This window comes from Gavia stellata, chromosome 26 (genome assembly GCF_030936135.1).
Source record: "Gavia stellata isolate bGavSte3 chromosome 26, bGavSte3.hap2, whole genome shotgun sequence".
Taxonomy (NCBI): Eukaryota; Metazoa; Chordata; class Aves; order Gaviiformes; family Gaviidae; genus Gavia; species Gavia stellata.
In genome coordinates this window covers 7044628-7178831 of record NC_082619.1, presented here as the reverse complement: position 1 = coordinate 7178831, position 134204 = coordinate 7044628, and the positions used below count along the sequence as shown (strand labels likewise).

The window sequence follows — 134204 nt, the reverse complement described above, 5'->3', positions numbered from 1 at the left end:
CTTCCCAGAGAAATCAAATGTGCAAAACTGTAGAGTCCATAGGCATAAAGGACTCCCCTGTTCTTCACCCCCCAGCCCAGGAGATTGCTCAAATGCACATAGTGACAAATAACAAAAAAACCCCAATATTTATGCACATAAAACTATTAACAGGTCCTTCGAGGATTTTCTCAAGCTCCTAAGAAAGGATCTCCACTTTAGCCATTGCCTTAACTTGGAAACACACAGCTACAGGTGGCCCGAATATACGTTACCTGTTGAACTTGCAGCCGTAAGGCACGGATGGCTCTTGTAGCTATTTTAACGCAGGAAATTATTTACAGGGTTCCCATCTTCTCAGGAAGGTTTCCAGCCTCCTGGGCTTTGGTACAAAGGCTCGGTCACGTCTGAGCGCCAAAGGAGTGGAATGCATCCAGCAATCAATTTTTATCTGGGCAACTCTTCCCAAGGCTGTAGGATAACCCCGCTGGCAGCTGCAAACAAGATGTCTTTCCCTGGGCTGGATGCTTTGCTCTGCAGCAGACGGTTCTTCCGATACAGTAATCTATATATTAATAGCCTCTGTATTATGGCTGTCCAATCGACTGTGTGTCTGCAAAATGGAGAGGCTTCTGGTTTCGGCTGTTTCTTGCAAGGCAGCACGATGTCTGCTGCATGCAGATCACCTCGCTCGGCTTGCATGTGGTCGCCTGGTTTCGGGGTCACTGCTGCCACATCAGCTGCCAGTTGCTTCAGCTCGCAACAAAAAGTTGGGTTAAATTTCGGGTAGCTCATGGAATTTATCATAAAGCCATTGTGCATTGAGAAGTACTTTCTATTCCAGATGGTTTGGATTTTCTTTGTACTCGTAAAAAAATAAAATGATTCCTTAATGTTTAACTGAAGTACTTATTAATGTTTTTACTGAATCTGAGATGTCTCATGGATGTTTCACAGGTTGTGCACTGGTAGGCTGCTTAAATTTAGGGGCACACGGGCACACAGGCTGCTTCTGGAAGGTGCTGGACATAGGTGTCAGCAGAAACAGCTCCTTTCCCAATAACCTAAGAAATCCTTACAACCATTTTGCAGCTAGAGGAACGGATGGAAAATGAGAGTAGCATCCTACTGAAGGTGGCTTTGACTGGACAGGGTCACGGTTTGTATCCTGGGGAGTGAACATGGATCACCTGGGCAAAATTCATCACAGCCAGAGAGCTCTGAGCTTCACTGACTGTCACCTACCACAACTCACCCCCTTGCAGCCCCCGGATTACTTTCCAGGGAGATTTCCTGCAGACTTGTGGTCCTGCTTGAGGATCATAAGCCACTAAGGGTGAGAAGCTGCATGTAATAAACTTCCACATCCCTTTATAGATCTGTAAGTATCATCATTTCCATATTACACTGGAAAAACAGAGCAGGAACTGATAAAATGACCCTGAGCACCTGAGTCTGCTTTCATTTGGTGTTGCATGCTGGCCCCGGTACACGGGAGCAAAGAAAGGGGATTTTGGAGGGTTACCTTCCCAGCAACTGTTTGCCCTGGGAGAAGGTGATACAGCCAGATCACGGAGCCGCCTGTGCTTGTAAATATTGCGGCAGGTTTGCCCAGGCTGCAGCAGCATTCCCTCCTGCCCCTCCTCAAAAGCGAGGCAATGACACACAGCCTGTGCCCCAGATGCTTCAGCAGTGGTCCACCAAGAGCTCTGCACATCTGGTCTCCAGGCGCTGAGGCTTTCCATCGCTGGCTGGCCTCGAAAGCAAACCAGAGGCACCACCAGAGCTCATCCCTTCTGCCCAGCGGGCCAGGGACAAACACCCAATTAATTGTCTCCTTGTATGGAGCCCAAGGATGCTGCATGCCCTGTCCAAGTCGTGGGGAAATATCTGTCCTCAAAAGCAGGAGAATAGGGTTTTTCCACCCCGGGGTCAGGCAGGAGCTCACATCCATCATCTCCAACGCAATGTGATGGATACAGGCTATACCCTAAAAGAGAAGCAGTTCAGGGTGTACGGGAGCATCCTGAATGCTTAAAACTGGTCCACAGGTGACTCAGGTGAGGCTATATTAGGTTAGAATCTGCTACAGTTAAATCTCCTTCAGACGGATTGAGTTAATTGCTACAAACTTGCTCATAGGTGGTTTGTCTCACTTCTATAAGGGGTACGAGAACTATGCAGAAGCAGAAATGGGTTCTAAATAATGTTGGCGTCTGAAGACTGGCTCGGGTGTGATACAATGTGCAGAAAGAAATGCTTCCTTCAACTTTGAGTTTTCATTTTTAGTCTATACATGTAACTATAAATACATATATCTGTATATATATGATAAACCCCAAAATAACACCAAGTCCCATCCATATTTTCATTCTGGAAGAGGAAGTGAGAAATTTCCACTCAGCTCTAGCTCTGATGTTAAGCAACATCTCTAGGGAAGTTCTAGCCGTAACATTGCCAGTCTGAGCCCTTAAGATGCAAATGTGCGAATTTTGATTGTAAGCACAAAAAATTATCACTTTTCTAAAAGCCAACGTAAATATTATCATTGTCATCGCCTTTCTGCAAGTGCCTGCCCTGCTCACACCGTTAACAAGGCAGGGGAAGGATGCACAGGAACTCCTGAAAGCTGTAAAAAAAAGGTAAATCCATTATCATTTATGAGAATGTTAACAGAAAAATCAGTCACCATTTACCAGTTCTCTCATTTCAAGAAAAATGAGGCCTGTTGGTTGGGAGGGGGATCTTTTATTAGACTATCTGATACACTCAGAAAAAAAAACCAGATAGGATTTCATCACACATACCCTCTTCAAATCTGTAAATCAAAATCCTCATCCAAAATCATTTAATCTAGGACTATAAAGCCAGATTTCAGAAGTGCTCTTTTCCCAGGCAAGCATATAAATAAAGATCAGATTTACAAAAATGCTATCAACTAACAATTCCTGCTCGAACACATCTGGCCAGATTTCAAAACGAATTCAGCAGCCAGTTAATCACTTGCTCTTTATTACTTAACTTACTATTAGAATGGGGGTAAAAAAAGAGAGATATTTTTATTTTCTTTTATCTGTTAAAATATTCCCCGCATCTCGCTGTAGTGAGATTCAAAACAGTGATAAAAATGTTGACATTTTTAAAAAGTCAACTGCTTCTCAAGCCAGTATAAAAATACAGAAAATGAATTGAGATCATTTAACTGCTTCCCTCTGCATCTTCTTTTAAAAAAATAAGATTAGCACCGCAGTGAAAATGTCACATAAAACCCATTCTGACAATAATAAGCAGCTTATTATGGTTCAACTATGACGATAACGAATGGGAACCTGTAATTATCATTACTGCTGTTGCTGTTGTCTGAGGACACCAGCCAAAATCCGACAGCGGGGTCCCCTCGTGCCTGCTCTCTCTTACGTACTGGTTTCTGTAGTGAGGTGGCCTTGCCTGGAGAGAAGGGTGCGGTGGCATTGGTGTCCTGGGCTTGGAAGACCTCCCTCCCGGCAAGCAGTGCCTCCAAAAATGTTGGGGAAGGGTGGAGTGGTGAAAAAGCTCCTGCTCTGCCCCTAAGGATGGTCAGTGGGGCTGAAGCAGCATCTGGAGAACGGGCTGCAAAGGGAGAGCCCAGCTTTTCTGTTTGGCTTCACTCAAGGCGGTCCTGGAGACCTGGGGAGGTCTGGTTTCCCCCCGAGAGAGGACACCTCAGCAGCACAGCGTCTCAGCTGCATCCATAAATCAGCTCGTGGTCCTCATGCATGATCCCAGGCCTGGAGAAAGGAGCAGTTAGCTTTGCATCACCGCCGTTTCGTGACTCATCACTTGACTCAGACCCAACACAGCACGTCCTTTGAAGGCGCTGGGCTTCTCTTTTCATGGCTCATATCTTTTCAGTGTCAGAAATGCCACTGTGCTGGGGGTGAGGAGGAGAAAAATCTCCAATGACGTAAGAATTAAGAGATTTCATTGCATTTGGGTTATATGGCTAGCTGATAAACCTGGGAAACTCTCTTTTCCTTGAGGCCTTTTTCCAATATCAAATGGACCTTTTTGTTCTCCATCAGCTGACAGACACACAACAGAGGACAACAAGGGTTGGGTGGTTTTTACAATAGTCTCAGAGGTCTGAGCTGAAATCTGTGCCCTCCTGGGTACCACCGTCCAGCCAGAAATGTGAGTTACATGCTCAGCAAAGAAAATATTATTATCCTGTGTTTCTGTATGAGGAACCATAGGGCAGGGAAGTTGTGTGATGTGCCCGGCAGCTGAACGTAGGCTGGAGACATTTCTATGCTCTAATTGCACGTCTAAACCAATGCAAAATGTATGTATCTTACAAAATACTTTCTGTTATGAGAGCGAGCAGGAGGGGAAAAAAAATCCAGTAGCAGAAAAGTGAGGCTTGGTTTTGTGGAAATGAGTTATTAACATGTCCTTTACCTCTCTGTTTATTTTCCACATGGTTCCAGGTCAAGGAAAGTTTGTCTGTGACAAAGATTAGGCTTTTAGAACAGCTGTGTCTTTTCATATTTAATTCCTGAGCTCCACCAAGCCCATTTGGACAGATTCTCTTTTGTATCCTCCATCAATTACCAGGGGAGCTCAGGCGGGATAACGGCACACAGGTGACATCCCCCAAGAGGGGTGATGTTCCCCTCCGTGAAGAACGCCAAGAGCTCCAGGAGGAAGAACGAGGAAAAATAATGCTTGCACCGGCAAGCTTAATACATGCTGTCACCATGACTGCCTGGTGGTGGAGGGGTTATTTATGGCCAGGCTGGGGATCACAGTGCTGGGTCCCACATGTGAAGTGAAAGTGGAAGTGTGTGGGTGGGAGGGGAAGCAGCAGCATCTCATTTATCAGCGCTCCCGGGGCCAAGCAGGTTTCCACCCGGACCCAGGCTGCGTTAAGGAGAGCTTCACTCTCCCATGCAGCACTACACGACCCCAAGTGCATGACCACGTCCCAGCATCCATCCTCAGAGGATGGTTGAGGCAGACACACCTACCCAGGAGAGGGGGGACCCTCACTGGTGTCCTACAACCTGCTGTAGGTGCTTCATTAACTTGCCCATCCTTGTTGCAGCTCTACAGCTCTCCAAAAAAGATGCCCCAGCCTGCCTTCCCCCTTCCCAGCACTCGCAGAAGTCTGCAGGAGCCAGCATGGGCCCGCGGGTTTTAAGCAGGGCAAGGGGGGATGGAGGGGAGGGGAGGTCATGGCGGGGTTAGCTGATGAACAGCAAACAATCCTAATTTATGCAAAAAGCAGTCTGGAAAAAATTACATTCCTGGTTGTCTGCATATATAATATACAGAAATCCTAAATAAAGGAGCCAAAGATGTTTCTATGAATTAGACCTTTATCCGTCCAGCATCCCAGAGCTGAGCCCATGAATTTGGGTGAGTTTGCCTTTTTAATTGCTCTGTCTTTCTAATGCAGGCTATTTCGAAACTGCACGAACAATGCCCTATTGGAAATCAAACAGGTCATTTGGGCTACAGCTTTTATCTGGTTTTCCACCGTCTTAGACAACAAACAAGCCATTAATGTCTGGAAACACAGCTTTGATTTCAACTTCGAATTCACAGCCCGGATCACTGCCAGTGATGCCCAGTGTCACATTTAAGGACAGCCCATATCACAGCTCTGATTTAATCCTCCCGGCACTTACACCTGGGTGCTCACGTGCACTTCCCATCTCAGGGGAGATACTCTGGATTTACAGCCCTGGAAATAAGACCACAGCACGGCGTTTTCTGATTGAAAACTTCCAATAGTAAGCAAGTATGTGCTTTACTTTTGGTCCTAGATTTGGCTCTCCATTAGGATAAGAAGGTTCGCAAAGGATCTCTGGGCTAGTTGCTGGATCAGCTGCAGCAAACAAGCTGTATCTTCATTAACATGAATCTTCTGTGCCCTTGAATAACACCTGGTTTCTTCTGCTGATGATTATCCATCTCTTACTATCTACAAGGTCTCTGCCTGGTCTTGTCCCGCTGCAGATGCTCCTTAGGAGACCCAGCAAGAAGTCCTGGTATCCGCTCCCTTCATAACCTGCAAACCCATGAGTTTTCAGCACAAAGTCCAGAAGAAACTGCATCCCAAAGGTACCTCTGAGCCGCTTGCTCCCGCTCCCATCGCTGGGCGCCCAAATGAGGCCACCTGCATGCATATCCGGAGTGCCAGCCTATGGGAACCTGCATCCCAGCAGGTTTTCCCTAAGGTTTTCCTTCGGCGTCCCCAGGGCATGGCTGGCAGCTCCAGCCGGACACCCTGCAGTGGGATACGGAAATTTTGGCTCAGGCTGAGAGTGGGCAAGAAGGGGAGCATGGCTCGCAGGAAGGGCTGATGGAGAGCACTGAGGCAGAGCATCACCAGGCTGTCACTCCTGCTCCAGATACTTTTCCCAGATGGGGAACGCCTCAACCTTCACCAAGCAGTGATAATACGGCGTTGACTTCCTCTTGGGCAAGTTCCAAGCCTCGATTTTCCACCGGCTAACCTCTCCTCGGTCTGCCTTGTTGAGTGGCACTGCAAGCATTTGGGACCAGGGTACACATAGCGATGGGGGGCAGATGTCACAGAAGGTGAGATGCCATCGTTGCCCAGCCTTTCCCAGACCTGCAGGTAGCAGATGGCTTTTTTATTTCCCACCCACAGTATAATCTCATGGTGCAAAGATGAGGTTCCTCCTGTTGCTTCTGGTCAAGGGAGGAACACACACGGCTGGCGACATTAACCCTTGTCCTTATCCAGAAGGTCTCGCTCAGCTGGTACCGAGTCCTTGGGTTTTTGAAGTCAGCAGGAGTTTGGCCTGGGGAAGGTTTACAGGATGAGTTTTGGCTGTCCTGATTGAAGCTGTTTCCAAAAATCAGCAAATGCCATTTTCAGCACATCACAAGGAACCGAGGCTCACCGCGTCGGTTCATTCAGTGCCTATAAATCTCCCTCTGAGACTTTATAAATCTCAGCCAGGAGTTTTGTTTTATTTTGGCCACCCTGGGCATGAGCACAGGACACTGCCGTGAGCACGGACACAGCCTTGCTTATCCTAATGCAAATAGGATGAGAAATTGTTTTTTTCCAATCCCGCCCTGAGCATCTGTGGGCTGAAAGGGACCTTGCCGAAACACAGAGCAAGCTGAATTTACCTCCCTGAATGAGCTTCATTAGCTCGTGCAGTCAGCTCCAGATTTTAATGGATGCAGCAAATGGGAGAAATAAAATAAATACTACAACCAAAGTGCTTAAACCTACGCCTCGTCTATGCCAACACAAACCCTGAATCGGAGGAAGCATTAGGCTAAATATAGATCCTCAAGCAAAATCGGAGAGCTTTTATTTTTTTTTTCCTAGGTTCATACTGTAAAACATCTGCTGAACAGTTTCCTATAACTGTTTTTGGCTTTTAAATCAAAGAAAGAAGAAACAATGTCCCATTTTTGTAGAGAGAAAAGGAGGGGGGGAATAATAGACCTTCCTCTCAAAGCAGGATGACAATAAGGATAGAAATAGAAAGGGGAGAGCTTTGAAACATCTTGAGACCAGACAAGAAGTGGGTGGATGGCAGGTTCAGGTATCTCTGCTTGCTTTGGACGCTTCCCATTTCGAAAGAGCTGGCAAAACTGCTCACAGCTGGAAGGGAAAACCCAGAGGCAGAGCTGGATCACCCGGCAGCTGATGGGCTGCAGGTGAAGAGGGAGCTGAAAAGGGGGTGCAATGGTGCTGGGGGTGTAGAGGAAGGTGCATGGGGCTGGTAGTTTGCCGGGAGGAAAAAGACTTTATTTAGCAGGAGAAAGAAGGGGAGGACCTGTGCTTCTAATGGCTTTTCCCCCAGCCCAGGAGAAAATCCCCTGCTCCTTTCAGCATCTCATGGCCCCGGCTGAGCTCCTTGGGGCACCCCGCAGCTGCAGCCACCTCCACCCACCTGCAGTGGCCAGAAGGGTCCCCTGCAGCCAGGGTGGGTGGCCCTGAGCTGACACATCTGTGTTCGGTCCCCTTGGCACAGCCGTCGCGTCGCAGGCAATCCACTGCCTGGAGCCACCCGCTTTTCCCTGCCACCTCCACCGAGCCCACCGAGCCCCTTCCCCGATGCCCAGAGTAGGGGCACGGGGGGACGTGCAGCCCACGCTGTCACACCTCTTGGGCTTCTTGGCAGCGGTGCCTGCGCAAAAGCCTTTCCTGCCAAGTCACAGGATGCGATGACGGTGCGGCTGGGAAAACTTCAAAACAGCCCAAACAATCAGAGATTGTCTGCGGAGAGCAGGCTCTAAAATTGGCTCCTTGGATTAGCACCAGGGTCCCCCCTGGGGCCTTTGTCAGGAGAGCTGGGCTCAGCAGCGATGACGGAGAAGGACCTAATCTCGTTTCCTATCTGTGATACGGGTCGAATTTAGCCCGGCTTTGCCGGCTGTTCTCGTCCCTCTGTGACCTGCTGGCATCCAGGTACCCAGACAGCAGCCAGCCACGACGGCGGGGCCGGGACCGACTTCCCTCTGTCAGAAACCCTGCAGCGCCTGTAGGACCTATATGACTCAGGAGTCAGCAGTCCCTTTTTATTTATTTCCCCCCCAAAGTTGCTTAGGAACCTGCTTCCCCTCCGTAGCCCGATTCCCGGGGAATCTCTGGAGGGTGAGGGTACAATAATTTCTCTTTTCTGCAGCATTAGCACATGTTGGGCTGGATTTGCTCTTTTTAGGTAAATCCCAGTTAGGCAGTGGTAGGGACCCTCCTATTCGTAGGGGTTTCTTAGCACCTTTGGTCCTCAGCATGAGGGTTTTCTGCCACAAAGCCCCTGCCATGAGCACCAGAGACTGGGGCCGGGATCGTAACACGTCCCCATCCAGCCGTGAACCTCTTTCTCCATCTTTTATCCCATGGTTTGGCCCCAGCATCCTCCTGATCCCAGCACCCTCACAACACCTGTGTGCTCCAGAGCTGCTCCCGGGGATGTATTACACATGGTCAGTGTGTGTCTAACGGCTCATACAGATCTATGGGCTCCCCCCCGGCTGGTGCAGACTCTCTTCTCCCTGCCCCATGCAGCAGCATCCCTCCAGCATCCCTCTCCCCGCCCAACCCCTCGGAGAAAATCTTGTACAAAAGAAACTCGGAACAAAAGCCAGGAGCGGGGAAGTGGCAGGCAAGGGCCTGTGTCAGATCAGCCGGATCCCCAGGAGGAAATAATTGAAACAAGGCTCCAGCATGTGCTGGGAGATGGGATGTGTTGGGGAGATCTCTCCCTGCCAGCCCTCTCTGGGCGCTGCGGGCAGGGACCAGCAGCTCGCCGGCTCAACTCCGCGTGTTCAGAGCTGCTGGCCAAGATGGTGAGGGAGGGGAGGCATCAGAAAATGGCATTTTGGTCGAAAAACCTCTCTGCAATTGCACTCCTGCAGTCTGCACAAAAGGGGCTTTGCTTTCTGCAGGAGGTTCCCCTCAGTCCTGCCAAAGCCGGAGAGAAAACGTTGCTGCAGGCGCTTCCCAAGCACCCAGAGCCAATTCTTATAATCCTGCTCTGGAATACACCTTCTATCCAGGGTGGAGAGGGTGTGCAAAGCTTAAAGACCTGTCTAAGGCCATCTCTCCACCCTGGCTTTGCAGGAGAGGAGCTGTAGAGGATGGGGGACAGGGAGCATCCTTTCCTCTGTGCTGGTGCAGCGCCCAGTTCCAAGGGGGCTGCGGGTGAAAACTCAGCGCTGTGATAAACGTGTAAAACATATTTCAGCTCCAAGGGGCCATTTGCGATACAAGGGGGCTACAAAGGGGGGCAAAATCATTTGTCTTTTCAGGAGAATGAGCTCTTGTGTGTGTGCAGGTGCCTGGGGCTCAGAGAGGGGGAAGGCAGTAACTCCCAGCAACTGGCTCATTAAAAAAAAACACCGCGAAAGGATGGAGAAACAGGGTCTGGGGGAGCGGTGGGGCTCCCCAAAGTCACTCCGCACTGGCAGGGACGCACGCCGAGGACAGAAGCACATCCCTCCTTCCAGGAGAGACTACGTACAGCGTGTGCGTCCATGGGACAACTTGGGTCTGCCCCAAGCAGGCAGGACGCCCTCCTTTGCGGACGGTGCTGCGGCATGGGTGGCATGGGGGAAGCCCCGCGGTGTCCCCAGGGGATGCAGCCCCTCCGGAGCGGGGTGTCCTGCCCTCCCGCTCCCAGGGGGTGATGCCAGGAGGGTTGTTTGCAAAGATAAATTCACGGGACGGGTTTATATTCTTGCAAGCACGCCTTTGCCAGAGCGTTGATTGCAAGCTAAGGTTTGCAGCTTGGAAACTTGGAAGGGTCCGGCTATTTTCACTCTCTCTCTCCCAGGCTCTTTCATTCATGCTTCCTCTCTCTTTTCCCCAGTGCATTTCTCACTCACGCTCTCATTCATGCTCGCTCGCTCATTCTCATTTTCCTGGCTGTATTTTTAGCTCCCTCGCCGTTCGGAGGATGTGAACATTATCCCTGAGTCATGACTTTGTGAGGAAACAGGCAGCCAGGGCTCCCATTACAACCCGTGAGGGCTCTTATCAGCTGCAGTGCAGGCTGGCTGGGGAGGGGGCTTTATCTCCCCCGTCCTCTCCTCTTCCTTTTTCTCCAGCTGCTACAGCCCCAGCTCCTCCGCCGAGGTCTCGAGGCTCATCGCCCTGGCCGTGTCGTGATGCAGAGCTCAATGAGTTAAATGAAGATTGGCAGTCAGGAAATGGGAGTAAACCGTAAGGGCCAAAGAGCATCCTCGGTGCTGGGGTGGCTGCCGCAAGAATTACATCAAGCAAAAAGGTGTCTGGCAGGGCTTTGACACCAAATGCTGCTGGTGTTATTCCCAGCCTGTGCAAACAAACATGAGGTAATGGCACCTGGGGGCTTAGTCGTAAGCTTGCTCTGCATTTGGAAAACACAAAGCCCCCGAGTATTTCGGTCTGGCTCACGATAAGGTTGAAGCAGCAGTGAAGTGTTACACTGACTCTGTTCCCACACGTGGATGAGCCATTGAAATAAAAACCATCCCACGTTAGAAATGATGGGAGCCGATCATTTATTTGGGCTTCGTTCCCAAATGCCAGATGACAAAATCCCAAATGCCAAATCCCAAATGCCAGTGACATACTGCACACTACAAAACAGCGGACCGTCTTCTGGAGAGAATAAAAAAATAACCCCCGAGGGAGAGGGTTATAACCCATCGGCTGCTGCCGGCACAGGCAGTGCCGCTGCCTGCATGCTGCCCTCGGGAGCCCACGCGTGACGGTATGGATGGTTTCCAAGTGATCCCCTGGGTGGATGCCAGAGGGAGGAGGATGCAGGGGGGCAGCTTGCGGTGTATCTCGACGCAGCCTTGTGCATCACGACACGGCTTTGCTAAGCTCAGTGCTCTGTGCCGGTCGTGAGGCTCAGCTTCACCTTTTCGTGACATTCAGGCTGTTTTCAGCTCACTTCCTCCAACTTTCCTCTTTAACCTTTATGTTATCTCCTTAATACTCTCTCCTCCCTTTTCCACCCATCTGCTTATTTTAGCTGCCTCTTCCTGCCTGCACGTGTGGCTGCTGCCCTGCCCTGGGCCGGTCCCCTCCCGTGCCCCCTCTGTGGCAGAAAAGGGGTCACTCCCCTGCCCTTAGCTCACGGGCAGAATTTTGCCCCATTTTCACGCTTTCCAAACGATCGAGGCGAATCCCCATCCTGCCACCCCGCTGCACACTCATCCTCCCCAAACGTGGCTTCACCTTCCTGTCCCCGCTCAAGAGAGGGGACCTCATGCCCCTTTTCCATGCAGGCTGCAGGGCACGGGGAGTCCCTGCAGCCTTTTGCTCCAGCAGGGACTGGTTTGTGGTTATTCCCCACCATTTCCCAAAAAAACCCTGTCTGCAATGAGCTGCTTCTGCATGCCAGACACCTACGCCCGCTAGTGCCCGCTACGCTGGCGCTCAGCATCGGGGTGCTCTTTCCAAGCGGTTAAAATTGATCCTTGTGGTCCTCTGTCCTCGCAGGTCTCCCTGTGGAGATGGTCCCACTCCTTCATCTCCTGCATCTGCGGAGGTGCTGTGCCAGGAGCCAGGAGCCGAGTCCTGCTGCATCCCACCTTCGAGCCCGTTCGTCCACCGCAGGAGGACAACGAAACGGATGCTATCAGAAACTGCCAGAAGAGATGAAAGGCTGACACGGGGTCAAGAACCAGCTCAAGAAATTCAAGGAAGAAAAATCCATTGAGGGCTACTAAAGAAACCACTTTTGGGTCAGGAAATCCCAGCGCTGCAGCTATCAGCGCTCAGAGAGGATACTGGAGAAGGATCAGGCCCTTTTCTTCTACTTCCCCCTCTGGCTCCCAGTATGAGCCGGTAGTGGGGCCACTGGTTTGGCTTAATGCAACCATTTCATCACACACCTCCGAGCTGGTGGCTTTCTTCCCTGGGACAGACACAGCCCCCGAGGGGACACGGGGGAAAAAGGGACCCGGGGAGGGAAGGAGGGACATTTTTCCATCCCAGGCCGTGCTAAGACACAATGTGGCAGAGGGGATGCTGATGGTGCAGGGTATCTTCCCGTGACGCCCAGGGCCCTTGGGCGTACGTGATGGGTGGGAGAGGACCAGCAGGAGCTTGGGGACCTTCATGGTCATGTTTGTCCAAGAAATGAGGCCGTTTGCAGTGCCAGAGTTGAAACACTCTAACAGTGGAAGCCAGGACTTCCTGGGCTGAGCCTCCTTGCTAAATAAAAGACAAAAGAAAGAGTAATTAGATGCCATTAATTGTTGTTAAGAGGATTTTTGCTGGCGGCCAGCACTCCTCTCGGGAGGACGCAGCCCTGGCCTTACGGGGCAGCTACAAGAACACTCATGTGAGCATTGGGTTTATTTTAAGCACTCCGCTCCCCGCTTTTCTTCCAGCCCCAGCAACTGCCAACCCTCCCGTCCTTTCCGTCTCCTCCGGCCATGCTCACACAGAGACCAGACGTTCTTGGGGATGGGGAGGTGAGGGCAGTCGGGGACCACAGTGGGATGTAGCCTGCTCCGGGCTAACAGGGACAGCAAATCCTCCAAGCGTCGCAGCCCTGGAAATCTCAGCTACTGTGTTTGTGGAAGGACACAATGCAAGTTATAAGCCAAGAATGTGTAAATGATTGGAAAATACTTGAAGCGCATTCAGCATTGAGGGAAGCGGGAAGAGTTAGTCCTGTAGACATTAAAAGGATTCTTTGCCCCTGTCATTTACCTGCGCTCTGGCTTCTGTGTTTTCCCATTAGAGTTTATTAATTATGATGGCTATTATTTTGTTGTATGATGAACACAGCCCTTTCGGCAGGCCTTGGGACATTGCCTAGAATTACAAGCAATTTAATAACAAGGAGCCGAACGCTGAGGCCCTGCTTTCACTCCTGCCTTATTGGTGAAAAACCCCACTGGCTTTCATCAAGAGGAGAGTCTCAACAAGCAACCACGTCCACCCCAGCTTTATCTGGGTGCTTCCACGATGATCCTGCTCAGAAATACCATGGAGCTGCAAGGCTTGAGCAGGGAGCAAGCGCTGCCGGACCTGTTTCCTAAGCTGGAGAAGGGGATGCAAAGTAGGGATGCAACCCCAGGGGAAGGAATAAGGGGATTTGGGGCTGAGACTTTATCTTTCTCCAAATTACTTTTATTTTTCCTCCAGTCCTGCTCAGAAACTCCCAATTCCCCCACCCTCCGCTCAGACCACTGTATTTCTCCCCGGCGGAGGTCACGGTACAGGTTAGGACAGGGCAGCCACTTCTGGGGCACACACAGCATGACTAAGAGCTTTGGCAAACCACCCGACACGGGACGTGGAGGTGACTGCAGCCTCCACCCAAATGAGAAAGGAGAACCCTTTTAAGGACACCTTCCCACCTAAGAGCCGCATTGGGGTTTGGAGTATCTCCACATTTCACAGGCAATGAGCTCTGCTCTTCTTCGATGCAATTATTTGTAACACTGAAGCACATAGTTTGCTCCCATTCCGGCATCCTAGAAGTTGTTTTTGCTTCTTCAAAACCCCAAACCTTTGTAGTTCACCATTAAAAGAACTTTTTTTTTTCATTCACAGCAGTGGCGGACAGCACCTTCCCAGAAAGCTGTATCTCCTGCAGCGAAGGCGCTGTGTTTTCGAGAGACAGTTTGCTATAAACAGGAGGGATTGCATCTCTGCTTCGCCTCTCCTTTCTAGGGCGGCAAGCGCCTAAGAAAGCACAAGCACGCCTCCTGAAGGCAATCCTCACCCAGGGGTCCCCCCCCGGGCCCCGCAAGCTCCCTGGGGGGCAAAGCAAGGGGGTCCACGGTCCTCTGATAAAAGAGGGCTATTATGCACAAGCAAATCCTTGCTTTGGCAAAAAAATCACTGTGCTGTCGTGAGGTTTGTGCTCATGGGGATCAGGTCTGGAGCACCCAGATGGGGTGTTATCCTGCTTTTCTGGGTTATTTCTGCCTCCAGTTGCCCCCATCACGGCATCTGGAGAAGCTCACAGGCTTCAGGCTGTTTATCTTTGCTGCACATCTGTAGGGCAGGGAAGTGCTGTCACCTACACCATAGGAAAGGAGCGTATTTACTTTCGAAACGGTCGGGAGCTGAGCTATAGCAAGAGGTCAAGTGACTTGGCTCCGAAAACAGCAGTGCCGGTGCAGGCACCTCCGCGAAGCAATGTCGGAGCGTTGCAGTACATCAAGGGATCCTACCCTGCAGCAGGATTAACTAACTTGGTAAGATCCACGGAAGGCATCCACAGAGAGCAGAAGGTATGTCCGTGAGGCCACCACGGTACCTACAGGACAAAGCCCCATTTCTCCTGCGGTGCTCGTCCTCAGCACATTTCAGTGCTCCTTACAGAGGAGGAAGATTTTGTAATCCTCATTACACAGCTGGAAACTGAAGCACAAGGAAAGGGAGGATTTGCCCACCATCGCCGAGCAGAAACCCATTCCTTGGCACAGCTGCTGCTGAGCTCCTCAGGCTCAACAAACCTACCCGGGCTCAGTGCGATAGGCTTCCAGTGCTCCCACTTCAGCAAACACACACACATTTCTGATATTTATTTTAGTTGCATTAAAGGCACATTTTCCAACTCAAAGCAAGAGCAAATAAAATCCTCACTGGTGTTACAGAGAAGCCCTTCCATTCTGACAATGAAAAAATAATAATACATTAGTTTCTTTCTTTCTTTCTTTCTTTCTTTCTTTCTTTCTTTCTTTCTTTCTTTCTTTCTTCCTTCCTTCCTTCCTTCCTTCCTTTCTTCCTTTCTTTCTTCCTTTCTTCCTTTCTTCCTTTCTTTCTTTTTTTCTTTCTTTCTTTCTTTCTTTCTTTCTTTCTTTCTGCTTGGGTAATGACAGAAAACATTTTAACCAGTTTCACTTCCTTTTACTATCAGCAGAGAGTCAATGCCACTTACAATTTCGCATCTATTAGCACAGTGCTTGGGTTGCAACATTATAATATTTTCATTTAAATTAAAAAGAGGGGGGAATGTAGAGGCATTTCTCCAGTAATGAAGAACCTTTTTTTTAAGGTTAACGTGGATCTGAACTCTTAAATAGAGTTTCTAAGCTGTCGACTTCACTTAAAAGACTTAACACTACATGAAACAGCATCTGAGCTGCAGCAAAGGCCGTGTGCGCTCTGGGTGCATCTCACCACTGAAGACTTGCACACGTTTCCTGGCACCTTTCATTATTTTTTGGTTGGTTTTTTTTTTTTTTCTGCAAGACTAAACGTATGCATATACTTTACATTTTGCTTTTCTCTGAAGTGACACTCTCCACTTCCCTGTGTTTCTGGAATTGTTTTAACCCTGAAACAAGCTGTGGCCCGAAAAGCATCACTGGGAGCCGCCTGCCGCCGTCTGTCCGGCACTGCAAGCCCTGGGCTGGAGCCAGCAAACACTCCGAGAAGGGTCAGAGATGAGTGAGCCCCAGCGAAGTGTAGCGCAAACCCGCCTTCCTCTAGACCGAGGTCACAAGATCTGGCAGGTGCAGACAGGCTCGTAGCTGAAGAAAGACTCCTTTTCTGTCCCCTTTTCTCCTTCAGGGAGGCAAAAGTCATAGGCAACACGCTCTTTTCTTATTAGATTAGCTGGAAAATGTGCACGAGGGTTATAAACTCATAAATTCGTCTTTGGTCTCCTTTCTTTTCGGTTCACCTTTGTAAGATCCGAAGCGCAACGTTGCTGTTAACAGATCTGGATCGTGCTTTTCTTCTTAATTTTGCACCCAGTGGATTCATTCACTACTGGCTTTTCCGGCTTGCTTTCCACATTCGTCTCCTGAGCGCTGAAAAGAGGAGATGGAGCCAAAAATATATTCTCCGAGCTCCACTTGTTTTGGCCGCTCAGCTTGCAGGGGCAGGGAGTGTGCACCAGCTTTCCCTGCTGAAATTATTGTGAGATGAGTTCGCTTGGGATGACAGGACAAAAAAGGGGCACCCCCAAATGCTGGAGAATTGGGAAGGGGATGGATGGTGGAGAAGATGCATTTGCAATCATGGCTTGAGTGCCCAACCATTCCTGGGAGCCAAAAGCCACGATCGTTTGGAGGTTTTTTGGCGGGTAGCATGAAACGAGCTTGGCGGAGGCTCAGTCCGCTTCCAGCTCAAACCACCACAACCACCACCTGGGCTAAAGAGGCAGGTGTGGGGCAACGAAAGTGGCGGGGAGGGGGGTCCCAGAGGGTGAGACGAAGCCTGCCCGCGCGGTGACATACCCGACTGCACGCCGTAGGCACCAGCCAGCGTGCATGGCTCGCGGTGCGTGGGCCGGGGGGAACCTAGCTTGCACTGACTCATTCCTGAACTCCGAACCTGCCTGTCTACCCTCCTTTTTCTGATTGATTATGCCTTGGTTTACTTATTATTTTACTGCCTCAGACTGAGCAGCCATGTCTTTCATTTTCTCCTGGGGAAGAGGTCCCCTCGAGGTAGGGATTGCTTCACGGCAAGCCAGTAAGTGCGAAGGAGCTAAGCCTGACACAAGTCAACACTTGAGGCAATGCCCAAAATCCTCCCCAGCCCCTCTTTCACTCTCCACGGGGTTATCCCATAGCAGCAGAGCTGGGCAGCCAAACTCAGCAGCCGGGACCAGCCATGCCAGAGCATTTCTTCATGCTGGCATCTCTGCGTGGTACATGGAGATGGTCCCTCCAGGAGCAGTTACCTCCCCAAGCAGGGGTGCAACCCAAATCCTACACTGTCCTGCCTGCCTCCCAGGTCCCCATCTGGCCCTCTGAGCTCTCCTTCCCATCTAAAGTCTAGAGAAGAGATAATTTACTGGGAAACAGCATTGCTTCAGGTACCAGTGAAAATAAATCCATAGGTACTGGTAGCTTTCCAAGCAGTTCAGAGGCTTTCCCATACCCTGGGGTGCTTTTGTTTTAAAGACACGTGAAGAGTCCCATACTTTGGCTGCAGATCTGAACTTTCATAGATCTTAAAGCCAGAAAGGACCATAGATTATCCAGACTGACTTCCTGTCTAACGCAGGCCATATGAGTCCATCCCCTTATTCATACAGTGAGCCCAATAATTTCTGTTTGGCTATACATCTCTTCCAAAAAGGCATCCGGTCTTGATTTAAAGACTTCAAGAGATGGAGAATCCATCACTTCCCGTGGCAGCTTGTGCCAATGGTTATTTCTAATAAAGGAGGAAGCTCTTTAGAGCTGGGCTTACATGTCAGAAGCCTCTCCGGGTAAAGAAACACTCACAGGCTCTCTCACCAGTAAAACAAAAGCACAAAGCAATCACTGAAGAACGATCTTGTGCCCAAAAGTGTGTCTGTTCTTTCCCACTGTTGCAGTTGATCTGTCTTAAGTTGGTCTTTTCTCTACAAGCGTCATCTTCCATAGCCCACCACAGCTGTAAAACCATTGCTTCAGCAAGTCTACACATTCATTGTAAGTTGGTTATCTTTCTCAGAAGCAACCCAGCACATTTTGCAAACGTACGCGTTTCACAAGAAGTCCTCCCTGGAAGCATGTAGCCACCCTGGTCCTTCCAGCCTCCTCCTGTGAGACAAGCAGATGCTCTGCAGAAAACACCTCCATGGCTCCCCCGATCTCCATGACACCTTCCCTGCCTCTAAGCTAAGGCATGAAGCCATGGGGAGCAGGGAAGAGATCTCTGCTCGCAGCACCGCCAGGTTATCAGGACAGCTATATGGACACCTGGGTCTACGTCATCCTTTCCGGGTTTTTTGAGTTCACGTCTCCCAGCGCCTGAGCGAGGCGGCCCTTGGCCACGGGCCAGCTGGCTGAGCCCCAACCCGGACAGGACAGTAAACACGGGTAAGCAGGAGGAAGTATTTGGGAGAGCTGATGACAAGTAGGACTGTGCCTTGGAGGTAGGACATATGTCCACTCACTGTGCTACTGACTTGGACTCATCCTTAATCCTGAATTCCCGTCATAGCTGACAGCAGACTTGTTCTTGGGCGGATTTGGATGACCAAGGCATGGCCCTGCTGCCATCCAGAAGTCTCTTGCTATGGGCAAAAATTGTGAGTTATCTCTCTGTTTCTCTCCCAGTGCCATCAGACTGTATGGGAGTGTGCAAAACCAGATGTTCTTGCAACCCGTTTTTACCGAGTTATTTATATCCATGTAATATTTGATGTTTCCTGTTCTATTAAAGGGCTCCAGGTCCCCAAGACAGTTTCAAAGCTGTAAAGCAGCGATGGTCATAGGAGCTCCTGGAGCATCTCAGACAGTGTCTCCACACCAGGAGCAGCGTGCGTGGAAAAGCAGCGCTGGGAGAGCAGCACAGGAGTGGGAGGGAGGGATGGGAGTTGCTCTGCAGTATCTTGACAATTTAATGCACTGAAATAAAAATTTGTGCTTCTATAGGAGGGCTGTCCAGACTCTTAGTGAAGAGATTTGGCACCCGCTGAGCACCTGTGTGAATCAACCTTAAACTGCGCCTGTGGGAACTCACTTATTCACATGGTTTAAATAACCCTTCCTTTGCCGGATAAGGATTACAACTGAGCTCAGCTTATAGTCCATCTGGCAAAAAGAGTTGGACCAAATCTGAGCCAAACCCACAGATATTTTTTACCCCTACAATATATCTAGCGCTGCTGGCCAGTGGGGACAGAACTGCCATCAAATCCCAGGTCTCTTAGATCTTCCAAAATCAGATGAGAGAGATCTCCAGGATGAGGGAAAATGTCTCATGTGGTCTCAGTTCCTCAGCTGATTGACACAGACTCCCAGCCCAGATACCACAGGGAGGGCAAATTATGGCATGGAGGAAGAATTAGGATCAAAATGCATCTGGGAATTTCGTTGTTTGAAAGACCACATCCTATGAAAGGCTCGCGCAGCCGGGACAGGGCTGCTGCAGAAATAACGCAGTGGGAGGAGCAGAACTTCCACATCCCTTCTTGGCAGCCTCATCCCTTCTCCCCAAACAAATGTGCCCAATTCCTCTCCCTCTGCTTATCAGAATTTCCTCCCCATCCAACCGGATCTGAAATAGCGAAGGATTTCAAAGAGCAGGTTTGGTCTCGGTATAAATGCTATTTTTCCAAGCTGCCACAAGGTGCCAGCATTTCAGTGTTACCGTGCTGGGAGCCAGGCTGGGGAAGGACCTGCAGCATGGGGTCTTCTGCTCCACCAGCTCCCCTCCAGCCCTGCCCAGGCTCTCACGAAGCCCCTCTATCTCCCCATGGGTTACGTTTGTTAGAGGGCAAAGATGGGGAAGGTGGAAGAAAGCATCTTCACGGGGAGGTGGAAATCGTCGCTGTCTAGGCTGCAGGCAACGGTTGGTTCACCGGCTTTGGGGCTGCATGGTGGAGATCGACCCATCGCTACCCTGTTATGAGGCACCTCCTGGTGTCCACTGATGCAAGAAAGGGCACCCTGTGCCCGTGAGGACCACGGCTTCTCTGGCTGGGCTGAGGGCTGCCTCTTTCCACACTCAAAGGAAGCATCATCCTTCTCTGGGACTGTGCAAATGCTGCTGCTCAACCTCTTCATCAGCATCTGCAGACACTTTGCAGTAGGAGATTTCCCTCTCACTTCCCCAAACTGAGAGAGAGAAAGACGAGGCAGTTCTCCATTTTCTTGTATCAGTTATCGCTGCTGCCAGTGGACGTTCCCCAGGCCAGCCCTGGGGAGCTCACAGCTCTCTTTCAGTTCTGTTCGTGCCCCATCTGACCGACCGCCCTCCACCCTGTGCCCTCCATCGGGTCCCACCACAAGAAGAATGACTTTGCGGACCCAGTCCTCCTTCAGGAGTCACTGCCCTGGGGCACATGGGGCCTCTTTCATGTCCCCTAAATCTTAGATGATAGTGCCACCGAGAAGGAGCAGTTGATGGGGCTTTTCCAACTCAGCTGAGGTTTTTTCCTCTCGTGGAAAGACATACAAGAAATATAGCTTCTCCATCATGCTGATAATCTTCTGACCCCCTGCTAGCTTGCTGGCAGTCCGCTGCAAGCCTTTGATAATCCCTCTAATCCTCAATACATCCCAATCCCCAGATAGGCACTAACATAGTCCATCCCTTATGCACAGAGCTGAGACACCTGGGAGATGGGATGCAGCAACCTGCCACGGCAGCTGAAACCCTCGGTGGCTCCATGTTTCTTCTGTAACTCCTTAAAAGCACCATCCACAGCGGCCGATGAGCAGCAAAGCATCCGCTCAGCATCCCTCGAAAGCTCTCTCTAAAATAAGGTTCAGCAGTCCTGATTCACAGCCCCCCCTTCTCTAACCATTCCCCTGGAGATGGGCGGATGGGAGAATTAACACATTTGTTTCTATTAAAATGTATTTCTTTCCCTTCTGGCTCTTTTCATGGATCTTCTTTCCCACACAGAGGGAAAAAGAAGATAATTGAAGTTGATGGGTAATATGGTAAAAACACAAATCCCCTTTTGGTTTCAGGTAAGACGGAGCAGCCAGCTGGTTTGGAGCTTTATTATTAAGACCACAACACGGGAGGACAATTTTGCTTGGGAATATGCCTTTGCAATCATGAAATTCCTCACCTCGCTGCAGCAAATCTGTATTGATGTCAGCAGAGCAACCTCAATTTTCACAACCCAAAGCTCAGGCCAAGGACTTCTGTACCTTGAAATAATTTTTACACTTTCCAGTCTTCCAGCATTCTGCTTTCTGCGGCTCCGCAGAGGTGTTGGATAAATTTCCTGTTTTACTTCTGGAGCAGCGAGCCGCAGCTTTATCAGTGAATATTTAGTGAGACAGACCCTGCTTCCAGACAATACTGTCTCCATAAAAGAGAGCTGTGAAAACGGCGCTATAGAGTAATTACTTTCCTGCTCACCACAGGCCGGCAGTTCAAAACCACAGCTGGAGAGCTGACAGTGTGTGCTCTCTTGCGACAGACGGGGATGCTCATAAATGGAGCTTGTCCAGAACGCGTGCACAGCTTTTTTCCCCACACACATATAAAATGGACTTTCTCAGCTCAAAAGTGGAAAAACAAATGTTTTACCTTATGCCCCCAATTTATTTTTGTTAAAGAACAGATTACCTCTTTTCTTTAAATAACTAAAAATTATTGATTTGTAGTTTCCTAATAATATTTCCGTTCTACACTTGAGGCAAGTCTGTGAAATCTTTTCACTTAGAAAATAAAATAGTATTTTATCATTACCTTTCTTCAGGGAAAAATTCCAGCCAGAACTTTACGTGTGACTTATTAGGTGGCGCTTAAAGCCTGTTAGAGAGGTATTTTCCCCAGGTCACGAACAGACCCCTACCAAAGCCAAACCTCAGACCTAGCCCCGTTGATTATTCATCTCCATCCATACCAAGCCTCAAAACAAGGCTTCCTGGCACTGGGAAATACTGGGGGTCACCCAGTTTGACTGGGGCCACGGCAGGAGAGCCAGGGGACTGCGTGTGGCCAGCCACCTTCCAGCCACAGGGTGCCACTGGGCACCAGCGGACCAGCAGCAAAGGTGCCGAAACATCTGAGGCACCCTGCAAAAGATGTGACAGAGACATTCCTGCTCCTTTTTCTGCTGCTATGTCACTAACATAACGCAGAAGAGCCTAAAAAATAAACATGCCGTCGCCAGATGTTTAGAACATCTGGTCAGACCAATAAAGCAAAAACAACAACAAAAAATTACTGCGGAAAAAAAAAGGCAAAGAAGGCGTATTCATGAAGCCTGCAGGTTGCAGCTTTTTTTTTTGACATGACGTGATGGGACTTGCCACGAAATCCTCACGGCACATCGACCACGCAGGTGTGAGCAACATCTCTGCTCCCAGTGAAAAGCACTCACATCCCCGGTCACCATGCCATGAAAGCTGGGGGGGTTTGGACACCCGCCTCCCAGGGGCAACCCCATGGAGATCTGTAGCCCTCCTGCTGTATGGGTGTCTCTGATGGACATTTATGGCCTGTTTCATCTGCACATGACATAATCTTCACTGTATTTATAGCATCCCTGGGTGGTAAGGAAGTGTTCTCATCCCCCTTCTGCAAACTCATCCCAAAGTGCAAACAGGCACCACGACGGGCTGTGGTCAGGACTCCGCAGCTCCGCGGAGATGAAATTTGGGAAGTCAACAGGAGTGAGGTGCCGCAGGGCGTTCATGGCTGACAGTACAGCACCTTGCCCATGATCACCCACAAAGAGCACGCGGGAATGGAAACCCAAGTCTTTCAAGCCAAGACTTGAGTCTTTGCTCAGATGATCTTCGCTTGGCGGTCTGAGCTTAAGTCAATGTCGTGGGGTGTCCTTGCATCTGCAGGCAGCCCGGCCCGGAAACGCTGCTGCATTAGCATACCTAAAAAGGACAAATGTCCATTTCGGAGGGCAGGAGGCCACGTCCCTGCAGAAAGGGAAGCTCGTTGGGTTACACCAGTGCCCCTAGGCTGGTGCAATCCTGCGTGGGGACATCCTGATCTGCTTTTCTGCTCCAGTTAACCTCAGCCACACCAAAGTGGGCCAGTTCTCAGCTTACACCTGGTGCCCCAGCCCACCTTCTGCGTTGCTTTAATGTCATTGATTTAAGCTCAGACAGTGAGCGTTCCGGATGCAAACCCATTCAGAAATACCCTTCTTTTCCCTAGCCTGACTTTGCAAGTCAATGACAGGTCCAAGGACATCAGACCCCAACCTGGCCCATGCCTCCAAGCGCTCACAGCAGGCCTGGCCACCCGATGGGCCTGATTCTGCGTACAATTTTCATGTCAGGGCATGTGGTTGCTTAAAGAAAGCCCAGTAATCACAGCTGAAAGGTTGTGACTGGGTCTGGATTATCTTGCGTGATGTTCGTACCTTGGTCGAGCTTTTAGATCTACTCATCTGTGCACCGTGCCGTGATGCTGGAGGCAGACAGCGGGATATTTTGTCTTGCTTGGTCTGAGCCTTGTTGCAGCTGGGAGTTGAACCCAATCCTGCAACCCTGCTCAAAGTGGCTGCCCCTGCTGCGTCCCACCAAGAGCGTGACCCCCATCCCACTCCTCCTGGCTGGGGACAGGGATCCCTGGGAGCAAAGCCAGGGGACAGCATGCCACAAGAGGGCACTTCCACCTCCCAGACACCGCTGCGGTAGGTTTTACATATGTAAATATATACGTGTGTATATGTTTATATAAAAAGTCTGGAGCCAGGAGAAATGAATCATTTGGCAGAGGTGGAGCTCTGGTTTGGTGACAGGCGCTGGCTCACGAGCAGGTCTCCCGGCGAGACCGGGAACCGGTGGTGCAAATAAAACACCTCTGACGGTGGCCGGCTGTTGGATAGAGAAGCCGGCGGGTCTCCGACGGCGTGTCCCAGCAGCCAGGAGCCAGCAAGCACGATGGGCTGCAGCGGTGACCTCAGTAGGCAATAGAAAGGCAATAGCAGTGTTGTTTCCAAGTTAAATAAAGACAGATATTCCACTCAGTGCCTTTCAGCCACCCTTTCTGGAGCCTGCCTATGCTCATTCCTCCACAGTCATTTAAAAAAGGCCCAGGCAGAAATGCAGAGAGATTTCTCTACACTGGCAAACCTGATTCACTCGCCACTCTGCCCAGGTTTGTGCTCTACCTTCTGCATCATTTAATTCCCCTGGAGCAAAGGGTTAAGTAAAATAAATAAGGAAAATAAGATCTCTAAAGCTCAGGGAGCAGAAACTGGCTTCTTTGCACAAATAACATTTCTTTCTCTGGGTGGTGCTGTCCTGTCTCCGGCCAGCATGGGAAGCTTCAGCATCCTTCTCCTTGTCTGCCAAGGTTGCTTGCCTCCAACTGGGTCCATCTCGTGTTGCCCAGCCAAGTGGAAAATACCATGATGTATATCTTTCCTTGGCAATTTTGAGATGCATCAGGGCAGTGAATAATCTCAAGCCTTGAAAACTGGAAATCTTTCTGCGCCTTGTGAAACTACCATGAGTGAAAGAAGGATTCTGACTAAAGCAGAGAACAGCGAGGTCCTGGCCTCGGTGAAAATATTTGCTGGTATTTCCACATGCCACCAAGGGCAGAGGCTTTCTCTAGGGGACATTGTATTTTCTTCATTATGAAGAAAAATGCAACTAATTACAGAGGAACTGGCTGTGCCCTTGTGCAAGAGCATGACCATCCGTGGAGCTGGGATGATCATTGTGACCTTGGCAGGTTATCTGAATTTAGCAGATAAAAAGTGCGTGCATGGGGTGGGGAAACTTGAAAACAAAAGAGCTGTGATCCCAGTTACACTTGTACACTGGGAAATCTGGGATTTTGAAATATTTCAGGTAGCTCCAGATTTGGGGGAAGGGATACTTTTTTCCTAAGTACTGCTGTTTCAACAGTTACAATCATTCAAGCCAGCTCAGCTGGAAGCTATGGCCATTTTTCTGATGCAGATGGGGAGCGAGAACATCCAGGCTCCACGAGCTTGTGGGATAGCCAAAATTATCACTTTCTGAATCGACCAGCAATCACAACAACTAACACAAGGGACTTTTTAGTGTCAGGAGCCACTTCACGGGCACACATACCACTCGTGGTATGCAAGTCACTTCACAGTGGTCTACCCGTGGTGGGTGGTGGCACCCACTCCTGACTCAACTTGTGCCCAGACTCTTACAGGAGCTCCGGGGTAAGTGGTCTGGCTGTTACTTTCGTAGTATGTTAAGAAATAGGAATAATTCACCATCCTCCAACTAGTCAGCTTGTGACATGGCCGTCTGCCCGGAGACGTTTCTGCTGGGTGAGGAGGTGTTTTGAATGGCGAGCTTTCTAGGGTAAGGCTCGAAAGCTCGTCTTGCTCAGGTGTTTAGGAAACACACAGAGCACGCTGGAAACTTTAATAAGCACCACAGTAAATCCTCAGAGGATCTGATTTTATTCCAGGACAAAATCTGGGGCACGGCTTTGAAGATGAATGGAAAGAATTCCCCCCTTGGAGGCAAAGCTGCGGTGTTTCGCGGTGTCACCCTCTCCTGAGGCAAAACAGCAGCTTTAGACTTGCCGGAGAGGTACGAGGCGGAAGGCACGAGGGCGATGGTTTCCTTTGCAGACCCATTAATCTGCATGCATGCTGCAGAGGGATGATCGCTGCGTTGCTTTACAGGCAGCTCATGCGAAATTTCATGCTGGTGAATGTAAATCTCCACCCTGGGTGACATCACGGCTGTCTCTATAATTACCAGGCAGATATAGCCTGGGCAGGAAGCCTATACGCTCCGCTCTGCCCTGCCTACAGCTCAGCCACAGCCTGTGTGGCTCAGCCATGGGGTTGCGGCGATCCTCATCTTTCATCCCAACACTTGCCAAGCGCACTGATACTGAAGGTGCACTGGGAACAAGCCTACATTTGGCAAATCGTTTTTGGTAGCAGTGTAAGCACCTTTTAGCTTTCAGACATAAAACCAGACTAAGTTTCCCATTGCCTGACAGCCGGTTGTATCTTGGTCCCGTTGAAGTCAACAGCAACATCACAGTGAGAGCAGGACGAGGAACAGCCAGCGATGAGCCAGGTCCCCCAGGACAAGAGACTCCACCAAGCAGCACAAAAATGCACTTTCTGGTTCATTGGTGATTTTGAAGATTTGACTATTCCAGCTAAAATATGTTAAAAAAAAAAAAGGGAGAAAGGAATCATGAAAATAGGAATATTTGGTTTTGAAAGAATCAAGACACCTAAATATTGAGCTTTCATGCTATTTGAAATAGAATCAAAGGGCTCTCTCCAACCAAATGTTTCTCAGGATGGAAAAAAAATATAAGCATTTGACAACTACCAAACCAGGGCACTTCAAATTTGAAAACACTCGGAAGAAATTCTCAATTCAAGAGACATTTGTGAAGCATTTCAGTGCTGCTGAACCTGCGCAGCAGGGAGGGCTAACCGGGCTCTTAACGAAAGGAAGCTTGAGCAATCTCCCCCCTCGCACATCTGCTTTAACTCCACTCTCCTCTCTTCCTCCTTGACCAACTCCAACCAAACAGCCTCTAAAAGGCTAGATGTCCCAATCAGAATTAAATTTCTACAGATTTTGCAAAAATCAGCAGCTGGGTGGAGGGGAGAGACCCAGATTAGCCCCCCACCAAGGAAGAGGCGGGCAGGGCTCTGATGTTATGCCTTCTGCTCGGCGGCCAGCACTAATCAGCACCAGCCCAGCCCTGGCCTAATCTTCGCCTGTCGGAGAGGACACAGTGGGAGGAATGTGATGAGTTAGGGGACAAGGAACATGAGCCCATGGGAAACAAGGCTTTATTAATTTTGCTGTCCACAGAACATCTTGTAATGCAGAGAGGTAAATAAAATAGCCATCGCCATGCAATGCTGTTGCATCCTTCCCCGGGACACTCCTTGCACCCTCTGCTGAAGCATTTGCCGCTGGGTGCCGGGGCAGACGAGGACCAGGGCAAAGATGCAGCCACGAGCCGGACTCCCCCGCTGGGGCGGGTGCCTCTTTGATCCTCCCTCCGGGGCTGGCCCCCTCCTGCTCCCATGTCCTGGTGCTCTGCGCTCGCTTACGTTCTGCTCTTCTGTTTCTGTTTATTTGTCCTCGATTGTGTCATTGTCTTAACCAGAAACTTGGAAAGCTTGCTGGCTTGTGTTGCCTTGCCATCTGGCGGCTAGCTGATGATTACAGTAGCAAACAAAACCCAAACATTTTAAAATAGGCCTGATGAAAGTTCATTTTTATGAAGAGGATAATGGGATGGGAAATGGGAGAGAGAAACGTGTCTGAATTCCTGTCTCCTCCCAAGCTGATGAGGAACTGTCACCAGGGCTCTTCAGACAGGGAGCTGTCAACAGGGCTTTTCAAACAAGTGGAGATGCCCGATGGTTTTGTATCTCAAAAGTCCTGATGAACAGGGATGGGGAAACTGAGGCACGGGCTAATTTAGTGTGCCTGTGCCAGAGCTACATGTCCTGATTCCCAGGAAATGTCTGCATTGTGCAGGAGGGGAACCAGCTTTGGCTCTGAGGACAAAGAATCCTCTTCCAGATAGTTTAGGTCTTGACTCTACTGAAGACAGTGGCAGCCATGCCAGTCCTTCTGGAGGGATCACACTGGCAAGAATTGGCCAGTGAAAAATGGATTCTGGCTTAAATGAAGCGATCTTATCTTTGGCCTCTTCTCCTCCCCCTGAGGGGAAAAATGAATGACCATAGCTGCCTGGCTTAGCTTCTATTTCCCTGGGTGGTTACGGGTGGTTGGGCCCTATGAATCAAAGTGTCGCAGCAGGAGCCAGGAAATGGGGAATGACGGAGAACAGGAGCTGAAACCACTCTACCACGAAGGGTCCAGGCAAGGGAAAGCCCAAAAAGACCTTACCTGACTTCAGCTAGGGACTCAGGGATGGTATTTTAGCAGCTCCCCAGGCCCTCAGATTTCCACCCCATATTTTTTGAGGCCATTTTTTGAGGGCTCAGCCATAAAAGCTAGGGTTTTGCAGCTGCCATCTGCTTTCATTGCCCTTCTACTTCAGTGGCAATGTGTAAACACGAGCAAGATGAAGGACTTTGCTGAGGGACGTCAGAGACAGTGGTGTGGGGAGGTGAGAGGATGTGATGGAGTAGAGAATCCGCATGGATTGAGACTGTGCTTCCTTCCTAAAATAAACTCATCTGATGCTTCAGCCACCCCCCACGTGGGAGATCTGCACACAGTTTCTCTGGGAAAGGACCGATGAAGGGAGGGTCTGCTGGTTTGCTCCATCCTTTCCCAGCAGAAGGCCACGCTTGACACAAGCCAGCTCTCCACCCTTAGCATCCCTTGCTATCTTCAATATTACACAGCTCTTGTTGCCATAGCATCTGAGCATAGTTATCTCCGCAATGACTTTGTGTAATGGAGCCATGCTATTATCTCTATTTTGCAGATGGGGAACCAAAACACAGAGAAAATGAAAGACAGGTCCACGAAGTACTGAGACTCTTAAAACTGCACATGACAGAGGACCTTAGTACTTAATTCCCACTGCCATTTCCTGGGGCCAGAGAGTTTTGTAAGTCCCACTAGGACCCATTTACATCTATAGGCACAGACATTTTTTTTGCGGTTGACTTGCTGCAAGTGGAGGAGCTGCCTCTACAGAGCACTTGGTCACCAGCTGAATCAGTGGCTCATATTCCTCTTTCAGCTCCTGGAGCTTCATCAGAGCCTCTCTGATCCCAGGAAATGAGTCGAGTTTTCCAAATGAGACATGCCTGGTCCACTGATAAAGAAGGCACCAATGGCCAGTCCAATTTCTTCTTTACTTTCTTATGCCTCATAATTTCTCCCTGTTTCTGGTTGTTTCCGATATGCTTGTTCTCAAAGACAGTTCTTGAGAGGTAGCTGGTCTGAAAGCTGTTGTAAAAATGTGGGTGCTTCCTGCACATGCACCTTAAAGCTGCCTGGATCTTAAGTGTGCACAGAGGGGAGGATTAGCCCCTCAAATTTCCCTGCGTTGGTTGTATCCATGCTGCATCCCAGCTTCTCAAAGAACACGTACCACGGACTCCAAATTTATCACAAAAGAAGGTCTGAATCTTGCACCCAGGGGAGTCAACAGCAGGTTTTATTGACTTCAGCACCATCAGGAGATCAATTCATAAATTTACATAGCACTTTCCATGCAGGGATCACAAACTCTTTATCATTCCCTTCAGACCTGGGCTGCCTCGGGCCCTGAGTCATTATCTGATCCATGGAAGTCGCGATATCTTGGTACCTCAAAGATCAAAAGGAAATTTTGCACGGTTCAGAGAGAAGCGTTCTGGGGCTGCTGGATGTGCTTACTTTGAGCAGATTTGTCTTCCTGCAGGAGTCAGTGGGAGCTTTGTCACTGTGATCAAAATCTGTGCTAGAAAGCTTTGCTGCGTTAACTGTAGTGATACAGCTAAAAGGGACCATCCCTGCCTTGGACAGAAACAGTTGTATAAAAGTGTTTATAGCCATGTAGCTCCAGAGTTTTCCTTCACCCTGAGCGTTTTACCAGCACAGGAATATCCCCGTACCCCACAACACCCCTAGCACAGACGGAGCTGCTCTGGCTATGCATTGTAGCTGTACAATAAAACCACCACAGGAGCAAAGTCAGCTGCACCTGTAAAAGTACATTTTTTGTCACTATAACCATCCCAGCACTGTAAGGCCACCAGCAGAACACTGTCAGGCAGGAATCACGCTGCTTCACAGGCATCAACAGAGCTGTGCTTACCAAAGCCTGCAGTTAGACCTGACCTCTTCTTGATCTGAGAAGTGAAATAAGTTGTTTCTGCTGATGTGAGCAGTAGCTGATATGGACAATATGCCATCCTGCGCTGCTGGGACAAGAAATGTATAGCACTTTTCATGCATGCAGGAGAGGGGAGATAGAGATTTCCTACTGTTCTGCTGTTCCAGTTTGAGCACTGGGTATAAGTATGTTCACACTGGGATTTTTTACCAGTTTAGTGATTAAGTCACACCATTATCAAGGTAGTTCAGCAGAACTTCTCTCATGTGGACACAGCCCGGAGCCCTTCCCCATGGCTCGAGCAACTTCCCACTGGGTGTCACTCCAGCAAAACTTGGCCTCGGAGTGCCTGGAGAGTGATGGTCATCCAAGGGCTCTGCTGCGGAAACGCCACCTCCCCTTTGGGAATGGTCTGATGTTTAGGAACGAGGCAGGATAACAGGAGCACAGGGTTTACAAGTGCCTGTTGCACCAGGACCTTCACTGAACTTCCTTCATCAATCTCCATCAATCCTCCCTTTCGTATGACCCAATTTGGTCTCTAAAACAGCTCCCTTCCTCTTTTTCCCTCTCTTCTCTCGCTGCCCCCCAACGCACACATGCACATTTCCTTTTCCTTAAGCAAACAATTTTCAGATTTAAAAGTGAATTCTCAGTGCAGGCTGGAAAAAGACAATGTGGCCTCGTTCCTTATCTCCTGCTATCTGCTGCTGCTTGTACTCACAACAAGCTGTGAGCCTAGATTGGGTTTACAGTAGATTTCAAGTGTTTATGAGCCACAGGAGGGAGAGAGAGGAGGGGAAATCTGGTCGATGAGATAAGTCCAGGAAATAGGGCTAGTGACTGGAGCAGAGTCAACAAGTTGAGCGAGCAACCGGACACCTCTAAAGACCCAAGGATGTGTGACTCAGTGTCACGACTTCAGTTCCCGCAGCAAACAGGAGTGCTTAGAGGGGATTCACTTGTAATTGTTTGGGGGGGGTGGGGGGTGTGTGTCTGGGATGGAAAAGGGAAACATCTTGATCTCTTTATAGACTTGGAATATTTTCCAATTAGAAGCCCAAATTTAAGCTCCTCAATCCATGGGCAGGCTCCTAAAATAAACTGCCTGATTTTCAAGGATTGCAGAGCACATGCTGGCTTCAACAGCAGCTCACGGGTCAGTCTATCACACTACAGGGTTTTATAATGTGTTGTGTAAATGTAGAAGCTCTCTGGGGCCCGGAGCATCATCTGGTCTTTGTTCATATGCCACCTAGAGCAATGTGGCTTAGTACCAACAGGACGAGGTAGTAGCTGTTCACATGGTCACTAGGATATTTTTATAATCACCTTTTATCCCCATGTGGACAAGGTTTGTGATAGTAACTGGAAAAGTGTGTAGGCTTCATCTGTAATGTATTTCAAAGACAAAAATATCTGGGCTAGTTATATCAGAGAACAGTAATTCACATTGTTCTAGACAGCTCAAAAAACTGTCTCTAAGCATGGCTGTGGAATGAAAAAGTGAGGGTGTATATTCTTTCTTGGAAAGCCCAACTGGAAGAAGTCTTCATGCTCTGAGGGTTCTTTCTAAACTGGAACAATTTTGCGAACCATGTCCTTCAGGAGAGATGGTCTGGTTTTACCTTAAAACCTGTAATTTATGACATACCTTTCATATCTTAGCTACTGAGCGGAAAGAAAGCCTTATGGAGACCATAGTGGCATCGATTTCTGACAGCCATCAGCTGCAGAAGCCTGGACCACCACAGATTTTGTAACGGTTTAGCTAACTGAGTTAACATTATTCTTTTTTGTCTGTTTGTTTGTTTGTTTGTTTTATCAGGTACTGCTACAGCCTTTCATTTGGATGCAGTTATTCTGTAGTTAACTTGCTCCAGCATCCTCAGTATCCCTCTACTTGTTGTCACAGTCCTAGCACACATCCAGCTTCAGTAGCGAGCTCCAACGTTGCAAGGTTCATGTGCTCAGGCCACTAGCGATTAACCAATACTCCAGGCAGTGCCCCTCATCCAGGCACCTCTGAGCATATTCCTCAATCGCTCTCCATCATTCATACCAAAGGAAACTGAGCCTTCCCTTCTCCTTCACACAGATTCCCCTTTCACCCACACACTTCCCTGTGAATCTCCTTCAAATCCCTGTTTCATCCCCTCCACACTTTTGTTGTCTGAGGCAAATCTGCACTCCTCTCATCTCCTTTCCTTGCATAGGGAACATTTCTTTCTTCTTGTCCAAGACAATCTCTTCGGCCCATAAAACGCTGGTCAAAATAAAGTCTGTTGAGCTCAGTACTTTCTGTTGTCTCTATCCTGGTAGATATGTCCCGGAGGCCCCGTCAGCGAACAGGAATATGCCCTGACATTGAGCTGTTTCATGATACAGCAAACGCTCACAGCAAGCACTTCATAATATTAACCAGAGAGATTTCCCAAATCATCGCTCCTTTCCATATGGGAATAGTTATTCTCGCATAAAGCACCTTTATACAGAAAAGGCTGCAGCCTCGCTTGGGAGGAGCGGGCACTGAAATGCTTTAATTTGACTGGTATAGTCCAAGCTGTCTGATGATAGTGCGTAGACAAGGCCCGAGGTATAAGAGCTCTTCAAGGGAAAGCCTTTTGTGGAAAGGGCTGTAAAACACCATTTTACAGTGTTGTTCTAAATTTCCTTTTTATTTTATGGTTCGTCTAATTCGAAGAGAAACGTTCTCTGCAGAAAAGTGGAATGGGAAACATGCTTCCATGTCAAAACACTTGGAATCGCATCAAGCTCCTGTTTTAGCCATTTATTTTTCTTTAATTCACCTCGGGGTTGTTTCTTTTTTTTCCTTTCCATGCATTCAGCTGTTTATGTTGCCTTTTGGTGGAGCCGACTTCCTTCTCGCTCTCTTCCCCCCCCCTCCGCTCACCTCCTTTACCATCCACCCTGGCTCAAATACAAGGTGAGATGTTTTCAAGAAATTAACCTCTGGAAAGAAATAATAGATGTGTTTGCTTGGTCGTTTGTTTTTCTGGGGACACCAGAGCAGATGGAGCCCCTTTAGAGCTCCAGATGTGCCTTCACAGGTTGCCTGGTCTCTCCTGAGCAACAGCTACTCCAGGAGCTCAAGCCAAAAATGGCCAGGGAGGCTCTAAGGGAGCTGCAGATTCCCATCAGCGCAGTGCAAGACCTTCGGGTTTTGCATAAAGAAAGCAAAGAAAAAAACCCCAGAGGGAGAAGAGGCAAAGGGATCAAGCTGTGGAGCTGGACTATGCAAGGAGGGGAGCTATGCAGGAGACAAAGGCATCCTCAAGTTTTATATTTCAAAAAAAGATTTTGATCTTCTCTTCTAGAAGAGGTGCCTCATGGAAAATCGATGACGAGAAAGCAAAGTAACAGCGAATCTTGCAGTGAACTTGGGGTCAGTGCTACTTCTCTATTCTTAAGAGGCAAAACTCTACCGGAGGAAGAGGCTTGCTTTTAATTTCTTTTACTTTTTTCTTCTATTTTTCTAGTTAGCGTCAGCTAGGCAGGTGTTTATGCTGGTGTGTGAAAGCGAAAGAGAGTGGTAGGGGCTCGTTCGGGATGATAAATATTGGTATTGTTTTCTTAAAGGGGTGCAATAGACATACAGGGCAAAATAGGGTGCAGGAGAGGGATCCTCTTGCGAAAAAGGGGGGCAAGAGAGGGAGAAAGACAGAGGTGGGAGCACAGGGATTTTGGGGAGGAACGTGCCGAGTGCCATGGCCACTGTGGTGGCTGAGGGGAGCGGCACGACGGCCATTTCACTGCCCCTGTGGAGAGGTGTGAGGTGCCCCACGCTTCCCATTGGCTGCCCGTGGCCCTTCACCCACCCTCTGGGGGAGAACAGCCAATCGCAAGAGGCTGCTCTCCCCTGACCGGCTGAGACTGACAGGGAGGGGTGCTCCTCACGACACCTCCCGCCATTTTGTCTGGCGTCAAGAGGGCTGCAGGGCCCCCCCTCACAGCCCCATTCCCTCTCTCCTTGCCCCCCCAAAGGGCTGCAGGGTCCCCCACAGCACAGAACCCTCTCCCCTCAAGGGCTGTGCCCCCCCAGCAGGTCTCCTCGCCCCTCAGCAAGTTTGAAGACCCCCCAGGCTCATGAAGGAAAGGAGGCCCCAGGCACTGCCCAGGGGTGAGGTACTCGCCTCCGGCATGCCTGCCACGGAGGGGACCTCAGCGTGACCCATCTTCATTCAGGGACCTTGGAGTGGGTGGCAGTCCTGTCACCGGTGGCCATGGCTGCTCAGGTAAGCCTCTGCAGATGCAGCTGCAAGGTGTGGCAAGGCCGACAGGCATTTTGTCACCAAATAAACATTGAAGGGGCCGAACATAAAAATCCCGGTAAAAAATGCATCACCAGGGTCACATCTACAGTAGTGAGGTCCCAGGAGAGCGGAGGCTCCATGCAAAGGCTGCTGGGGACCACTCAGGAGGATCAGAGCTTGCATGGTGTAAAGGGTTTGCAATGAGTTCTGTCCCGCTTCTGCCACCAAGATGCTCTCATGGGGCCTAAGGTCTTACCACCCTGTCCTTTAACTTTCCTTCCTGCCCTTTTGTCTGTTAAATTGTATTTGGGTCAGGAAATGTCTTTCATTATAACATTTATATTCTGCCTAACCTACCCTGCAGGAGGATATCTCTAAAGTCTCGTAAGAAAACTAAAGAAAAACAAAACACATGAATTGAGAAACACATGAGTCCATTCACAAACCAAAACTGGTTTAACAGGAGAGTTACAAGACATTCTATGAACAGTAAATAATTTCCTCAGATGTTTATAAACAACGGGGAGTGGAAACTCCAATGTTTTGTAAATGATCGTGTCTTCACAAACAAAAACAAAACCCACACTTTTTCTAACTTCACAATAAACACTATTCAAAATAAATAGTCTGATAGTTACACGTCCTCAAATCAAGACAGTTCAGCAAAAGTGAAAGATTCTTGTTCCCTTTAAGCAGAATTTATCATTCCTGGGACATACATGAACATTCACCTAACGTTCCTTTTCCAAGAACAATATAAAATCTAACAATTATGGCAATTCCTTTTCTCCTATCCCCTCATTTTATCTCTGTAACTAAAGTTTTTGTTGTGACAATGATTTTATCAATAATTTATGATTATTTATTTTAATATACTAATCACATTCATCATTAATATTAGACCAGGGTGAAACACATTCTATTTCAAAGGTGTTTTTTATGGTAGAGAGTGATTTAGCAAAGCTGAAATGTTTTTCCCAAAACCGTTTATAGCGGTTTTGCTGATTTTCAGCAGAATTTGCCAAAGTGCTTTTAGTGAAAATGAAACAGCCCGTCTTCACTGAAATGGGTCTTTCTGACTTCTCTGAATGAAACCTGTTTGAGATGATCGCTTCAGTTTTCCTTGGAGTAAACGTTACAGAAATTTCTTTTCATGCTAAAATTCTAAATTTGCCCTTCTTGTCGATTCTAAATGAAAATAAATTTGAACAGGTAGGAGTTTCCTATAGAATTAGTATTTTAATTTCAGCAGTATGGTACTATTATGACTAATGCTAATTAAATTCAACTGCTCCTTAGAGTTCCAGCCATGCACAAGTACCTATTGTATTAGATGTTGCTTAAAGATATCACAGCCACAGAGGGGTTCTTATCCAAAAAACTCCCCAGCACTACACCAGATGAAAAAATCAGATAAACACCTCTCTGTGGTAGTTCTCTGTTTCACCCTTTCTTTCTTGAGGGGGAAATTTATGAGGCTATTTTCATTCAATTTCTTGGACCGATCTGTGAGATATGTTTGCACCAGCTAAAGCAAGTCCCTGCTTTGGGAACAGAAAGTGGGAAGGTGTGTTGAAGTCCTTAATGCCTGTGAGATTTTGCACCTCGATCACAGATGGGTCTTCAAGCTTTCTCCCTCCCAAACACACAGATTTGACAGTTGTGGTGGCTGATTTCACTGGGCTACTCAGGCAGAGTCATCGCCCCAGGCTTTGGCTGGTCTTCTTGACCATGGGCCCAGGCTACAAAATGCCTTCAAATTTTGGACCAAGACTGTGAGAGGAGCAGGGGGGAAAAAAGTTGTTGTCAGGATTTTCCCATAGCATGTGGAAACGATGATGGCCTGTTAAAAATCACCACATTTTCCTCCTAGGAAAGAGAAACTGAAGCACAGAAGTGTGTGTGTGGTTACATGTCAAGCACTGGAACTCCTTTTGACTTCACATACTTTCCCCTGATTTCTAATTAACATGTTGAGGAATTTTAAAATGCAATAAACATTATTTCTAAACAACCAGAAAGTAAAGCTTGCTTATTTCTGGTTTGATGTAAACATTTATAGCACAGCTCCATCCTTAAACAGTTAATCTTATAGTGACCTATTAAAATAAAATGAATTGTGTTATAATTCATCCTAAAGCAACCTCAGGGTTAGTGTATCAGGTAACTCCTGCTTTTGCAGTCCTCATGACGTTTTTAATCAAATTCAGCTGTAATTGCTGGAGCATACACATGCCTCTTTTAATACTCTGCCTACATTTGGGACTCATATGAGTCTGTTTTCTCTTAACGTATCTAATAAATAGAAAACATGAAAAGAGCACATTTTGCAGGACTCCGAGCTTTTCCACCGTTTCATTTGTTCTAGCAATTGTCCGACAGGCTTATGAGAATCAAGTACTTGTCAGGTCCCCCCCCCCACCTTGGATAAAATTCTTTGTGGGTTTTAAGTCACTGTTTGTGTTGCTAGCACCCTGTTAAAGGGGGCATAGGCACAGGCAAGAGCAGCTGCCACAAGAGCCAACTGGAAGCGCCTATGTGCAAGAGGGAGAGATTTCAGAGGCATCTTTTAAAAATCACTGCCGGTGATGAATGTTGAAATGTTGCTTACATACAAGTCACCTAGGGTTTGTTGATGAAAACTTGAAATGTCATGTCTGCGTTGGAGCTATTTGTGTAAACAAAACTTCTGTAACTTTCTCTGCTCAGGAGTGGGGGGGTGATTTTTTTTTTTTTTTTTTGTCTCCAATGCTACAGCTGTTTCCAATTTGCCAGCAATTTTCTTTTGGGCTAGTAAAGCTCCCAAGATGACTGCAACTAGCCACATGGGTTTCTCGACTCGACTGGGGGGTTTGATTACAAGGGGTAGCAAACCCAGCTCAGGATTTAGGGCAAGCATTTCCCCTGAACTTGTAAGTGCTTTACATCCTAAGTTTTTGTTAACGCCAACCTTTAAAGTTTATTTCATTGCAGCTTATTAGGTGCGTGTGCTCTGTGGTCCCTGTCAGAGTAAGGCTGAGATTTTGGGCACGTTTGCTTAAAAATCAAGGAATCTCGCAGGGAAAACGTACAGGGGAGAGGTGCAAACGCCTGTTAGCTGTCCCTCAACAAAAATAAGAGGAAGAGGGTTTTGTTAACACAATAGTAAGCCCTCGGGGTTCCTCTTCAGCTACGTGTTTTGTGTAATTCACACGTGGAAACGTGAGAAAAGAATGAAAAATGACTTTGAAATGTGATCTGATTCGGTCACTAGCTAGCTCGGTTGTGAGTGTGCAGAAAGAGTTGTTCACATCCCCACAGAATAATGAGATTAAGGCTTGCAAAAGGCACTTTTAACCCCGATGCACGCGATTTTTTTTAAAGCCCTTTAAAAATGACAACGCTGGTTTGTTTGTTTGTTTTTAAATCCCCTTTCTCTCCTACACACCTCCAAGTCCCTCCTGTCGCTTTGATTTTTTTCCTTCCATCGGAAGTTATCTTCCCGACATCTTCCTCCTAAAATCCCTGTCTCTTTACCTTGCCTAGGAAACTGTCTCTCTTAACACAAACAACAACAACAATAATAATAACTAAGAATCCGAAGAATTTCTATATTAAAAAGTGGCTCTGGCGAGGTCCCTGCTCACTGGGTACAGGTCTGAGTCTGTTTTCCTTGGAAATTGGGAGGAATGCTAAACGCCTCGTCTACCAGAGAGTAAATTGTGTGCGGAGCTCTAGGCACGGCTCCCAAGTTGCCCTTTCACCCCTTCACTTTATATGTTCCTCTTATTAAGGAGAAAAATGTTTCAATATGTTGGAATTTGGGGCAAAGCCGGGAAGGAGAGAAAGAGAATAGAGAGTGGAAGGACATTTTCCAAATAGTTTTGGTAACCCTTCTGAGGGTTACATTGAAAATTGATGTCGTACTAAAATCCCTGGAAGTTTCTTCCCCAGGTTAGTGCAAAATATTATCTGCGAACCCTTCTGAGATGACAATACACGCCAGAAACGTGACCCCGTTGGGGAAAAAAAAATATCCCTGAATTGAAGATGTGTTTCCTTTCCCTCCCTAAACGCGTTACTATTTGATAAGGTATTATTAAACAGCTAAAAGGATGCGGAGGTTGCGGCTTGCAGAGAGAAAGGCTGAATTCTTGATCTGATAGAGAGAATAGTTCCGAGACGATTTCACCTCCCTTTTTCCAGCCGTGTGCATCTGCAGCGTCGTGTGTCATATTTTCAGTTCTGCTTCAGGGGGAAATGGGTTAACTATTTTCAAGGTAAGAGTCAGGAAAAAAAGCTCAAAGTAAGGAACGATGATTTAAAAACGGATATTTGAAACTTCCTTATTTAAAAAGGGGATTTAAAGTAGCACTTGAGCTCCACTCAGCGTCTCTTTTCGGCTTGACTCCTCAGCAATATTTTTTTAAGAAAGTTGTGAATTTTTTTCTTTTCTTTTTTTTTTTTTTTTTTTTTCTTTAAAGTTGCGAGCAGCGCCAGGCGGGCTCATTGGGCGAAGATGCCACATAGCCGTGATTAATCAGAGGGAGCAGCTGAAAAATTGATAAGGGGGAAAACGGAAATCAAATGAAAAGTAGAGGGCATAGAAGAGAGGGAAAGGAAAGCACGTCCCGGAGCTGCGAGCACTACAGAAGCCCCCTGAGGAAATGCCTGGTTGATGCAGCCTGTCTGGATGGGCTGGGAATTTTAACTTCAGCGCTGCTTTGGATCTAACAAGTTTAATCTCTCCTCTTTGCAAAACTGCAGCGGCAGGGTAGTAATCCAGAACTGGTGGGGAGCTTTATTTTTGGTCTCAACCTGGATCTTTACAAACTGGTCTGCCACTGGTTGAGGGGAAAGGGTATAAAAGGTGAGTCATTTAAATAATAGTAACAAGAATAAGCAAGAAGCGAATCTAAAAGTAGTTTAAGAGGCCCTTTTATATTGCGACTGATGCTGGCAGGGCAATGCGATTGATAAATAATCCACAGCAGATTTCTTAAGACTGGCTCCAAATATGCAGATGTATTTATTTATATGAACATGCGTAATTATAAGAGGGAGGTAATCGGGGGTAGGGGGGGAGCTCTAATCAGGGGTAAAGAGGGGAGCAGGCGAAAACGATATGTGAATCCTTGACCCTAGAAAATTTACTGGCTAAGCAAAATTACCTTGTCCCTCAACCCTGTCTACCCCCACCCCGTTGCAAGTTCAGAAGCAAAAGAAACTGGAATGTGTTAGGAGGGAGGACGACAGAAAAAAGAATTGTACTTATCAGAAACACATTGTCGATTTTATAATCGGTTGCCCTTCTGTGCCAGCTGGCCGCGTAATAAATGCTTTAAAAATCAATAAAAGGGGTGGGGGGGGTTACGTGCAGATAGCGAACTTTCTTTTCCAGAGTTGTTGGGCTGTGGGTTTTTTTTTTTCTTTCTTTCTCTATTTTTTTTTTTTTTTTAAATCAGCAGATGTTTCGAGGCAAGCCAGTGGCGCTGGTTTTGGGGGCACGGAGGTGTTCCCCCGGCGCTCTGCCATTGCTGGGGGCGAGGAAGGGCGCTGAGCGCGGGTGCGGACCCCATCACCGGGGCTTTCCCCGGCGGGGTGGCACCTTAGGGTGGCGGCTCAGGGAGCAGACAGCTCCAGCGCGGCGCGGGCTTCTTCATTAATCAAACGAAGGCTATTTCGTGATTAACCAGCGGCGTCTGGGTTGTATTAGATCTGGGCAAACTGAGCCAGCTGCAAAAGTTAGGACCCCACAGCTTTTCCTGAAGAGCTTGCAAAAAAAAAAAAAAAAAAAAAAAAAAAAACCAAAAAACACCATCCCAGGAGTCTCGTCCGCTTGTGCGCAACTCTTTATGCATATTCCTGATTCTGTAGTATAATTGTTTTGTAGTAAATTCTGGGTGAATTCCTGACTTCTCCCTTCCCACTCCGGGAAAACGGGACCGTCAGAATAGCAGGCACTTAGTAGCCGCATGCTAAGGGCGGGGCGGGGGGGCTCGTGCTTCTTAACGATGCACTAATTACAGTAAGCTAATCGTTTTCTGGCGCTTTCCAAGGGGACTAAAGATCCTGAGAAGAACGGGTAGAAAAAATAGTAAAAAAAAATAATAATTCTAGTGACTGTGGATTTATTTTCCCACACACAGTTACATTTTTCACGATCGTTGTTCATCTCTGTAATGATGACCTGGGGGGGAGGCAAAAAACCCTGTTCATCAGGAGATCGTCAGGTCTTAGAAGTACAGAAAAACAGATGCACTGCGTTGATGCAAACCTGAGATAAAGCACCGCTACCTTTGACTGAGCAACGGCGCTATCCGAAATAGAAGGGCTGAGATTGACAACCCTGGGGTGTTTTATTGCTGTTTGGAATGATGCTTCCGCTCGCTATTTTTTTATTTATTCATTATTTAATTATTATCGGTGAGAAAGGTTCTTTAAATCACTAGAGGCCGGCAGGCTAATAGCTCGGAATGGTTTCAATGAGTCACGAAAGGCAACTGCCCTTCATTTAGCCAAGTGAAACCCTTGGCTACAAGTCAATAGGGTTAACTAGTCTCGACATGAAAACATGAGTATTTCAGCTGGCTTTTAATTGTTGGCTAAGAAATTCAGTTAATCAAATGTCAAACATTTCCCTCTGCTCTGGTCAAAAATGAAGAAGGCTCTTTTGCAGGAGGGGGGAGAGTGGAATCCAAAAGCAAAACCAAACTGTTGTTAAAATACAGAAATAAAACCCTGCTTTATGAAGTCTTACCTATTACTTGACTTTTAGTTACAGTGGTGGACGCTTTTCTGTGTCCCTTCTTTAAAGGATATACTTAAATGATTGATCACTTCTCTTTTTAAAATTTTATTACTAATCTTACTTTTTAAACAATGCTTTGTTTCTTTACTCTTCTATATACATATATGTGATTTTTTTATTATTATTTCAGGTCAATTTTAGGACCTTTAAATATATCTATTAAACAAGCAAGGATGTTTCAGACTGTACCAGACACTTCGTCTTACGTCAAGGTAAGACATGACAGCATCTTTAAACAGGTAATGTCAAAAATTACAATCCTCAAAAATTCACAGTCATTTGTATTAGCTGAAAATCTCGTTCCCATTCTCACTAAATTTAGCAGGGGAAAAAAAAAATCCCTCTACCTTTGGTGGGAGAGGGGTTAGAATCTCAAGTATCACAGTTATCATTCTGGAAATACGCAGGGTTGAGTTGAAAGTTGTATCCTCAGGGGCCAACAATACGTTCAAGTGGTCTTGCCTTTTATAATGCATTGATGCTTGGTTTGGTGGGTTATACTATAACTAGTATTCTAGTGAGGGTGTCCTGAATTACATTGTAGTAGTGGTTTGTTGCTCTGAAACTAATATGATAGTGGTGGTGGGCTACCAGTGTTGTATCATAGTGGTTTCTTAAATTGGCTCCCAATTTTCTGATTTCCTAGATACCATTTAGTCTTGAACCAGAGCTAAATTTCATTTAATATCGCTCTACTTCTCTGCTGCGCCAACTACTGAATTCAATATGCAAGATGATATGTGAAGTTATGTTTTTTGAAAGGTACATTTCAAAATGGATTTAGAGGGGGGAAAATATTTAATGAGTTAAACCAAAACATCTCTTTCAGTTACTGAAGAAATGGATAGTCACACCGGGCAACGCTATATAATACTGGGATTTCTTTCACAGTGTTACTTATGATTTTCTTTGAGCAATGTTTCCATACAATTCAGTAGGCAAACTTACGTCAGTTGGTTTTATTGGTAATGGCTAATACCAGATCTTGCATTCTGAAGAGTTGTTTGTATATCTTCTTAAGTAAAAAAAAAAAAAAAAAAAAAAAAAAAAAAGGATCTTAAAATGTATTTTGATGGACCACTTCTGCCTCTTTCATAAGATTAAAACAAATACCAAAGAAGGGTTGGCACAGCCTTGTCCCTTTATAACTCAGTTGAGTACTATATTATATTTGACATCATATAGGTTTTTTTCCACAACAGTTCCCAAGAATGTAAATAAACCAAGCCTGGGACATCTGGGTTACACGTTTAAGGCAAACCCTGCATGCAACAGCACTTAGGGAAATCTAAAACACAAGCCTCATCTCTCCCAGGCTGAAGAAACACAGAAGGGTGTTAACTAGAGCTGGGTGGATAATTTGTAATGAATAATTTATCACAGGAATTTCATCCCTTTTTTTTTTCCCCTCAGCCAATGATCCATGTGCCAATTGTGATTTTCATGTACATACCCATTATTGGAAATGATTCACTGAATGATTTCTGTATATAATCCCTAGGCTACAGCTCATTTTGTGGGCAGTTTGTTAGGACTATTAGTATTTGAAATGCAAGCTTGGTGGGATGACTCCCAGGTCACGTGGCATTACTTGTATTCCCTGATTGGGTGAACCTGTGCAGCTCTCTGGACCGGGTTTCTAGGGCAAATCTGACTGGGAATGGTCAAGATTCCACATTCAGTTGATATACCCCAAAATCACACTCGTAGCTCAACATTTCAGGGAATGTCAGTGATTTAATTTTGCATACTAAATTCATATAGCTTTGGGCCAGATTCTGGAAGAATAGAAACTCTGTGGAACAAATGAAATTCAAGTCTTATGAAAGCAAATTCACTCAAAGTTCAAGTAAAGAAACATGTTACACAGTCTGTGCCCTGCTTTAGCATTCATTTCTCTTTGGAGTTTCTGTATGTGAGAAATGATCTGAGATGTGTTCTGTTTACAATGAAGAGATGAAGGTCCTTTGACATCCTATATTATGGTATCATTGCCTTTTGTTGTGAGGCTAGATCCAGCTGCCGCTCCAGTTAGTAGCAAAATTCCTTTTGAATTAAGTGGAACCAAGATCCAGGCCTAAATAATTTAACATTCCAGCAGGATTGAGTGAGTCTGTCCGTAACTGTGTCGGGATAGCTTTCTCATTAAGTACAATCCTGCGGGCAAAGTGCTTGGACAAAGTTCTGTTCACATAAGTATGTGTTTTATCCACTGGGAAGAACTCCTCAGGCTGGACTTACATCCAGTATTTCAGCAGTGGAGGGATAAGTGAGCTGTGTGATGCTGAACTCTCTGCCTTTTATTGCAACCCTTCATCATCAGCTGCCGTTATTTTGGGCAAGGACCTTGTCTTTGGTATTTTGTCTGTAAAGCTTCATTCACACCAATGTCATTGGGGAAATGGCTTGTTCCTGTGCTTAAAAAACTCACCAGGGTTTTGGCAGAAGTCTCTTAGGACTGATCCAAAGTCCTCTGAAGATAAAGGAAATATCTCCCATTGACTCTTAAGTTGGGCAGCTCAGTACCAGTGGTGCAAAAAAGTACTTGGGTAGCTCCTTCAGATCAGTGAGGCTGCTCTTAGAAGTAGGAACATGCTTAAATCCAGGAGAATCAGAGCCTTAAACACAGAGATTAGGTCAATCTCTGGCCCCTCTGAGTTTGGTGACAGTTTCTGCCGACTCGAATGCATCCAGGGCCAACACAGAGATTCTGAGAGTGACTGGTTTATTCGTAGAAGAGGTGGGATTGACTAATAATCTAGGCAGATAAGTTGGGAAACATGGGTACGAATCCAAGCCCTGCTGGGGTGGGCTTGGTGCTCCTGAGCAGGACACTTCAACTCTCTGTTCCTCCATTTCTCCATCTTTATAGTGCGGAGGAAAGTGCTGTGTAAGAACAAGGTGCTGTTCAGGTTTAGGCAGCACCTGCCTTCTCTTTCCTGCTTCCCCACACCAATCTTTGAGGAACTCCCAAGTTGTGGTGAGCAAGAAGTTTGAAAAGCAGGAGGCTGAGTTCTAATTCCTTTCTCTTTCAAGGTATTTTTTTTTTTCTTATTTTCTTTCATGTCATTCCTTCTCCAGAAGAACTTACTCGCTTGTCTTGTGGGAGGGAGAAGTATTTTACTTATTACTTTTGTGGGATCTCAGCTGATGATGTGTACGCTACCCCCATTACACAGCAGAAAAAGCAAGATTGGGATCAATGCCTTCTGTAAATCCTCTTCAACAAATGCATCATGTATATAAACTTTGTTTATTCTGTACCTTGTACAGAAAAATGCCTCATCTCTATACGTGGTAACTGAGAGGGGGTTGCTGGCAGGCTGTTCCGCAGGAGCTGCCAGGAGGAACAAATTCGCTGTCGTACCCCTGGGGTACAAAATAGCCTATGACCACCTTCCAGCCACACTGGTTTTCTTGCCATGGCTTTCAAAGTGCAAAAGGGAGGGGTGGGACTAGGTAGCTGGAGGAGGAAGAGGATGAGGATTTAATTTTTTTAAATGGTTTGTTTTAAGAAGGATGGTTTATGTTGAGTCATACTGGCAAAGTTCAGCTTCTCCCTCGTGTAACCTTGATTTACATCACAACCACATAGGATGTATGGATCTATAGCCAAAGCAGCGTTAAAAGATCCTATATAACCTCATGACAGGACTACCCATTCTTCTTTCTTGTACGGACTTTTCATTCAGGCCTTAACGTGATAGAGGGGTAGGAAATCATAAATATAAAAAATAATTTTGATCCTTACTGATTGATTCTACATAACTGATAAAGTATTTCTGTTCCTTATACTATTATGGGACTTACTGATCTGCAAGTACTTAATGATTTACAGTGTATCAGAGGGTGCTAATCTCATCTAAACATGAGTATTTGACTTTAGAGAATGAAACATGTAATATAATTGGGAAATTAAATTTTAAAAGACAGCACTGGAATCCTGACTGCAGGGGTATGGAAAGAATTAGGGCTATAAGCAAAGCAACATGACCTCTGAATACTGAATTTTTAATTATTACCATTGCCACAAGCTACTCCAGGCCACAGCAGCCTTCGCTCCCCTTCTGCACTGCCAGTTTGTGGTTTAATATGTCTGTAAAGGCGGTACAAGAATAATTTTGGGGGTGTGTTATTCACCCGCGCTTTTCTTATGCCCTTCGGCAACATCCAAATGTTTATCTCCTCTTGTATCGCTCCCCTCCTCACACAGAGAAAGTCATTGCTTCTGCTTTCGGTTCCCCAGCTTGTAAACACAGCTCCTGACCCTCCCGGGGCCGGGGTGACCCTCCCGGGGCCGGGGTGACCCTCCCTCCTCCTGGAGCCCCTCTTCCAGGTCCCAGCCCTGCCAGCTTGAGGCAAGACCCCCTGGGTAAAGTCCCTCGGCCTGTGCAGGAGAAGTCAAGGAGAGGGCGGCAATGCTCCCCATCACACAGGAGCCGGTGTCCCGGCGTCACCCCTGCTTTTCCCCTCCTCTCCTCTGCCGTGCCTGCGGATGATGTTTCAAATAGTCTCCCGAGGGGGGATCTTTCGGGCAGCTCCCCCGAAGCCGCTCAGGTAGCGCGCTGGGACGCCTTGGACCCGCGCAGAGCCGGAGCTCCTGGGGCAGGCAGCGTGCTCGCTCCCCGCTCCCACCCCCGCTCGGGGCAGTCTTGGGGAACAGCCGCAAAGCAACTGCCTGCTCCCCTTTGTGAGCTTGTGCGGAAAAGGGTCTCCAGCCCGGACCTTTGAACGGGCAGGAAGATGGACTTTCCTCCGGGGAGGAACCACCGTGCAAGCTTTAAAGCGACTTCTCCCTTTAAAAATGGATTTCATGCAGCCATAACGTTTGTGGTACCGTACAAAGAAGCATATTCATAGAGGCAAAATCGTCTGGGTGGCTGGAAACAATATTTGGTTTGTTCTTGCTTTCACTCTGCCTGGAAAGTTTACAGAAGCCCTAGAGAGAGAGGGTTTTTAATTTTTTTTAAAGGACAAAACAGTGAGATTTTCTTTGCAGAGGGCAATACGAAGGCTACTGACAAACCCTGACACGGACATGTTATCTACCCCGCTGAACAGTAGCAGCCAGAGGCTGCTCGGGGACAGGTTGCAAGGAAAGAAGATCCCGTTATTTCATTTTTTTTTTTTTACACCAGCAATCTCGCAGCGGAGATGGTGCCTGATGAATCACCCGAGGGAAGGCGCTGCAGAGGGACCTGGGCACGGGTCAGCCCGCAGGTGCTCGGGGACGGGCGAGTGCTGGGAATGCGGCTGTGGGGAGCAGCCAAACCCGCCCCACGCTCTTCGGAACAGCTAGAGAGCCTTAGCCTGGCAGAAAAGGGAAAAGCAAAGCCTTCATGGGCTGGTTTTTCCCCAGTTCAGGTAGTATTATTCCTACTGAGAGCATCCTCTAGCGCATTATCCTTTTCTGCCTTCTCTCTTTTTTTTTTTTTTTCTTTTTTTTTTTTTTTTTTTTTCCAATTCCTGGTGGCCCACAGAATTCAAGTTCCTCCCAGCCGGGCTCGGGAGGACGGGACCAGGCACCTCCAGAGAAGGTGGGAATTGCAGTAGCTTTGTCGGCAGAGGTAGAGTGGGCAGAAGCTGCCCTGAGCTCTTACGTCATTCTCACACTTCGTGATGATTGATCTACATATACACAGAACCGTTCTCCTTTTTTTGACGCTCATTTCTTGAGCCAGAAACGCTGCAAAGTTGTTAGACTTTAGCAAGTCGCTGATTAATGCCTTATGACAACTTGGTGCTTAAGGATTTAGTTCTTGTTTGCACCTACCTCTCTATTTTCAATAGAAAAATCCCCTTCCACTTCCCGGTGTCCAGCGGATCCCGCTGACTTTCTCCCGTGCTCAACCTCAGCACTGCGTGGGGAAGGGCTGACATTGTTTCTTCCCCCCCCCTTTACCTTCAAGACACGGTTTGAATTTAGGTGGAGAAGGTGGGAGAAACGTTCTCTCCTGGAAACATAGCATGGTGGAGCTTTCTAAAATAAACCAGGCGCTCGGGCACAAGGGACAAGCTTTTACAGTGACTCCCGCCTTCAGACAGCAACATTCAAGCAGCCACCCCCCCTCCCCAACTCTGCGACCTTCTAATGGCTCCATTCTTTCACCATTTACAGAAAAACTCCCCCCCTCAATACGCTGGATCCAGGGAATTTTGTATTCCAGCCTCTCCTATGCTCTCCCAGCCCTGTGTTTAGAAAGAGAGGAGGTGTGGAGTTGAAGGGGAGCAAAAAGGGAAGAAAAAGAAAGTGAATGCTAAGGGGGAAAAATGCTTTAAATCTTTCCTGCAAATCTCCAAATATATGAAGTCTGAGGGAACAAATTCAAAGCAGGCACGGACGCCTGAAGAGAAGTTAGAGAGAAATATTCTGTTCCATTCAAGCGCATCAAGGGTCTAGCTGAAGTCTTGTTTGGCTAAGGTCAGACGAGACTGGGTTCTCCAATAAAAATAAATCTCAAATTAATTATGGCCTCAAGCGAGGGGCCAGACGTTTGGAGCTAGTGCACTGCAGTCTGTTTTTTTGGCCTTCAGTATTTTTGTTTTTTTGTGCCTTAGCTTTTCAATAATTGCGGGATGGGGGAGGAAGGGAGGGCGGGGGCTGTTTTATTGGGACATGGAGCTCAAATAAAACTAGCCAGGACACTGCTTACCCCACTCTTCGCCTAATTGCGGTGCGGCTTCAAAGCTACTGCATCTTCTCCACACCACTTTTAAGACATTATGTTTTATTTAGTACCGATTAGCAGTGAATAACTTTCCGGCTTCAAGTTCCCAAATCCCATGGGCTGTTCCTGTAGACCAAGAGGTAGGAGGGTCCCGATCCTTCAGTTGTGGGGCTGGAAAACTCTACTGATTCCTTTTTATTGCTGTAGCTGAAAAGCAGAGGTTTGCCCAATTAGTTTAGTTTAGAACTGGGATTCGTTTCTGGAGATCAAATCCCAGGGCTGTAGTTTGGGCTTTTTGCTTGTAAGAATGTGGGTTTAGAAAATAAACAAAACACGTTGCGTTTTTCATTCTGCAACCGAGTCGGTGCCAGAGGAAACTCAGACCCGGAAATTTTAAACATTCACTGAAGTTGGTGGAGATTTTCCCTCTAGTAAAGACTGGAGCAGAATAGACCCCGGCCTTCTGCAAATACAGCTCCGGGCAAAGAATGATGGTAAATATTGTAAATACGTTTACAGGGGATAGTCTATATAGGAAGTTTTATGTATATATCATATATACACTGGGCAAGGTATGTAAATACATGTATAGAGAAAGCTAGTTAAAAAAAAGAGGACACTTTGTCACAGTTAGTGGGAAATGAGCTACTTTCTAGCGACAAAGTCAAGGCGTGGCCGTTGGTTTCTGGGGTCCCCTCCCCTATTTACCGTGCTAGTCGAAAGCGACAGTCCCAGGCTGGAGGTTGACGAGAGCTCAGCTGATGCTGTTCGGGCGAGAGAGGGTGAAATAAGCCAAACCCCTCTCCCATCCTCCCTAAAGAATATTTCTAACCTGCAACTGAGGCCCGGGAAGGTTTTCATTATGTTTATTCTTATAGAATAACTAGACGGTTTTAATTATGAAGTGATGACCACTAATCCCGCGTGAATTAGAGACAGAAAATCCATATCTTGGAGGTTATGCAGTCCCGCCAAGGACTGGCATTGAACTACACCGAGGGGTTAACTCCTTTGATACTGGAAATAGTCCTGGGCCAAATTCCACCGCCCCCCGCCCCCCCCTCCCCCCCCCCCCCCCCCCCAGCGTGTCCTTCTTAATTTCAATCGGATCACACCCAAAACGGCGTTTTCGCCTCCTCTGTGTGAGGCTGCCGTCGGTGTAATCCATTATAAGGACCAGGAGAGGAGATGGGGACATGCCAGGCGCTTGAGATAAACATCAAACTAATTAAAAACTTGGGTCGAGAATTTCGTTTCATTCATAAGCGGAGTGAAAAAAAATAATAATAATTGGGGAGTGACCGATTTCTACCAGCCTGTCCCAGTGTAAGCATTTGAAATCTTCCGTGGTTGCCAAGATCAAATGGTTTTCCAGATGTCTGGTGGTAACCACATTAAACAGATCACAATTCCTTTACTGTATATACATATGCATCCGAAAGTCGAGCATCAGCCTGGAAGTTGCACACATTGATGAGCACCGTGCCCGGCGGTGGCTTTGCTTTCCCCTGCCTGTCTTTGCTCCCTTCCTCTCAAACAGTTAAATACCCAAAGTCGTTGAACAATCACCTAGGATGATTCAGAGCTTGGCGCACGGAGTTTATGAATATTCCAGCCTTTTCCAAAAAGTTTGAGATAACTTCAAGGCTGTTGTGTTTGGTGGTTTTTTTTTTAGGGGGGGAGAGAAAAAAGAAAAGATGAAGCAAAGGGTCTATTGTTACACTATTTGGGAGGAAAAGAGTAGATTGTTCGGCTTGTCTGTTATAATGTTTAACAACTTCGCTCATTACCTTATCTCTCGGACTTTTTGCAAATCTTATTTTAGACCAAACACAAGAGGTAAAGCCGGGAGCATCCCCGACGGACCCGAGCTAACAAGTGACCCGACCGAGCTTATTTTCGAGTCATCCTCAGACATGCAAAATAAGCCCCTGGGGGTCACGGTGCCCGTCTGGCAATAAAATGCAGAGCTGAGCTGTTAAAATATCTCTAGGTGGGATGGAGGGGGGGTTTCTTTGACATCTTCCAGCCTTTGGGACCCTTTGGGGATCCGCTGCGGGTGCCGGACTTGTTTGTCGCTTCAGCCCGGAGCTGGGGAAAGGCTGTTTTGCAAATGTTGGGCTCCTCTCCCAAAAGCTGGGCAGGTTTTCAGGTGGTTTCTCCCTGCCTCTCCCAGCTCCCCGGCTCTCCCCCACCGCCAGCCCGCCCAGGACCTGTCGGTCACGCAGCCTAAAACCAAAATGCTCTGTGAGGTCCGTGGATGACAGAGGCTCCTTCCAGGGTATTTTTTTTCCCCCTTCCTTTCGCGGTTACGATCCTCAGCCTGTCCTCTCCCTCACCCCCCACCCCCGTTGTTTTTCGGGGCTGGTAGAGAGTGTTGTCTAGAGAGGAAACCATTTGGGTTTTGAAAGGATGCGTTTCACTCTTCCCTTTAACCTCTTGCTTTTCTGGTTGCTGCAGCCTGCCATGTGGTAACGCTGAAGGGGGAGTGGAGAAGAGAATATTTGCCGGGGGCGGGGGGGGGGGGGGGGGGAAGAGAGGGCAGGGAAAAAGAAAGAATAATGAGGAAAGCAAAGGGTTAACCGTGATTTCTTTTAATTGAACTCCAGTTCTTGTGGCCCTAGGCAAGGGGGGACCTGACCCCGCTAGCAGCATCCAGATGTGTTGCTCTCCGGGGACCCCAGCGCAGACCCCTGGATTGTAAAGCAGACGGGAGGACGGGGGTGGGGGGAGAGGGAAGGCGGTCGGGCTGTCCCCTCTGCCCCCCCCCCCTCCGCTCCCCGCTTCACCTCCTGGCTGCAGACGGCCTCAATCGCTGGCAAGCAGCAAGCCCAAACCTCCAGGTCTGGTCACGTTCAGCCCCGTGTCTGCATCTGAACTACAAACTTGTAGCTGAATTGATGAGGCTAATTTCGGAGGAGGGGGGCGGGAGGGGAGGGAGGGGCGAGGGGGATCTACAGCTCTCTCCTGCCAGCTTCGGTCTTGGAGAAATAAAGTATTAATAAGGCACCTCTGCCGCAGCCGAGTAGAAACACTAGTGGCATTATTGCATTTCCCTTTTGGAAGGGGCGGGTGCAGAATAACGTTGGATATAATTTTGATTCCCCCCCCTCCCCTCCCCGTGGTTGGACTAAAGACAGGGGGAAACAAAAAGACTGGACACAACTGGCACTGGACAAGGTAATCCTCTCCACCGAGAGATCTGACGTGCAGGAGTGTCTTCCTGCCTTGACACTTTTCTTTCTTGGCTTCACCCTCCTTTTATTCCACCCTCTGCTCTTTTCCTCGGGCTGCAGCAGTTTGCAGAAGTGGGGAATAAAGGACGCCCAGAGTGTTGCATGATGTGTTCCGCTGCTAGCTGCTTGTTATTTTTGCTGGGGGGGTGGGGGGGAAGCGGGTGAGCTGGACAGGCGGGTATTGTCTCCTTTCCTCGGGTCCTTCGGAGGGTTTCAGCCTTTCCCGGAAAAAGGAAAGCGCGTTTCTTTTCTGGTGACCGCTCCCGTTTGAATGAAAGAGAGAATGGCACGTCAGGGGCTCGCCAGGTCTAAAGTGAGATTTAAAGGCTGGTGGGTGGGTTTTTGCAGTGCCCGTTCTGACACGGCATCCGGGAAGGGAAAATGCAGCTGATCTGACAGTTATTGTAATTTTTTGTCATTTTTAGCTTATGAGGTGTTTTGGTTCCCCCCTCCCCTCCGAGTGGGGTTTTAACAGCTTAGCGAGAAACTTGCACTCTGAGAGGAGGTGAAATGGATGAACTTCCATCCACCTCAGTATCCCTGATTCGGAGCCCGATATCCCAACCCTCGGGATGACTGGGGGTGAGGGGAAGGGGTGAAAGTGGAAAAGAGCCTCCGCTTTCCTGCAGCCCCATTTCCAGCCTGTGTTTAATTGCTGGGGTCGTTTGTCTTGCATTATTGCACTTACCGCTCATTTCTGGCAGGGACTGGACCCTCGTCTCATGCTCCTTGCTGGGAGGCGTGAAGGAGAGGGGCCGAAGTATGTTTTAAATACCTTTTAATCGCCAGACTTTTAATAATTTCTGTCTGCCTGCCACGACCGAATTGTATTTACGGTTTTCTCCCCTTAATTTTTCCCTGTGACTGGAAAACGCATTAATAAAAAAATCTGTGGGAAGAGACGGAAATTCAGTGAGTCAGGCTAAAGCCGCTCCAGCCAAAAGAAAAAAAAAAAAATTGCAAAAAACATGTTAAACTAAACTGTGGGATGACACACGGCGCTCGCTAGCACGGGCTGGGTGCAAGGCAAGGTCTGCCTTGGACCGGCTGCCCTAGCGACAAACAAGAGCTGGCAGAGGTAGCTATTGTTCTGCCCCTTCTTATCTAAATGGAGCAAATATCCTGTATGTAAAATATATATATTTTCATCAAGAAGGCAGGACCAGTGGAGAGACGAAAGTTTCCTCCTCGAGTGACTTCACTTCCCAAAATTAGCAGAAAAAAACGTTTCATCCGGTTAACTGTCTCTTTTTCGCTCTGCTGCAACAACCAAAGTTAAAAAAAGAGAGAGACGGAGAGAGAGAGAGGGAGGGAGGGAGAGAGGAGGAGAGGGGATACAGAGAGAAAAGCAAAACCGCTGGAAGGGCAGGGAGAAAAGCGAAAAGAGAGAGAAGGATAAAAAACTTCAGGAGGCTTCGGTTGCAGGCTAAACCGGGTCAATGTGTGGAATATTGCTGGTACCGGCTGGAAGTTATTCTAGATGGACGGCACTATTAAGGTAAGGGGGGCAGGAGGGGCTGGGGGACCCCTTCAGCCGGGGGGGCACTGGGAAGGGGCGCGGGGGCTGGGGTCCGGCTCCGTCCCTCCGCCCCGGAGCGGCCGGTCTCTCCTCCTCCTCCTCCTCCGCCGCCGCCGCCGCAGCCTGTCGGGGCTCTCCCCTTCCCCTCCCCGGTGCCCGGGGGGCTTCGCAGCCGGCAGGGAGCCGGCCGACCCGCTCGCAGCCCGCTTGACGGGGCGCTGCGGGGCCAGTCGCCTTCCTGCCCGGCGGAGGGAGGCCGAGGAGGGGCCCCGGGGACCTGCCCGGCTCGGCGGGCTGCGGCGGAAAGGCAGTGACAGCTCCTGCCCCCGGGGCTCTGCGCCGCCCGGGGCTGCGAGGCGCCGGGGAGAGCGGGCGGGGGGGCGGCTCGGGCCGGCGGCGAGCGGAGCTCGGAGGCGGCAGGGGCGAGAGGGGCTCCGAGCTGGCCCCAGATGTGTGCCCCTGGCTCTGATTTCCTCGCCCGGCCCTGCTTGAAATGCACTGCTGGTTCTGGTGGTCACCCCGTGCGTTTCCTCCAGCAGTTTTTTTGGGGGAGAAAGCGAGGGACGGGGCGGTTTGGAGGAGAAACATCACCCTAGCTTGGGGCGAGGCAGGGGGAAGGGGAAGCAAAGAGTGTGGCAAAAAACCACGAACATAACCAACCTCTGGTGGCCTTGAGCAACCGAGGACGCTGCTGGGACTTGGAGAGTGGTTCCCCCTCCTTTCCCCCATCCAACCGGCTGGTCCTTCAGCCTCTGCAAAGATAAACCAAGCCTTTCCCCAGCCCCTTGAGGTGGCTCGCACTGTTTCTCAGAGCCTAGGCAGCACAGGGTTGGATTTCTCGCTTTGGGGGAGCCTTATGCAATTCTTACGGGCTCTTCTTGAGGGAGCGCTATAGTACAGAAGCAGCTCGAACAGAAGAGCCTTGAAGCGAGAGACGCTGTGGGTGTGTTTGGGTTGGAGGATTTCGAAAGATGCCTATCGCCTGGGTGGGGTGTTGATCTCTTCTTTAAAAGGTTTTTTTTTTTTTTCTTTTTTTTTTTTCTTTTTTGCTGACCTGGGGAGAAAGAAGCTGCAAACTGGCAGGAACTGAAACTTTCTCCCTTAGATTGCAGCTTGTGACAAGTGCACTGTTTGGAAGGGTCTCAAAAGAAGGGGGAGGGAAGGAGATGAGCAGGAAGAGAAAATGAAAAGAGGAAAGAAAGAGGGAATGAAAGGGTGAATGTCAGAAAGGAGGAGAGAAAGCAGGAGCATTGAAAGCACAAAATTTGGGAAGTATGGCAGGAATAAGACATGTTTCCCCCCTCACCTCCTCAGATCTGTAGCAAAAGTAACCCGGGCCTCAATCAGGATACATTTAGTGCACCACAACCTTCTTTGATTTGTGGACCCCTAAATATTGTGCCGTGGAAGTGCAGAAATTTCCCATCTGTACTTTTGCTGTGGTGCACACATGGATTTGCTTTTCTGCACGGGTCACGAGCCCCCCGCACCATCCTCTGAAAGGTGCTGAAGTGTTCCCATGACCCACGTAGCTCATGGTGCCTACAGGGAGCTCCTCCTCTCCCCAGTCACCCCGTGATGCAAAGTATTATTGCTACCCCCCCCCCCCCCCCCAGCCCCCCTGGTTTGGAGATGAGGAACTGTGACACTTAGCAGCTAGGCCTACAGTCACGCTGGGGAGGCTGTGGCGAAAGGAGGAACTCAGCCGCATCCCAGGTCACTGCCCTGGCTCCTGGATCTGCCCGCTGGCTGCTCTGCAGCCTTGTCTTATATTGTCCTGCTTCACTTGTAGTCCAGAAATAATTTGGCTGTTTGAGCTAAGAGAGATAGGATCCAGATACACCGGAGTCTCCTCTTGGGTTCCTTTACTGAGCAATTCCAGGATCACCATCAAGTTGCTGCAGGTCCCCATGTCCTGTTTGCCTCCTATAATTTACCCCTTTTCTGTACTGTGCACTTAGATCAGTGCTCCTGTATTGCCCTCAGGATTATCTGAGATTTCTTGCACATTTTCTTACAGGGGAGAAAAAGAGGGGGTTCCCAAGGAATATCAGAGCCACACATTGACAGATCTGCTGCAGTTTACCGCTAAAAGGAAGGGGTTAGGCCACCTTGTCTCAGGTGAAGGGCAATGGGAGAGGATGTGGCTTGAGATGCTTAAATGTTTCTAGTGTGCTGAGCTCTATATATAACTTGCGCTTCAGGGTAAATTTTCTAAATTCTAGGACATAGTAAAGCAAACCTGTACTGTATCCAGAGGAAAGCAATTTAAAAGCAATCGTATCCTTAGGTCTGCTCTCCTGTAAGTTGTACGCATTGATTTCTCTCAAAGCTGTGCGGTTGGGTTGGGAAATAATAGGGCAGGAAGATTCATGTAAGTGACTAGAGAGCAAGAAAAACACGGAAAAAGGCTCTTTCATTATCTAGAGCAAGAACATGGTGAGGGACCAGATGAAATCTGTGTACCAGCGTGGTTAAGAAGCGCTTCCCTCAGTAAACTCAGAAATACACTTGTCTGTGTAGAAGTGCTATGCAGCACAGAATAGATACAGGAGAGGGCTACGCATTCCAGGTGACTGTCTTCAATTTAAGCAATACAAGTGACTGTAATTTTCAAGTCTATGCAAAACTATTCCATGGACTAGTTGTTTTAATTGAGCCAAAGACTTTTAACTGCACACTTGACAGACGCAGAAGGTGTCTGAGTCCGGTCTATTATAAAAATCTCTCCCTTCACCCCGCAATCCCCAATATTGGGCCTGTACGTTCCTCTTAATCTTTTTATGCCATTCAGAAAGACTTTCGACAACAGACTCTCTGACAGCTGGTTTTGCCTACATGAAATAATTTAACTGCAAACCTGCCCAACTGCAGGGTAACTTTGCAGTAAAGAGGTAAATCTGCTGTAGCCTTGAGCTGTCCTGAGGGCTCACAATTGCATGCTCCTGGGGAAACAGAGTGTGGTGAGAGAATAGATGTGGTCAGGATGATCCTGGGCTACCTTTGGACCCTTTGTGGACATTGTGTGCAAATGTGTATTGAAGTTGTTTTCCGAGTTTTTTAACCCAAAGCTCAGGGAATGCCATGCGTATAAACATACATTATGGGATCAGCTCAGGACTGTAAATCATCTTTCCCCATCATGCATTGACTTATGTCACATGTGATATTGCTGAGCCAATGCACTGGGTCTAGAATGCATCTTTCTTTCTGCATAAATTATTATTTATCTTGAAGGGAATTAGATCACTTACTTACTGAGGCAGTGGGAGGCAGTTTTTGCTGCATTCTTCAAATAAACTGTTTAATACCTGACATGGGAGGTGGACTGGCTGGCTTGAAAAGTGACCTCTAGAGCAATGCTCTAGGGTCTTTTATGGAGAAAGAAGTGCAGCAAATCTTTATCTTTATTAGTTCGTTTCCATATTCAGTTCATATTCTGTGAACAACACTTACAGAAGATGATCGGGAGCCAGTGAAACTGATGATAGCTTATGTATGCACTAATTTTAAATAGTCGATAACATTTTTATTGTATACCTCCAGATACTTCAAATCACATCTTCTTTGGGTTAACATCCTGCTTTGACTTAATTGACATTGTGTTTGGGGTGTTTGGTTTTTATTGCCTCAAATTAAATCAAAAAAGGGTACAGGTAATCTCAGCAAGATGCCCATGGATGGACTTCCTCACAATAACAAATGGTATGGTTTCAAACTGGTCTAATTGTTTCAGTTCCACTTTACATGTAGACAATAATTAAAGTAAATACACTTGCCAAAGCCTGACTATTAATAAAAAAAGCACATTTTGTGTAACTGCTGCCTTAATTCTGTGAGAACGTGTTTATCCTTATGTTCTAGACATAAGAGAGAGACCATCTGAAGGACATTCAATGAAAATTTTGTCTTACTCAAGTAGATGACAACCATACTTGTCTCCTTCCACAAGAAGACAACTTGTATGTTGGTGTTGCTATAGCAAAGGGTGGGGTAGGGTTTCTATTGCAAGCACTGTTGCTTGTCATTTGTGAACTGTAGGCGTTCGCTCTCATCCTGAAACTTGGCCATCAAGATCTCAAACTAAGAACATGGTTCCTTTCTGAGCAAATTTAAATATCTGTTTTGCCAATTCTAAGTTGCCCTGGCTTTGGCCCTTCAGAGGTGGCCTTTCCTGGCAAAAAGGCATTGACTCCTAGGGCAAGACTCTTAATCTGGGGAAAAAAAATAATCACAAAGGTGTTTGCTTACTGGAGACTTTCCACGTTGCTGTCCTTCAAAAGCGATTTTGAACAAAACCATCTGAAATTTCCAAGGCATAAGCGATGATATTCCCTGATACCCTAGTCCCTATTCAGGTGACATTTGTATTGCATAATGGATTTCTAATATATAACAGCAAGAACCTGTTACAAATGTTTTGTAATTGGGATATTTTTATAATGCTACTTCATTTTCCCTCCAAGATCTATATGCAAATGCACACCTTTTGCCATAGTAGGAACTTACAATCACGCTGTAGTGCTGGGTGCTGTTGACTCGAGGTGTTCAGTACTAACTCCTGTTTGCTACGCGAGTAAAACACTGGGAAAGTTATTTCAGAGCTGGTAAACTGAGTAGCTCTGCTGCTCTGTAGCAGAATTGTTCCTGCTATGGGAAGGAAGATTAGTCTGAAGCAAACCTAATACACAACAAAACAGCACCAACTGCTTAGATTTTAGGCCCTTGGGGTTTCACTCAGAGGCTTTAAAGAGGTGCTGAGAGCCTTGTATAGTTTTTCTCTACCACTGTGGATTTTACCCTGCCAGGATGTGGTCACTTGAAGTAGTAGCATGCATGTCTTCAGGATTTTGTGCTTTTATTTTAGTTATTTATTTTAATTTTGTGATACTCCTGCTGTAAGAAGTGGGGGAGGCCTGGCTTCTGTCATTCCTTGCAGCATTTCTTCTAAGGAGAGTTTTGCTGGGAGTCTTGGTGTGTAAGAATATTCATTGGAGTATTATGAGAAAGGGAGAGAAATCAAAAGAAGCAAAGGGTAAGGCTGCACCTCGAAGTGAGGTCTTAGATGACATGCTGATAAGGTGAGATGTGCTGGGGGGAGGGCATTTATAGCAATTTTTGCAGGAAACAGAGTTTATTTTTTTCAGGTCTCTCCTTCCTGGTCTTACAGAAGGCTTTCCTCTTGATTTCAGTTCACATCTTCTCAGAAGGATCAGGCCTAGAACTTATGAATGTATAACCGGAGCATCTCCCATTCTTTTTCTCCCCGTAAAACATCAGCGTGTGAAGTTCTTTTACAGCACCCCATAAGCTGCCTTTGAAAAATGAAAGTTTCTCATTCCGCTTGAGTTTACTGGACCACTTAAAGAAAGACCTTATGTCCCATCCCAGTGCAAACATGCACAAGCAGGAAAATTAAAGGAGCCAAGAGAGCCTTAACTTCAGATTTTCAGATATTTGTGGGTTTGCTAAACACCTAATGCTGCAGAAACATGGTGTTAGTACTAGAGCGTGCAGGAATGTGTGCATGGCTTGCCTAGAAAAAACGGGTTTAATACATTAAACTTAGCTCTATAGCTTGGTTTGAAGCCAACTTTCCCCCAAATGTAAAATTCTCTTTAGATCTTTTGTTCTGAATTGAACAACGGTTCTATTTCCAGTGTCTGTGCCTCTCATGTGCTCTCATGCACATGTGAACGTGAGTGCAAAATGCATATGTGGCACTGGCATGTAAAAAGATCTGCCTGCAGTGCACTTCTCAGTTATACAAAGCCCTGCCACACTTCCACAGGTGACACCTAAGAACGCTTTCTGAGTGAACAAATGTTTTCTTACAAGGCCATGAGTGCATATTTATAGCTGTTTTTGAAAATACAGACTAAAATATCACCACGCAAATGTGGTTTTCTGCCTCCTTCTGGAAATAATTTGCCTGATGGCAGACCCAAGTCTTTGCTAACCTGCATACTGCATCATCACGGACACCCAGGCAGTCAGGGTGCCCATCAAGTAACTTATCACCAACCTAAATTGTACAGACAGCAACGTATGGTACAGGACAATGTATAATCTACTCTACTGAGTCCCAAATATCAAAGCCTTCAAAATGTTAATGCATCTACTGCTTATTTTCTCTCTTCCTCTCATTACCCAGGCCACATAATTACTGATGCGTATCTACACAGCTAGTAACACTGATCTAGAAACCTGTCTCTTGTAGTAAAGCCACAAACGTTACCTCCCTCCTCCCCCACCTCCGCTACCAAAAGCTTTTCCTTTAGCTGTAAGACAGAGACCTAAACAAAAGAGATGTATGTTACTGCTGAAGACATTTAAGTATGTCCTGATATACCTTCTGTTTCTCTAGCAACAAATACTACCAAAGGCAAAACTTTGAAATAATGACCTGGCAGAGACCATCAGTATTTGATACCAGAGACACTTTAATGTATCTAATTCTGTTTTGCTTTCATGTTTTGAAGCCAGAGTCCTAAAAATAGGTATGTAAGTGCATATTTATGTATCTAAGCAAGCAGCTTAATTTGTAAAGGCACTGGCAGCCTGTAACTCTCATCAGCTTTTGAAGGTAACTGTTCCCTCTGAAAACCAGGCTGCTTTCTAGGTGCCTAACAAAGTATTTTGATTCTGTATGTAAACATGTTGATTAAGCTTTGTGAAACTGGCTAAGGGGCATTGAATATTCAACTCTCACTGGAAATAGATGGGAGAAGTAAGGCTAAATCCCACAGCGGCTTGCAAAATCTCAACCTTTGCTTCTCTTCAGCATTGGTATGATGCTGTAAAGAAAATTACCCTGGCTCTTCATTGTATCAAGCATCCTTTCTTTTCCTGATTTTTTTCTAAAATACAGTCAGAAACACAGCTCAGTAGAGGTTCCTGCAGTAAATGCCATGGATATAGTAAGCTTACTGGTTTATTTGCATATACCTGTTCTTCCAGCATAGACTAACCCAGAGCTCAACTGACCACAGGGCCGTAAAGGAGCAAGAAACAATAAAAAAACAATACATAACCCCCCCAACACCCCAGCCTAACAAAGCTGCACACCTAGGAATTGAACGTTAGCGTACTGAACCACGCTTGTCAATCATGCAGAGGGAGTGAAAATAACAACGGGCAGGACAGCCTTTAATTAGTCATTTGCCTATTTCTCACTCAGCAAAAAACCTGCCCTTCTTAACTAGTGCTGGTTTTGATCTGAGGGGAGGAGATAAATCAGCAAGAATACAGTTTTTTAAGTTGGTTGATGAGTGAAAAAAAGAAAGTGGAGTAAGGTATGGTGGGGTCAGTGGAAGGTGTGGTGAGTTCAGGAAACCGATTTTTGTACGATGAGAAAATTCTTATTTGAGCGTTTTTTCTAGCAGCTTTCTTTTAAAAAAGAAGATAAGAAAAAGATTAGGAGAGGTTAAAATACCCTTTTTACAGCTAAAAGCAGAATTTGGCTCTCTGGTTTCTTCTGAATAGCTCTTCTTGTTGTTCCAAGCTTGATTGACTTATAACTGCATCTGAACCAACCTCACATCAGTTCCTTTTTATCAGCCAAAGTGAGACTTCCTGTGCTCCACAGTCTGGTTTCCTGATGTGTTTCCTTTTTCCTTTTAACAGAACAAAGGAAACTGTAACTCCTCCACTGCTCCTGTTCCAAATCTCCTTGGGACTTCATATAATGTTAGCATCGAGCATTTGTCTTTTATGTTTTTTTTCTGCCCAGTCTCTGCATCAAGCTGCCTAGAGTGATAGTGCCCTCTTCATATCTAATTGAGTTTTGCATTGCCAACCGTGGAGGGGCAAGAACTGTGGTGGTGTTAAACAAAGCCACTTCCAGAGCACTGGGCAACCACCATGCTGTAGTCTACCAAAATATAGCAGAAAAGGAAAATCTTGGCCAAAGACTCTGCATGTTACTGGAGATAAAGGATTTTTAATGTTCTGCTAAAGCAAATAATCAGGTTTCGAGATCTCATTGATTTACACAAGCTTGTATGTGTAAACTTATTTGGTATTTGAACTTGGGGCTGGAATTTTGTGTCCTGAAATACGCAGGCCACTGGCACAAATGCTCCCCAAAATGGTTACACATATACAGTACAAATGGCATTGCCCAGTACATGCTGGAACTGGCAGCCCTATACATTTTAACAGGAATGATTCTCTTAAACCACCACAGTGAATGGCAGTTACTCTCTTCTTACAACTATTTTTGCCTTAGCTGTTATGGGGCTGCAGTTCTATTTCAGTCCTGCCAAGCACATCAGGAATACACTACGGATGTGAAAGATTCAATGCAAAATCCAAATTATGCCACGCAGTAAGGGACCTGTCCCTTGGGAAAGCACGGCTTTTCCCCAGCTACTGCCCCCCACCCAGCTGACAAGTGCACTGTTTTGCTGAGATGCACCGTCCCTTCATAATCTCCACATGTCAGAGCTGATGCTTTTTCTTTATAAGAATCACAAGTTCTTGTTCACTTGAATGACAAGAATCACTTGTCTTCTTGTTCAGATAGAGTAACGTGTTCTCAGATTAGGACTGAGTAGATGCTTATGAAAGTGCTTCTGAACACAACTAAAAGCAACTACGGAAGTATGGAGTCATATGTTAGCGCAGACATAAGTGCAAACATGGGCCTGATTCTGAGAAATATACACTGGGTATCTGCAAATTCCCACTGAAGTCAGTGCAATTTGTTCATGCTTAGAGTTTACCCATTTATCCAAAACACCAGAGCTCAGCAGGATGAGAAAGGAGAGGGGAAACTGCATGCTGCGTTGCCGATTGGCCATCTGCATATGGAGGCAAAGTGAATTTGCAAGTTCAGCCTCTCCAGAATACGTAGCTTGTATCCAAGGTTCATTTATCCAAACTATCAAAATTCAGGAATGGCAGAATATGGAATAGGATAAAAGATTCTAGACTTGGTCTGTTTTCTATATGTGCCTTAATGCATGTGGTGTGTAAACTTGAAAGGGTGGCCAGAGATAGGCAGTGGTTAAAAACGACTGAAGCAGCAGAGAATTACTGTACCACATCAGCTAACAAGAAGACAGAGTTTCCAGGGAGCCCTGCTCACCCAAGCCTAAGGGAGGAGCAGGAGCTATGTCACTTTAAGCAAGGAAAAGGATTGACATCATTGCCCTCCTACAGAATTGCCTTTCTGCAGGTATCAGTGTACTGATTTGAGGTTTTCTCATCTCATAACAAAATCCTATGCCTTTATGTTGAAAAGTGTCATTTTTTTATCAAAGAACTTTGGATTACTTAGGGAAAGGTATCAGAAAATTATACCCCTTCTGTAAAATCCAGGGGAAAATCAAGGAAGTTTCGCCTTTGCTGCTGTGTTCTGTTTATGGAACAATTTCTATACAGCATAATTCAATTTCCATAAAAACTCCATTGATTTAATCCCTATTAAATTCTGAGGATTTGTCCATGAGGGTCGTGTTGCAGATCAACCTTTAGGACTGACTCCTGATTAGAACCAGAAGTCGTGACTCATATGATTAATTCCTCGTATTATGGTATTTGTCCCTAGAGGCTCCCACTAAGATGAAGCATGGCACGTAGATGGAATAAAACCCCATAATCTAAGCAGGCAAAGAAAAAAAAAAACTAGGAGGTGAAATGCAGGAAGCAACTGGTCACTCAGCAAGTCACCATCAGAGATGCAAAGAGTCCTGGTGGCTCTTCACAAGTCCCTGGCTTTAGAATTGCCCAGGGATTTGCAGCAGAGGGTGGACCTTAAACACCCTTACATGAGTTTTACCACTGATACACAGAAAAATCACTAGAGCCAGAAATTATTGATACATGTAGAAGCTCAAAACTCAGATAGATCACCACTTATAAATTGATCCCAAAAGACTGAAAGTTACTTTGAGTAGGTATCACAGTTGCTGTGGGTGTCTGAGGCATACTGAGAATCTAGACTACAGCCTGTGTAACTCGTGGTCCTTCACAGAAGGTTTGCTGCAGCAAGAATAATTTTTCTGATGGTGACACTCCTAATCCGAACTTGCTCACAAAATTCATGACATGCATGGTAACAACCTTCCTTAATTAGATCTAATATGGACATGTATGTCTTTCCACAGCACAAATATTTATATTTTGGTGGTATTTCTAAAAGCCATAAACTAATACATATGACTTCATTAGAACAAACCAGGCTTTAAAATAAGCACGCACTGAAGTGATTTGTTAGACAAGAACTCTCAGTATCACCCTGCAAATACTACCAAAATTGTCTGTAACAGCTCCACTGTGAGAAGAGAAAGAACAATCTTACGTTAAGTGAGGAACTGACACGCAGAGAAAACCAGTGTGTCTTATCAGGATTGGGGTGTTTTTAATGGCACGTATTTCTTCTGAATCCCATTTTCTACCAGACAAGTGTGCGTGCAAATATTGCGTGTGCTACATTTTATCTGAATGATCGTGAATTCCCTTTGTGACACTAAGATTGTACTTGAAATCTGAGACGTCTCTAATAAGCCGAAGGGAAACTGCTACCATTCCAATGGCATGTGGCCCAAACTCCAGCCCCTCACGGTCCTGCTGCAGATCGAGCGTCTGTGCAGAATCTCACAGCACGTTGCTTTTGTGCTGCAATCTGCCTTCTGCATTGCATAAAGTGGGAGAAGGAGCACGGACAGGTCCAGACTGAAAAGTGTTACTTCTTACCCAGGCAGAAATTCTACAGAGGAAGATCTGGAACAGGGCTTTGCCATGGTACCTTCTAGTCCTTTTCTTCTGAAAAGCAGCTCTGTCCTCCCCTTGACAATGACACTGGATCCTCTGGATTTTGAGTAATGCTATATGGAAGGCTGCATAAAAAATACACCCAACATATGTCACTACATAACACTTTTTTAGTGGGAAAAGGGTATATCCACTTTTACCTCCGAGCCCCAACATATTTGTGCCTGGGACACATGGTTTCTGCAAGTCGGTATTAAAGATGACACTGGTCTCTCTGTCCGTTTTGCTGGTTTCTGTGGGGCATCCAAAACCCTGCTTTAGAGCTATAGGAATCCTTTGCCTTCACAGCACTTCCAGAGCAGTGGACAAAGGTTTTAACAAATGGATAGGGCTCATCCCCTTTAGAAAGAGAAAGCAACGCACTGGAGTTCAAGCTTGCTTGCAATGAAACCTCTGGATTTGCACCACTGTATCTGAGAGCAGATGTTTTCTCATTCTCACAGAATATGGGGTGGTCAGTAATGGACGGAATAAGCTTGCAGTTAGTTCCCTGCTCTTCATTTTTGGTATGCTCATATGTCATCTCTACTTCAGGAAGGATGTAATTATGGTTGATCATTAGTGTTATGAATTATTTGTGCTACAGTAGTGCCTAGAGACCAGAGTGGTCTCTGTTGTGCTAAGCACCATATGTAACAAGAGAGTCGTCTTCTAAATTCCTTAGGAGTGAAGAAAAGTTAAGGCGCTTAATTTGAACTCCAGAGTGGAAGCAATTCTTGAGCTCCACTCCCTGCTGTCAGACACGAGCATGCTCTGTCACTCCTTTCCCAAACTCTTCAAGGTTTCTGTAAAGGACGGATGGATTTTCTTTCCACTACAACTGCTCCCCATTGAAAAGAACTTCTGTAATTTCTTCATTCTGATGCTTGAATACTTTCTTCCAATTTTGGACTGACATTTGCTCATGACTGATTTATACGTCTCTCATGCCAGCACTACTAGCTTAAACAGCACTTTCCCTTCCCTGATGTTTTGTGCCCAGTGTATTTACAGACCACTGCCATACCTCTCTCTGTCTTTGTTTTGCCAGGATAAATAAAAATCTTCTCATCTCTTTCATAGTCTCCCTTCTCCTGATTATTCCTTCGCCCTCAGCTGCACCTGTTCCCCTTTGAATTTGTGTTTTCTCAGCATGAGTCACTGGAGTGGCACATGCTGTTCCCAGTGCTTGGCATTAACACACGCTGGAAGAAGCCTCCCTGATGCAATTCTGGGATTGCAATGCTTTTTCTTGGTTTTTTTTTTTTTTTTAACTTCTGGTGAGTCAGAAAAATCTGTGAGCAATTAATTCACTCCAGTCTCTGTCCTCAGCAGTGCCCAACCTGGTTCAGTTAGTTGTTCTGCCACAGGTTTCCTGTGTGAATTCAGGCATTTCACTTCATCTCTCTGTATCTCAGTTTCTCATCTGTAGAAGTAAGCAAAAGCTTCCTTTCCCTTCTGCCTTGTCTGGTCGATTTGAAGTAGATGCTCTTATGAGGTGGGACTGACTTCATTTCTATTCACGAGCAGCAGCTACAGTGATCTCACTGCAGGCATGTCCTGCGATGCAGTGTACTGAACAGAAAGAAACCCAGTGGTTCTTGCCATTATGTTCTTTATTAACATTCAACAACCTTCTGCCGTGTTCCTGAGATATGGGTATAGCTAGCAATCTTTTGGGTCATGCACTTATTTGTAATGTGGGTTTGTGGCATTGCAGCTGTGACGGGCAGGTATGTTTTCCCTTAGATCAAAGACCATTTTGAGCAGTCTAGAAGGAGTAAGAAGGGTGTGAAGTCCAATAGGTTTTCCAGATTTTTGCAGCAAGTGCCCTGGACTGCCTGGTGAAGGAGTCCAGGAGAGTACGTGTATGTGCCTGTGAAGCGGCTCCATTGATTCATACACAGAGCACACGCACACAGCTAAAATTTCCACTAGGCCTAAATACCAGATGGTTTCTTATATAAGCCAAACTTTTATGTGTTTGAAAAAATAGCAGCCAGTACACGGTCAGGACCCCACTCCGATTGTCTATTTCTTCCATTGATTTCTTGCCCTTTCTTTCATACTTTTGCAGCTCTAGGATTGGTCGTTTCAAAACTAGCAGCTGCAGACTTCCAAAAATAAAAAAAAAAAAGAATTAATTAATTAACATAACCCTAAACCACAGAAACCCTATCTTGTGAGCAGCACTTCTCTCACCACGCACTGCTCTGTGCCAGCCTGAAGGAGGTTAGCTGACACGCCATGCATGCAAACATGTTTGGAAATGTCTGATGTGGAAGGTGTGTGTACACCAGCAGAGAGGTGAAACATGTATGTAACAGGTCTGTGTAGCAAAGGAGCAGAAAGCGAGTGGGCTATGGAAAGAAATCCCTTTGAGTCCTGACAGACCATTCTCCCAAATGCTGCCCAGGTCTTTCTTTACCCAGGTCTTGCCCAGGTAGTGAGATGAGTGAGACCAGCTATTTTCAGGTCCCGAGGGCTCAGCTCTGCAGGGACAGCCCTCCCTTGCTGAGATGAACCTCCATAGTAGGAAGGTGCATGCTCTTTCCACAGCCTCTTCTACCATACAAGAACCACCCTCTGGTTCCCTCACATTTACATCACTGCTTCAAGATGCTTCTCTCCAAGCCCTCCTCTACCTTGCACATGCACGCGTTCACAAATACACGAGTGCTCATAGACACTCTTCTCTACCTCTGTGAACTTAAGTCTTTAATAGCAATTCCAAGTGTGTGCATGTGATTTTTTTAACAGAGATTACCAGGCCTGCCATAGTTTTAATTCAGGTAGCAGGCCCAAAAGCTGTAAGGACATTGAACTGCGTAGAACGGGCTGTACCTGAGTGTTAGGTGTATCTGCACATAAGCTTTGTCCATGAAGCAATATTTGATACAGATGGTGTCAGCACATGCAGTGTTTATTGATACAAGGCTCAATGAATGTACAATATACTAAGTAAACAAAGTGCTTTTGAGTATCATCAGCTACAGTGGACAAAAGGAGCACGATTCTTACGAGTATAGATTGCAGGTTAAACTGGTGGAGTTAAGCAAACAGTTGAAAAATGGATCTGTCTCAGGCAACGCTTATTTTTTATATATATATATGTATATATGTAAATATGCACCTTTTACACCTTTGCTGTTCCACTGACTCCATCAAAACTGACCTGGATTCAAACTAGGGTCAGGAGGGTAAGCAGGTCTAAATGACTATCATTGTTGATTTCTGTAGCATTGCACACATAAAATGCTTAAAAAGTAATTTTGCGGGACAAGTCCTTGTCTCTAGTCTTTCACCTGAATCTCTGTTACTAAACCCAGTACTGCAGTGATACAGATTCATGCAGCTGCATACCTGCTTATGTGCAGAATATTTCATCTGGAGCTGATAAGGCATTGAAGCGGGGGATGATGGCCAGCTCCCACACCCTGGGGGTATCCTACAAAGGAGCTCTGAAAGATAGTTTTGCTGTAAGAGTAACAAATATGTTAGGAAAAAAAAAAAAACCACAATGTTTTGTACTTAAAACATGAGATTATGATCCAGGACACTTGACTTCCATTCTCGGCTCTGCCAGGGACTTTCTCTATAACCACAGGAAGCCACTGAACTGCCAGGCGGGACTGATCATTCCCTCTTTTTCTATCTTGCCTACCCAGACCTTGAGCTCTTTGGAACAGGAGCTATCCTCCAGAGTGCATTCGCCCGGCGCTAGCGCAGGGGCAACTTGAGGTTTACTCATCCTGAGTCAGGTGGTGGAATATTTCACCAGGAGTTGTGTCCAAGACATGTACTTGGTTATTCACTCTTTGTTATGACTAACTTAATGGGTTATATAGATAAGAATACTTCTAGAAGAGAAACATGTTCAGAAACCTGAAATTATCTGTAACAAAGTTTTCTTAGCATCTAAGATCATAATCAGTCATCTATTATTTACTAAAAAGATAAAGAGGAAAGATCTCTCATCTGGTGTCTACTCTGCTGAGCAGATAGCAATCATGTTCACATGTCCCTTCTTTCAAAAAAGCTAGACTTTTTGAAGAATGCTGTTCAGTCATTAGAGCAAAAGCCTGAAAGTGGAGTCTCCTTGGCTTTATTCCTCTTTCTTACCCAGAGACCCTGAGCAAAACATTAGAGCTTTCTGTGCCTTGATTTTCTTAATTGTAAAATAATAATGGGTAATGCTTTTCTGAGGTAAGGCTGAAAACTGACAAATCTTCACAAAGAGCTTTGTAAGCACTGGATAAAGAATGCTGTAGGTGCCTAAAATGTCAATAGAAAATTCTCTCTGAAATAAAGTTCAAAGCAGCTGGATGCAAGAGATGGGGTCGTTGCAACTAGGAAAGGAAAGACACTATTTATAGGACCTAAAATGTTCTAGTCACTTATGAAACACAGAAAAAAAGAGTCTCTGCTCTGAAGCCTGTATAACCTAAAACAATTGTATTAACAGAAATCTTATGGGACACACGTTGTATTGAGCTTGTATAGGTGCAGCCCCTCAGCATGAGCAGGAAGGGTGGTAGCTGCACCCCACCACTGCATTTCTAGAAGCTTGTGGGACAGCAGTGGCTATTGTCTGCTCAGTACTACACACTCTCATGGACACTTTCTTCTTTCCAGCCCCGATCGTCAAAGATGCAAAGGTCACATTAGCTGTGGGTTGCTTTTCCTCAGCAGAAAGGTGTATAACGTGCATGTGAAGCATAAAAACTCCTTGCTCTGATGTGATTAAAAGAATGTGATGAATGGTAGCAGAGCAGAGGTGTACCAAGGGGGCTCTCACCCACTCACTTTGCCCTTGCTGCTTGCTAACCAACTTGCTCTCTCAGCGCTGTTATTGTTTGATTTTTGGCCTGCTGAGACAGGTGCAAATCTGCTTCCAGATCACACTTGGATACGGGGCAGGCAAATTTTCATTAGAGGCTGCAATAACAAGTAACAGCTCTTGTGTCTCAATGCCCTATAGAACTGGGAACCTCTTCTGCATGCACCTGACAGCGGCTGCGAGCAGGGGCGCAGCGCCTGGCTTGCTGAGGACAAGTGCTTTCCAGCTGAGGGGGGGCACGCTGGGAGGTTTGCACCATTTTGTCTTGTTAGACAGTCATTTAGCAAGTGCCATTTGTTGCAAGCTGATTCTTAAAAAACAAAAGGGGGAGAAAATGCAGTTAAAATGAGTTTTGCCTTTTGAGCAAGCTCAGAGCCTTCCCCCGCTTCATGGAACTCTAGAGTGCGGTTGGGTGCGGGGGCGTTGCAGGAGTGGAAACCCTGGTTGCAGATGCGAACGTTTCCCTTAGAGAGGCTGGTTCTTTACTCATCCTAATAAAAAAGATGCACAAGGTAAATAAAAAGGTGCACAAGGTAAGCCAGACAGGCAACCTGAGGCATATAAGGCCTGGTCTCCTGAGATGGTCATTCACCTGCTCTTCTGAGCACAAGCGTTAGCCTGTTTTAGATGAGTGCTCCTTATCTTACTTGGTCAAAGCACACAGGACTTTAGTGCAGGAGCTGAGAAATGTACCATGAAGTCCAGGTTTTCTCTCTCTAGTCGTACCTTAGCGGAATGAGGCAGGGTTGAATGCATTTCTATAAATATTAGGAAATTCAGATATATTCCTTGCACACAAATAGCTGGAGCTTCAATTGTTGTAAACCCATTCTAGTGAAGGTAATGAGGAAAACCTGGGTTTTGCCTCCTGTAGTTTTAGATCGACAATTATATTGCAGATTAGATGAGCAATGGAGAGCAGAGATCTGATATAACTAAATGCAGAGAAAGAGGCATATGACTTGAGTAACACAAAGAAACAAGTGAGATGCCCCTGCAGAAGGCGAGAGGGAAGCTTCTGCACCCACCCAAAGGCTAAGAGAGCAGCCCTGGTATTAGGCTTAAATGCATTTCCTCTTTGCCAGAAAAGCCCTGAGCAATCTGAGGAGCAATTCATTTGACAGGAGTTATCACGCAGGTGAAAACAGCAAACAAGGCCAGTGCAGTCGTGAGCTGCCTCTTCATTAATACTCTCATGTCACCAAGCTGGGCTCATAATAAACACTCTGTACGATACGAGTGCACATGTCAGAAGGCATTTGGTTCTGGATACCACATGGCCAGAGGGGCTTTGAGCAATAAGAGTGTACGAAAGAGAAGCAAGAAACAGGACAGTGTGGGTCTAATTGACTTCTATAGAAGGACTGAAAGAGAAATGCTGGATGACATGGCAATGCTGTTGCCAGCCCTTCTGGTATTTAGTTTTCATCTGGAAAGCCGGAATTGCATTCTAATTACATAAGACTCTCAGCATTTATTTAATAAAAGTGAATTTCTTAGGATCACGGGGAAGAGCTAGAAATTATGTCCTAAAAAGATAAAAACCCCAGTTATAAATACAATTAAACTTTTAATGAAGATTATGTGCAATTAAAAGGCCCTTGGTGCATGTCTACACGGGCGCTTGCAGCTGCTCTGAACCGGCAGAGTGTGAAGCATGATGCAGAGACACTTGTGCTGGGTCTATTACAGAGCAGGAAAACTGGACGAACAGGGATTGTGCTGCTTACAGACCTAAGGCAGTAAGTTGGGATGGCATGACTGTGAAGCATGTGGTTGTAAAACAAAGCCCTTCATTGCTTGCTGCATACATCCTCCTAACGATCCTCATAATCTTTAAAAGAAGAAAAAGTTTTAAAGAAAAAGATGGCTTTAGGGGTCTAATTTTAGGCTGTAAGTGATGAATTGGCAAGGAAGGAGACAGGTACAATCTGCAGATGCTGACAGGGTCTAAATGCCAAGGATGCACAACAACGACTTTAAGGGCTACAGGAAGATCCAAGTAGGTTTATACCTTAAAGCAGGGCTGTCCAAATCAGAACCAGTTGGGGGCTGGCTTGTGCTCTATCAGTTTACTTGATGGAAAAAGAAATTTTAATATGGCGCACTGTGCAAACTTGTCCTGGGGGCAGCCCTGCCTAAAGGTTAAGTCTCAAGCCAGTGAGGGGAGGGCAGGGAAGTAATTTGACAGGCAGGTGATGCAGAGGAAGTGGTGTGTAAGGTCGTCATTTTAAAATTAAACTTGGCAAAACCCCAGGAAAGGCCTTTTTGGGAGATGAAGTCAGATAAGTTGGTTCCCCCCCCCTACCCCCCCACCCCCGGCCCATTCCATTTCTATTATTCCCTCTATCACACAAATGATAAAAGGAGGAGGGGGTTGAATCATGTTTATTAATTCAGAATGACAATAGGACACCTGGACTAGCACCTGTCAGAATATGATGCAAATTAGCCCAGGAAATCTGGTCTTGATCAGTGCAACCATAATGAAGCGCTAATAGAACTGATAATGATTTGAACAGTATTCATAGGAACAAGCTTTGCTCGGATATTGGCTCAATTGCATTAATTAATGCGGTACATACAGAAATGCAGCATTGCTCCCATTCATAGGGACTTCCTGATGCTTTTCTGTTGCTGTTTGTTTTTTAAACAGACAAAACCAGGACTTATTATATTTGCAAACAATGGCATCATGGAGATGCTCTGATTTACTGCAGAGATAGAGAGGGATGATGTTTGAAAGCTTAAATTAAAGCAGGATTTCCTTCTGTTTTCTCAAAGGAAAGGTTAACATTTGCTAATAACTGTCACAGGCTGTAAATGGCCTAAGTGTCATATGATGGATTTTTCTGATTGCTTTTAATCGAGGTTTTTAGAGATCATGGGGTGTAAACAAAGAAATGAGCTGAACGTTCATGAGCCGTTCATGAGTTGAACAAACCTCAGGAGATGTGACTAAGATAAGAAAAAACTGTTCTGACAATGAAGCAATAACAGGTTCTTTGCTTCCTGAGTTACACTATTTTTTATCATTATTATTTTAATGTTCCTTATTCTATATCTCTCATTGAGATAAACTGGTCTGCATAGATGGATATATGCTTGCATAGGTTTTGTGAGTGGGTGGAGGGGTTTTTACCCTACAGAGATATTAAGTTGTTATACTATCTATCTATTTCATCTCCCATATGTGTTTTTTTTTTCCCTCTATCAAACTTCAGGCCAAATTTAGATGATGGGAATGAATTAGAAAAAGTCTCTTTACAATGTTCAAATCAGCAGAAAGATGGCGAGGCTGAGGCTGGGAATATGCAGATGATCTTTCCATGAAAATTATTACTTTTTGCTGAATGCCTCCCCAGGAGAAAGGGATAAATGGGAAGGCATTTCATTATCCCACCTGAAAATAAAGGACACGGAAATGATTCTCCAAACAAAGAGAATCCCAGGAGAGGACTAATCTGTCCTGAAGAGTGAGCCCTGGGTTCTGATAAAAGGTTTTTGGTGTCATCAATTTCTTTGTTAATAGGACCCAAAATACACAGAAGAATTTTTGTCTCGGTGTAGCGTGGACTGCATTTTTCAGAAGTTCAGTACCACTGACATGTGTGCGTTTTGTTTTTTTCTCATGACATCTCACTGTGGATTTGTAAATCAGGTGAAGCAAATAAGTTTAGGCCAAACATACTGGTTACCAGGGTTTGTGTTTGCACTGCGGGGGGGTGGCCCATCGTGTCAGCTGCCGAGATGTGTACAGCAAACCTTTAAAAAGCAAAGAAAGGTAGAGAGGGCAACGTGCAAGTTTAGCAGAGAGCATATTGGGTGAAGTGCATGCAAATCTCCAGCTGACTCAAGCTGTATCCTCTCCCATGAAAAACTTCATAATAATCTGTGCAGAACATCACTTCAGGATAAACACAATAATGCTATAAATACCCCAGGCCATTTCCTGTTGTTCTTACTGCAGCTTGCACAGGGTTTGTGTCTGGGTGAGGGTGTGACTATAATCCACATACTAACACATACATTAACCTTCTTCTCTGCTTCGCTTGCTGATTGTGTTACGGGCTTGAGAAAAATGTGTTTTTCTTTCTAAACAAATGCATTATTTGTCAGTTAACCTGTGGCTTGTTCCACTGAGCATAGCATTCATCGTTAATGAATAAAGCAATATTCTTTTCTGTACGTAAAGAATTTATGGCAGCAAAATGGTAAACTCTTGTGCTAGTGAATTGATGAGTTGACCTGAATATAATGAGTCATGGTCATATGTATTTCTCATCCCAGGTTATTTCAATTTATGCACATTTTTAATTTTGATTGTCATACTTAAAGAAAATTAAACACACCTTAAAACATGAATTGAGATAAGCAAAAATGCATACTCCTTCCGGAATGTTTTATGCTTGATATTTACTAAATTGTATATTTTCTGTAAGTGGATTTGTTACTTTAGTGAAAACAGAAGCAAAAGTTACACTTACATCTGCTTGTTTACATAAATACAATGAAAAGAAAGCAAACAAACTGCAGAGGGAGGCCTCTGGCTTCTAATGTATGAATTAAGTCTTTAGGGGGCTAGACTGAAAGTTCCTGTAACTATATCATTTTTAACTCAGCAATTTCATTCAAACCGATAATTTTTTTAAATAGCGTTGGCAATGTGCTTTTTACTACACAGAACAAACTAAAAGCCTGGATTATGAACACTTGCCAAATGGCTTAGACTTTCCATCTAAATTAAGCCAAAATCTTAGAGCCATATATGAAAAAGAATGTCAGATCCAAAGAAGATACTGTACCGCTTAAGTCTTCAAAAGTTCCCTCCTAAAGCGAAAGGCAAACCCAGATTTACATTACCTAGAGTTACTAAGCTTGGATCTGACTTTTAAGTATGTGGTCAGTTTCAATCAGATAGTCAATCCCATCTTCATTCAGCAAAAACAACTATAAATTGTTCCTTCAGTTTATATGAGAAAATGGTTAAAGAAGAGAATTTGGCCAAGATAGCATGAGATGGACAAACTGAAGAGAAACTGCCCTGTTTGTGAAAGGAGCCAGGACCCAATAGCTAATCCATTTGCTGCTATCCATGAGAAAAGAAAAAAATGCTCAGAAGCAGCGTATTTTTTAAAAAGATCATTGTAAAACAATTTGCCTGTGAATGTGAACAAATGAGGTGGAGTGGGTGTGTGCAATGGATATATGTTTCATGTGAAAGGCAAAGAAGGAAATGGGAATAGCAGGCAAGTGTGGGGGAAAAAAGGCCTGATGAACGAAACAGAGACAGAATGCTCTGTTCCTGCTCCTGCTTATTGAGATTTTACCTCTATGCAATTTTGATATTAACTGAGTTAAGGCTGAGTGTGAGATTTTCAAAAGCTTTATGTGAGGGATAAAATGTATTTTGCTTGCCTGATTCATATTTATGCCTTTGAAGATGTCCCTAAAGAAAACACCTTACTTATATGTCACACTATGGCTCAGCATCTAAGACAGCGTGGTGAGAATCCAAATAATTGGGCTCTCAGCCTGATTTTACTACATTGTGCTGTTTGACCTTCAGTGAATGATGTCTTTGTGTCTTGTTTGATTACATGTTAAAGAAAAGTTCTTCATGGATGAGAAAAATGGCATGAAATCTACCCCTAAACACGACCTTTAGTATGTGAGATAAAGCAAGGCAGTATTTTGACATGTTTAACAACACCCACCTAACATTTTTCTTTGATGATACTGAAAAAATTGCTTCCCTGGTGATTAACCCTGAGGTCCTCTGGCATTCCTAAACATGTTACGTCTACTGTGACGTGAAAAAGTAGCAGGGGAGAGTAGAGCATCTATAATTACATCAGTGTAAGACATGTAAAACGTATCTTGCTGTGATCTCTAGGGGTCCTTTCCAACCTAGATACCTGTGGCAGTGAAGCTATGGGCCACGCTCCAGGCACGCCACTCTAGGAGGGTGAGACAGACCATTTGGGCACCAAGTGCTGGGAAAGGACAACCGAAGAGGGAGCTTAAACCATTGTAATTTTGTTTTTTAATCTGCTTCCCCTACAGTTCATTGTTTTCATAAAGTCAGGGAGATGGCCTGATGTGGTCTGTAGCCCTTGGAAGCTAATTGAGACTACCGAGCTCTCCTGCGAAAACAGAAGAGAGGGTGCTCCATGGTCTCTGCTTCCCCACACCTACATTTATCTGTACCATTAGCACCTTACCACATATAAGCTTTTGCCCTACCAGCTCTTGTTGGGAGATGACTCATATTTCCACGTAGGCCAATCTATTCTCACACCTGCAGGTAGGGGTTTGGCAACATTAATGTTTATTTTTGATCCCTCATTAGCTGTTTTGCTTGATGCATGCCAGACTTCCAATCATGTAGTCTTTTGTAGTTTATTATCAGGTACCTCTGAAGCAAAAGTTTTTCCTGACAGCTTTTATGGTGTAGCCAAATAGTGGGTGCCCTTGTCTTCTGTCAGTGAATATTGCAAGCCAGCCTCTGGGTTTTCCACCTGTGTTACCTTCTCATTCCCAACGAAAAGGAGTGAGTTTTGGGGAAGAGTTGAATGTGTACAGCCCCAAGGCACAAGAGAGGCCCTAATATCTCTCAAAATCTCTTGAAGTGCTGCTGTAATACCACCATCTCCACTTTATAGCTTTCTTCTGAGAACTGCAATTGCTGTGTGAGTAAGTGTGCGGCATGCTAATATGAACTTTCTTCCTGTGTTCTCTGGATTGTTCATACCTACCTGTCATGCAGTGTTTTGCATCCATTAATTTTGAAGTTCTTTACCCAAAAGGTCGCTTTCACTAGTATACCGATTTTGTAGCAGCTCTGCAAGTTGTTTTGTCACCAAGTCACCCAACAGACCCCAGGTCCCCTCAAAGCTACATTGTGTGTGAGAAGCTGATTTTCTGTCTTACTGTTCATCCTATAAACATCATCTGAAGTGATGATGTTTCAAATCTCTTTGTTGTCCCCACTGAAGAGAAATTGTCTTAATCATCATCACAAACTAACAAGAACAGACAGGGCAGCTAACAAAGAGGCACTGCTGAATTACTGAGTACTGGCCAGCAAAAATCTTGCTCTTAAGAGGACGCTGATGAGGAAAGTGACTGTTAGACCTGACATGAGGAAGACATGCTTCATGTGGTACCTTTCCAAACCAGTAAGAACCTGTCCCTTATGAGGATCACCACTCTGTCTGCACTCCCTGAGTGCTGAGGACTGGGAGGAGAATCAGACCCCCCGAGGATGCAGCTCAGGCTTGCGAGAGCTGGTCAGCCCAGTCTGTGTCAGGTATCCCAGAGGGGGCTGCAGCTTTTATTTCGTCCTTACATGTGTCTCTTGGAGACCTCCACTTCCCTCCAGCATAGAAATCTGGTGTAGTTTTAGTCACCATGATATCGAAATGCCAAATCTTAAAAGTATTGAGGTACCTGCACAGGCAAACAAAATCAGCCAGAGCTAAGGACTACATAGGTTTTCTTAAAATATGTCTAAGCATCTAATTACTTTCTTACGTGCCTGTATAAAGTCTTAAAAATATCATTAGAAGTCTACAGGCTATAACGGCTTAGATATTGAAATTTTGCCAGAACAGATAGTGCATACTTAGTGCGTTTGAGTCGGAGTCATGCGTGCATTCGCATTTAAGTGCACGAATATGTAAAGAGCTACATAGAAGATTCGATCATATATCACCCCAAAGACAAAGGCAAAACTTGCACTGGCTTTGCTGGCATGGTAGCAAGCCTACAAAGGCTTGATTTGGCCCTGCCTCCAAAAACTCTAACAGTATTCACTCTGTGTTTGTAGCGGGGACGTCTACTAGACTATTCATGTTAGATACAGTCTGACCTTTTTCAACTTAGTGTCTTTTCGTCAGAAAGATGCAAATTTATCAAAGCCCTACCTATTCACTGGAAAGGTTTGCTGAAAGTCCTACTTGATGCTTTCTCAAGTTTTCCAGGTTTTGTTTTGAAACTACTCTTCGTTTAGAAACATAAGCCAATTGCAATATTTTGAGAAAACTGAAAAGGTTAAAACTGCAATGAAACATTCAGTATATCTGAAACAAAATATTCTGTTAACTTAAGGTGGACTTCTCTGGATAATCACTTTGACTTTCTGTCCAACATCAGGATTGGAAAATTTCTCACAGCCTCCATAATTTTCCCAGGATATGAAAACAGTATCGCACCACATTCTAGGTTTATCCATCTCTTACCCTGTGGCCTTGACACCCACTTTTGCCCCTCAGAGAACTTTCACTTGAGTTGAACAAACGATATTGCTGCCTAGATGGTAAATGAGCCCACATCTCCCAAATACCACTCTGGTATTGAAACCACAGGACCGCCTTTTCTGTGCTTCCTGTACACTTCCTGCTCACTTGAAAGCTGAGGAAATGAGGTGTGTTGAGGTGTGAACATTATTAGTGTATTTGTTTGTATTGTGAAAGCACTAAGACGGCAGAGATACAGACCATGACCAAATATGGACCAGTGTACCAAGGTGCTGGGCTCAGAAAAGAGAAAAAAAACCCTAGCAGCCCATTCCTCCAAGGCATTTACAAGCAAAATGCTAAACAAGCAGTAATATATTCCTTGCACTGCCCTGTCTGGATATACATGCAGGTATTGCCTGAAACTCTTAGTCAGGGCAAAACATAATGTTGGTATTGGTTTGGGACTATGCCAACATGTGCCTCAATTTGTTTTCTTTTTTTAAGCCCTCAATTTCACTAACAAATCAGAAATGGGTCTTTGAAGGGTAGTTGGTTGTTGGCTTTTTTTTTTTCTGCAATGCTCTCATTTTCTTCAGAAAGAACTGAGCATAGACAAGAGCAGAACCGTACCTGGCTTTGAGCCAGCTAGAGACAGTGGTAAAACGTGTACCCACTGACTAGCACAGCTGAGGCCACAGAGATGACACCCAAATTCCTTGGGCCAGGAATAACTCCTTCTCTTAAGCTGCTTGAAAAATTCCAGCCAAGCTGATACCTATTTTTTTAAATCCTCCTAAGAGTTTTAATAGCAAGTTAGCGGAGGTTCTCACTTTTGCACAGAAACCGTAGTTACCTCTCTGTAGGGTGGCTGTCTGGTTAGCACAGTCAGAATTAGGAGGGGGGCTACTTTATTAGCCGGTAAAGCTGATTGATTTATTAGAGCAGAAATCTCTTGCTAGGTCCAACACAGGTTATTCTCCAAATGCAAACTCTATTTCATTTCACACACACAAAATAGCCAAAGTGCCTGTGTTATGAATAGGCCCCTTTGTTACCCGGCGAATCGACAAGACAGACTGTTTAGTTCATGTCTGTACATTAGCAAAGGAGGACGGGGTCTGTGAGACAGATGTGGCCTTTAATTGCATGGAAATATTAGAAGATCGTTAAGCCATTTTTGACAGGGTTTTCCTCTGACTGAGGGAGTAGAGCCTTGTTCCAGGGAAGGCGCAAGGAGCAGCCCTGTCTTGCCAGCCCCACAAATAGGACCTTGTCCTATTCCCTCACCCCAATGCTAAACAAAACCAGAGGAGATTTAGTCAGAAGCCCCACTTTCCTGCCAGAGCTGCAGAACTACATCTCAGAAAGAACTCTCTTTAAATTGCATCTGATAAAAGGCTTTTCAACACAGCTCAGGGGACTTGCCCTGTTAGAGATAAGACCAGCCGTATCAGCTCTGCTAAGAACATGGAGATGTGCCGAGAGGCCTGCTTCTTATTTATGTTAGTATGATGTGAGTGTAAGAAACTCTTCAGCAAAGGAAAACATACTGCAGTCATCTCAGAAAATGTCACAAAGTGTTGCATGTAAAGGCAGTCCTCTTTTATATAGGAAAGCGAGCTTTTTTAGGGGGCCTAGGTTTTAATTGTAGTTTAGCTACACTCTACTTTGAGCAGGGTGTTTGGTTGCTTTGCATTGGTTCCCATGCAGTAAAATTAATGTAACAACCTCATGTCTGTCTGCATGGCACCCCTGAGATACTGGCTTTGTCTATTAGACAGATTGCTATGAAAGTAGGAGCCTGACAGCTCTGTACTTCACAGTTATCAAGCCAGAGCTAATGATTTTCATTTAAAAAAAAAAGCAAAGCAAAACAAAACCAAACAAAAACATGACACTAATCGCTACAGGTGGGGATTTGCTAAAAGGTAGCGTGGATCATGTGGAGGTCTGAGCAAAGGTCCTAGAGATGACAGAAACCTGACAGAATCAGCCCCAAACTGCCTCTTGGGTATACATGCTTTTAGCATCACCTCCAGCAGAGGAGAACGCTGGGATGCAGAGCTAAGCAACCTACCTAAAGCCGAAGCACTGAATTGGTCTCAGTGCTGGGATTTGACTGCTGGCAGCCTTGGCTCCCAGCTCCCTCCCTCCCAAACACACTGCGAGCCTGTGCTCTGCATCTTCCTTGCTTTCCCTGCAGCAAAACATTCAAAACTCCCTGCCATGAACTCATTCACAGCCTCTACCTCCCTGGTCTGCTTCACCAGGCCAAGGGGAGCCAGGAAGAAGAAGCCATTAGATCTTAGAGGTGTGGAAAACTACCCCTGGGCACAGACTTCTTGAGGTGGCAGTAGCAAGATACTGCATTTATCTGAGCAAGGCTTAGAGCCCTTCTCAGTACCACGCTGATAAAACCAACAGACTTTCTGTTAATGGGTACTGATAAGAGATTTTGGTAAGGTTTTTGCTCAGCCTCAGAGGAGAGTAAGTTTTGCTTTTGTCTAGCAGATCTAGCCCTAGGATAACACTTGCCACTTCTATAACCTCCTTCTTCCAAGGACATCAGCGCAGTCTACAACATCTGAGCTCTTCCGGGAGCAGGCATCATACGGATAGGGAAACTGAGACATGGGGACATTAACACAACTGTAAAAGAGCCTTGTTTTTAATTTTTACTCTCACATCGTCTGCTGTTGAGTTAGCCAGGAGGCAGCATTCACTGGCTGATTCTAGTAGATGGGAGTTAGATGTATATATTTAATTTGTATGTTTGTCTTCAGCAATAGCTTCGCTATAGCATTAGGCATCAGAAGCTATTTTACTATGGCAGCTTCCTGAAACATGAGTGTTGGTAGGGTAGTCTTTTCTGTGTGATGTTTGATATCACTAGGAAGAACAGCACCTTGTCAACTCCTTTTTGTATTGTAATGCTAACTTTGGGTTCTAGCCCAGGTGCCACTATGGGATTTGGACCCATAACTTTTTGTCCAAGAGGTAAGAGTGACGGCTATCCCTGAATCCTTCCAGGACCTTTCTCTTGCACCGAAATTAAAACATCAGTGTTTCTTTGTAAAGAAATGAAAAGCCCCTGGGAATTTGCAGTGGTGTAAACTGGGTTTTCCTGTTCAAATATCTCGATTGAGATTGACAAAGAAAATATCTCAGTGTAATCCTGCTGAGCTGTTTTCCTTGGAATGCCACGAGCAGGCTTGTTCACAAAATCTCTGCTTTTCCTATAGGCGTATGCAGAAACAATCTCGTCACTGGAGCCACAGGGGCTGGGCTCGGTGCACAAGAAAAACACAGATCCATGCCATCCCAGCAGGGTGGCAGCCGTCAGTTCCGCTGCCAAGTGGAGGAGACCAGTTGGGAATTGGATAAGAAGCCAGGAGAGGCTGGGTAGTCTGCAGAAGGCACCGATGCACAGCTTTATTAAGCACTCAGCTGGGCAGTGATGGCACCTGTATTTGCAGCCAGGATCAGTGGGCAAAGGAAATGGAGAACCTGGTCTGGGTATTGTTGCTAACTGCTCCTCTTTTGGCTGGCCTCTCTCATGAGGTTTAAACCTAATATTTTAGAGGGATTCAAGGGACTGTGGGTCCCAGCTCCTGCTAAATGTGAGTCCGATTTATGTAACTTCAGGCTCTTTTGAAAATCTCAACCTTGGGACTTGTCCATCCCAGTAAATGCCATTTTTTCTGGTTAAGAAGCAGATAACAGTTTCACAGTGCTCTATCAAGCATATGCATATGCTTCTTGGGGAAAAAGTAGGTTCCTATGAATCCTGAACCACATCCCCCATTTCCTCTTATCTCCATACTTTGTGTGATGCACACTTGACAACAAACCTGGGTAACCAGCTCTGGGCTAAAACACTGAATTTATTCTCTGAATGTCATGATCACTAAAACCCTGAACGCAGAATTAGTCTAAACGTAGCTCAGGGACCAGGGCCAATCCCAGAATGCAAATAGACTCGAGCCCTAACGGTTGAAATCTCAAGCCACATCTGGTTTAGGATTCAGCTGCAGGACTGCGTTGGACTTGTGTTTGCCCCCTCTGATATAGTGTCCAGACCTTGCAATATGCACTGTAGACATCAGTGATGGATTATGCCTTTTATTTCCTTTTGGCTGAACCTTTCCATCGCTAAGCATTCCCTAGGTAAGAGGCGTTGAGCATTGCTCAGGACTCCTACCCCTGTTTCAGGGGAGAAGCACATACTGCGCTCTCTCCTGGAGACTCTGCTTTGATTCTTTCATGCTGTTGTTTTTCCTTAGTCTGGAATAAGTCATCTTGGGCTGAAAGTGCATGTTTTGTTCTCTGCGGATGGAAACATAACAGCACCCGATGAATGTTTCCTGATGGGCTTCCTGCGATTGTGAAGGGAATGGTGTCAGAGAACAAAACAGGATACGATTGCGGTGTTTGTGAATGTAACTGGGACAATGGTATCAAAGTGAAATAAAAAATAATGAATGGGCATTGGTGTAGCGGTGAGTCAGAGCTCAGAGGAACCTGAAATATTTGTGTCTCTCTAAACTGCCACCTCCCAGATCTTGAATTCCTGGGAGAACACTCTTTTTACAGTTTCCAGTGCTTTGGCAGTAGGAACCCAAACTGAAGAGATAAGATTTTGTGGTTTGCACCTATTCCTTCATGCTTTTAAGACTCCGCTTTATGTCCTATTCCAAGGCAGCCTGTTAAAGAGGAGACACATAGATGTGGCATACCCTCTTATTACAAACCCCCCAGTACTTCTGGGTTTCTCATTGTATTGTTTTCCTTCCTAATCATTTATATTAAAAAGACTCGATTGCTCTTTGCATGTGGAAAACAAAAACAGCAGGATCATTATATAGTCTCAGTTTCTGGCATAAGTAAAAATACCACCAAAAAGCTCTGCTTTGAGAGAAATGGTGGCACTGCTGCAATAGGCAAACACAGTTTAAAGGGAGCTCAAGTTTTCTGAAACAATGTGCTTGGTCAGTCTGCAAACTCCTGATGAAAAATTTGCCACTGAAAAGCAGCCTCTGGCACTACATCAAGGAGAGGAATCAGGCAGTGGGTGCTTTGGGGCAAGGCTGAGGTCAACACAGAATTTCTGCGTAGCAATAGACTGCATTTATTCTTCAGGATAGTTTGGGTTTGTCAGGAAGCCAGACTCTGAAACCATCTTGCAGTTTCTCGCCATGTGTCTTCAGCAGAAAAGACCATAAAAATGCTACAATAATATTTACTGAAGTGTGTATGTTCACAGTTATATCCATGTGTCTCTGTTTACAAATGTATCTGCTCAATGCAAGTCAATTATTTTACAAGGGTGAGGAAAAAATTTAAAAGGAAGGTGAACTAGGGCTAGGTGGATTTGACTGCCCAGCTCTGGAAAGCAATCACCCGCGCAGTGTCAAGTTATTCTTAGTGAACGTGGGCAACTTGGGAGCAGAAAAGCTGTGGGCAGAGATCAGTGGTGATACAAGCACAGTAAACTGGCCGAGGAGAGTGTTAATACATGGCAAAGGCTGTTGATTTTCTGGAAACGTGACATGGCTTGGAAAAAATCTTGAGAGATCACATAGTCCTCCCACCATGTCAGAGTTATGCTGATTAATTAATGGAGGCGAATCCTTTTGTAGTTAAATTAGCTGCCAAAAAATGAAACCTGGCTCAAGCCATGCCAATGGCAAAGCTTCCAGCACTTTTAACAGGCTTAACATTTTACCCTCAAGCTTCAGTACTCATCCTAAATCATCTCATGTGTCTTGGTTGGCAGAACTGGGCAGGAATTATCCCAAACCTTCTGGGAACAGAAGCAGAAGCTGTGATTTGTCCCTCATCTGCTAATGGGCAGACACCTCATTCGCTACTCCCAGCATGTGTCAGTACAGCAGGGTGTGAAGCACCCGAGATGGGTAGGGGTGCTTAGGGAAATCCCTATCTATAGGCCCAGGGATGCGGGTAAGGCAGCTGGAGACTGGCGGGGATGTTGCATGCTCCAAAGCACAGGTGCCGTTCTCTTTAAAGGAAGAGCTGCAGCACGCCTCCAGGATTTAGGAGCTTATACAATGGAGATGTGAGCATCTATCAGACATGCCCAGTCTCTCTACCCTCAGATTTCACCATATTACTTTTAAGAGGTCAAGAGGCCACAGCAGTAATTTGGGCAGGTTCTTTTTTTTTTTTTTTCACTTCCTCTCCTGGTCTTGTGCTGAGACCGCACAGAGGCATCTCCCGGAGATTTCTCATGTGTCTGGGGCTGGTGCCCCTAAGCCTCCTTATCATCAGCCCTAATGCAGCAACTTGCTGGGGAGGAGTACTGTGTCCTGGTTATTCCCACTTGGTATCGAGCCTGTTGGAAACAATCCCATTTATGTGAACTCCAGACTGAGAAAAAACGTCATTGGTCCAGATCCTATAAACGTGTGCATGAAGTCAAGTGCTCTTCTGAAAAGTGAAGTACAGAAGCATGATTTAATTTTTGTTTCCTTTTTGAGTCGGGTTTTGGGATCTTGATATCAAAACAATAAAGCATTCATTTTAGCAGCCTTCTTTTATCCACTTGACATGAAATTTCATGGAAATAGTGAATGTAAAAATAAAAAAAGAAAAGAAGACATTTTCCTTATGAGAAATTCTGCAAAATAATTTTGCCCCATTTTTTTAGCTGGCTAATTTCAGCGTGTTTTTGTTATATATGCCTATCTTATTCCTGCTTTGTTTCCTCCTAGCATGAGTTACTAAGTTGTGGTTTCCCATTTATTTGAATTGTGAAGAAATGATGCTGTATTCTAAGACTGCCAAGTTATGCTCCAATGTAGTACTCTGAGTGGAAAGTGAAAGAAAGGCAGTCTGAGGTGCAGAGGAAAGCTTGCATCACAGTTTGTCCGGGGAGTTGATCTGCTTTGTAGTTTTGAGCAAGTCTGTAGTGTAGAGTAAGAGCAAAATTATTGCACTGTGGGTTATCATCGAAATAATTACTTGAAAGCCCTCCTTTATACACAAAGAAAGCCTCAAATCTGCAGAAACTTTGACACAGTCTTAAAGGTATGCTGTCTTTTTCTTAATTCTTAGTCCTGCTGCAGCAGGGAAAGCAAGACTGCATTTCCCCCCGTCCTTCTTCCTCAGGGCAGGGACAGATTTGCGGCACGGATTATCAGCATTTGGGTTGCCACAACCCGAATGCCATCAGCTCAGCTGGAAAATACTGTGAACAGAAGGGTTTGTCCATCACTGTGCAATGCTGCAAGTAGATAGAAGAGGTATAGAGCAATGTGCTTAGGCAGTGATGGCTCTCAGCCTGCTGTTTTCACTACAGCGTTATGATGGATCTCTGGTGCTAGCTGCAGCCCGCAAAACCTCCGCTGCAGAAGCAGGCCTTAAATTGATTGTGAAGGGCACAAGATTGGATTGTGGTTGTTAGCAATAAAATGCCTATGATTATAATTTTGCAGGGGCAGTTATGTGGAGTCCCTACACCAATCACATAATATCCTGTAAGGAAGCTGGAGTAGCATGAGCAAACCTCAAGAAAAGTGTGCTGAAAAAGCTGCAGAGGTCTTTCTATCTTTTTGTTTTGGTTAGGTGTACTGTAAAGACTGGGTACATTACAGTATGGGATTGCAGTCCAGGCCTTGCTTTGAATTAATCCAAAAGATACCTTTTTGTTTTCCAGTAACAGCACTGGACGAGGCTCTGTGACCCACAGAGCTTACAGTGTGCACAGATCAGGGCAACACAGGACTGGAGGGAGCAAAAAGGCACGGACAGGGGAATGCATTGCTAAACGTTATGCCAAAGATCAAGTGCAGGGATGAGAATAATACTCTGCCTTCCTGCTTCCTAATTCAGTGCCCAATCCATCCGAATTTGCTGCCCCAAGATCAACACAGATTCTGCTCCTTTTTAAATTTTATATTTGACTCATTTTCTTGTAAGTTTGATGTTATCTCTTTTCTGCTTGTACGAGATGTTGGCAGCAGAAGTGCTGACTTGTAAAACTGCAGTGCCAAAGTAATTTCTATTCAAGGAATAGATGCTCTGTCCTAACCTCAAGCCATGTGTAAGGCTAGTTGCTGCTGGTACCTCATATTTTGGTGCTTTGCATTGTACTTCTGGGCTCTTCAGACAGCAGGTCTGTATTGGTAATATTCTCTTTACAAAAATATTTCAGGAGTGATTTTTCCGCAGGACTAAGAGTGGCAAACACATATTCTTGCAAAAAAAAAAAAAGAAAGAAAGAAAAAAGTCACCCTCCCAGAGGTGGCAGTAATCTTTCCATGCATGGCATGATGGTTCAAGTACTCAGCATTTTTTTCTCTTATAAGTCAGGCTTTGTGGAGGAGGATGAACCTTTGATCTTTAGCAATGCCTTTTAAATGTGGTTACGGCCAGAAAAGTGAATGTAAAGAGCTCAAAGTCAATATTTGGTGTGAATGCATTGCATGCACCTGGAAAGAACCGTTATTGTAGATGCTGGGTTATACCTGGGATGAAAGCACTGACTACTGTCACCTCACCAGCTCTTGTTTTCATTACCTTTCTTCCAGAGCTGAACCCAGGGAACTGTGAACCTCTAGCGAGCTTTCCTTGCCAGTGAGCATTGGATAAGGTTAGAACCCTGAACTTTTAGGGGCCTTGTCCAAGGCCCCTAACTCTAGAGGTTAGTGAGGACATTAGGATAGCCTGGGGCTAGCTCTGTTATTAGTGCAGTCATCAATGCAACGAAGACTGTGTCAGGGACCTTGAACAGAACAACATTGAGGTAAATGATGATGTTTCACATCCTATGTGTGCATTGCACAGTTGCCCCTGATTTTTACCCATGCCATTCATATATTGGCTCAAATGTTGTGCCCGATTCATTAACTAAGTGAAAAATTTTACTAAAGCTTGCATGCCATCTCCATTTCTGGATAACTTGCTTGAAGCATTGGTGGACTGTCAGCCCTCCCCAGGCTGATGAGAAAAACAGACTGGTTTTCCTGCAGTACACAGGGACAAAATCAAAGTGTACCTCACCTTACTGAAGCACTTAGACCTGGGACCTGGGTCTAGATGGTTAGTCTAAAAATAAGAAAAACTACAAATTTGACCATTTACAACTATAAACTGTTATTAATAATAGTCATATCCCATATTCATGTCTAAGGGATCCAGAAGTGTGTGCCAGCTCTATGCAAAGCTGTTTCAGCAGTCATAGCAATGGGAGTCTTTCATTTGTGGCAGTTCAGCGGTGGGCTGCCCTGCAAAGGCTGGGGCTGTGCTTCACAGGGAGTTGAACTTGCCTATTGCTGCGCTGCAAGCTGCCGTAGACGGGACTTGCCACATTTATGCCAGGAATGTGATTAAAAACTGGAAAAACTGAAGCTAGCCTATTCCCAGAGGCAATATAATGTAACATATATGCCAGAATAATACACACAAGACCCCTGTCTCAGACTCAGTCTGGCCAGCTCAAGGACACAGCCTGGGAGGCAACAGCATGGGGGGAACCCTGGCGAGCTGTGGCCTGTCTGGTTAGGTTATGTTAGCACCTTTAACGCCTCGATGTGTTTTCCCAGTTGCCCGCCACCGAATGCTAAGTAGCTCTCAATTCCAGGGGATAGAAATTTGCCCTCTGGTATTCAATTTAACTGTTGATCTCTTCCTCAGCCAGAACTGAAGCCAAACACTTCCTGAACAGACTAGTCCTTCAAAACTGAATCTAGCCAAGCAGAGCCTCTGGTAGTGAGTACAAGGAAGGTTGTACACGTTCCCCATCTGGGTCTGTAGCCTGAAACTCTGGCAGGGCCAGCTGATCTCTGGCCTCTTCCAAGAGAGTTAAACTGAGTCCCAGGTAATCCTGACTGCTAGGACGTTATCTGAGTGGTCCCTGTACTCTGACCCTGCCAGCTAAAGGCTACCTGTTGCTTGCCACCCCTTTGTTTTTCTCTTAAGCTGTAGATGTACACACCACAGAGAAGCTGATTGCAGCAGGGGTTGGCGGAATGCCACCTAACTTCCCTTGCATGCAATCAGCAATACTTGTTTGCTATTTGCATGCATGACCCGGATCGTAAGCAGGTGTTACAAGCTGCTATCTCTGCCTGATCTGCTCTGTGTATCTTCAGTTCCCCCAGAGCCTTGAGTCTGTAGCTTTTGTGGCTGTAACTAACTCAGGGTTTTAGCTCAAACGATTCCTGGTTCAGTTACTGCTTGAGCCTGCCATGATGGCAGCCATCGCATTTGAATTACTTTTCCCGTGTGCGAGGGAGTTTTAAAGACGGTAGAGTTTGCAGTCTGTATGCATTCGAGCAGCAAAATGCAGAGCTGCTCGGTGCAACTGCTGCCTGCCTGTGAGATTATCATTATCCCCGTTAACGCCAGTTGCTGCTGTAGGCAGGGCCTAGCAGCCGCTTTGCCTTTCAAGGAAGATCCTTATCTGAGAAGGCCAGCTTCTCCATCAGATATTCTCTATATCAGCGAAAAGTGTGTACTTGCCTGTGTATGTAAAGATAGTTGTACTTGGATGCAGCCCTAATCATTGATCCTAGTCCAAAGCTGTTCTTTGGGGTGTGTTTGTTTGGGTTTTTTTTGGGGGGGGCAGGTAGACAGAAAGATCCCTGCTTTCCAATTTTTTTCCATTTCTCCAGAAGAAAAGCCTTTATTCAGAAGAAAAATGGCTTAAGGCAGAAAAAGCATTTTCCCAGATGTTGTTTCCCTAACCCCCCCCCAACTTTGTATATGTTTTTAGACTGGAAATCTCAAACCCAAACATTGTATAATTTTATTTCATGAATTTGCAGTGGTACTCATGGTTTCCTTGCCTCTGACCAGTAAGATGCAAAACCGAGACTGGGTCTAGGGAGTTGTAAGTCAGTCCAGCACCCCAGTTATTTGGTGTTCGCCTACCACCTCATGCCATAATGTAGGGAACCCCCCATTTTTTGTACTGAGAGGAAGCAGAGACTTACAGAAGATGTGTCATTTAGGAACCCCTGCCTGACATCCTGACTTCAGTAAATCAGAGAAGCAGCAAGTCACTATATCGGTACCTCTGATGGAAAGGCTTGCTCTCTTTTAAGAGCTGTCACCAGAAGATCTTGTGTTCTTGTAGCTTTCTACACAGGCAAAGTTTATAGCCTGGAGATGGTCTCAGTCCCTTTAAGGAGTTTCTGACACAAGGCTGTGATCATATGGTATTGCACCACAAGAAAATTCTTCCGAGGGGCACCTTCTACTCCCTAGCTTACTCTAATTAAAGCTGAAAAAGGGTGGGGGTATTTTTGAAAGGTTGTGCATCCACCAAGAAAAAGCTGCTGGAAAGAATGAACACAGTCTGAGCTCCTTGCAAAGGACACGATTAGGCAGTGTGGGGTAAAAGCTCTCCTTTTTGTTGTTTAAAGGCTGTAGCCATCTCTGCTAATCCGTGTGAGAGGTTGCTCACAACATTTTTACAGCAAATACTGTAACTTCAGCAGGACTTATGCAGATGTTTGAGGGTTCCTCTGAATTCAAGCTTAGTCAGGCCCACATAAATTCTGGGCTACTCAGGCTTTTTTGGTTTTTGTTATGTGATCCGAGATCAGAGATAGAAAAGTGCTGATATTTGTAAATGCAGAGCACAGACCTGACTCTTTCTAAGTGGGTTAATTTCAAGCTGAGAGGGATTCTCATGTAGGCTCTAACTATTGACATTTTTTGTGATGATATCATGAGCCTGGTACTATCTGATTTGCACTTAGATTCTTATGTAATCAGAGGATTCCAGCAGCTGCACTTTTCTAAGTTTTCAGAATTTCTGTTACCCTCCCTGGTTATGGAAGAATTTGTAAAACTAACCTCAGAAACGACTACTGGGGGGAGGCAGGGAGAGAGCAATAATTTATTATTTTTAAAAGTTCATGATTTGGACTGCATCCTGTGAATTTTGAGCACTGAGGGTTTAGCAACACACCAGCTTTCAAAGCAAAGACAGTGTCTGTGTGTTGACAGATAACCCGCTGCTGCATACACATCAGTGTTACAAGGCTTTCGACCGCTCGGTCCACAGAGTAGGTGAGTTTGTTGCTGCCTTTGTTTCAGAGGTCTGCTCCATTAACTCACATTAAAGTAGTGTGTGCTTTTAGTTTGGGAGGTTCCTCGTTCAGCTTCTGGCTTGCCAGCCATAATGGCAGCTGTGTTATGTGCGGTTAACTTAGCTCCATAAAGAACATGCAGACCTTGTCAGATGCACTTTGAATAAGGTAGGACTGTGCCAAAGCCTTTATGAGCCTGGCATGCTTCATTTAGAAAACCCAAGCGCATCAACGCAAGGAAATTGATAGTCAAAACTTTTTGTCAACATTTGGAGTTTCAGCAGGAAAAAAAAAGGATAACAATTTCCTGTTTTTAAGCATTTCTAGAAATGCACAGTTTGGTAACTCACCAGTCCTACGTTTCCCACAAAATAAACAAAAAGTGTAAAGTAATGCATTTTTTATCCCACCACTAACACCCATAACTCTGACCTGTACTGACTGCTTCTCCTTCACTAGTAACCTCAAAATATAAACACCACACAAACCCCTTTGAAAGAAGATGTATAGACCTTCAAATGCCACTCCAGAAATGTTACATACTACATATCTCTTTGGTTGTTTTTGGACCAGCAAGTGCAGGCAGGTGGGCAGGTAACTCTATGGAATTTCAGACGAAGCTGCTTACCGCAAGCAATGAGAATGATAGAGCATCCAGCAGCCACCTTTACTGTTTGCAGAAGTCAAGTTAACCTTAACTCTTGCCCCACCCAGAGCAACACAGCCGCTAGCAAAGCAACCCACCGGTTTTGCATACGGGTTAATGGACCCCAAAGAATCTGATTCAATCTGCAATCCTGGCAGATGGCAATTTCAGACAGTGCTGGGCAGCTGTGGGGCCCTTGCAGGTGCTCACCAGCTCAAAGAGAGAATAAGAGTGGAGTTACTAGTTTAGTCATGACTCTGAGCACTTGTTTTTTTTCTTCTCAGGAGGCTCTGTCGGTGGTGAGCGACGACCAGTCCCTCTTTGACTCCACGTACGGCACTGCCACTCACCTCCCCAAGGCAGATATGACAGCCTCAGGGAACCCTGACTATGGCCAGCCGCACAAAATCAACCCTTTGCCTCCTCAGCAGGAGTGGATTAATCAGCCCGTCCGGGTCAATGTAAAAAGGGAATATGACCACATGAATGGATCAAGGTAAGGAAAGACCCTTTCCACATCTACTGAATCTTAAATAAAAGCAAAGCACGTATCGTCCATTCGTGCTCTTGTCCACTTTTTGTGTAGGACCACATCCCGCTCCCCCTGGAGTTCCTTTGTCACTCATTTTTTAATGACCTGAGGATCTTGCTTTTGCCGTTCTGCAGCATGCATCTCTAGCAGTCTCCATGAACGCTGCACAGACTGGGACATGAGACTGCCAGGACAGAGTTCATGCTGCAAACACTGTTGTAAATTACCCATTTCATCACTTAGTTCAGCATCCCACAAATGTGCCATGGTTCAAGGGGCTCCTGAAGATGGAGTCAGTCATGCAGTAATAGTCGGTGTTTATACCAGTGCTTCAGAGTGAAGCTAGTGAAAGCTGCACTAACGGACTGTATGGGCTTCACTGGAGGGCACTTCTTACTGCATCTGTAACTAGATTCGTGCTCCATCAGGGCAGAAGCAACCCTATGAAACTGGAGAGCTATTTGATGGAGAAGGGAAAAAGAGGAGACTGAGGTCCTTTATGGCAGTCTATGAGGTGGAACAAAACAAAAGGCATACGCCCATGTCTTCTATATGCGACCACTGGTGAAGAAGATTGTTCAGAAGTAGATTTGAGCAGTGATGTTAACCATCAAAGGGACACTGGTTATGAAGTATCCTCAATAGCTTTTAGCCAAAGAGGTAGGAGGCCCACCCCTCATAATTTGTAGTTAGATCTGGGGGAGATGGATAATTTCCTTGTTCAATGAGAAATTCAAAGGCTTGAAAACATGTCATTATTGCAGCTCAGATTGTCTCTTTTAAAAACATTTCTTAAAGTCCAAAGCCTAAGAAAAAATTTTGCCTTCTTGGACAAAAACTTTAGGTGTACAAATTTCAATTTTTTTCAGTTTTAAATATAAAAAATACAGAAAAACTGTTTTGTTTTTTAGCATTAGGTTTTAGAGTTCATATTAATTTTAAATTTTATTTTAATTTCAAAGTCACAAACTTCTCTAACATTTGTACAATGTTAATACAGGACAGTTAATCAAGGGGGTTTCCTTTTTAGGGTTAGTTTACGGCTTCCGTAATAACCTTTTTTCCTGGTTTCTGAGAACCTAGCAAAGTGTAGAGTTTGAAACAGAAAGCAGCCTTGCACTATCAAACTTCTATAATGAGATGATGGTGTTAAAGACTTCAAACAGCAGCATGTTTTTTTTCCTCGTAAGTATACAGTAGATGCTGATTTTACTATAAGATAAAAGTCTTTGCATCAGTTGGTCTTTGATGGTGATCATTTGCAGACTGAATTTGATCTTGCCCTGGTTGAACCTTAGTACCAGTTCTGCACTTCATAAGAACTACATGGATTTTTGCACTAGTGTTTCCAATCTCAGAATTGAGGCTGAAACATGGGAAAATCCGTTATTTCCTGAAAAACACCACCCCTGGATAACACAGGCAAAAGGATTGGTCCTGAAAGTACCAGCAGGTTGGGTTTTTTTGATAGATGCAAGGACTACCTTTGGCTACCAAGGCTAGTCTTCTTAAGCTATCCCTAAAATCTTCAAGAGGGCAACGCAGAGTGGGATCCTGACCGAATGAGTGAGGCTTGTGCATGGTGCCGTGCAGGTCTGACCTCTCCATCCCGTGGAGAGGTGAACCAGTCCTGAGAACTGAGGTGGCAGAATCAGCCTCACATATGGCACAGGCAACACGCTCCGATGATCATGTGAGGAAGCCCTCTGTAGCATTTCATCAGTTGCTCACGCCCATAGTGTCAGACCAACACACAGATAATGTTTCCTCCTGTTATGCTACTTGTCTGTCTCACTCTAGCAAATTTTGGAGGCCCAAGGGAACAAGTAGTAATTTTGGAGGGCCAAGGGAACAAATAGTGCTGTCATATCCACTGACCTACCACGGGCAGCATATAGTTGTGCTTTTCAGAACCTGGAAGCACATGTTCTGCATAGATTCTATGTGTGTATGTACTTGTATGTCCAAAAGTCTATGTAACATTCTCATTGTATGTGTATTGCATGTACTTGGGAATGAAATGTATAGGGCTGTCCTTCGTTTGTGATCTTTGTGTTACAATTTCCTCATCTGCTCAGAAAAAAGGGGAAATAATACTGCTTTGACAAACTGATTCATTGACAACCGTAAGTGTTCTGATACACTTGGAGAAAGGCCCTCCAGAAGTGTGTTTATTCTGGGCAAAAAGGAAATCCTTCTTTATGGGCTTGCTCAAGACTACGAGATTCTTAGGCAGAAACTAAGTGTCCTTGGTCTCTCTAAAAGAGGGGAAACAACTTCCCAACTTGTTCGAAAAAAAGAAAAGGCTGTTTTGAATCTCAGAACTAAGCACTGAAAGAGCTTCCAGCCTTGCCTTTTGACAACTTGTTAGCACAACAGCTCCAATCCACCCAAGAAATAAGAACATTCATCTGACTTATCCATCCTCTCCTCCTATTCATGGCTAAAAATTTGCCCTTTCCCTGCATGTCCACCACAGTTCATTGTTAGGCATTGGGCCACTCCAGTTGCTTGTTCCTCTGCCCATCAGCTGCCTGGCAAAACTGACACACACATCTGAGCGGCAAACGCCAATCTCAATACAAATGAACTTGAACTGTGGACTGAATAACAAAACCGATTCCCCCTCCCTCTCTCTCTGCCTCTCCTTCTCTCTCTTGTTTTTCAAGCACACTCTCTTACCGGGTTCCAGCTGCCTCATTAGAGGGAGCAGCCTTTATTCTGTGTTTCACCTGTACTTGAAGCGCTAGCGTTTTCTGCTTGTTGAGAGAATGGTTTGTGTACTCTAGGGAGTGATAAAGCTATAGGAAACGTGACAGTGGAGGGAGCTGGGTGACGGTAAGGGACAATGTCCAGCTTTTCTTCTTTTTCTTAGCAATCAGAAGTAGGTCTGACTGCCACAAGGTATAGTGTGATGAGTTGGTTTAGTCCTCAGCAGGGTGGGAGAAGGGGTCTTTGAAGAACCTCTTCAAGCCTGTTTTGCAGAGCCGTCCCTCCAAGTACTAAACAACATAGAAACCCTGACCAGCTCTCTACTCTATGTCAGGTTTTCCTGGTTTACTCCCAAATTGGAAAGAATTTCCCAGATAGCTGCATACTAACTGTGTATAGGGGATATTCAGGCAGTGGCAGGGATCTGTGTTTTAGGGGAGAAGATGGGAATTCTGTATTATTGCAAGATTCAGAAGTAGAAATTTTGTGAAAGCTTCTAGAATTAGCAGATCTGGATGTAGCATATGGCTTCAAAATCTGTCCTTGCTTTCACAGACAGCTGCTTGCTCAGAACAAAACGCAGTGCTGCACTTGTGTTTCACAGTGGTTAGTGTCCAAACACAAGGCAGTTAATATCCAACACAGAAAAATCAAAATCCTTGTGCTTCTTACACCCCCTTAGGCACTGGGAAAGGGAAATGGCCTTGTATTTGTATCACTGACCTGTTGCACACAAAAAATAGAAGTCCAGCTTTTCCATGGGTTTACTGCATGATGTTGTGTATACTGTTCATCTCTCTTTGCATCCATTTGGGAATTGGAAGCGTGGCTTGCAATCTTTGTTCTTTGCTGGGTTTGTGTCTTTTGTTTATTTAGTTTATAGCCCATTCAGGGAAAGATCTGTCTCCTACAATGTACTTGTATGGTTCCCAACATAATAGGCCTGGATTTCTGTTGGGACCTTCAGATGCTTTTGTGATATAAATACAATGATTTCTATTTTTAAGAAACCAAAAATCTTTCACATATTAAAGTCCAATGAATACAGGAGGAAGATTATTTAGAAACATGCTGGGTAAAATTTAACTCAATTTACTGTCCATTTTAATAATATTTTTCCTTGTATTTTACATAAATTCCAAATGCAAAGAGTGAACTGAACAAGAGACGTTCCAAATGTTGATTGTATTTACTGAGCTACTGCAGATCTGCATTTGTAGCTAAACTCAGAGAGTGATTTTTAAAAGACATTACAAAATTTGTACTATCTTCAAATGTGAAAGAATATTCTAACATGCTGGCTGTGTGCATGGATGCAGGCAAACTTTGCTGTGTAATTCCAGCTGATGTTACAAATTTTGTCTAGCTAAAATAATGAAGTCAGTGCTTTGAAAATGCTTTGGAGACATTCTCTTGCTTCAGAATATTAAAGTAATGCTAAGGTTCAGGGATCTCAGAACATTTTTATGCTACAATAATTTTCTCAAAACAAAACAAAGGGACCATCTATGATATCTATAAGAATAAAAATCTCCTTTAAGCGGCGTGTGAGCCCTCTAGTGGGATTCACTGTGTTGTTCTAGTCCCCAGCCAGAGCAGCAGACTGTGCAATTACCTACTGTTTGCATTTTACCTGTATGTGATAAACAAGATTCTTTTAGACCCTACTGAGCCTCTGTGCTTTCCTCGTGCAATTTGAGTTTTGTAACCTGTATGTCTTCTTCCATCCTTTTTACAGCTGTCCCTTCTTTCTGCAGATTTACAGTCTTCTCCTGTGTGAACCTCCTCCTGAGGCATTCCTGAGGGCAGGATGAGAGGCAGGGTTAAAGTGCAGTTAGATTCAAGTTTTGAGGAGCTGTGGTTCTGCCCTGATAGCTCTGTTCCCTGCCTGTAACAGAGAACCACAAGCAGAATCACAGTGTGTCTGTTCTTACTTCCTTCACTGAACAAAAAAAAAAAAAGAAATCTAATTTCAAGTGTAAAGATTAAGGTGAGGTGACCAAATGGGGACTTACATCAAAAAGTGGCAAATTTTAAAAGGAATAAAGATGGGAAGAGAGGAGGAATGAAAGGACAGGAAGAAAGGGATAGAAAGAACGAGGAAATATCCCACTGACCACAGCTGAGTCAGGTTCAGAAATCACTGAAATCCCTCATTTTGCTCTTTCGAATGAAAGCCAAAGGTGATTCCTAGACAGAGGTCCTGGGACAGTAATTGCTTTATTTCCAGGTATCTGGAACACAGGCTGAAGCTGTACAGAGGATTTATTAGTCAATGCCAGGCTAGCTTCTTGTCCATTTTGGCCAGCCTAGCATAAACTTTCCCAAAACACCAAGCTCTTGGCATCCCCAGAGACTGCTATTGGAGCTGCTGGAACGAAGAGTATTTGGACGGACAGTGGGAATGAGTACTGCTTCATGTTCCTTGGACTCTGTCACTGCCACAGTGAATATACTTAAGAGATCTTGTGAAAGCAGCCTATATCCATTTACCTTAGTAGATCTACGTTTTCTGCCCAGAACCTGGGCAAGTCCAGCATGTATAGCCACTTTAAAGTCTGAAGTCGCTGTGAAAAGTCAAGGATTAATCTGGCATCTGAAATCCCCCACACAAACCATTTCAAATAATGAGGAAATTTTTATATAATTCTTGGTCTGCTTGTGGGTAATGCATGAACTTAGAAAGGAGCTATATTCAATGAATACACTATTCATGACTCGCAGCTCCCTATTCTCATTTGATACTGTAGTTGTTCCCCACATTGAATTCTTCTTTGTGTTGCCCACAGCTACACCTGCCTTCTGCTGGGATACTGTTAAATCCCTCACCTTAGGCTGGGGCAGTACAGTAATGGGTGTCCAGGAGCTGCAGAGATGATTCGGTCTGTCTCATTTCCCAATAAAAGGCTCCATTTGGATCTGGTAGAAAATGCTGGGTTATAGAGGACACAAAACTAAGCATCTTCCTGCTTGCTGTCATCAAAGATTTCATGGTATTTTTCTTAAGGGAAGGACAGTGCAGTCTCCTGCACAGTTAAGTTTTGGCAATGCTATTCCTAGTTATGTCTGTCCTTCTGCTATCAGATCAGTTAGCTGTGGATCCAACCATCCTGAAAACTTCCTCAGAGGGAAGGGAGGCATCTACTCAGACACATGGACACAACCCTGTCAGGTACATGGAGCACATTTAACATGTCCCGCAGGATTAACGGAGTGGCTTCTCTTCCCACAGTGGTGAATCAGTGGTTGGTAAGGACACCTCAGCTGTCTGGTTTTGGCTGCTGAGACATACAGAGCAAGGCAGAGGATAGGCAGGGTCCTAACTGCCAAGCCAAGAGTCCGCAAAGTGAAAAATCATCACAAAACCGCCAAGGAGATATCTTACAGTGTTGGTGGTTTTTTTGTTACTTTGCTGTATCAGTCATGTGAATGTGCATGATACTTAGCAGAGAGAGTAGAGACAGCCAAGGACCCTGTGGTCTTTTCATGTGTGTCATTTCATGCGTGTCATTTCATGCCAGTAGAAAGCATGTGTACTCCTACGCAGATAAGCTTTTTAGAAGATGTACTTCTCTGAGAGTCTGGATATATCCTATAGTTCTGTATGAGTATTATATATGTAACTATTTTATCATAAATAGTGCGTATCTCAACTGCGGGGGTTATTTTTCAGGGAAATTTAACTACAGGAGGATGAGAGTGAACCCCTTAGAAGGACCTTAGGCAGCAGGTAGTTGTGCCAGCACTGCTAGCACCTGGGAACGCAAAGAAAAAATTACTGTTGTGTCTGAAGGAGGGAGAACTTCATCCCAAAGGCAGGCAGGCTGTGTGTGTTCGGGTCTGCCACACCAGCTGGGCTGCCCACACCATTTAAAGCCAGCACCTGGTCTCCAGGCAGGGCAGATGAGGAGACCAGTCACCTCCCGGGGACAGTCAGCACTGAGCTGAACAGACTTTGACACCTTGACGCACGGATGCTCTCGCCGTTTCACCGAGTCTTCTCAGGACAGCCGGTACCTCGGGAAAGAATAAGATCCTTTGTGCTGCTTCAGGGCTTTTTCTCTGCCAGTACAGGCAGCATTTAACACCTGACACAGAGTATTTCAACAGAATGTTAGAAATGATCACATTCCCTGTGAAAACCCTGGTGTCCCTGCAGTTGCTCAGACTCTCCTCTGACTGCCACGGGGACATTAAACCTTCAGCAGTTTGCCTCTCTGAAGGCGGATTTTGGTTCCCTGCCTGGAAAAACAGTAGGCGAAATAGTAAAACCTTAAATTCGAACATGTGTAAGTTATACATCTTATTTCCATTTTCAAGCAACATTCCCTCAGTAAGACATGAGGAAAAAATTACCATCTGCCTTAGAATATCTCGGTGGAGCATTTATCTCCCAGCCATGATAAGTGAATTTCAGTAATTTCTCCCTCCCCCCCCATTCAGATTAAGAAACAAATTTGTTTAGTGTCCAGACTTGGAAGTCTTGCCAGCTGAACTCGGAGGGTGGGATTTGGTGCACTGTCATAGTTCTTACCCTTCAGCGAATGGTTTCCTCCCAAGCCACTTTGCTTCTGGCAGAGAAGGACGGCTGTGCAATTAAAGCAGTGGACTAAACTGCACTGGGTATGGGCTCTGTGCTCGCTTTGCATAGAGGTTGCACACTAATGCACCCTTGTAAAGGTGCGGGCAATAACGCTGCCCTTCCCTGGTACATTCTTCAGAGCTGGGATGTGCTGTGTGCACGTGGCAGGCTGTGGACTGGTATTTTAAGTGACCTCTAGAGCTAAAAGCATGAGTTACTACTGCAGCTGGAGAAAAACAAAATCTGTGCTCCCTATCTGTGGTTTGGAGGCTCATAATTCTCCCAGGGCAGGACAGAGAAAGTCTATTGCTTGCCAAGGGGCTGCATGTAGTCCAGGTCTTAGCACTGTGCCACCTGAGTTGCTAAATGTTCCCTCCTCATCACTCCATCACCTCAGAAGTAAAACTGGGGCCAGAGCCTTTTTCGCACACAGTTTCTGTGGTCTGAAGTTCTTGACTCACGCCTAAGGCACCTAAGATTTCTAGATTTCCTATCCAAGTAGTAGACAAGCCTGGGACTGTTTCACTGTTAAAAAAAGACAAGATCAGTTACATTCAGCCCTGTATAAATAAGACTCTTTCGATACCATGCTAATACTGTAGTATTCTCCTGTGACTATCCTGTCATTTTGGCATGGGTATTTTGTGTTCTTAGTTAATGAAATGAAGGGGGGGGGTATCTGTATTTCTGATTAGCTCTGCAGAAAAGCCTTAGGTCATGAGGTGAGAAGTACAGCCTTTCAGTCACTTGATAGACTCCATTGTAACAGAAAGATGGTGTGCAGAGTTGTATTTAACATAATGCAAGAGTGAAACAGTCCAACATGGGCTCCTAGGAGCATCAAGCTGTATCTGAAGGATTGCGGCTGAGCAATAAAGGATAAAGGGGGAGTGGGGGGTGTAACCTGGAACCAATAGACCAATGTGATAGGCACTTGCTTTTTATTTGATTAATGAATTTTGATTATTTCAGAGGTATTGAGTATGACCTTACAGATACCATTGCCTTTGTCTGAAAGTCACTCTTCTTTGCACCTCCAACTCTTTTTCCTCCAACTGGTTTCATTATCAGAGATCCCCTCCCCCTCCATGAGACTTGTGATTCATAGATCACCTTATGACATTCATGTGACAGGCCAGGAGTGGCCTCTCCCACATTTCAGAAGCTCCCCTTAATTTTTCACCTTCAGGATACTTGCCATTTCTGTGACCCAAGCCTCCTTCAGCTACAGCAAGGATGAAAGGTGCATAATAATGACAAGTCATCTGTTTCCTTTCGCATTTCAGGGAGTCCCCCGTAGACTGTAGTGTGAACAAATGCAGCAAACTCGTCGGAGCAGGGACAGAGTCCAACCCAATGAGTTACAGCACCTACATGGATGAGAAGAACGGGCCTCCTCCCAACATGACCACCAATGAGAGGAGAGTCATTGTCCCAGCAGGTACCACCACCATCAAACTGTTTCGTATTTCCTTGCACTGCCTTAAATATCCAGCTGAACATATAAGGCTTGTTTATCCACTCTCTGAGGAATTCTTTTTCTTACAAACCATGTAAAAAGTAAGGAAGATATCAGAGTTTCTGGTTGGTGGGAATTTCCCATGTCCCAGTATATGTTCTCCCTTGAATGAGAATAAGAAGTGGATTATTAGTGCTGCTTCTTTTTTTCTTTTGTTTTGTTTTTCTGGAATGAAGTGTTGTTTTGGTGTGTTGAACGAAATCCATCTCCTGTAATGTGTTAGAGGAGAATCTGCAGTGCTTCCTGGGACATGCATGATGTGATCAAAGAGCACAGTTCATAGGCAAGAACAAGCATGAAGTGGACCTAAAGTGTAGCTCCCATGATGCTCTGCAGGATCCAGATGCACTTTCATGTCATATTGATTCAAAATGAGCTATTTTGTTTTCATTTTTTTGTTAGAAGTAGAAAACCAGAAAAATTATATTTTGCAGGAACTACATTAACCTTCCAAAAATTGTTACACAGAAACATTCCTGTCCAGTTCTCTGTTTGTATTTGATATCCACATCTGCTGTCTGAAATTGGCAGGAGGCATTAGATACATTTGGATAGTCAAGGATGAGAGCTGCTGTGGCAGGCAACCGGTAAAGTCTAAACCTGGAACGAGAGGGAGTCTTTTCCCTACAAAGTTATAAACACCATAGATATAAACAGGCTAGCCCAGGAACTTTCCAGCAAGGGAGATACTATGAGCCAACTCCCGGCACAATTTACGTACCAAAACTTCCACGGATTTCAAGGGGTGCAGCTTTTCACCCAGTGTTGTGAGGGTTTCACTGAGGATTGTAGCTGATTCAAGCAGATGAACTGTTGGCAGAAAGAAATGTACTTGTGGAATTTAGCTCTGTTTTCTGATTGTGGCTTGACCACGAACAGATGATAATTCCCAAGCATTTGTTTGCCATTTAGGATGAAAAGGAAAACCTTGAACTGAATGTAGTGAAGGGAAGCCAATAAAAGATTGACAGCAAATCTCAAAGTACCGTTTAAGCTGTTGTTAGGATCTGCTTAGAGAGACTGGCTAACCTAATTGGTGACAGCATCAGATATGTTTTCAGCGCCAGCATTGCCTAGAAAGGTGTTAGCTGATACCAACTAGTCATTATATTATTAAAGATATTCAAGAGGGAATATTTATTGTGCTCTTCACCATGCTATTTATGCATATTTAAAAAGACCAAGGGTGGGCTAACGTTTAGCGTTGTTGTTGAAATAGGGGAAATTACTTTTAGTGCCCTCAGTGGAAGAGAAGGTTTAAAATCCCCTCTTTGAAGGAAACTGAAAAAAAGGACTTTTTTCCCCCTCATGAGCATTCACAAATCAAAACCTTGATATACTTGTGAAATAGCAGTGATTTACCAGACTTTGGAAGACAATAATGAACATCATCCCAGATCTCTGGCTGCAGGATATGAGGCCCAATTCATCCAAGAAAGGCATTTGGAAATTTTAATATAATCCAGAGTAAAGATTTATAGCACATTAGGGTGAAGATAGGCAAGAATAATGTCACATTAGGGTTGCAATAGTAATAATAATGAACTCTAAGCCATGTTTCAAGAAGGCAGTTTTTCAGAGACCATTGAATGTCTTTTGCAGTGACAAATAGGCTGAATGAATATCTGAAATTCAAAAGTGTTTGTTTAAAGGGAGACCACAAATTCACTATGCCCTCTAAATGTTGGGGTTTCTTTCAAAACTCAAGACAAATAACTCTTTCAATTGAAAAAAAAAAAGAATCCTCCCTTGAATACTTGCATTGTAAAATTTGCAGTCTTTTGCCAGTGCTTAGAAAGCAGAATTTAAATTAGCTATTGCCAAAATGTAAAGGAAATCAAGCTTTCTTTCCCAAAGCAGACTTGCAAAGGTATGGGGTTGTAAGTTCCATGATTAGAATTCAGTTTTAAGCAACTCAGGTTTACTAGAAATTCAGTGAGGAAATGCCATGGTTATAATTTCAATATTCCTTGGTCTTACTTCTCCATTTCATGCTGTTATTCTGGAACTCAGGTGCCCAGGAATGCACCAGGTATAGCCACTACCTGATCTTTTGTGTCAAGGGATCCCTGCAGCCCAAGCACACACAGTTTACAGTCCTGGGCCAAGGCATTATTTTATACACTATGAAATGTGTGGCAGAGGCATGTCTTGTCCCTCCCCAAAGCACAACCTACCAGCTGTGTGATGGCTACATGTTTCTGATCCATTTTCTCAACTGCCTCGGGACCTGAGGTGTTTGAGGTTTATCTTAAAGGAATGTACCAGCTGTGATGGACAGATCAAACATCTCCAAAGTTTAAGCTTGACTTTGCAATCCTCTCCAGCTGCAATGGAACATGAATTTGCAGCTTAAGTTTTGAAATGGGATACATGGGGAGAAGCAGCACAGGAAACATCTGAAAATGCAGATACGCTCTGAAAATGACTCTGTAAAAATGGTATCGTGGCACAAATTCTTGCTGGGACTTTCTGATCTAATGCTGTTTTTGAAACTCAAAGGATGATTTCTTTTTTTAACTACTGATGCAGCAAACCATCACCATGGGGTCTGAAACTCCAGCCGGGTTCAATCTCTCTCTTACGTCATCACCAGCAATAAAGATTCCACAGCTGGAGCTTTGCTGACAGTTGATAATGATGCATGAGACAGTATAAAATCCACATTGCCCTCCAATAGCTGTGTTGGTTTTACATGGCTAGCGGAGGTAGAATTGTGTTCTTGTCAGCGGGGTGAACAAATGTGACTCAGAGATACATGGCAAGCTGTTCTGTTTAAGCAATAATATTTCTTTTCAGAGTCCCTTTGCTGACCGTAAATACCACCATTCTCAGACTTTAAAATGCCATCTGTTGGGACTTTGTAATGCACTTGCGAAGGATGGTGTGACTTACACAGCACTGATGTAATTATATAGCATTGCAGAACCGAAGCTGTGACAAGCATACCCTTTCAAAGGCGCGAGTTTGGTTTTGGAAGCTTTTTTCCAGAGGGAGAAAAGTCACAGTCAAATGTCAGTAACATTGTTCCCAAGCATAGGTATAAGATCCAGGCACATGGGAGACAATCAAGAGAACTTACCCTGCCAGTGGGTCAGTGTGATCAGTTTATACGCACAGTACTTTTTCATCTTGGCAAAATGCATTGGAATCAGTAAATGAAATCCATTTGGTTGTGGAAACAATGGTTAATGCTTTGACTGGGCTACAGTGAGTGCTAGAGGCTTGAGGCTTGCGTATAGAGTTACCATCCTTTGTGCTTTCCTGCCAGATCCCACCCTATGGACCCAGGAACATGTGCGCCAGTGGCTGGAATGGGCTATAAAGGAGTATGGATTAATGGAGATTGACACCACCATCTTCCAGAATATGGATGGCAAGGAGCTCTGCAAGATGAACAAGGATGACTTCCTCCGAACCACCTCCCTCTACAACACAGAAGTTCTGTTGTCTCACCTCAGTTACCTCAGGGAAAGTAAGTATTGCCCTGAGTCATGCCAGCCCTAGCGTGACTTGCTGATAGGATAAGCTGCCATGAGTACTGAACTTCTAGGGCTCTTCTTGCAGGGTAAATAGTAGTAAGGATGAGGGAAAAAGAACAGAGAAAGGCAAGCAGAGTAAGCAAACAAGGAAGAGAGAGACTAATAAAAAGTGGGTTGGAAAGTTAATTTTAACTTAGATGGAGTTAGTGGTGCTATCAGGGAGGTGAAGAACTAAGGAGGACTCTTAAGAAGATTAGATAGTCTTACAGATAATAAAAACAGCTGTGGCTATATGATAAAAATACAGAAATTTGCTGTGGAGATTAAACCAAACATTAACTGATGGACCACAGGCAACTTATTCCATAACTTTGCAGTTAGAGAGCTGTGTACTTTCCCCAAGGCTTCTGGTAAAGATTGCTTCAGAATAGGACCCACAACTGGCCAGAGCTGGAGATTTTCTATGTTCCTGGGGGCCCAGATTTGTTGGAAAGAGGAAAAAAATGCAAGAGCAATTCCACAAACATAAGTGCACTGAAGCAGACGTTGCGCGAATGACCTAGTACTCAAAGAACAAGTTTTGCTGAACCTCCGTATTGCTACTCTCTGCCCCGCACTAGTCTGATGGATCCAATACTCTTTTTTGCTGTATTAAGCCCCCAAGACAGAAGCTGTGAGCAGTCTTCCAAGCTCTCTGGAAAAGCACGCCACAGCAGCCCGAACAGGAATGACCACCTTATGGTTAGCACACGCTCTTGAGGCTGGGAGTCTTAGATTCAGACCTTTCTAAGACTTCCTGTGCAACCATGAGCATGTCCATAGCTTCCAAATGTCTCTTTGTCATCTATAAAATGGAGGTAAAAGCATTTCCTTTCTTCACAAAGGTGTGCTAAGGATAATTGTGTTATGATGAGGCCAGAGAACTTAGAGGTAAACCCCACATGCTCCAATACTTTTTCAAGTGAAATAGCTTTTATAGTAGTATAATTATTTGAGGACTGAAAAATCAGGGGAAGGTGCCATAAAGCAAGGTGGGAGGGCAGGGAGAGAAAGAAAAAAGTGTATTTTCTCCACTGGGAAATCAAATTGTGATGTAAAGGCAGCTGAAGATGTCTCCATCTGGCCAGTGCAATAAAGCAGCGAGACCGCATTTATTTAGGGTGTTTCTTCAAAGCTGTTCAGCGCTGGTCTCTCCCTGCCTCTCCTAAATTCAGTGGGAGTTTTACAGATTACAGTGGGACAGGAGTTAGCTCACAGATGGGTGCCTCTGTAAGCCCCACCTTTATTTTGTTTGAGAAGTCGAGCCAAAGAAATGATTCACAACAAATAACCAAATTGTTGGACTTGAACACTTTTTGTCCCTTGCGACTTCACAATAAAATAATTTCCCATCCAAAATAATTTGCAAATTTCATCCTGTTTCATCAGCAAAGAGCTGCTGGTTCACAGAACTTTTCAAGGTTATTGCAGACACAGAATAGCTTTATAACTAAGGTTTGCATACAGAATTACACACTTTTATGGGAAATCGTAAGGCAGTTTTGTGAAGCCAGTGTTGCTTTGGCCAAACCCGCTGACTTTGGCTAGGCAAATCAGACGCTTTGTAACCGGAAATGTTTTTTAATTCCCACAAGATAAATACTCAAGTGAGACACTTGAATTGTCTCATTGATAAGACTTGAGAATTGACAGACTGAGATGAAGAAGGAGTTGTATGGTTTTTGAATCAAAGAACCAGGCTGAATTTGAAAAGGTTGGCAGAAGAGTTGAATTCTTGTTGCTTTAGCTCCAGACAGCACCTTCAGTGATAGTCTCAAGTGTTAGGGATCCCATTACTTGGAGTGTCCAAAGAGAGCATCAGTGGAATTGCAGCCTTGGTCTCATGGCATAAGCCTGAAGACCTTGATTCAATTGCCACCTTTACCATTTGCTGCTGTCCATTTGTTTAGAGCAAATTCCTGGTTGATCCTACCTACCTTTAGATACCTGAAGTCCCTAAATTAGGAGTCTGGTCAAACTGGTCTCCGTTTATAGAAAAGAAGCAACAGGGCACATTCAGGATACTAGTCCCCTCGATCACACATCACCTTAAATGCCTGAAATTAGGAGGTATAACCCTTTGCCTCAATTCCTGTGTGCTTCAGTTTTACTTTCTGTAAAATGGAGCTAGTAATCCTGCCTTCTTATTGGTCTTGTCTGTTGAGATGGCAAATCTGTGGAACAGGGATTGTGTCTCATGTCTCTCAAGACCCAGCACAATGGAGTCCTAATGCAGTTGCAACATTTAAGTGCTGCTGCAATGCATGCTGAATAATAATCATAAAAATAGAATGTTCTGCCGGGGGAATGCCTACAATGATTTCTATGCTATTAAGCTAGCGCAAAACCCGAGCGACTTTGCTGGATTCAGACAAATTAGTTGTTCCAATTTTACGTGGATACATACGAAAGGAGAATTCAATCCCGGTCCATCCCCAGCTTTTACGATTATAAATTTCTGTCTGTGCAGCCCCTTGGGCTGTTCTAAGACGTCATGTGAGTGCTGTCCTTATTAAAGCAAGCTCCTGTCTGAGTGGAGGTCGGGCAGCCTCTGAAGAGCATTCCTTTCCGTGCAGCTGTTCCTAGCGCTGCCTAATGACAGTCTGGTTTCTGGATTGCTGGTTAACTCCCTCACGGAGTAACGCCTTCGAAAGAAGCATATTGTTTTTCCAGACCGATTTCCAGCGGATGTTTAGTGCCGAGCCTCTGAGCTCAGTGCCATGGGGAGATGGTCTTTTTTCACGAATTTTCCCCTTTTGTAAGGTTGTTTGTTTCAGAGACATCCAGCTCTGCTCCTGCTTAGGGTGGAGAATACTTGATGGCAACAAAACACAGGAAAACTTTGGGGAATTGCAGATCTATAGGCTAGATTACATCTCCCCAGTCTCTCTCTTGAAAGGTGTTTGTCCTCTCAGGCTGTTAAGCTGGATATGTGATGACTAGTGAATCCTCAACCTTGGTGTTTGTTTTCCAAGAAACAAAGCTGATCTGAACTTTCTGAGCCTGTTAGCTAGCCAGACAAAGAAACCTGATGAAAATTAGCTTCCTCAGAAGGTTTTCAATGTTTTACGCTCCTGATCGGGGTGAAAGCATTCTTAAAACTGCCTATGAAGTACGTTATTTTGGCACATCTGAGTCTTAAAACTGCCTATGAAGTACGTTATTTTGGCACATCTGAGTCTAGATTGAAAAACTAAACCGGTAACATCTGCAAGACCTCAACAAAAGCTCAATCTTAGTTTTGGAGATAGAAGGTTCAGATGAGTATACTCGAGGCTAAACCAAACTCGTGTCACAGCACCTTTAATCTTCAGGCAAAACTTAGGTCTGGATCAGAATCGTGCAGTTGTTTCCTGTTTCCGTAACCTGTTGAAGCAGTCAGGAATTCAGACATCTAAGACTTTCAGACTTAGCACACTCTATCCTTTGGAGTCCTTCAAAACAACCCCAGTAGTGTTTTTTTTTTTTTTACTGTACACCCCCCCCAGACAATTATCTTTCTTTAAGTGTTTCTTCCAGTTTCCTCTCCAAAATTGTGAAGCCATGCCTTGTCTTTATCTTCTTCTCATTCATCCACCTGCACCTTTGGACTCCAGACTGACTGACTGCTGTGCTGGTATCTTTTTCAAACACAGTCTGCCTGGTGAATCTTCTCCAGTCAGCCAGTGGGCAGTGGGAAGGGAGATTTGAATGTTTTCATGCTATGTTTGGGATGAATGTCAAAAGCAGCCTGAACTGTCATCTCCCGTCCTTTTCCTCTCTAGTTATGGGGGGTCGGCTGTGTGTGGTGTGTACAAACGAAAAGAGCCTGAAGGGGAAAGAATGAGACTGTGGTGAGAAGCAGAAGCAGAAAACTGCTTTGTGGTTTCAAGCCATATATTAATGCCAAACAAAACTATACTGCTAAATGCAGCAGAACCCTGATTCTATCAGGAGATGTGGAGGGAAGGGCACATGGCCTTCAGAAGGTGAGGATAAAAAAGACTTTCAGATTAAACGGAATTCAAGATTGTGAAACCAAGATGTTCCTGCATCTCGGAAGGATGAGCTGCCTTGTGAAAAGGAAGGCTTTATGAGGAAAAAACTCTCCTGCTCTGTTTTTCAGTCCTTTTCCATCTTCCTCTTTAGTTAATGCAAGGGAAATAAAAGAAGAAAGGAAGAGGTGGGGGGAACCATAAGATAACATGTTTAATATTAATTATAGGAGAATTGCCCTGCACTTTATTAATAATACCAGCATTTCCAGAAAGAGCTGATTTAATTTAAGGTGTCACTGACCCAGTGTGGGGTAGGGGGAATAAGAACAAAACGAAAATTCATCACAGCCGAAGTTTTGCCCAAGAGAGAGTAAGGGAGGGAGCAGCCTGGCCTCTGTCTGTCTGTCTGCTTCTCTCTGTCCTGATCTGTGTCTCTGGCTTTCTCTCTTTTCCTCCTTCATTGAAAAACCTTAATAGGAAACACATTTCCTCTTCTGTGGTGTTCCCACCAGAAACCTCAGACTGTCGGGCAAAGGTGAGAACTTTTAGCAATTAAACTGGGGGAGGCGCCGTCCCTTTCCAGTGGCTTGGGCTGCATTTTTTAGCGTAAAGTAGCTATAGGTTGATTGTACAGGCTTGTTCAGTGCTATTCATCACCCCACCCCCACCTCCTCAGCCAGTCAGTGCAACCAGGCATTTGCAGCCTATTTAGTCATAGAAAACTGCATTTCTGAATTCCCCAGCACTTCCCTGTCTGGGGCAAGGTAGGCTGGGCGTTGCATTCAGGATCTACTTCAAATAACCTGAAAAGGAGAGAGTGGTGGACAGGAGTTTCCCCACAGGTATTCGAGAAAGAAATGCCAAAGCCAGAAACCTTCTGATGAAAACATGAGTTAGGTGGACAAAGCTGTTGCAATTCCTCCAGCAGCAGCAAAAGACCAGCCAATCTCTCTAAATATTTAAGCCAATCACTTTGGCTATCTGCAACCTTCACAGCCAAGGTACCCTTGGGATCCCTTTGAACTCCTTCCCTCCTAGTTTATCCAGCCCCGGTCTTTTGAAACATCCCCTCTCTTGCAGCATCCGGTAGCATCCATCCTCCACTCCCTGTGAGTAGGCTTTGTTTTCCAACACTTTCTGCCTCTGTGTACATGGTGGCTTGTGCACGTCTTTGGCTTTGTTTGCATTTGGGGAAGAAAAGAAATCCATAGGAATACAGGACTAATAAGATCCAGCACCTGCAATGGCTATTACTTCTGGCAGTGAACTGCCTAATCCTCAGCTCTCACAGGAAAGTCAGACATACTGTGACTACTACTGAGGGGCAAGTGAGGTCAGTGTTATTTGGGATCATGTGGATCAGAGGAATGCAGAGACTGCATGGCTTTGTCACAAGATCCTAATCAGTTAGTATTATAGTACCTGCAAAAGAGGTATTCTTAGCCCTGCCAAAGAATCAGGGTCAGCATAATGTATACGGAAATCTGTACTGTTTGCTGCGTGTTGCTTAGGTCCAAGTACCTTAAATGGGACAGAATCTCACTGAATAGAGGGATATGTAGATACGAATAGCAGAAAGTGTCTGTAAGAGCACTTCTCGTCCATACCAATCCACGGTGAGATTGCTGCCCTGCTCCAGTTCACACCATCAGTCCCTACCAAGAAGGGCCCTGGGCCTTGTTGGCAATGTCACCGCCTGATGCAGTGGAAACATTTTCAAAGAGCTGTAGGAAAGGTGAGCCTAGAAGATTACGCAGGGTAAACACATATAACTAGACAACCATGAAATGTGTATTACATGCTGGCTTCCAAGAGCTCACAGACTCTCTTCCTCCATTTCCAGAAGAGTTTGCAGGAGAATCAAAGGAAAATGCTTAGAAAGGGACATTTCCACCACAGACTGAAAACCAAAGACCCTTCCAATGGGTTCTTTTTTGTGCTCCTCTTGAATAGTTTTATTTCAAGTGGGGCTGGGTGGAAAGACCACTCCGAACCAAGAAAGCTACTTTCAAACTCCACAAAGCATGGGAGATACTGGAATACCAGTGAGATTTGTGCAGCTGTTGGCCCAAAACCAAGCATGTGGCACTCTAAAAATGTTCATATCCTGACAGTGCAATTCATGTCACTTCTACTGTACGTTCCTCAAAGAGCAAATTTCTCTATCACAGCTAGAGAGAGGAAAGCTTCTTTCTTATCCTGCAATACAATCTGTGCCTTACTAATTTCTAGAGGCTCTGCTGTAATAGATATTGTATCTGTATAAATGTACTATAGAACCTCACCCTTTTATATCAGTTTTCAACGGCGGACATCAAGGTGTTCAGTGAAGGAGGCAAATGTCTTTATTCTGATTTGCAAGTGGAGAAACAGTAGCACATCTCTGACATACAGCTACCAAGCTTTTAAAAGAATTTCGTATCCATCATAGAAAACATGTGCCTAATTGTCTGAAAAATTTGGTCGTTAGATCCTAGTGATAGCATTTTCTACCTGCCTGCATGGTTCCCCACTGGCAGAGCACATTCAAACTGCAATAACTCCTTTTCTTTTCATTATAGGTAGCTCACTGCTGGTCTACAATACTCCATCCCACACAGAAGCTTCCTCACGTCTTGCCACCAAAGAAGGTCAGTCTTTTTCATATAAATGTCCTGGCTTCCTGTGCTCTCACGATGTTTTTATATAATATCCTTGGCATGAAAATGTTCTGATCTGCTATGCATGCACAGCGTGGTTAAAATATAATAACTCACAATTTCCAGCCCCATCTATGCTGAAAATCACATCTCCACTTGCCCAGCCAACATTGTGGCAAAAAATGTATATCTGTCATTTTCACACTTGTGTATTACTGAGTTGATGAACTGATGGCATATTTTCTGTTCTTTATGTGAAACAGTTTGAAATCTCAGATATATAGCACAGACTGAGACACTGTTTCTCTCTGAGTGAGTTCATAGTTGAAAGGATAAAATTTTCTCACAATAAATTCCATGACTGAATAAAGGCCACTCAGGTCTTCCACAACCATTCATGAATCTGTCAGCTAGTTTCAACCAGCAAGGAAGACCAAGTGTACCTTTTTGACACTTTCATTTTGGAACATTTTGATTTTCTTTTTCAAATAACCTGAAATTTTTAATCTATTAGAAATTGTGATCATGTAGATGGAGCTTAGAAACCTTGAGGTTTAAAAGTTAATAAGACACTTGGGGCTCCTTCAGGCTTCTGAGTTGTTTGTATATCCTTCAGCCAGGTTTTTCAGGTTTTCCTCTGCAGCTACAGTCCTATTCCTTTTTCTTATTTTTAATGAAAAACTGGATTCTCAGTTACGATAAAATTATGAGAGTAGGTGTGATGGGTATGATGCACATCCCTTACCTAGATAAGACAGTAAGTGACGGTCAGGCAGTTGACTGCTATATGAGATAACCCACCTAGAAGGAGTCTGCTCTCACACCGAGACGGTTTCCTCACCTCATATATAAACATTTCTATGCTTTTCAGGAGAACATGGCTTCATTGATGAGCCACAAGTTTGCATTTCAAAGAATAGTGGGGAAAGGCAGAAAGTCTTATATTTAAGCAGCTGGAGAGAGAGACAAACGCCCCATTTCACTGAAAGGCTACAGCAAACTGAGATCACACATTTAACTAGCTTCTGCATGGTGTGTCTGGCTGCTTCATTGACTGGCACTGCTCTTACCGCCAGCACTTCTTTCTTGTTGCACCACGCTGCATTTCATCTCCAACATCTGTCTTGGACCCTAGACACGATATCAGTGCTGGTTTTTACAGCAGCTTCTTTTGTCCAGCATATAACTATCCACTTGAGCTCTCTGTTCCCTTGCATGCTGTTCTCTCTTTATGAGACAGGCATTAGTTGATAAAACATGGTACATTACAGAGACAAAGCCATTCAGGATTTTCTGTGACTATTTTGATGCTAACAGTCATCTATTTAAAATTAATAAAAGCTAGGCTTCCTCCTATTTGAATAAAGCAGACACACATGCACGTGTTCCTCCACAATTTCCCCCCTAAACATACACGCAAATCCAAGACTGCTCTTTCTGTCTCAAGCCAGGTGGTTGCTAAAAATAAAGTGAAGAAAGCTGTGATTTTTTTGTTAAAGAGAAATGCTCTGTGTAAAATTGCACTCCTCTGGATTTTTTGTACTCTTTATCTTTGCAAGCTGGGCCTAAAGGCACTCAGGCAGAAAGAAATTTGAGGGAAAAAATGTTCCTCCCCCTCCATTTTTACTGCCCTTGAGTGTGTTTCTTTAGTGCAGCTGACAGAAGTTTGTATTTGATTTCTGTCAGCTAGGTGTTTTTAACTTTACATGGTACTTTCATCATGTGTCAATAAAGCACTAAACACACCCATGGGACAGTCAAATAAAAATTAAGAACTAGCATAGAAAGGTTGAAATCCCATCTATTCCTCTTCCATTTCTTCCTACAATGCATAAATTTCCTCTGCATTCATTTGACGTCAGAATACTGTTCTAGGACAAACCGACCCACTTCAACCTAATGTAACTGATTCATGCTCCAAATACTATTCGTGAGATAAGGTGACAGGATAAGAGACACGTGAACATGACAGGCTGACAGATAAGGAATTGGGGAGCAGAGTGAAGTGTCTTGTCCAATATCACAGAAGAAACTCGTGATGAACATAAAACTGGACTTGGAATTCCTCAGCCTTGGGCTAGTCTGTTAGGCAACAAGAATTTCCTTCCCTCCTTTTAAGGCTTTTTAATGGGTTGGCTTCAAGATGATGATATTCTTTTGGAAAAGGAATTTCAGATTGAAAATCATGATTTTTTTCTAACTATTTTCTTGTCTCCTTAACTTCTCAAAAGATGAAACATTTTTCTTTATGTTAATGCAACTTGAATCTACTAATCCTGTAAATATTTCTTCTCTCTATGCCTGTGAATAAAAACAGACGAACAAATTTTTCTAACCACCTTCCCTTGAGGATTCAAAAGCAGGAGGAGGTGATGAAATAGTACAATACATGTCAGAGACAGGAAAAAAATACTATTTTCTTCACTCCTCCTGTAATTTTTCTTGCATGTTCTCTAAGGTCACACAGCTAATGCAAATACCCCTCTTGTGCAAATTCCAGGGAGAAATGCATGCTCTTTGCATACGCTTACACTATGCTTTATACAACGTATTCCATCCACATACTGTAAAAAAGAACCTACATGGCAAAAAAAGGTACAGCTGCAAGACAGACAGATGCAGATGTTTCAGATGCAGCATGCAGCTCTACTCTCTCCCGAACTTGTTACAGACACAGCAGGGCACGCTCTGTAGCCACAGCAAGGACAGTGTCACCCAGGAGCACAGGGCACCACTTGACCTGTGGCCCACGCTGGCAAGGGCAGTGCTGCTCTTAGAGGACTGGGTTTCATGCTGGGGCTCTGGAGATACAACTGCCTTGGCTGGTTGCAGCTGCAGACTTTACTCCCTTTTTCCCCTCTATTTTCTGCCCTTTCACTTCTCTTCTGCAGTGCCAGCTCTGCATACAGAAGAACCTGTAGCACTGCTTTAGGAGAGTTAAACTGCTTTCATAGCAGAAACAGATACTATAAAGTTATACAGCTGGTGCACAAAGCAGATGTGTTTTGTTCTCTGATCAGATAGGTAGAAACCTTGTCGTGTTCAAAGGACTCTTGTTGCCTGAGCTTCTTTGCTTCTCAGCCTCATAAACACTCAAAAGTATGGTATTTAGCGTCATTGGTACAAATTGTCTTCAGCTGCCTTTGAGAAATAAATTGCTCTAATGAAAATCACCAGTATTTTTTGGCTAGAGAACAATTTTCTGGAAAATGAAACGAGGTTGCTCTCATTGCTGAATGGAAAGATTTGTGTCCCACTCCCAGTGCTCCACTGGAGAGATGGTCTGTTTCATTTTCCGTGACTGTTTGGAGCAATGACTGACCTACTGTAGGTACCAGAGACATGGGAGAAGAATCTGAGACCACATTATCTGCCCAAGTCCGTGGAGATTTTAAATTGCTTGCCTTCAGAATGGTGTCATTTAAGTAGGTTTCCACAGGGAAATGGAAAGTATATTCACATACAACAACATTTAGAAGGCCAAAGGGCTGTGTCCCGTATGGTTGTGAGCATTCTGGCCTCAAATCAGCATATTTTAAAAGTCCATGCTTACTTTTAAGTATGTCGGGGTCTGCATAATGCGTGCATTTAATATACAAGCCTAAATGCTATGCAGGATTTGAACCCAAGCAGGGTAGTGCTGGCAGTTTCCAAAGAGGCAGAATCATGACGTGTTGATGTGTAAAATTGCATGTGTCTAAACAGGCACGTAGGATTGTGTGGTGTGGTATACGTAGGGCTTTGTAGTATGTGCTGATACGCAGTGAGGTGGGTATTTGTGCAGTGAGGTGGCAGAGTGGGGTGAAGGAAGGCTCGGCTGATAAGGGCTGCACCTACGTGTCACGCATGAGAATTTAGTGGAGTGATTTTGTGTGGCTGTTTGCTTCCAGATTACAGGTTATGTATGCTCTCGATCAAAAGGCTGAATTCAGCATGGCTCTTTATCCTCCAGCACTGTCCTCTGCGTACATCAGGCTCAGGCTAAGGCAATATAGTTAGCTTAGAATAGTGGTAAAGTAGCACTAGCCCAAAGTCTTATAAATCCAACCTAAATTCAAGCAGAACATAGGGAAAACTGATGTGCTATCTGCATTTTCAAAGAGGGAAGAACTTTGAATGTGAATACATGAATATGGATGTAAGAGACGAATTTTAAGGATTTAGTCTGTGGCTATTACTTGTTTATGTTTGCATTATAAAAGTGTTTGTGTGAACAATAAGGCTGTTTGGGTATAAGGTGTGTTTGCTTGTATGTTTTGCTCAGTTGTTGGCAAATTTAAGAAGCTAAACAAATCAGTGAGCTCTGAAACTCACACAGAGTGGTTTCCTGTGGGTTTGTACCCATGTTTGTTGTGAGCCCCTAAGGAAGAGTTTCCTGATGTTGGAGCATTAATAACATCTCTCTCACACAGGTTCCCTGGTACCTAACAAAACATGAGTCCCTGCAGCTGCTTTTCTCGCTGTCAAGGCTGTAATCTCTCTCCCCTTTCCCCAGCAGTTCCCTTTAAATGGGTAGGAACTCTTTAAAACTCATCTCTCCCGCTTGTCAAATTCGGTGACAACTTTGGGTGACAGGTTCAAAAGTTTTGGGGGATTGGAGAGAGAGGGGCAAAGAGACCACAGGCAGCCTGATTGCATAAGCACGGTTCCCACAGGAAAATAGTCTCAAATTCCTGCATAAAATTCTTCTCGTGAAAAGGCCATTTTTCAGGTCTAAAAGGTTGTCATGTGAAAAATATTGACCAGTTTCAGTAAACCCTTCTTTCGAGTGTGTCAGTAAGGCCCCTTGTTCACAGCAAAGGTTATAAACCCTCTAGTCTCAGTCTTGTCAGAGAAAAAGCAGTTGCAGCTTTATGCCCTCTTAATTGTCTGTACATGCTAAAACATTTGCCGATGATATTTGTGTGCCTGGTGATGAAATATCCCATTTTTAGCTCCGTAGCAGAAAAAGGGGAGGCTTTTTTGGTGCTTCTCTTATTGCAACTGTGTGGCCAAACCAGGGATTTATGATTTCAGGAGAGACAGTAGCTAGCGCTCTTGGATTTTGCTTTTTTTCTTCCTTTTTTTTTTAATTGTTTTCCTTTGAAATTCCAGAGTTAGTGTTTTGTCTGCTTTCTCCCTGACCCTCTTCGGAGGCAGGCGTGTGTTTTTTCACCAGAAAAACTGGAAACAAAGAATCGTTGTCTTTAAGCTGTAGCAGGCAGGAAACCCAACTCACAAGGGATCACCCTGAGCCAGCGCTGTCCCAGAGTAGACTCCAGTTCTCTGAATTCAACCTGACAGCTTGTCTGGAGCACTTTCTAAGTAACCATTATCCTTCCTTTTCTCCCAGCAAAAGAGCTATTATTTTTTTGCCTAGGGTGCACTGCAAGCAATGTTATTGCACATGTGTGTGGGGGTTACACGTTTGCTGGGGTGCAGTCCCTCCCGTGAAAAGTTTTTGGAAGCGCTTTGGCTGTTTCCTAAGACAAGAGTAAATTTGTTTCCTGATAATGAGTTAAATGGGCAAATGCTGTAAAAATGCTAGCTGCAATGTCTGCGCATGTGTGTCTTCCCTTCCCTTTTCTCTTCTGTGTGTATTGCTGCGTCTAGCTTTTTTCTCCGTGAATATGAGTTTCTTTTTCCTTACTTCTGCATTTGTGTATTTTTCAGTAAGTGCAACCTGCAAGCACATTAACTGTTTGGTTTTACGCCCCTGTGTGCTGAGAGGTAAAATATGCACAATGCTGTTTGCATATTTGTGCACCCTTTTACATGTGTTTTGGATGAATGTGTATGTACGTGTGTGAAGGGTGTTCAGAAACACGCTTTTCAGAATATGCAATTGTGTGTCTGCGTTTTTGCTTAGTAGCATGCCCGTCTGCGTGTGGCTGTTCGTGTCTGCAGCCTTGCGTAGCTCAGTAACGTGTATGTTGACTGGAAAGTGACTGCTTTTCAAAGCTGGCTGTGGGAGGAATTCCTAGGACACATACTTCAGTCTTCATGCACTGTGCATTGGGACTTCTGCTGCTGATATTAAAAAAAGCAACAACAACAAAAAAATTCTCATTACTTCCTCCTTTTCTTCATAATGTGTCTTTGTAAGTGTTGCACAGGGTAACTCAGACATGAATCGGGAAGTTCCACCGCTGCATGGCTCTGGGATGTTTTTCTAGCCACACTCGCACAACTGGGGGCTGTCGCCTATGGCTCAAAGCAAACAGCAAAGTGGGGGAGCAGAGCTCCAGGCTCTAGAGCTGTGGTGCGTAGGAGCTCCTTCGTGTCCCCCTGCCAGGCTAAGTCTAATGAGGGAGAGGTATCACAGGTCTCAAGCTGGAGTGACCTGCTTCAGAAGGGACCACCCTAAGCACACCCCTGTCTGTGCAATCTGAATGAGTGCCCTCTGAAAATCCTGAATCCGAGTTCTGTGCATGCACTATGTTAGGCTCCAGATCCTGTCTGATGCTGGAAATAAGTGGGCTTCAGCCACGGTACTTTAATCCAACACTGGGTCTAGAATAGGAGTTAAATCAGAAATGTTGGTTTGCTCTGATCTGTATTTCCATAAGGATAGCAATGCATAACCGGGCTCTCAGCTACTTTCAGAGATGTCCCAAATTAAACCTGTTCTTCATGTCCATGCTCTGCAACAGATTTCTTATGTAAATCCAGCAGTCAGTCCCTTCTCACTTGGTTTGAGTTGAGTTCAAGTCAAAACCCAATGTTGTTCCAAGCTTGGACTTCGCTCTTTGTGTCAGTTCCTCACCTGTAAAACAGGTTAACAGCAATGTAGAGATGTTTGACAATTTTAATCTTTTTTTTAAAATTGTGAAATAATCAAATAGTCTGATAATGTAGAGTAGAAGTTACTCTGAAATTATTCTGCACTCAGCTAGTTGCTTCCTCTTAGTGGAGAGACTTAGAATTACTTAATTCCACATATGATCCCTGTACTGGTGATTCTTTAGCGCAAAAAGCAGGACAGTGTGGTCTTGAAGCAGAAACGAATGAGCTTGGTGCTTGAAGGCACTGGAAAGTCTTACGTAATCATGAGAACAGTCATAGTAATACTGGCTGTGAATGACATACAGGATGACATATGGCATACGTGCTAAGCAATTGTTTTAATTAGCAGAAATAGTACATTGAAAAGTAATTCACTGCAAAACAAATGATACTGTGGGTGAGATTTCGACTTCTCAGTGTACACAGTTAGGACACTCACGTAACTCATACCTGAGTGTGTGCCATAGGGCTAAATATTACGGGAAGCCAATTGCTGATTTGCATGAACCACCTCTTATAGCCGTTTGAAAAGGCCAGAGGACTCCTTAGACTCTGCTCTGCTTTCTAGTCCTGTTCCACCATCTCTGCCACATGCTGTCACACCTCTTGCAGACAAGTGAGGGCATCCAGAGCCTTCACAGCTTTGTGCTAAGAAAAACTGCATCTAAGCAAATCTCTCACTGCTGACATTGTAAGGTTTTGCACCGTATGTATTGAGCATTTAGTACGTATACTCGGAGCCAGAGTGGGCCTGGGAAGAACCTTACAGACTCTACAACCTTTGTGTTTGCTGCCATGATTTAAAACAATGCGTCTAATGTTTCTAGGAGGAGTTGGAGGTGTTTTTGGCTTCCTTGCCCCTCCAGAAACCCACAGTCTAGGTTTCTTCTCTCCAACTGGCTTTAAACACAACCCCACCTCTTCAATGCGATCTCCAGGAGGTTAAATGACGGGAGTGTGAGGGCTGGACGCTCGGCAGCTTGGCAGGCCTTGCTTACATGTTTGGTTTGCAGCAGTAGTGTTTTTTGTTCCCATGCGCCTATGTTGGGACTTTTCCAAGATACCAGAATAGTGCCAGTCCTAGCCACCACACACAACCTCGCTTCGGGAGGAAAAGCAGTGAGGTCCTATGCCCTCCTTTCTCACTCTCCCTATAAAGTAGTTGCCGCAAAATAGACCCCAAGTGACCACTTAGATTAATCACAAGTCTGGATCCCCTAGGACACCTGGTTCTGCTTTCCCCATTTAGAGAAGCTAATTTAAATTCCAGCCACCAAGCCAGGATCCTTTCTTCCTACTGAAGCGTAAGGACTCGTTGCAAAAAACAGCCTGTGTTCTGCACGGAGAGTCCCGTAGATCCCATAGCCCACTTCAGATTTGCAGCCTTCTCCTTCCCCTGATTTGCTTTATTGAAATCTGTAAGGCCAAGTCCTGTCTGGAAATATAGTGCCTGTGTTCGCTAACCAAGTAAGATAGGGTATTCAGGAGCAGTTCCTTCTGTATTTCAGGTTTGGGGGTTTTACCGTCATATGAACTGGGGTCATTCGACCTTTTTTTGTAAAGCACCCCAAGATGCTGTGGTAAGGAATCCAATAGAAGATGGCTAAATGACTACAGTCATGACTGTTGTTATTATTTGTTCGCATTAGCAAGTTAGACTTGGTCAGAGGTTGCCAGTGTGCTTCAAAGGGAAATGGAGGCAGCATTAGTAAGCGGTCAGACAATTCACTGAGACTTGGGAAACTTACCTTTATTTTCTTCCTGTCTCTGCCTCCATGACTTAGGACAAGCCACTTTCCATCCTTTGGCTTCCTAATCTTCTTGGAGGAATCAGCTCCATTAGGCAGAGATTAGTGGGCTCTTTCTATTGCTTAGCACCTACCATGCTGGGGAATCTAGACACCCCTGTGAGTTTGCTGCATGTGTGTTTCCCCAGACATCTTCTACAAAAGTTAACCCAGGCATGACACTGCCCAAGGGTCTGACAGAGGGAGCTGATGTTCCGACCAGTCAGTTTGCACCTTGACAGTGAGCAACAGCAGTTCGTAACGCAGACAGTGCCTGGCTGGAAAAGAGCTGCTGCTGCTGCCAGTGATGCCATGAATACGATAAATACACCATGCTATTCCTTCCCAGCCTTGCTTGCAATTAAGGGCACTATGCCAGCATAGATGGCATTTCAAATAAGATTCCCCTATAGTGCCTATAAAGCATTTAGTCCGTAAATGACCCTGCTCCACTGTATCCATACTAGAACAAAAAGGCCTGAAAAATGAGGATATTACCAGCCCAGTGCCCACTGTTCTCCTGGAAAGCCTCATCAAGGCTGGTAGCACAAAATAGTGCCTGAATCTGGTTTGACTGAAAAAGCTCCTACAGAGAGAGCAGGATGAAGGGGCTGTCAGCACTCACCGAGCAGCTCAGGAAGCCCAGGGACTGTGAGCCTATTGTTCAGTTGAAATCCCCCCGCTTGCTTCTCCCCTCTGTCCCAAGCTCTCAGATTTATAAAACACTGTTTTTTTAAAAATTTTTAAGAACTTTTTAAAGCTTATCAGAGAGGGTTTGCTCTCTAATACATCATATCTTAAATACAGATTCCCTAATGGCTTGTTCATTGGACTGCATTCAAGCTGAAAGGGCTGCTAGGCATCTGGGATGGTCTTCGCTGTGGGGTGGAAATCTGCCCCGGGATTTTAAGCCCGGTTTCCTAGGGAAATGAGTCTGTGCATGTCTGTCCATCTGCCCCTAGTCCACAGCAGTATTTGAGCCTATTAGTCTGTTTAGACTAAATATGATCCAGAGGTATGGGGAACAGGAGCAAAGTAGCACTCAAGCTGTGAGATGAGGGGGGCAGGTCTGTAAATGTGGGCTGGTGGTTCAGTGGAGCCTGCCTTATCTTCCCGACTGCAATGCCATACGTCCTACACTTACACAGCACAACAGGCAGCCATTCTCCTCCTCCATGTCCCGCAGTCTCAACCAGGGGATCCCTGGGACACACTCCTCAGTTTCTTCCCCACATCAAGCCCTTCCTTTGTTGCGCCAGACAGTCTAACAAGAAGAAACTGCAGAGGTTTGGATAATTTAGCTCATCTCTTGAACTTTACAGACAGCCTCCCCAATTTGCCCAGTCTTGATCCTGCTAATTTTGCCATGTTCTAAGCCTTTTCTCAGCCTTCTGCACAGCCTAGCAGGCTGTTTCACTACCGTGTTATTTCTGATTTACATCTAATTCCAGAGGAATCAATAGACTTTGAAAGGGGCGTTGCACAGCAGAAGATGAGAACTTCCAAATGGCACAAAGGGTGGCAAGGTAGGAGCCGAGGGAGATTTGGGGTGAGAAAGTATAGACCAGGGTTAGAAAGGATCCAGAGACCAACGCTATGCAGTCTGTTCCACACAGCCTGATTTCTGGGAAAGCCACTTCATCTGGAAAAAGCAGCTAAAGCCTGAGGAAAGTGCATTTATGCATGTAAATAAATAAAATTATATTTAACCTTCTTCCCAGGCGAGCTGTGAGTGTGAATGTTTGCAAAGCTGTGAGATCCTTAGTTGAAAGGTGCTGTGAAAGTGCAAAGCATTATTAATATCCTTTACCTTACTCATAATAGAGTATGCATTCATTCTGGGGAATTTCTGGACATAAACCAGACAGCTGCAGAATGACATTTCTTGAAAGCATCTATGATTTATTTTCTGCTCTTTAATTCCATTTTGTATTGAACACACATTTGTCATAGGACTGTTGTTCCACTGGGCCTTTTAAGTCTGAAACAGACTTGGGGACCTGATCCTTAGCTGGTATAAATTTTCCCCTAGCTTCACTGTAGCTATTTGCTGATTTACACCAGAAGACGACCTCAGTCCAAGTCTTTTAATTGAATTTCCATAGCGCGGCAAGTTTTGGTGTAAAATCCAAGTGGTTTTAATGACAGATAAGACTGTCCCTGTAACTAACCGTCTGGCTGGAGTTCTGTAGGATCTCTTCGAGCCACTGGGCGTCAAGTCCTGGGAACGATATTGTTTTTGCAGAAACTCGAGTCTCTGGATAGGTTCCCTGGCTCTGCCTTTACCATTTTGTTTTAAACACGTTCAGCTTTAGAGTCTGGGCCTGGAAGCTGGGAGGGCTGGTGTGGTTCTTTCACGTTGCACGGATTTTTGTGAAAAAAACCCAAAACAAAAATAGCTTAGTGGATTTGGACTATTTTTTTGGGGGGAGGGAGAGAAAGAGTTGGAAACTTGCACTAGCTGAATGAACACGTTTCAGTAGCAACGCCTGTATTGCTAACTATCATATTTAACCCTTCTTACCATTGCAAAGTCATGCTCAGAGCTAAGCCTGAGCTAAGTGTGGCTGCCCCTATATATGCCCACACTTTACTCCATAATCCATACTATATAGGGAAAACTAAGGCAAAGGGACTCATCAGAGGTACGCTAAGCCTGGATTAAACCTGGGCTGAGTCACATGCACACCATCCTTCCAAGCTGACATTTTACATCCTAAAATGTACGCTACAAGGAAACCCACTCAGGGAGGTTTTGAACGATAATTTTGACCAGGCTTAGCCAAACTTATCTGGAGAACCAAGCCTTGATCCTGTAAAGCCCAAGCAGCTATAGCAATACACGCCTGGTCAGCACATCTGATTGGAATAGCGTCACTTAGTGGTTACAAAACCTCTCAGGAGATGCATTTTACGCTCTTTCTGTGACACTGTGAGCAAAGCAGGCTCCTCCTCTGTGACAAAGTTTCTCCATCTGGAGGAGGAGGAGGAGAAGGATGATCATCTATCCAGATGATGGCCTATTTGTTTACTCAAAACATGCTGATGCATCTGAATCAACCAACCCATTTCTAGCAGCTGATTTGCTTTGGTCAATTATCTGACCCAAAAGGATCAGAGAAAATTGAAAATTTTCAATGAGTTCTGCTACTTTTTGGAAAGGAATTTTTTCCCCTACTTGAAAAGAATTTTTCTGTTGGAAAATTAACTGCTACCTTTCTTTTTAACAGGATCACCATGTAAGTAACATTTCCATTAAAATTACATAATGACAAACCGGTTTCTGACAGAGCTAACCAAAATGTACGTTAGCATCTCCATCGGTGGAAATTTCTGAGGTTTTGCCTTTCTCTCTCAATGCAGAACTCTCATGTTTTTTTCAAAATATTTCTCAAAACATTGCTCTAATAGCTCTAGTTGTAATATTTCTGAAGGATATCCCAGGGGAGAAATGAAAGTCAGAGCCTGGCTGCAAAGAGGACATGGGAAAAGCCAGCGGTTACTTCAGACCTCATCTGCTCTCCTGATTTCAGTCACCGATAGTCCAGCAGCCCAAGCTCCGGGTGCACTCAGATGAAGTTAGGATTTGCACGATGGGTTTCCAGCAAGGAAAATGCCACCCGTGCAAACAGCAGATTATTTAAAACAATGACAGCTGCTGAGGACTGAGCTTGGGGATAATGCTCCCCAGCAGCGCCAGGCTGTGAGCCAGTTTCCAGCCCTGCCCCTCCTTGCCTGGCCATGGGAGCGGGGACAGGGCTCCCTTCTGGGGACAGCATGGCTGGGGCTGCCGCCTCCCTCTTTCAGAGATGTCCCGTCGCACTCTTTGTACCAGGCTGAAACCGTAGCGGTTTGTTTTTCAGTCTGATCTATTTGCAGTGGGGTTTGTGGTTTCTAGTAAAAAGGGAAAAAACAAATAAGTAAAATAAAAATAAAAACAGGCAGATTACATGAGCTCTGTTTTCCCCCATTCCCCTCTCTTCCCTCCTCCTCTTTCTCTCCCTCTCTTCCCCTCCCCTTCCCTCTCCTGTCCCTTCTCTGTTTTCCTTTTCATGCCAATAACTAGAAGGCTGTAATTTCAAAGCTGCAGCGGCTTTCCCAGCACCGGGAGGAATGTGCAAGTGCCTGGGATGTTTCCACAGGGAGCTGCGCAGCCCCGCTGCGCTGGGCGGCCTGATGGGGCACGGGGCAGTGCCCACTCCTTTCCAGTGGTGTGGCCAGAGGGGCATTTTGAATTTCACTTGAGAGGATGCTTTTCTCCCTTTTTTCCTCCTTAAAATATCTTCTTTTTTGTGCATGTCAAGTCCTTGGCCTCCCTGGGTCTTAAAGTCGCCATTTATTTTCTGTGAAATAACAAAAGGGTTCATCTCATCCTCCTTTTCTGCCCATGGTCTTCTGCCATCTTGGGATAAGAGAAAGGGAGTCTCCTTTCGGATGGGATGAGTCGTGCTCTAAACTCCACGGAGTGCAATGACTATACTTCACAATCAGAAGGTGTCAGGCTCGAGCGTTGCCCAAGCAGCGAGTCCCATCCGCTGTATTTACACCCTGTTGCCTTTGTGAGAGGGCCAAGGGAGCACAGGAGATGTGGAAGAGGAGATATAATAGTTCTGCATAATACCAAGCCAGTTGGAACCAAGATACAAAGCTAGATTCTTGCAAGTTTTTTGCGGGAAGAGTTGATTTCAACCCCTCTGTGCCTGTTGTCTTTTGTCATTAGATCCCTCCTATGATGCAGTCAGGAGAACAGGATGGGGCAGTAATATGAATTCTGGCCTCACCAAAAGTAAGTTGTCCCAATGGGAACCACAAACTCTGCAATGGAAGATCAAAATGAGACTGTGGGAGAAGTCAGGCACGGCTGGCTTGCGTTACGAGCATCAGAATGGCAGAAGATTTGGGGATAGTCAGTAAGATAGGAGGTGGAATTATGTTATGAAAAGAAATAGAAATTGACACAAATACTTTTATTATTGAATCTCTAATACTTTCAGGATTTGCTTAAGGGGCCAGGAGCAGATCCTCTGTAAAAACATAGACTCCCTGTAAAACACCTGCCTGTAGTTCGGTGCAATTTTTTAGGGACAGATATACACAGCTTGGGCAGATTCTGAGCATATCTTACTACTTTTCAGAAAGTAAGATTCTACACAAAGTGTAGCAGGCAGCTAGGGCCCCTACTCACGCAACTGTTCTTGTTTCTTACTGGTTTTCTAGTGTCCTTGAATTCACAGTAAGCTTTGGGTGACATCTCGTTAGAAATATCAGTTCCCTGTCCCTAAAGACTGTATTGTAGCTAACCTAACCAGCTGATACCAAGCACGCTCTACCCAGCTTCCACTTCTGGGACATATCCCCGTGCAGCAGTGCAAGACAGGCACATTTGACTCTCAACAAGATACTACTGGGTGTAAATAAATGTGGCAGAACCTGGCTGTCGGATTATACTTCCTTTGCTTTGCAGCTTTCTGAGCTATGTGCACTCTAAATGTTGAAGGCTAGTCCATGAGTTATAGTTTTCTGTTACAAGAAATGATATGAAGAGGGAGAACAGATGATAATGTTGAAGGGATTTATAGAAATGGATGTGATACTTTCAACAAAATGTTTGATTTGATAAACACAAAATTTTTGCATTAAAAGGTTGCTTTAAAAAACAATTTGCATTTCCAAAAAATACTGACAATGTTCCAACATGGAAGAAGGTCAGAATTTATACATTTAAAAAAATCTAATTTTCTGTTCAAAACATGGATGGAAGTTAAGTTGCAATAAAAGACAGAAAATTAATAAAGTATCTACAGAATATTTTTTCTTGCCTCATCTGCATATTTTCATTTTACAGTGAAATTTTTAATTTCTAGTGAAATCTCTTATTATATAGTGCAAACTTCAAAAATATCAGCTCTTAGGATTAGAAAACTTCTCCCATCCAGTTGCTGTTATTCCTGTTCAACACATCTCGTACTTGCCTTGTTTTCTGTTCATTCCTCCTCTTCTGCTCTAGTACATATAAGATCTTTCTCTGTCTTTACAGGCCCTCCCGTTGCAGGAACACAAAATGTGAATAAGACAACAGAACAGCAACGGCCCCAGCCAGGTAACTGTTGATTTTGTCCCTGCTGCATTTGCTAAGTAATTAGATTTGTACTAGATTGGGTGAATAAATGTTTCAAACAGCACCAACCATGGGCACAGGACAAACAGGCAGAGTCTTACAAGGAAGTCTCAGAATAATGAGTCAACTGTGACCAAGCAGTGACAGCAAGTGTTCCAAACAGTTTCTATTTTACTGCTTTGTCCTTCCCCATTCAAAAGAAACATCCTTGTTTCAGTGGAGTCACGTGCAGTGCCGAGCATCAGTTGCATCTCCTTTGAGGCATCATGGCACACCGTGTAATAGGTCGTGAAGCAGTTAGGGGTATGGAGCTGTTTATGCTGCAGTGGTGGAGTGTCTGCTCGTTACCTCTTCACCTCTGCTGCAGCGATGTTCAATGGAAGTATCTCCAAACAGAATCAACAGGGCTTCCCCTGCGTCAAAGAAAACCAAATAAGAAAAGCAAACCCTGTTGGGCAGCAAGCAGTAGTGTTTCCTGCTAGTTTCCCAAGGGGCCTTTGAAAAGCTAAATACCACCTTCTCTGCTTTGCACAGCTGCTTTCTATCCCTTTTTTTTTAGGGGGTTGGTTCTTTTGGCATCGATTCAATCCACGAGCAAATGCTATAGATCCAAATCACCAAAACCAGAGAGAAGCAAAGGAGAAGTGTAGAGATTAGGGCTGAGGAGGCCCCACAAAAAGGGAAGGAATTCATTCTTAATAAATGCATTGTGGGGTTTTCAAGAAACACTCAGCCTCATTGGAGCCAGTGACAAAACTCCTGTTACTCCCATTTGACTAACGCTCTGCTTGCTTCAGTAAGGGAGAGCTGGGTGAACATTTCATTGACCTCAGAGGGAAGCAAGCTGGACTGCTAACAAGTGAATTTGAAAATCTCATCTGCTGACCAGCTCTTTTCATTAGGAGAAATATATATGCTCCTGATTTGTTACTGCTCTACTATCCCACACTTCTTTTTTCACATTTCATGTTTTCTAGTTGACACACTAGTGTAGGATATGTCCAAAGAGATTACAATCTCTGAAAGCAGGCAAGTCTGAAACCAATGCCAGAACCACTGTGCCATTTTGGATTCCGTAAATAATTGGTGGTTGTTTGCTAAAAAAGAAATAAGGAACACATCAAGTCTGTTCCAGACCCAAGGAGAAGAGGCAGTATGAGTAAAGAAAGAAAGTGAAAATCTGAAATGGTTTCTAGAATAAACGATAATGAACTGTTGTTTCTTTTTGATGAAACATTTTTTAAAATAGCTTTTGTTGGGTGTTTTTTTTAGATCCCTATCAAATCCTGGGGCCCACTAGTAGCCGTCTTGCCAATCCAGGTGAGTTCATCTTTAGATTTCAGACCAACATTATCAAAGGCATTAGCTTTTCTTGTGATCTACTGCTCCAGTCTGTACGGGATGAGTAGCTGTTGTCCTCCACCAATGGGGTAGGCTGTGAGAGCCACTGACCTTAGTAGCTGTGCTCTCACAAGTGCTTTTGCAAAAATCCTTACAGAAAAGTGAGGAAAGTGGTGCAACATAATCTTTGTCAAGACAAAATCACCATCCTGAATATTCTTACCCAAAACCAGCATTCCCTAAGAAGAGTTTTATAGGCGACTTAAAACGCTGGTCTCTCAGATTTGCAGTACAGGTTAGTTTTTTGCCGTCTGCTATGGATTAGCTGAATGGAAGGCACAAAACACCTCTGAAAGCCACCACATAATAACTGTCCCTAGCATGTCATCTGCAGAAAACAATCCCTGACTTTGGGGAGTAAGACCTGGAGTAAATCTTGCTTGAACTAAACAAACTTGTATACGTTGAATGTTTGTAAGGATACGTCCTCATAATGCTCTTTACTATTAGCATAACCACACTGAATAAAGGTAGGAGTCATCTAGTCTGGGGAAGAAATAACCTTATGTAACCCAGATCACCAACTGGAAAGAAAACTGTAGGTATCCAAAACAATATCCATGGTAAACAGTAAGCAATTGAGAGTTGAAATATACTGTGTTAACTATTCAGTGAAAAATTTTGCAGAACAGTATGCTCGGGAAAAAGCCTGTTTATGAATAGCCTGAAGATTTTAAGGCCAAAGGCGACCATTATGAAATCTAATCTGACCTCAAACTCATGAACAGAACAAAGGGTTGACTAACTTGTTTGCTGGGAACAGTTTATCCATTCCTATGTAAGACTTTCTAAGGCTTGAAGGAGCAGTTCCCAGTAAAGATCGAGATAGTCCTTCTGTTTCCTGCCTTTGTCTTTGCTTTTAAGCAGGAAACACAATGTCATTTCCTTTCCTCTTTGGCTTGCTTCTCGCAGGGAGCGGGCAGATCCAACTGTGGCAGTTTCTCCTCGAGTTGCTGTCGGACAGTTCCAACGCCAGCTGTATCACGTGGGAAGGGACCAATGGGGAATTCAAGATGACGGACCCTGATGAAGTGGCACGGCGCTGGGGAGAACGCAAAAGCAAGCCCAACATGAATTATGACAAGCTGAGCCGAGCCCTCCGATACTACTATGATAAGAACATTATGACCAAAGTGCATGGCAAAAGGTATGCCTACAAATTTGACTTTCATGGCATTGCCCAGGCTCTTCAGCCTCATCCCACTGAATCGTCCATGTACAAGTATCCATCAGATCTCTCCTACATGCCGTCTTACCATGCCCATCAGCAGAAGGTGAACTTTGTACCCCCGCACCCTTCTTCTATGCCTGTCACATCATCCAGTTTCTTTGGAGCAGCCTCACCTTATTGGACCTCCCCTGCAGGAAGCATTTATCCAAACCCCAATGTCCCTCGCCATCCCAACGCCCATGTATCACCACACTTGGGCAGCTATTACTAGATGCTTTTATCTTCAAGTGGCCTTTATCAGTCTGGTTGGACTTTTTCTTTACTTCTGGGATTTTTATGTTTTTTTGGGGGACCCTTAATGGATAATTGTGGCCTTTCTGGGGAAGAATTAAAACTGGATATTGGTTTATTCCTGGATCAAACCTTTTACTTTTGTAACTTTGCCTCTTGTGTCTTGAACTGAGAGATGGATGCTTCTTTGGGCCAGTACTCTGCATTTTCTTTGGTTTGTAACGCTTATGTCCTCTGTAGGAACTGACTATGAAGATTGTTCGCCATTATCTGGAATGATTATTAGCTTTCTGATGAGAGAAATTTTTAAGGATTCAAAGGCTTTTGACAAGACATAGATCCAACTATGGGTCGTAGGAAAAGATGACTGCATGGGTTTTTTTCTCGCTGTGGAGAGAGTAGGCAATTTGACCATTAAGTGGAGGACGTTGGGCTGCAGGGGACCGCAACTGGAATCTTAGCTTTAAGGCAGATGAGGATTTTCACCCAACTGGAAATTAAATATATATATATTCATATATATATATGTACATGCATATTTTAAGAAGTAAAGGGCATTGAAGGAACTTTTCTAGAGTGTACAACTTCATTAGACTGTGTATTAACTCCAGAAACATCAGAAACCAGAACAAAAAGTAACCTAATGTCAAGCACAGACATTCCTTGAAAGCAAAAGTGAAGTAAAATAAGTGACAGCAGGTCCCTGAGCTCTGCCAGAGTCTTAGGGATCGCTAAATGCTACCGATTCGCGAACGCTGTGCGTTTGTCAGACCGTCATCCAAAGGGTCAACAAATCAGAAGGCAAATTACTGTATAAATTATGCAGAGTTATTTTTCCCTATATCTCACAGTTTTAAAAGAAAGATTAAATAAAACGAGTTGACCTCGGTCACAAATGCAGGTTTGTTTTTTACTATCAGCTCAGTTGTTTGTGGGTTGTTTTTGTTTTTTTAATGTAATTTGTACATCTTTTCAATCTGTACATTTGGGCTGTAGCTTTGTACTTTTTGCTAAAAAAAAATAAAAAATAAGACATGAGTAATGTATCTGTTGGAGATAGCCTCGGTCCTGCAATTGGATCCATAATTGACCCCCAAAGTAGCCAGACACCTTCCGGATTTCCCTGGGTTTGTCTAGAGTAGAGTTTTTTCTTGTATTAGCCTGTCATAGCTGTCTGCAAATTAACTCCACTTAGCTAACATGTTTGCATTGAAGCTGATTGAAAACATGCACCGGCATTTTAAAGCAACTATTTAAATATTTTATGATTATTTTTCACCAAAATCTTGAACTTTGGAAAGATCTTCACCACTTCATAGAGAAAATTATCAAATACTTCTCAGAACATCTTTTCGAAAACTTTCGCTAGGGGTTGAAAAAATTTTAAACATTCAAAAATTGTCAGCCATCTCTAATTTTGCACATGTTAATTTGATGATCCACAAATGGCGGTTTGGTGCCATAAACAGAAGGGTAAACCACAAGCATTTGTGTTTTAGAACAGATGTCTATGGGGGGGGGTGAGACTTACATGTACAACCTATTAGCTAACTTGTATTAACTGGCAACCAATTAACAGGATTGCAAATATCTAGTCTAGACATAACCTCTGGGACTCTGTGTGGGTGCAAGATTTGGTCCATGTGCATCCGATTGCAGGATGAGAGCCTGAAACCAGAACATTATAGTCTGCTCATAACTTTAAACAGAAGCACTGATGCCATTATTTAACAAAATGGAAAAATAAGATCAAGCTAATCAGTTTAGGTCTTAGTGCTTTCGGGGTGTTTATAAGTAACATTACTGCAATAATCGCAAAATTTAAGTATGAAGAAATTACCCATGGAAATGGGGCTTTTGCTACTATATATATGCAATGTACTTTTTGGATATTAAAATATATATAATTTTGCAAGTAATCTTGGTGTTTTTTAAAAAATGTATTAAGTGTTACAATGAAACTGTTGTATGAAGAGGATGATGTAAAAAAATGTGACAAAATAAATGGTGGTTTTCTTCTCTAAGGCATCATATTGTCCCACTCTCTCCCTCCCCTCTCATAGCTGCAGATAAAGCATGAACGTTGCCTCTAAATTAAATTTAGCTAAAAAGGAAAACAAAGCAGCTCCATAGTAGTGGCAATCATAATCCTTATCACTATAAAACAGTATCAACCTCTTATTCCAGAAAATTTGTGTCTCTGGAGCCAGCGTTTATCAGACCTAATTTAGTTATTGAAGTGTCTAAATCAGAACCCTGGGCTCCATCTTTTGTCCATGGAGAAAGAGAGAGAGAGAGAGAAAGTGGTAGAGTAGCCAAAGCTCAAGAAGGTGAAGTGTCTCGCACGAGGACGGTGGCAGAGCTGGGAGCAGACCCTGGCCCGGTGCCCCAGCGATGGGGTCACAGCACCGTGCCGAGTGCCGGGACACGCAGCCTCCCTGCGAGAGCCATAACTGACCTAATAGACATCTCCGTCTGTTTGCTCTTTAGGGTGCTCAAGAAGTCATTGACAGAATGTATATGTGCAATGCTGTATGTATTACCGGCCCGCCTGCCTGCTCATGTTTCTCACCTATCCCCAAGCCCCAGGGAAAGCCAGTGCTCCAAAGCATTCCTGAGGTGGAGTAAGAGGCTGCAAAAACAAGCACTGCCAAGGAATCTTCTGATTGTGTATAAAGGTCAGGCAAAGGCACTTCCTGTATTTTTGCAGACACACGGTGGTCCTGAGAGATAGCTTGATCTTTCTGCCGATTTGATAAACCCTTAGAAATACATAACTGCACAAGTACACCATTTCCTTCCTCCACACGCAACCTTTTGTTGCTAAGTTTCTAGTACAATAGCTTTCACCGCCTTGATTAGCAAGCCTGGGCTCTGAAAATGAGCAATGTTAGTGTGTTCAACCACCGCAGAGCTGTTCCCTTTGTGTATTCAACCATAGTTGCTCAATTTAGTCATAAGGGTGAGTGTTTTGTTGCTTATCTCTATTGTTTTTCGCTTTAGCACTATCCAGATTCATTCTGTCTATGCATCATCAGTAGAAATATCAAGTGTTTTCTTTTAATACAGCGTGCCTGCCCAGTTGCCAGTAATAGGACAACCTGAAGGCTGAGATTGCACAAAAACATCTAAAGGCAGAATCAGAAGTTTATCAGAGTGCAAAGCTGGCTTTGACAGCAAAATTTGACCAGCAGGATCCTTGGTGAAAAAAAAGGCTTTTGAAAATAACCAACGATTTAAGAAGAATCTGTTTCTGGCTGTCCAACTTGCAAAGGAGCCCAGATTGAGATGGAAGGTCATCAGCAGCATCCACAGCTCAGATCCTTTCAGCTTCTTTTCATCCTTCTCTTCAGGGTACTTGCTGATATTAATCTTTGCTAGTATTTGCTAACATTGAGCTTTAGACAGAGTTTGCAGCCCACTGCAGGCTGCATTCCCATGGAATAAAGAGATCTTGCAGTCAAGGGATCTCACACCAGTGTGCCAGACAGCCTCAGACTGGTGGGGCACTTCCCAGGCACCATTTAGCATTTTCATAAAATCTTAATAGTTTACATTCCTCAGGTAAAGATCAAATAATAACATACAGATTGGAGCAGCCCATTTGCACCCCCGATACCAGCCTGACTTGGCCATGTTGGAAGCTCTAGGGGTGATAACAGGGGGATCTCCCCTCCCAACCCAAGTTTCTGGGACACACGGAGAGAAAATAAACAAGGAATTTGACAGTACTAATGCTACTTTTTGCTTTTCCCAGGAGGACAAGGCAGATGGAATTCATGTATTTCAGGCTTAAATTAGAAAATTTACCAAACAGATGGTTGGGATCACATGGTTGTGAGCTGTGATTCAACAGGGATAGCAGAAAAATCTTCTCCGCATCGAAGTTCAGAATTCAAACCTCACCAGGAAACCCAGCTCCCGTTGAAATCAGTGGTCACTTAGCTATTCGTTTCTAGTGATCTAGTATTCATCCAATATTTCTGTTCTACTCCCCAAGTTCAAACACTGAATGAGATCTAGCTTAAATATGCCAAACTAGAATTAGCTTTACTTTTCACCTTCTATAAATAGATCGTGTATCAAGTAGAATCGGTGATGGCTTTACAGTCTCTGAGCTCCGGCTCTTTTAGCCGGGATCTTTGTGACAGTCAGTTTGTTTCTATTTGAGATGTACCTGCCTCAGCGTCTCCATATCAGAGAAAGGGAGAGCAAGAAGGTATTCTTACTGCTTATTACAGACATCAAGTTCCAAACCTGCTTTCGATTCTATTTTGAAGAAGCCTTTTTATCCCCCCTAAATCACTGCTTAGAGGATGGAGCTCCCAGCTTAAGCACTTGTTAGATGCTCTAAATTAGGAGATGCCAAATCCTTCTAGTGTCAAGCATCTGAGATTACTCCTATCTGTAATCCCCGTATGCCAGAGCCACTCCTCTGTATACCCAAGTGGTTTACTGCTTTTATATACCTGAGAATCATATTTCAACCCCGAGGATGAATTTCCGAACAACTGTGGATTTCTAACACGCACCTAATCCTATTGCAAGGGAGAGGGATTTCCCCATGCTAAGACCTTCCCGTTAGCAAAGAGAAGGAAGTCGTTCTCACACTACCGCCCAACAAGCGTACTCCAGTCCCAATGAGACGTTAACTACGTGGGAAATTTGCCATAACTTCTGTTGGTGCAAATATTTGATGTGAAGCTGGACTTACCCGGTAATATTTCATATGCATTCTTACTGTTCACAGTGACAGTAAATGACTATGCCTGACGCTTTGTAATAAAAGCACTGATGAACCCAGCTGCCATTTCCCACCCCTACTGTCAGAAGAAAAGAGCCATCGGTCTGTAAATTCTGGGTTAAAGGAGCCAGCTTCACTTTATTATACTATTACAACAGTAGATTTTTTTTACAGGCTACTTTGCTGTGCTGATACAGTATTTTTAATGACCTCTGTGAAATTAGTTTGTTAGACTTCAGCCTGCTTCCTAGCAAAGTAGGTTCTCCCGCGTCAGACTGAGTGTTGCTGCATTTGGTGTTAATTAGAGCTTTAGTCTAGAGGCACATCGGGGGCTGGGGTTTATAAATTCACTTCAAAGACCCTATTTGTATACTTTTGCACAGTACCTAGCGTAACATATATATTATGATTTTCATCTGTAAAAGCAGAACTCGTTGCAAATGAAGCTCAGACTTTTCTATCACATTATAATATTCATCATATTATCATATCATATTATAATATATGAGAAAAGAATTAAGAGACCTCCGACTAAGGTCATGCGAAGAATGACAGGTAACACATAATTTAGCTTGTGTGCTATGATTTTTTCATCTACAGAGGTAGAAATCCCTGCACATAAAGCTCGGATTCTTCTATCATATCAGAAGAGAGTTAGAGATCTTGGCAAAATTCAGCTCTTCAGGCTCCACGAGTAGCAAACAGACCCCGATAGGAAACCCACTAAAAAGAAAGACAGGAAAGAAAAGCAGTTCTGAGGCCAGCACGACACTATCCCCCACCAGCTCTGCACCTCCGCAGCGGGGAACGAGCTGCCCCTCACCGGGCAGTGTGCAAGCAGGTGTGTCAGTGATGGCCAGGGGTGTTTGCAGCTGAGCAGCCACTTCAACCACTATAAATAGCTGCAGCAAACAAGCAGGAAGGTTTTTTGGGCAGGGGAGGTTTTCTTAGGGGAGGGGACCTAGCTGCTCCTTCTCTAGGAGCAGGCAGAAAAGGATGAAGATCTGTATTTCTTATTTTAAGTTGTAGTTGCTCAAGGAGGAGAAACGACCCAGGGACTCTGGCAGTTCGACGCACACAAGAGCTCGCTTCTTCCTTTCCAGGAACTGCTGCAAACTTGTTATTTGCTTTGGCTTTTCGTTAACTTTCTGTCTCCTGGAGCTGTAAAGTCTGATGCTGGATCTACTTTACCTTCCCTGCTGCTGCAACGCCCTGTGTGCAAGCCAAAGGAGTCTCCTCCGCTGCGGGCCTGTGCTGGCACGTCGTGCGTGGGGAAGAACAGCATCTCCAGCCCTTGGGGAGCGCGAGGTCTGTTTTCCAAGTGTCTCTGCGTGGCTGCTGGAGGAGATTGTGCTGTGAGTGTTGGCAGAAGGTACCTGTAATAACCTGAACCCCATACTTTGGCTTTCTGTCACCCTTGAGACCTGTAGGGTTAATATACTGCTGCTCCCTGCAACGACCTGAAAGGGGGTTGTGGTGCGGTGGGTGTTGGTCTCTTCTCCCAAGTGACCGGTGATAGGATGAGAGGAGATGGCCTCAAGTTGCGCCAGGGGAGGTTCAGGCTGGATATTAGGAAAAATGTCTTTCCTGAGAGAGTGGTGAAGCACTGGAAGAGGCTGCCCAGGGAGGTGGTGGAGTCACCATCACTGGAGGTGTTCAAGGAACGTGTGGACGTGGCACTGTGGGACATGGTTTAGTGGGCATGGTGGTGTTGGGTTGATGGTTGGACTCGATGATCTTACAGGTCTTTTCCAACCCTAGTGATTCTGTAATAAGTTAAAACAAGCAAGAGGGCTTTCTGTTTAGGTTAGACGTTACTGTGAAGGGTTTGAACCTTTCCTTAAAGCGCCAGTTCTCAAAGCTCAGGGCTGATACGGAGCTGAACAGCAGCAGCCTAAACTTCCCCGCCAGCCCGGCTGCAAGCTCTGCCGACACTGGGGCACCGGCAGCCCCGACCTTGCCGGGGGGGTTTGGGGAGCAGCCTGGGGCTGGGGGCCGCGGGAGCAGCAGCCGCCTCACGGCGGGGGGGGGGAGCGGCCGCCGGGGGGCGCCATGGGGCAGCGGGGCTCCCGCGCGCGGGGCTGGCGCGCGAGCTGTTAACGGTCGCCCCCACCCCCCCTCAGAGCGCGGGCAACCGCCCCGCTGAGGCGCCGCCGCCGCCCTGCGCCCGGTGAGTGGATACCGCACCCCCGAACCGCCCCGGCCAGCAGGATTTGCCCCCCCCGCCTCGTCCCCGCGCACCGTGAGGGGGGGGACCGGTCCCTTCTAGCGACCCGCCCGACCCTCTCTCCTCCCCCGCCCCGGGCTGCCACCCGCGGTCGTCCCGCGGCCCGGCGGCTTGTGCAGGGCGTGGGGGGCGCCAGGTCTGAGGGGCCTGGAGGCACTGGGCTGGGTCTGCCCGGGGTGGGGAGTGCGTGGTACCCTCTGGGCTGGGGGGCTGCCCTCTGAGTGTTTTGGAGGAGCAGCCCTGTAGGGATTAACGGGATAAGGATCCTTTTTGGGGGTGTTTGCAAAGCTCCTAGCCCAGGAGCACAAAGGGACGTAATTTGGGCTGCTAGATACTGCCAAGTGATACAACGGTTTTACAGCCACTGCTGCAGTGGCAGTGAATCCTTTGTGCGAGTTTCTGTAGGCTCTGTAATGTACCAAGAACATTTCCAGATCAGAGGGGGACTTCAGCTGAACAGACGCTTTGAGGCACTGCTGCAAAACTAACATAGAGCTAGAATGCAAAGCCTTCCCCAGGTGGCCTGTGTTACTGCTTTTGTAACAGCTGGGGAAACTGAGGCTCAAAGCAGGGAGTGGTGACTTGCTTGAAGTTCCAGAAGAGAGTTGCGTATGGAATATAGGTCTCCCCAGACCCAGTCTCGCTGTTACTAACCCACCCCACCTCCTGCAGACTCTGTTAAGGCTGCTTTAGATGCCACTGCAGACGTGATGTTTACAGCCCCCAACCCTCCACTTACACATCACCTCTGAATTCACTGCAGTGAATTAAGTCTCCCAACACTTCTGTGAAGTGGCTAAATATATCCAACTAGCAGAGCTCATGCCAAAAATAAGTCACTAAATGCATTAAACTTTGTGTAATAAAATAAGGAACAGTCCCAATAAATTCTTGCTTTGCGCTTTCAAGATTGCCATAGTTCGCACGAGTAAGTTTGCCGCACTGCCAACGCGAAGGTTAGGGCTGCTGCCTGTATGGAGGTGGGAGCTGGCTGTGCCGTTGATCTGGAGGTAAGGGGTGCCATCCAGCGGCAGCAAGACAGAAGACACTTAGGGGATGGCTCGTTTCCCTCCGACATCAGCCCTGCGTGCTGTCTAGCATCCTAGCCTGCCTCTGTGGCAGGTTGTCGTAACAGAACATTGCGGTAACTTTGTCTCCGCAGAGCTCGCTTGGGATGCGGTCACCCAGGAGAGCAAGGGCTTCAATGCTTTCCGTGCTTAAATTTGGCTAGCAGCACGCAAATAGAGATGCGAAGTGATTGTCTCATTTCCAGCCTCCCCTCGCTTGTCCAGCTCCCTGGAGCAGGAGAATTTATGTCTGTCTTGTGCAGCAGTGAGTTTGTTCAAGTCGTAAGCTTCCCCAGGCAGATGCTTCCACCGTGGGAGTGTCAACTTGGCCTCAGGAAACATATTGTGCATTCTAGCAGGCACGGAGAGAGGCCTTTAGCCTTCCTCACTCTTGTTCCAGTGACACTGCAAGTGTTACATGTGATTTAGGGCCAGTGATGGTGTTGTCATAGAGGTTCCCTAGGCTGCAGCAAGAAGCTGTAGGCGCAGATTCACCAGAGGGTTCAGGAACTTGCTCAGCTTCCCCTGTCCCTGCTG

General features: G+C 45.1%; 1 protein-coding gene across 2 annotated transcripts; it reads left to right on the top strand.

Annotated features, from left to right (window-relative positions):
* The first annotated feature begins 38682 nt into the window (after window positions 1–38682).
* Window positions 38683–127634, top strand: FLI1 (Fli-1 proto-oncogene, ETS transcription factor). 2 transcript variants are annotated; one of them, XM_059829803.1, is made up of 10 exons: window positions 38683–38704; window positions 40776–40857; window positions 88899–89110; window positions 97727–97881; window positions 101231–101434; window positions 108019–108087; window positions 121369–121434; window positions 122686–122748; window positions 124039–124086; window positions 125080–127634. In XM_059829803.1, the coding sequence occupies exons 2-10, from the start codon at window positions 40819–40821 to the stop codon at window positions 125607–125609; spliced, it is 1386 nt and encodes a 461-aa protein (XP_059685786.1). In that variant the 5' UTR covers window positions 38683–38704; window positions 40776–40818; the 3' UTR covers window positions 125610–127634. The 2 variants fall into 2 exon arrangements, with proteins under 2 accessions (XP_059685786.1, XP_009814026.1); XM_009815724.2 differs by lacking the exons at window positions 38683–38704; window positions 40776–40857; window positions 121369–121434.
* Window positions 127635–134204: the final 6570 nt, after the last annotated feature.

Bases quoted from the DNA above. Each gene is read 5' to 3' on its own strand.
- FLI1 (XM_059829803.1), top strand. From the start codon at position 40,819: ATGTTTCAGACTGTACCAGACACTTCGTCTTACGTCAAG. The intron at 108,088-121,368 runs GTCAGTCTTTTT...TTTTGTCATTAG, and splicing joins ACGTCTTGCCACCAAAGAAG to ATCCCTCCTATGATGCAGTC. The intron at 122,749-124,038 runs GTAACTGTTGAT...TGTTTTTTTTAG, and splicing joins ACAGCAACGGCCCCAGCCAG to ATCCCTATCAAATCCTGGGG.